The 133,258-nt window shown below is 48.8% G+C and overlaps 1 protein-coding gene across 1 annotated transcript; it reads left to right on the top strand.

The window, feature by feature from the left end:
• Window positions 1-34,588: 34,588 nt before the first annotated feature.
• HORMAD2 (HORMA domain containing 2) lies at window positions 34,589-104,392 on the top strand (the record flags this gene model as incomplete). The annotated part of the gene is made up of 10 exons (XM_080717525.1): window positions 34,589-34,639; window positions 41,659-41,800; window positions 43,496-43,559; window positions 45,389-45,425; window positions 56,132-56,152; window positions 57,056-57,082; window positions 61,953-62,020; window positions 65,618-65,769; window positions 66,156-66,427; window positions 104,091-104,392. 10 exons carry the CDS (start codon window positions 34,589-34,591, stop codon window positions 104,166-104,168), a joined length of 912 nt encoding a protein of 303 aa, XP_080573651.1. The 3' UTR covers window positions 104,169-104,392.
• Between the last annotated feature and the right edge of the window lie 28,866 nt (window positions 104,393-133,258).

The following is a 133,258-nucleotide window of genomic DNA, read 5'->3' as shown; positions in this document are numbered from 1 at the left end:
TATCCCATGGTACAGGATGGCGGTCTGTCCAACTGCTGATACACATTTTTTTTTTTTCTTGGCAGTACTGGGAATGGAACCCAGGGGCATTCTACCTCTGAGCTACACCCCTAGCCCTATTTTTTTTATTCTTTTATTTTTGAAACATGGTCTCACTGAGTTGCAAAGATCACTAAGGAGCTGAGGCTGTCCAAGAACCATAGTCCTCCTGTCTCAGCCTCCCAGATGCTGGGATTACAAGAGTGCACCACCACGCCCGACTTTCCAGCTCTATTTTTTTTTTATTCTTTATTTTGAAATAGGGTCTCACTAAGTTGAAGAGGGCCTCACCAAGTAGCTGAGGCTGTCTGTGAACAGCGATCCTCCTGTTTCAGCCTCCCAAGTGCTGGGATTGCAAGAGTGGGCTGCCATGCTCAGCTCCAATAGACATTCTTAACTATTAGAGCCCAGTAGTTTCTAATCATATTTCAAAACTAATAATAGGTATAATCCAGTGTTCTTGTTTTTGCCTTTTCAAATATATATAAACAAACGATGCTGTTAACATGAAGCCTCTAAATTCAGATTATAATATCTGGGTTTTGTTTGTTTTATTTGGGGGACTAGGAATTAAACCTAGGGGCATTCTACCTCTGAGCTCTACATCTAGACGTGTGTGTGTGTGTGTGTGTGTGTGTGTGTGTGTGTGTGTGTGTTTTACTGGGGATGGAGCTCAGGGTGATTCTACCTATGAGCTACGCCCCAGTACTATTTTATTTTTATTTTGCAGCATGGTCTTGCTAAGTTGAGAGTCTACTTGCCTAGGCTATTCTTGAACCTGCGATCCTCCTGTCTTAGCCTCCTAAATACTGGGATTACAAGTGTGTGCCACCACGGCCAGTTCTTTTTTTTTTTTTTTTTTTTTGTGGTACTGGGGTTCCTGGAAGCCCTTCTACCTCCGGGCTACACTCCCATACCTATTTTTACATTTTTACTTGGAAACAGGGTCTCCTAAGCCAGCGCGCATGGCTGGCTTCGAACCTGCGCGATCCTCCTGTCTCTGCCTCCCAAGCGCGGGGATTACAAGCGTGCGCCACCACGCCCGGCAACGGCCAGTTCTTAATCTTTTTTAAAAATATTATTATTTATTTACTGTGGTACTGGTGATTGACCCAGGGGCACTCTACTTCCAAGCTATACTCCCAACCCTATTTTGTGTGTGTGTGTGTGTGTGTGTGTGTGTGTGTGTGTGTGTGTGTGTGTGTGTGAGAGAGAGAGAGAGAGGCAGACAGACAGACAGACACACGCACACACACACACACACACACACTGGAAATTAGACCCAGGAGCATTCTACCTCTGAGCTAACCCACTAACCCTCAGCCTAGTTTTTTGTTTTTGTTTTTGTGTTTTGGGGTGGTACTGGGGATGGAACCCAGGGGCTTTTCCACCTCCGGGCTATACTACCAGCCCTATTTTATATTTTATTTGGAAACAGGGTCTCACTAAGTTGCCGAGAGCCTCACTAAGTAGCCGAGGCTGGCTGTGAACCCGTGCGATCCTCCTGTCTCAGCCTCCCAAGCGCAGGGATTACAAGTATGTGCCACCATGCCCGGCTAGTTTTTTATTTTGAAATAGGACCTCAATAAGTTGCAGAGGGCCTCACTAAGTTACTGAGGCTGGCTGTGAACCTGAGATCTACCTGTCTCAGCTTCCCAAGTACTGGGATTATAGGCATTTGCTACCACGCCTGGCTTGATTGTGTGTGTGTGTGTGTGTGTGTGTGTGTGTGTGTGTGTGTGTGTTACTAGAGATGGAACCCAGGGGGGCTTTTCTACCTCCAGGCTACAGTCCCAGACCTATTTTATACTTTATTTGGAGACAGGGTCTCACTGAGTTGCTGAGAGCCTCACTAAGTAACTGAGGCTGGCTTCGAACCCGTGCGATCCTCCTGTCTCAGCCTCCCAAGCGCAGGGATTACAAGCGTGCGCCGCTGTGCCTGGCCCTGGCTTGATTTTTATTTTGAGCAAGTCTCACTACTTGCTGAGGCTAGCCTTGAACCTGCGATCGTTTTGTCTCAGCCTCTCCATGATAACTTAATTACCTTCTCTCCTGGTGTGGCCTCGATTGGCTGGACACCTGGTACCGGGGATTGAACCCAGGAGCATTCTACCTCCGAGTTATACCTTAGCATATTTATTTTGGAATAGGGTCTCACTAGGCTTCGAGGGCTTTGCTGTGTTTCTGTAGCAGGCCATGAACCTGCCATCCTTCCATCTCAGCCTTTCAAGTCTTGAATGATAGGTGTGTGCCGTCAGGCCCACTACTACGTAATACCTTAAATCAGTAGGCTGTGGGCCTGGTTGCTTCCCCCTCAGAAGGATAAAATTTTGACTTTGAAGAATTCTGATCACACTTTTGCACTAAATTGCAAAGTGCACTAGCCAAAGTTCATGCACGTGTTTTATTAAAAGAATTAAGATGCCCTTTTTCTTTAGCACGCGTAGTCTGTCTGCCCTGATGCTTTAAATGGCATAAAGGGCCGGGGTGGCCCAGTGTAGCGCGCTTGCCCGGCACCTGGGCGGTCCCAGCTCCCACCCAGCACCGCACACCAACGTATAAGCAGCGGCGGGAGGGAGGGCCACAGTAACTGGGGTCGAGGTGGCACTCGGAACTCCCGAGTCCTGGCCCAGCCGCAGTCCTGAGAGCCTGGCGTGGCCTCGACTGCCTGGACACCAGGTTTTAAGCTCCTGACTGAAGATCGTGCCCTGAGGCCCGGAGCGGCTCTCTAGGCTGAGGACCAGGCGGCGCCGCGGCCCAGGCCAGGGCCCAGAGGAATCTCAACCCAGGAGTGGAAGAGGAGCCCAGGCGCGGAGAAGGCCTCCCTGCCATCCAGAGCCAAGGTGGCCGAGCACACTGAAGGCTTTGTCATCGAGTTAGAGCAGGTCACGTTCCTGAGCGGTGTCTGCCAGTTGGGAGATCAATCCCTACAACGGGAGCTTCTTTCCAGTCCCCCGAAGGCCTTGCTACCCGCTGGGGTACACCCTGAACGGAGGCGGCTCCTTCTGCGGGAGTCCCCGTCACCCTGGGGACGTGATCGCGCCCCCTGCACCTCAGGGCCACCGTGATTCCGTTGTTTCTGACTTGCTGCTAACAAGTGGGCGATCTGCTGCCTCCAGGCTCCTGGCCACACCTGGGGTGACAGCCAGGGCTGAATGCGGGGTTTAACCCCCAGTACCAGGCTGGGTCGTCTCAGGCACGCTTCAGAGGCCTAAGCCACTGGCCCCTCACTTGGCCTGCAGGCGTCCGCCGAGGCGCTGGATGGGAGAAGGCAGGGCTGTCTGTCTCTGCTGGCTTTAATCCTCAGGTCAGATTTCAGCTTGTGGACATGTGGAACTTTTGTTTTTGGTGGTGGTTCTGGGGCTTGAACCCCGGGGGCGTTGTACCTCTGAGCTACACCCTAGCCCTGTTATCTTAATTTTTAGTTTGTAAATAGGGTCTCACTAGGTTTTACTGAATCTCACGACATTGCTGAGACCGGCCTCAAACCTGTGATCCTCCTTTCTCAGCCTCCAAGTGCTGGGATTACAGGCATGTGCGACCACGCCAAGCTCATGTTGAACATTTGAGGAATGTTTAGTGCAGAACTATAACAGGGTTAACTTGACCTCGACTGCTTAAGCTCTCTTTCCCCCTTCAAGGCTAAAGACCCCACCACCATGAGAAATACCAGACCAGGAAGGAGCAATCAGCCGGAAGACCTCGCCTGCTCCCAGAAAGGCGTGGGCGCCCCTCCCCCACGCATCGCCTTTCCTGTCCTGCACCTGCCCTTCGCCGCACTGCACTGAGTTGGTGTGCAAGCGCGGGCCACAGAGTAAAGCCTTCCTCTCTTCCCAACACTCATCTCTCTTCGACAGTGCGTTCCCGATGGGATGGGATGAGCTGCCGGGCCTGGGCCTGCTCTGTCTCTGCGGCCTCACACCGCTCACACGACCGACCGCTGGAAAGCATTCCTTCCCGCCTTCTCCCCCCAACCCCGGGTGCAGTTGCTGCGGCCAGCAGCCTCCAACCCCCTCTCCCTGCTCCCTGGGCTGCTCCACCCTCCTTCCATGCTTCCCAGACAATTCAGTGGGAAAGTGTGTGCATTACGTGTGTTAGGCCCCGAGTTCCATCCCAGCACCGCACACACGTTTTCAAAAGGGAAACCCAGCTGGGCGTGGTGGCGCACACTTGTAATCCCAGCGCTTGGGAGGCTGAGACAGGAGGATCACAGGTTCACATCCGGCCTCAGCTACTTAGTGTGACCCTATTTCAAAATAAAGAATAAAAAGCAGGGCTGGGAGTGTAGCTCAGAGGTAAAATGCCCCCGGGTTCCATCCCCAGTGCCAGGGAAGAAAAGGGGGACCCATTCCTAAGCACAGCTCCATAGGAGTCTGCAGGGACGCTGCCAGGGAACCCTCCTTTCCCAGGTGCCGGGGACTGCGTCAGAACGTGTCGAGTGCGTGGCCCAGCCCGGCCTCCGCTGTGGTCCTCTGCTTGCAGGATGCAGGATACGGCCAGTGCCCAGGGCAGGGCGAAGGTCGAGGCCAGCTTGCCCTCGCCTCCAGTCCCAGGTAGGAAGCTGCCTCTTATTTCCCTGTGGTGGCTGGATAGCTGCGCACACCCGCTGGCTTTCCTGCCCTCGGCACCCTGCCACCCCGCGTGGCGGGACCCGGCCGAGGCCTCGGCCGCGAGGTCTTTGCTCCCAGTAGCTCTGGGGTACCCTGGAATTGGGTCTGTAGGGGCGTCATCGTTGACTCTGGTACATCTCCACCCCTGTCGTCTCAGGAGAAAACCTGGTGTTTCTTCCATTTCTGGCACGATTTGCCCACAGGAGCATGCCACTTTTTTTTTTTTTTTTAAGGTTTATTAGAAGCAGCAGGGAATGGGGGGAGGATTGCTGAACACCCCCAAAGGGGCTGGAACTCTGAGTCCAGCAGCTGCCTTCAGGACAATACTTGAGAGTAGCCCAAGCCAATTGCCTTCAGGTGCAGGCTGCTTTCTTCCAGAGTCCGCGCGATCTGCCAGAAGGGAATAGAGAAAAGTGGCCGAACACCCCAAAGGGGCGGTCGGAACTCCGGGGTCCAGTAGCTGCCTTCAGGGTCACTACCCGAGTGTCGCCCGAGCCAAGTGCCCATCAGTTGCAAACTACTTTCTCCCAGAGTCCACGCGATCTGCCAGAAAAGAGGTACAGGTCACCCCTAGGGGCCTGGCCAGCCACGATGTCCAGCAGAGGCCTTCAGGTCACTACTCGAGAGCCGCCCGAGCCACGTGCCCTCAGATGCACTCTGCCTTCTCTCAGGGCCAACACGGCCGGCGAGAGAGAGAGAAGAGCTCCCCAGAAGGGGAGGGGTCCCGAGAGGGAAAGCCCCCAGCATGCCACTTTTTAGGAACGATCAGGCAGGTGAATAGATTCAAAAGACTCATTATCCAAAAAGAACTGGGACCGTAAAAGCCCCTGAAGATTCGACCCGCTCAAAAGGGAGATTAGAATTTGATACAGAAACGAATAAATAAAGGTATGACCAAGAGCTGGGCTTGGTGGCACATGGCTGTAAGCCCAGTTACCTGGGAGGCTGAGACAGAAGGATCATGGGTTTGAGGACGGCCTCGACAAGTTGTGAGAGTCTCAGTGACTTAGTGAGACTCTGTTTCAAAATAGAAATAAAATAGGGATGGGGGGATAACTCAGAGGTAGAATGCCCCTGAGTCTAATCCCCAGTACCACAACAAAATTAAAAAAAAAAAAAAAAAGTATGATCGGAATTTTAGCTAGAATCTCAGAAGGCTGAGGCAGGAGGATCATGAGTTCAAGGCCAGGCTGGGAACGTTAGCAAGACCCTATCTCAAAATAAAATACACAAAGGGGCTGGTGATGTAGATCAGCTGTTAAGCACCCTGGGTCAATCTCCTCCACGGCAAAAAAGTATATAAAAAATGAAACTATTAAAACAAGTGTCAGAGCTGGGCGTGGTGGTGCACATTTGTAATCTCAGGACTTGGGAGGCGGAGACAGGAGGATCGCAGGTTCGTGGACAGCCTCAGCTACTTAGTGAGACCCTCTGCAACTCAGTGAGACCTTGTTCAAAATAAAAACTTAAAAAAATATATAGGGCTAGGGATGTACCTTAGAGGTAGAATACCCCTGGGTTTAATCCTCAGTACTGCAAACATAAAACAAAAAACAAAAGCCACCCAGGCATGGTGGCACACACCTGTAATCACAGTGCTTGGGAGACTGACACAGGAGGATCTTGGGTCCTGGGCCAGCCCCGGAACTTAGTGAGACCTCCTGTTTCAAAATAAAATAGGGCTGGGGTGTAGCTCAGAGGTAGAATGCCCCTGGGTTCAATCTCCCGTACAAAAAAAAAAAAAAAAAAAAAAAAAAAAAAAAAATATATATATATATATATATATATATATATATATATATATATATATATATATGAGACTGGGCGTGGTGGCACACGCTTGTAATCCCTGCACTTTGGAGGCTGAGAGGATGATCGCACAGGTTCAAAGCCAGCCTCAGCTACTTAGTGAGGTTTTGTTTCCAAATAAAGTATAAAACAGGTCTGGGAGTATAGCCTGGAGGTAGAAGAGGCCCTGAGTTTCACCCCCAGTAACACACACATAAATAAATAAATAAATAAATAAATAAATAAATAAATAAAATAGGACTGAAGCTAAGCTCAAAGGAGGAATGCTCCTGGGTTCAATACCCCTGCTACACACACACACACACACACACACACACACACACACACACACTGCATAAAAGCTGGACATGGTGGTGTGTGTCTGTAATCATCAGGAATTTAGTGAGACCCTGTTTCAAAATATAAAAAATAAAATAGGGCTGGGGGTAGAGTTCAGAGGAAGAATGCCTCTGGGTTCAATCCCCAGTACTACACACACAAATATTGCATAAATTATCTTAATAAGTTGTGAGCTGGGCGTGGTCACACAAGCTTGTAATTCCAGTACTTGGGAGGCTGAGACAGAAGGATTGTGCAAGTTTGAAGCCAGCTTCAGCTACAGATTGAGGCTCTCAGCAATGTAGTGAGACCCTGTTTCCAAATAAAATATAAAAAAGGTCTGGGAGTATAGCCCGGAGGTAGAAAGCCTCTGGGTTCCACCCCCAGTACCACCAAAAAAACAAACAAAAAAAAAGGCTGAGGTATAGCTCAGGTAGAACTGCCCTTAGTCCAAGTCTCAGTACTTTCCCCCTCCCAAAAAGTTTAGGTACAAAAAGTGTCCTATGTCAGGCCCAACACGGGTCTCCTTTCTGTAGCTATTTGAAGTTTCTGAACAGAGAACAAGTAAAAATGGCGATGAGGTAAGGTTAATTTTATGTTGGGCACAGTTTCAGCACTCTCGGTGAATTGACACAGCACAATTACTAACCCCTGTGGAGCCTGTGAACTGGGAGCCGTCCCCGCCTCTCCTCACACTAAGGCAAACTGGAAAGTCGCGGAGCCCTCGGCCAGGTCACCCCGGCCAGGCACCGGCAGCCAGGTTTGCCTGGGGCCCTGCGCCTGCAGAGGCCTCTCCCCAGCAGCGCCATCTTCCTGAGAGTGGGCTGCTGAGGGCAAGGGGAGAGGAGAGGCGTGGGAGAGCCCGGCTTGATAAAGGTCTCCCCCGGGGAGAGAGAACACTGAATTTTAAAGCACCCGTGCTATTTATTTATGCATCTACTTGTGCTGGGGATAAAACCCAAGCGCATTCTGCAACTCTGAGCTGTACCCCCAGCCCTTTCTAGTTCTTAATTTGAAATAGTCTCACTAAGTTGCAAGGGGTCTTACTAAGTTGCTGAGTCTGGTCACAAACTTGCAATCCTGTCTCAGTCTCCCAAGTCCTGGGATTACAGATGTGCGTCACCATGCCCAGTTTATTTGGGATTTGGAAACAGGATCTCTCTAAATGGCGGAGAGTTTCGCCAAGTTCCTGGGGCTGGCCTCAAACCTGCCACCCTCTTGTCTTAGCCCCCCAAGTACTAGGAGAACAGGTGTGGGCCAGCCTGGATGTGCATAGATCCATTTATTTCCAAAACTCAGGATTGGACTAAATTATTCACCAAGCTGTCAATGCTGCAAGAAGGAATCAGCAACTCCCAGAAACTCAGTCTGTTTTATGACTTCTCTCAGCTCGACCTTGGGGACGGTCTGCACGGACCAATTTGCAAGAAACACCAGCTCCACGGGAGCTTGTGACGCCCTCAGCCCAGCAAAGCTACAGCTCATGCTGGCCCAGGCGCGCGCCTGCGCCCAGCTCTTTGCCACATGGTAGACAGGAACTTACGGTGGCACAGATAGGGGCTGGAAAAGAATTTCCAACACAGAGCAGCAGACAGAGGCTTATTTATGGAAGCAGTAAATACTCATCCAGGGAACATGCGGGCCGTCATCAGAGTGACAGAGGTGCCCTCCGGGGGAGCACGGCTCTACATTATTATTATCATTGATACTGGGGGCTGAACCGGGGCATTCTACCTCTGAGCTATACCCCCAGCCCTTTTTATTTTGAAACAGAATCTCACTAAGTCGCTGAGGGGCTTGCTAAGTTGCTGAGGCTGGCCTCGAACTTGTAATCTTTCATTCTCAGCCTCCCAGGTTCTGGCATTACAGGTGCGTGCCAGTGTGTTGGGCTTCTTGCCTGGCTTGTTGTGCACTCAGAGCCGGCCTGCACCCCAGAAAGGTAGAGAAGTGGGGTCAGGTAGATGGCCGAGGGTGGCCTGACCCGTTTCAGGGAGCTGCACGCCTCCTGTCTTGGACAGGACCAACGCCAAAGGCTCTTTGGTCCTGGTGCCCGCAGGCCTTCTCTGCACCTCCCACCTGCCCTGTGCCTCCTGCCAGAAATGCTGCCAATTCTGTCCCCTCCCTTCTGTCCCCTACAACCCCCCAGCCCCGTCTCACACTGAGGCACCGCCGCGGGAGCACTGGCGCAGCTGGAGCCCGGTGCGGATCTGTGAGGGGACCGCAGGGAGAGGCAGTTTCCTCAGTGGGCCAGAGCCGCTGGGCCCGGGAGCCTGCGGAGCGGGAAAGGCTCCGAAAGGAGGCGCTCAGGCTGAGGAGGAGGAAGGAGAACAAGGGAGATGACCCTTTCAGGTCTTGTTGCCATTTCAGGGCCTGACACTAGCCGTGAAAGACAGTATCATTATTCTCGTTTTTTTTTTTTTTTTTTTTTTGTACTGAGGATTAAAACCAGAGGCAGTCCACCTCCAAGCTACACCCCCAGACCATTTGATTTATTTTTTTATTTTGAAACAGGGTCTCGCTAAGTTGCTGAGGCCTCGAACCTCCGGACCTCCTGTCTCAGCCTCTCAAGGGCTAGGATTACGGCCGTGGGCCATCACACCCAGCTTATTACAGGGGGCCGGAAGTCCTGGGAGGTCACCCAGCAAACGTGTGGCAGAGACAGACCGTAAACTAGTCGGCATCATCCACAAAGCAGTCGTTAAGGAACAGCGGTGGGATGGTGGTGGACGCGGCGAAGGGCAGGTGCTGGCGCGAGAGAAGGGAAGCCATGGGTGTGGATGGCGCTCCACGGCGGGCACTTGCCCAGCGTGCGCGACGCCCTGGGTTCAAACTCCAGCGCCACCAAATGAATAAGTAATAAATAAATAAATACACAGGAAAGGAAGAGAGAGGAGAAGCGATGGGGCAAGGAGAGCATGCTGGTATTGGGAAATGTCCTTGGTACTAATTTCAAAATGTATGGATTTCAGAGGCATGGCCATTAATTTTAAAATGTAAAAGTGGTCAGAGCAGGCACTCAGGCAGGAAAAGGAAGGAAGCAGTGATTACCCTGCAGAGTTCCCTGCACCAAGAGTGATCAGCAAAAACACAAGAGTGGGCCGGGCGTGGTGATGCACGCTTGTAATCCCCGCACTTGGGAGGCGGAGACAGGAGGATCGCGCAGGTTGGAAGCCAGCCGCGCTGGCTTAAGAGACCCTGTTTCCAAATTTTAAAAAGTATAAAATGGGTCTGGGAGTGTAACCCGCCGGTAGAAGGGCTTCCAGGAACCCCAGTACCACAAAACAAAAACAAAACAACACACACACACACACACACACACACACACACACACACACACACGAGTTGTAGCCCAGCATCTTCATATTTTAAAGACAAGTTTTACATAATAAATAATTTCTAGAAGACAGGCTAAAACTCCCCAAGGGCCGAGAGGATGGTACAGGCCTTCAGAGAGGGCAGATACCATGATCTCTGACTCTGATAACCAAGGCACACATTTTGGTGGGGACCAAGGCAGGCCCACATTTGCAGGAAGAACGTTCTTGGTTAAGCAGGATGTAAGGTAGTATAGTAAATCCCCATAATCACATCAAAAAGCACGCCCCGCGGAACGGGCGCATCTGGATGGGTCAGGAAGACTATAAGCAAAGACGAGAGATAATAATCTTTGATGTAGTGCTTTATAATTTCTGTCTCTTCTTTCTACCTTTGGAATAATAAAAATTGCTTAAGCTTACAGCAGAACAGTTCTGGCTCCTCTTTTCTAAAAATAGCTAAGAACAAGAACCCGCGGCTACATCTCACACTGTCACAGTTTTGGTGCCCGCATGGGGCACCATAGCAAAGAGGGGACAGTCAAAGATGACTTCCAAGCTGGCTGTGATGGCACATGCCTCTCATCCCAGTACTTGGGAGGCTAAGACATGAGAATCGCAGGTTCAAGGCCAGCCTCAGCAACTTAGCAAGACCCTGTTTAAAAAAAAAAATAGCCGGGCGTGGTGGGGCACGCTTGTCATCCCAGCATTTGGGAGGCCGAGACTGGAGGATCGCAGTTCGAGGACAGCCTCAGCTACTTAGTGAGGTCCTCTGCAACTCGGTGAGACCCTGTTTCAAATTAAAGAATAAAAAAACTGGACAGGGGGTGTAGTTTGGAGGTCAAATGCCCCTGGGTTTCATCCCCAGACATGAAAAAAAAAAAAAAAGTAGGGTTGGGAATGTAGCTGAGAGGTAGAACACCCCTGGGTTTAACCCCCAGTACTAAAAAATAAAAATAAAAAGACCCTCAGTTTGTGCCTTGGTCAGTGAGGTAGATAGCAATGCACATTCACCAAGGTGGGAAAGGGAGAGGCAGGCTTGGATGGGGCATTTTTATCTAAATTTGATACCCTCTGCTTTAGTAAATCTAACACTCAGCTAGGCACTCAGCTAGGCGTGGTGGCGCACGCTTATAATCCCAGCATTCAGGAAGCGGAAACTGGAGGATCAGGGTTCGCGGACAGCCTCTGCTATTTAGCGAGGCCCTTGGCAACTCAGTCAGACCCTGTTTCAATAAAATAAAAAGACTCGCCGGGCGTGGTGGTGCACGCTTGTCATCCCCGCGCTTGGGAGACGGAGACAGGAGGATCGCGCAGGTTCGAAGCCAGCCTTGCTGGCTTAGGAGACCTTGTTTCCAAATAGAAATATAAAATAGGTCTGGGAGTGTAGTCCGGAGGTAGAAGAGTTTCCAGGAACCCCAGTACCACAAAATAAATAAATAAATAAATAAATAAATAGACTCAAAAATAGGGCTGGGAGTGTAGCTCGGACATAGAATACCCCTGGGTTCCATCCCAGTACGGGAAAAAAAAAAAAAAATCTAATACCCTTTATGACCTCTTCCTCCCATACACTGGCTTTTTCCCGCTCCTCGGGCCCCTACTACTCAACCCAGGCAGACCAGGACCAGGAGGACGGCTGCAGAGGGGACTGTCCTGGCCACCCCACTGTCTCCCTCAGAAACAGCCTCTTGGCCGGCCCTGCTGTCTGTCATCTCCCCAGCCCCTCCTGTGTCTGCAGAGGTCCTGCAAAGAGAGCAGCCTCCCCGGGGCTCGTCCTGCTGTCCCCGTACCTTCCCGTCCACGCAGGGCTGGCTTTGCGGCTGTACTTTCTACAGAGGCGCCGGCCCCACCTTTAGTTAACGCTCATCCCTAGCAGTCTAGAAATACCTTCTGAGAGGCCCGCGATTTGCACAGCTGGCCCTCCCGCCCGCCCACGAGCGGAGGTCTCTGCTTCTGGCTAGGAAGAGCTGCTGCCTTAAGTCATGGGGAGGTGCAGCAAAAAAAAAAAAGAGCCCACTTCCTTTGTTTCTGCAAAACAACACAATTTTATGTGCAGTTTTATGTTTCTTGCTGGGTAATAACTTAGGAGGGAACCCTTGGGAATAGAATACAGAGATAACAAATTATGGACCATGAACTGTGCTTAATTGTTTCTTTATGGTTTAGAGTGGAGGCTCAGCTGAGTTGCCCTGGCTGGGTTACAGGAGGGCTGCTCCAATACTCCGGGGCCCCTGGAGAGGCAGCGTGATCCCAGCCTGGCTCCTGAGGCCTCCACGGCCACCAGGTCTCCCTTTAGAGGGCCTTCTCTCACCAGCCTGGGAGTTAGGGGCCACGCACCTGAGAGTCCAGCTCCTCTGAGCCCAGCAGGTGTGGAAGTGGTCCGTGCTCTCCCTGTAGGGGCATCCTGTAGGGAGAGGCCCTGGGTTCTCAGCAAAAATAGTATTAATGATGATGTGCTGGGCATGGTGCTACACACCTATAGCCCCAGTGCTTGGGAGGCTGAGACAGGAGGATTGTAGGTTCAAGGCCAGCCTCAGCAATTTAGCAAGACCCTCAATAACTTAGGCCCTATTTTAAAAAAATAATGAGGCCAGGTATGGTGGCACACGCTTGTAATCCCAGCATTTGGGAGGCTGAGACAGGAGGACTGAGGTTCGCGGACAGCCTCAGCTACTTAGCCCTCTGCAACTCAGTGAGACCATTTCAAAAAAAAAAAAAAAAAAAAGGAATAAGAAATTGGGCTGGAGGTGTAGCTCGGAAGTAGAATGTCCCTGGGTTCCATCCCCAGTACCGCAAAAAATATGTAAATATATAAAAATAAAAATAAATGGCCAGGCGTGGTGTGCATGCTTGTAATCCCTGCGCTCGGGAGGCAGAGACAAGAGGATCGCGCAGGTTTGAAGCCAGCCGGGCTGGCTTAAGAGACCCTGTTTCCAAAAATACAACAACAACAACAACAAAAGTATAAAAATAGGTCTGGGAGTGTAGTCCCCAAATAGAAGGGCTTCCAGGAACCCCAGTACCACACACACACACACAAAAAGACCCTGTTTCCAAATTAAAAAAAATATAAAAATAGGTCTGGAAGTGTAGCCCGGAGGTAGAAGGGCTTCCAGGAACCCCAGTACCACTAAATTAATTAATTAATTAATAGGGCTGTGTTGTAGCTCAGAGGCAGAACACCCCCAAGCGCAATCCCCAATATTATACTAATTTCTTGCTAAAAATTGCAGTAGTGTTCCACTGATTATTATCACAGCCATGGGTGAGCTCCTGGGTGCAGTAGTTTAATACTGAGGGAAAGTCCTCCAGTACTGTCCTCTTAAAATATCAAAGACCTAATGAACATGGCGTGCAGAAAGCACATCCACCCAAAACACAAAACGCCCTGTCCCCGGAGACAGAGGCAGTATCAATCCAAACTGATGGCTGAAGGATTTTAAAAGTGCGCCGGTGTACCCCAACTTCCTCTCTGGGGGGGTCACCTGCACTCTGCTCTTTTGGCTGGCTGACTTCCCTCAGCTCACAGAGTGCACCCCAATTCCTTCTGAATGGCTTCCTTGTTCTGACATGGACTAACCTTTCCAGCACTCCCCCCATGGCCGGCACCCCAGCATACTAGTTTTTTTTTTTTTTTTTTTGATGCTGGGGATGGAAACGAGGGGTGCTCTACTTCCAAGATATACCTCCAGCCCTTTTTAATTTTTGTTTTGAAACAGAGCCTTGCAGCAGGGTGTGGTGGCACACACCTGTAATTCCCAGTTCTTGGGAGGCCGAGACAGGAGGATCACAGTTTGAAGCCAGCCTCAGAAAAGTAGCGGGACTCAGCAACCTAGGGAGACCCAGTTTCAAAACAAAAATAAAAATAAATTAGGGCTGGGGGTGTAGTTTGGAGGTTAGGTGCTCCTGGAGTCAGCCCCCAGGAGCGCACATATGTGCACGTGCGTGCACACACACACACACACACACACACACACACACACACTAAAACAAAGCAAAACAAAATAGGAAACAGAGTTTGATGGGCAAGCAGAAGAGAGCCCCACAGAGAAAAGGAGAGGGAGGGCGGAAAGGCGGAGACAGAGGCCGCCAAAGTCAGGAGGCAGAGCCGTGGGCTCCAGGCGAGGAGAGTGAACAGCAGAGCCGGGTTGGGGCGGAGCTGCCCCGGGTTTGGTTTGGTTTGTCTCTTAAATAAAAATCAAAATGCAGAAAATGCAGGCTTCTTGTAAATAAAAAAGGCCACACCCTGACACCACCAATACAAACTCTGCGTGTGTGTGTGTGTGTGTGTGTGTGTGTGTGTGTGGTACTGGAGTGGAACCCGGGGCTTTCTACCTCCGGGCTCTACTCCCAGCCCTATTTTATACTTTATTTGGAAACAGGGTCTCACTAAGTTGCCGAGAGCCTCACTGAGTAGCTGAGGCTGGCTTCGAACCCGTGTGATCCTCCTGCCTCAGCCTCCCAAGCGGGGGGATTACAAGCGTGCGCCACCACACCTGGCTTCCAACACAAACTCTTTAGCTATAAAGAAATGTGCTGTTTTTTAGTAGAAAGTTAACCCCTAACTTTATTTGTTTGTTTGTTTGTTTATTTATTTATTTTGGAAACATGGTCTCAATAAGTTCCTGAGGGTCTTGCTAAATTGCTGACGCTGGTCATGAAACTACAACCCTCCTGTCCCAGCCTCCCAAATACTGAGATTACACGCGCATCCCACCACGCCCGGCTACAAATGTACACGTATGAATGTGCTAAAGATCCCAGTTTCAAGCCAGGTATGGTGGCACGTGCCTATAATCCCAGTACCTGGGAGGCTGAGACAGGACAGTCACAGGTTCGAGGCCAGCCTCAGCAAATCAGTGAGGCTTGCATCGACTTAGCAAGACCCTGTTTCCAAATAACAAATAAAATAGGGCTGGGGGTGTAGGTTGGAGATGGAATGTCCCTGCGTTCAGTCCTCAGCAACACACGCATGCGCGCACACACACACACACACACACACACACACACACACACACATCCCGTTTCCAGCCTCTTGCAGCTTTCCCAGAATAAGCCTCACTGCACCCGTCGGAGGCCCCAGCCCGCTGTACCTAGAGTAACAGAATAGGCACTTCAAAGGCTTCTCCCTTCTGGCTGGGCCTGGTGGTGACACCTGTAATCCTTCTACCTGGGAGGCTGAGACAGGAGGATCATAGGTTCAAGAACAGCCTCCACAAATTAGTGAGGCCCTCCACAACTTAGACTCTGTTCTTTTCTTTTTTCTTTCTTTTTTTTTTTTTTTCTTTTTTGTATAGGGTACTGGGGATTGAACCCAGGGGCATTCTACCTCTGAGCTACACTCTCAGCCCTATTTTATTCTTTTATTTTAAAACAGGGCCTCATTAAATTGTGGAGGCCCTCACTAAGCTGTTAGGCTGACCACGAATCTGTGATCCTCCTGTCTCAGCCTCGCAAGTACTGTGATTACAAGTGTGTACCACCACGCCTGGCTCTTAGACCGGTCATCACCAAGGTCCTTAAACATGGAAGAGGAAAAGCCGTGGTGGTGGCGCATGCTTGTAATCCCCGCGCTTAGGAGGCTGAGACAGGAGGATCGCACAGGTTCAAAGCCAGCCTCAGCTACTTAGTGAGGCTCTCAGCAACTTAGTGAGACCCTGTTTCTTTCTTTTTTTTTTTAAGAGAAGACTTTATTTTTTAAATTAGTTTTATTATTATTATTATTATTATTATTATTATTATTATTATTATTTGGTGGTTCTGGGGATGGAACCCAGGGGCCTTCTACCTCCAGGCTATACTCCCAGACCTATTTTATATTTTATTTGGAAACAGGGTCTCCTAGGCCAGCAGAGGCTGGCTTTGAACCTCTGTGATCCTCCTGTCTCAGCCTCCCAAGCGCAGGGATTACAAGCGTGCGCCACCACGCCCGGCTGTGAGACCCTGTTTCCAAATAAAATATAAAAAAAAGGTCTGGGAGTATAGCCCGGAGGTAGAAAGCCTCTGGGTTCCACCCCCAGTACCACCAAAAAAAAAAAAAAATCATGGAAGAGGAAGACAGAGGAGTCACATCAGAGAAATGTGATGTGCAAAGGAATGGACCAACCAGTGCTTGTCCTTCCTCCCTTTCTCCCTCCCTTCCTCCCTTCCTCCCTTCCTCCCTTCCTTCCTCCCTTCCTTCCTCCCTTCCTCCCTCCCTTCCTCCCTTCCTCCCATCCTTCCATCTATCCATCCATCCATCCATCCATCCATCCATCCATCCATCCATCCATCCATCGTGTGGGGATTGAACCTAAGGGCATTAAGCTACACCCCCAGCCCTGTTTTTATTTTTAATTTGAAACAGAGCCTCGCTAGATTGCTGAGGCTGGTCTCAACCCCGTGACCCTCCTGTCTCAGCCTCCCAACGACGATTACAGGCATACGCGCCCACACCCCCTCTTCTCATCCCTATCTGTCAAAAGTCTGACCAAGTCTTTCAGGGCCTGGTTCTCACCTTCGTCCCTCTCGCGCTAGTCCCCCACCCCCCTGACCTCTTCATCCGAATCCTTCTGTGCTGGCGTCCCCCAAACACAGGCCTGCATAGACCCGAAACCCCTTGAAATGGGGAATCCCTGTTTTGATCTGTATTTACTCCGCGGGGATAGGTCTATTCCAGGCCATAACAAATGTGGGCAGAATTATTCTCTGCACTGGAAAACCAGTTTAGTGGGACAGAGAAAGGGATACGGGAGTCGCTCAAAACCCTTTTGAGACTCAGAGTGCTTTTGTAAGGGAGCTGGTCCGCACGCCCTGAGCTGTGTGTGATTAAGCACCGCGGGTCGTTTCCCGGCTCTGAAAGGCTCTGGGCTCCCTGGAGCTGGTGTTGGGTGGAACCGTCGGGACGGGCCCGATCGTCAGGAGGCTTTAATCATATCCTGCGACTCCGAAGCCTCCTTTCACCTTGCACAATGCATCGAAAGCTTTGTCCCCGCCGCGCTGCGATACGTGAGCACGAGCAGCCGTGGCCTGCTTTTCCTTAGCTTTTCCAAGTTTTTTGCCCATTAAAGATATTCTTTCTTAAGTCCACGCAGTTCAGAATTGTGGAACCAAAAAGCTTTTACTGAATACCTGTCCCACAGTTTTCAGATCTGTTCTTCTGTTTTATTTTATGTTATTTTATTTTACTTTTGCGGGTCTGGGGATGGGACCCAGGGGCATTTGACCTCCGAGCTACATCCCCGGCCCTATTTTTTATTCCTTTTTTTTTTTTTCATTTTTATTTTTTTATTTTTTCGGTGGTACTGGGGTTCCTGGAAGTCCTTCTACCTCCGGGCTACACTCCCAGACCTATTTTTATATTTTTTTATTTGGAAACAGGGTCTCCTAAGCCAGCGCGCTCCTCCTGTCTCCGCCTCCCAAGCGCGGGGATGACAAGCGTGCGCCACCACGGCCGGCTTTATTCTTTATTTTGAAAGCGGGTCTCACTGAGTTGCAGAGGGCCTCACTCAGTAGCTGAGGCTGTCCGCGAACCGCGATCCTCCAGTCTCAGCCTCCCGAATGCTGGGATGACAAGCGTGCGCCACCACGCCCGGCTTGTTCTTCTGTTTTATAATTTAAAATAACTTAAGCTGCAGGCAGTGGAGCAGGTCTGTAATATCCCAGTACTTGGAAGGCTGAGACGGGAGGATCATAGGTTTGAGGCCATCCTCAGTAATTTAGCAAGCCTTTCATCAGCTTAGCGAGACCCGGTTTCAAAATTTAAAAAAAAACGAAACAAAACAAATCAGAATAGGGTTTGGGTTGGACAGGTGGCTCATGCCTGTAATCCCCATACTTGAGAGACTGAGACAGAAGGATCTCAGATTCGAAGCCAGCCTCAGCAACACAGCAGACTCGCAGCAACCTAGTGAGCCTTCGTTTGTACTTACTTATTTGTTTGTTTGTTTATTTATTTATTTATTTATTGCGGTACTTGTGATTGAACCCAGGGGTATTCTACCTTAGAGCTATAGAACTATACCCCAGATGCATTTTTTAAATTTTTTTTATTGTGACAGAAACCAGGGGCATTCTACCTCCGAGCTACAATCCACAACCCTGTATTTTATTTTATTTATTTATTTATTTATTTATTTATTTATTTATTTTTTTGGTGGCACTGGGGGTGGAACCAAGGGGTTTCTACCTCCGAGAGTTACTCCCAGACCTATTTTGTACTTTATTTGGAAGCAGGTTCTCATTAAGTTGCTGAGAACCTCACTAAGTAGCTGAGGCTGGCCATGAGCCTGCAATCCTCCTGTCTCCGCCTCCCAAGTACTGGCATTACAAGCATGAACCACCACGCATGCTTGAGACCCTGTTTTTATTTATTTATTTATTTATTGAAAGGTTTGAGCCGCTGCCCCCACAGGGGGTGGGGCCGGAAGCTAGGAGGCGGAGCTCCGTGATTCCCAGAGGAGACCACTCCCCTGGATTTAAGGCAACCGCTGCTAACACACAGAGAGAAGCGGCACAGGCTCGCACCGCTCCTGGACCCCTCCCCGGCGGGAGCGGGGACGATAAAGGCATGCATATCATTTATACCGGACTCCTGCGTGTATCTGTGCACCGATGGGACCTGCCGCATTTTTCTTATTTTAATAATTTATTTTATTTTTTCACTGTACTGGGGATGGAACCAGGGGCATTCTACCTCCAAGCTGCACCCCCAGCCTATTTTTTAATTCTTTATTTTGAAACAGGGTCTAAGTAGCTGAGGATGGCCATGAACCATGATCCTGTGTCAGCCTCCCAAATGGTAGCACATGCCTATAACCCTAGTACTTAGCAAGCTGAGACAGGAAGACCGCAGGCTCATGGCCTGCCTCAGCAACCAAGTCCCTGTTTCAAAAACAAAAAATAAAACGGGGATGGGGCTGTAGCTTGGATGTAGTGTTCCTGAGTTCAATGCCCAGCCCCACAAAAACAAAAAGGGTACGAATATATAAATGTACAGAATTTATTGTATTTCTCTGTGCTAGCAACAAATTGCTGAAATTTGAAATAAAAAGTAACATTCACAGAAGCATCAACCCAAGGATTGATTGAACAAAATATGCAGAAGACTTGCACAAGGAAAACTACAAAACATCGCTGAGAGGACTGAAAGGCGGCCTGAACACAGAGGGAGGTATTCCATGTTCATGGATTGAAAGACTCCTGTGCTGAGCCGTTAATTCCCCCCCAGTCGATCTGGAGATTCAACGCAAACCCAGTCAAAGTCCCAGCGGGTGATTCTGTGGAGATTGACAAGCAGATTCAAACTCAGTTATGGGAAATCAAAGAACCTAGAAGGGCCAAGACAATCCGGAAAAAGAAGAAAGAATGTAGAGAAAGTAAATGGCAGGCTGCCGAGACTTACTATGTAACTATGGTTATCAAGATCAGGAAAGGCCTCAGGAGAGATTTGTGGACCTGGACAGAGAGGCCGGAAGTAAGTGCAACATGCAAGGCTGACTCACTGTCTATACAGGTGCCAAAATAATTTCACAGAATTCTTTTTTTTTTTTTTTTTTTTTTTTGGTATAGGGGACTGGACACAGCTGCATTCTACCTCTAAGTCACACCCCCTCCAGCATTTTTTTTTTTTTTTTTTTGGTGGTTCTGGGGATGGAACCTTTCTACCTCCGGGCCACACTCCCAGACCTATTTTATATTTTATTTGGAAACAGGGTCTCTTAAGCCAGCACGGCTGGCTTCGAACCACTGCGATCCTCCTGTCTCCGCCTCCCAGGAGCAGGAATCATAAGCACGGGCCACCATGCCCGACTCTTCTCCAGCCTTTTACAATTTATTATCATTTGGGAGGCTGCCACAGGAGAATCGCACAGGTTCGAAGCCAGCCTCAGCTACTTAGTGAGGCTCTCAGCAACTTAGTGAGACCCTGTTTCCAAATAAAGTATAAAATAGGTCTGGGAGTTTAGCCCAGAGGTAGAAAAGCCCCTGGGTTCCACCCCCAATACCACAAAAAATAAAAATAAAATTTATTATCATTATTATTAATTAATATCTTTGTGGTACTGGAGATTGAACCCAGGGGGCATTCTACCTCTGAGCTACATACACCCCAGGACTATTTTATTTTTATTTGGAAACAAGGTGTCACTAAGTTGCTTGGGCTGGCCTCAAGCCTGTGATCTTCCTGTCTCAGCCTCCTAAGTACCGGGATTACAAAAATACGCCACCACTCCCAGGAAAAGCTTTTTAAATAGATGGTGCTGAAGTCAGGCGTGCTGGTGTGTGCCTATAATACCAGCCCAAGTAAAGCTGAGACAGGAGGATTGTAAGTTGGAGCCTCAAGAATTTAGCGAGACTCTATTTCAAAATAAAAAAAGGGCTGAGGTTGTAATTTGGAGGTAGAATGAATGTCGCTGGGTCCAACCTCTGGGATCAAAAAAATATTGAACATGTACCTCACCAAAGAACACGTAAGGATGGCAAATAAAGATATGAAAAGATGTTCAAAATTATTAGTCATTATGCAGATACCAATTAAACCCACAATGAGTTATCACTGTAACACCTCACACATGGCTAAAATTAGAAACAACTAAGCCAGGCGTGGTGGTGCACACTTGTAATCCCAGTACTTGGGAGGCTGAGACAGGAGGACTGGAGGTTCACAGACAGCCTCAGCTACTAGTGAGGCCCTCAACTTAGTGAGACCCTGTTTCACAGGACAGATAAAAAATAGGACTGGGACTGGGGGTGTAGCTTGTAGGTAGAATGCCCCTGGGTTCCATCCCCAGAACAGGAAAGAAAGAAAGGAAGAAAGAAAGAAAGAAAGAAAGGAGAAAAAACAATACGAAGTGGTGATGAGTAATAACTGCAAATCTCCAATTTTCTAAGACTAAAAAATTATAAACTGGTGTGGTGGTGCACACCTGTAATCCCAGTATTTGGGAAGCTGAGACAGGAGGATTGCAAGTTCAGGGCCAGCCTCAGTAAATCAGCCAGGCTCTCAGCATCTTAGAAAGATGATGCCATTTCAAAATAAAAAGTAAAACGGACTTGGGGGTGTAGCTCAGACATAGGGTGCCACTGGGTTCGATCTCTGGTGCCCCACCCCCAAATAAAACTAAAATATCTTTTATTTTCAATACTGGGGATGGGACCCAGGGGCATTCCCACCTCCAAGCTACACGCCCCCCCCCCAGCCCTATTTTTTATTCTTTATTTTTGAAACAGGGTCTCACTGAGTTGCAAAGGGCCTCGCTTAAAAAAAAAATCGATTTCATTTGAATGTAAATAGTTTGTCTTCTCTTCTCTTTCAGTGATATTTATAATGCTACCGTTCCAGAATCACATTCAGAAATACATCTAGAAACACCATACACTACCTCCCCGGCCCGCAAATCACGCGGCTGCTGCTGTTAGCTTTCGTCGCCGTGACCAATGTAGCTGAGAGAAACGACTGAGACACGGGAAAGGGCCGTCGGCATGGCGGTGCGTGCTGTCCGTGAGCCCCGGGCTTGGGAGGCCGAGACCGGAGGTCTGCAGGCCTGAGGCCACTTGAGGCCACTGAGACAGGAGGACTGTAGGCACAGTGAGGACCGCTACAGCTGTCCTCCTGACAAATACACTTTATATTCAATCTGTTTATTTTGCCGGCCGTGGTGGTGCGCTTGCAATCCCCGCGCTTGGGAGGAGGAGACAGGAGGATGGCAGGTTCGAAGCCAGCCGCGCTGGCTTAAGAGACCCTGTTTCCAAATAAAAATATATGTAAAAATATAGGTCTGGGAGTGTAGCCTGGAGGTAGAAGGGCTTCCAGGAACCCCAGTACCACCAAAATAATAATAATAATAATGATAATAATAATAATAATAATAATAAATCTGTTTATTTTGGTAACCACTCAGATACATGTGTGTGTGTGCATGTGTGTGCATGGCCCTGGAAACTGAACCCAGAGGTGCTCTGCCTCTGAGCTACAACTTAGCCCTATTTTGAAACGGGGGCTTACTACATTGCTGACACTGGCCTCAAACCTGCAATCCTCCTGTCTCAGCCTCCCAAGTACTGGGATTACAGGTGTATGCCACTACACCCAGCAGACACAATAGTTCTAAAGAGAGAAAAGCAAAATCTGAAATCTGGCCAGTAAAAGTCACCTCAAATAAGATTTTCCCTGTTCTTCTTTTCACCTGTTTCAAGTGTTATTTTACTCCCAGACACAGGGTTTGGCAAAACCTTACCAGCTGGAAAATTTTGACCTTTGTCGTTAGCACAATGCACATTTTACCCTTCCAAAAGAAACACTTTGCCTTGAGAAGGACAATTTCTAGTTCTTATCACTGAAAGGTAAGGAGAGGAAAAAAAAAAAAAGCTGAGACAGGAGGGCCACAGGTTCGAAGACAGCCTCAGCAATGTAGCAAGGCTCTCAGCAACGTAGGAAGACCCTGTTTCAAAACAAAATAAATAAATAAATAAAAAGAGCTGGCTGGGCATGGTGGCACATGCCTGTAATTTCTGTACTTGGGAGGCTGAGATGGGAGGATCACAGGTTTGTGGCCAGCCTCAGCTCCTCTGTGAGGCCCTCTGTAACTTAGTGAGATCCTGTTTCAAAAATAAAGAATAAAAAAATAGGGCTGGGTTAAAGCTTGGAGGTAGAGCACCCCTGGATTCAATCCCCCAGTACCACAAAATAAAAATAAATAAATAAATAAATAAATAAATGGGCTGGGGTGCAGCTTGGAGATAGAATTCCCCTGGGTTACCCCCCTCCCCAAAGCCCCCCAACACACACACCCACACACATGCACGCACGCAGACACACACCCACACACATGCACACACCCGCACTGGGCAATTGTTTGAATATCATATGACACTTTGGAGTTGATTAGGCCATTATCCCTAGGGTGGATGTAGGCAGACAGTACAAGCTCAAAGCCTTTTAGTTGATATGAAGCAGGTCTCTGGCTTGGGATTTCTGTGTTTGAGCCAATAAGTAGGGTTTGTAGAAAAGTAATCAGAAAATAGCCTGGCTGGAGGCGAGAGAGCCCTGAAGTGAGAGGCGGGCGCTGGCCCGTGCTGGTGACTTGGTCTCTTAACAAGCTTAGGGAGCTTGAGCAAATGCCTTAAACTCTCACCTGTAAAGACTAGATACTCAAGATTTCTACAGCCCCTGCCAGCCCTATCAGTTTTTAATTGTTTAACATTTTCTTTAAGCTATTGATTAGTTCCTTTCATTATCTACTTGAATACCTTCCACGAGCATAATAATTGGAGGAAAATGAGCCGCCCCTGCCTGGCTTGCCAGGCCAGTGGGGAAGGAGGAGGCCTTCCTTCCAGCTCCTGCACCAGCTGCTGAGAAGTCCTGGAGCCCAGTGCAGAGTTGGAGAAAGGCCAGGAGGGCCGCCCGCACGAGAGAGTAATTACTTAATTATTGTTACTTATTTTGGTGCTGGGGATTGAACCTGATGGAACCCAGAGGCCTTCTACTAGACTTCGGGCTACACTCCCAGACCCATTTTATATTTTATTTGGAAACAGGGTCTCACTAAGTTGCTGAGAGCCTCACTAAGTAGCTGAGACTGGCTTCGAACCTGTGCGATCCTCCTGTCACAGCCTCCCAAGCGCGGAGATTACAAGTGTGCGCCACCACAGCCAGCTTACCCCCGGCCCATTTTTATTTTTTTAATTTGCAATAAACGCCATGTATGGTGGTGCATGCCTGTAATCCCAATACTCAGGAGGACTGTGGGTTCGAAGCCAGTCTCAGCAACTTAGTAAGGCTCTCAACAACCCAGTGATACCCTGTTTAGAGATAAAAAATAAAATAAAATAGGTCTGGGGGTATAACTTGGAGGTAGAATGCCTCTAGGATCAATCTCCAGTATTACAATAATAATAATAATAATAATAATAATAATAATTTGGAACAGGGTCTGCCTAAATTGCTGAAGCTGGTCTCGAACCTGTGATCCTCCTGTCTCAGCCTCCCAAGTACTGGGACTACAGGTGTGCGCTCCCATGCCCGATTAAGAGTAATTTACTGTTTCCGTTCACCAGTGTTGACTGGTACCCACCGCGCACCAGGCACCAGGGATCCTGGGATGGAAATTCAGCCAGACCAGGCCTCTGTGAAACCCACTGACATTTCAGATGGTGGGAAAAGACGAGGTTAACAAAGAAATCCAGACTGAGATATGGTCTGCGAAGGAAACAGAAAAATAAAAAGCAAGAGAATAACGGAGGCGGTGGAGTGCGTAGTGTAGACATGGTGGTAGCTGGCTCAGCTCAGACCCCGAGGTAGCTGCGGTGAGGACGCCCAGGCGCCGCTGGCTGGAGCTTGGAAAGGACTTACTTCTGGGAAAAAGGACAGGACCAGAGTGATTGTGCCCCCAGGAGACATTAATTTGGCACATCTGGAGACAGCTGTGATTGCCTCCACCCGGGAGGGGGCGGCGACTGGGACTGAGAAACCTGCCGGAAAGGCGTCTTCCATCCCAAACTGCGGCTTCAGTCGCTGTGCTTGAGACTCGTGTTCTCGGCAGCTTGAAGCTTCTTTTCCTTCCCCCAGGAACAAGAACAGGTGTCCAGCAGCCCACTCAGGCGCTGCAGAGGTTCAAGGGACCCCGGGAGCCCTTGGGGAGCTCCCCAGGGGAATAATATGTGCTCAGACAGGGACTGTGTGTCGAGAGACGCGGGCCTGCTGCTCCCAGGGTGACCTCTGAGGAGGAGGCTGAGATCGGGGGCAGGGTAAGGCGAATATATTCCCGTGTTATTTGCACAATCACACATTACTGTTAGGAAAAAAAAAAAAAAAAAAGCCGGGCGTGGTGGCGCACGCTCGTAATCCCCGCGCTTGGGAGGTGGAGACAGGAGCATCACGCAGGTTCGAAGCCAGCCGCGCTGGCTTAAGAGACCCTGTTTCCAAATAAAAATATAAGAAATAGGTGTCTGGGAGTGTAGTCAGGAGGTAGAAGGGTTTCCAGGAACCCCAGTACCACCACCACCAAAAAAAAAAAAAAAAGATTAGGAGACAGGTGTGGTGGCACTTAGGAGGCTGAGATAGGAGGATCTGAGACCCTGAGCAACCTAGCGAGACCCTGTTTCAAAATAAAAAATAAGAGTGTAGCTCGGAGGTAAACCGCCTCTGGGTCCTACAGAAGAAGGGAAGGAAAGAGAGATGATGGATACAGCTGGGTCACCTGTAGGGACCAGGTGGGAGACTCCCCCGGGCCGTAGCCTCCCCTCCCCTGCAGTCCCTCACCCCAGCTGCTCGGCCGATAGCGCGGAGCAGGCGGGAAGCTGGACCACAGCGACGCGGCCGCCCGAGGGCGTGGCCAGGCCCGGCGCCGCCGGCCTGATTTGCATATTCATGAGGCGGGCGCGGCAGGCCGCCGGGGTCCCCGGGAGCTCATCATTATTCGTGCGGCCTGGCCCCGCCCAGAGGCTCATTGACTACGCATGAGCCCGAGAGGGGCGTGGCCTGGGGGCGCGACCTGGGGGCGTGGCCTGGGGGCGCGACCTAGAGGCGTGGTCTAGAGGCGTGGTCTAGGGGCGTGGCCTCGGGACGGGGCCCGAGGAGCCGTTGCGGGCGCGGGCGCGGGCGCGGTCGGTCCCGGCGCGGTGAGAGGCGCGGGCCCTCGGTCGGGCCGGGTAAAATGGACTCCTCTTCCTCCCTTTTGTTTTCACCGGGGACTTGAAGTGTTGTTTAAAGTATTTCCCGGGCGGGGTAGGGAGGAGGCGACAGAAATAGTCGTGAGAAGCCGGAACGCGGGCCGGGGAGGAGCCGGGCCCAGGCGGGGCGGCTGCCCGCGTCGTCTAACGGGGGAAACTTGCCGACGTTGGAAATAAAAAAAAAAAAAAGGGCCGAGATCCCGCGCCCCCGTCGGCTAGATAGCTTTAAAATTCAGAATTTTGCTGGGCCTTCGGGAGGCTGAGACAGGAGGATCCGGGTTCGCGGGCAGCCTCAGCTACTTAGGCCCTCCGCGACTCGGAGAGACCCTGTTTGAAAATAAAGAATAAAAAATAGGGCTAGGGCTGTAGCTCGGAGGTAATGCCCGTGGTTCCATCCACAGTCCCGCAAAAAAAATAAAATATAAAAAGAGCTCGGGTGTATCTCAGAGGTAGACTGCCACCGGGTTAAATCTGCATGCAGTACCCTCAACATTAAAAAATTTACACTTTAAAGAAATGGCAAAGGAGCAGCAGCCATCACCAGCCACCAGCAGTTAGCTGGATGGTGGCCACGTTGGTGTGCGGGGAGGAGTCGCTGGTGCAGCTTTTGGGGTTATCTGAATCTGGGCCAGGTTTTCTTCAGCCATTGATTTTTTTTCCTTCCATAATCAATACCTGGTAAATACTAAGACATGAGAAAGATGGCCATGAATTCCCCCAAAGTGGCCAGGACTCTTTTTTGATTTTTTGGAGGTTTTCCCATTTCATCTATTTTATCTTATTTTGTGATACTGTGGTTTGAACCCAGAGGCATTCTACCTCCGAGCTACACCCTCAACCCTACTTATTAATTAATTAATTAATTAATTATGGTACTGAGGGTGGAACCCAGGGGATTTTCTACCCCTGGGCTATACTCCCAGACCTATTTTATACTTTACTTGGAAACAGGGTCTCACTAAGTTGCTGAGAGCCTCACTAAGTACCTGAGGCTGGCTTGGAACCTGTGCAATCCTCCTGCCTCAGCCTCCCAAGCGCGGGGATTACTAGCGTGCGCCACCACACCTGACTATTTATTTTGCGGGTCTAGGGATGGAACCCAGGGTCATTCGACCTCCGAGCTACACCCCCTGCCCTACTTTTTATTCTTTATACTTTATTTAGAAACAGGGTCACACTAAGTTGCTGAGGGCCTCATGAAGTAGCTGAGGCTGGCCATGAACCTGCAATCCTCCTACCTCAGCCTCCCAGGTACTGGGATTACAAGTGTGCACCACCATGCCCGACAATTCTTTATTTTATCAGTTTTGGTGCTGGGGATTTTTGGTGCAGGAGAATTCTACCTCTCAGCTGCACCCCCAGCCCGATTATTTTTTATTCTTTATTTTTAAAACAGGACCTCACTAAATTGCAGAGGACCTCACTAAGTAGCTGAGGCTGGTGCCAAACCTGCGAGCCTCCTGTCTCAGCCTCCCAGGTACTGGGATGACAAGTGTGTGCACTCCACACACACACACACACACACACACACACACACACACACACTTCCCATTCCTATATGGTATGAAATTTAGGTTCTTTTCTTTCTCTTCTTCCTCCCTCCCTTCTCCCCTCTTTTCCTTGTACATTCTCTTGTTCTAGCAGCATTTGTTGAAAAGACTCAATCCTCCATTAAATTGGCTTTCTTCTTTAAAATGAAGGAGCTGGATTAGTAACAGTTGTGTTTTGCTCCTGTTTAATAAAAACAGTCCTTGGGTCATACATATGCGACGCAGGCCCGGGGCCATTTGGAATCTAACTTTAGGATGATGTTCACTTGATTAGGGGCTTTTTTTTAATATAAAATATGGTTTGTTGCTGGGAGGGGTGGTACACAGCTGTAATCCCAGTACTTGGGAAGCAGAGACGGGAGGATCACGGATTTGAAGCCAATTTCAGTAATTTATGAGACCCTGTTTCCAAATAAAAAATAAAATAGGGCTGGGAGGTGTAGTTTAGCAGCAGAATGCCCCTATTTTCAATCCCCAGCATCACACACACAAACAAAACAATAAAAAGTAAAAAGGGCTGGGAGGTAGCATGCCCATGGGTTAGACCTCAGTTACCCCTCAACACACACACAATATAGATGTTTGGGAAGGCTGAGGAAGAGGTGTAGAGAGCCTTAGAAAACTTGGTTTTTCTTCATTTGGAATGGCAAGGGGGAAAAAGGTGGTTTAGGTTCTCAACAAAAAAATAGTTAATCTTTAACTGACTCTGGTATTCAGGTACAGAAGTAATTGTGCCGCCATTTACAATAAGGTATTTGAACTAGGCATGGTGGCACATGCCTGTAATCCCAGTACTTGGGAGGTAGAGACAGTTTGGGACCCGCCTCAGCAACTTATTTTTTCAAAACAAAACATAAATAGTGCTGGGGGTACGGCTAGAAGGTAGAACACCCCTGGATTCAATCCCCAGTGACACACATACACACGCTCAAACAGAGGAGCAAATGTTACGGATGCCCTGTGGGGTTTCAGATGTTTGTGGAGCCGATGTGCAAGCAGATACATAAGAAAAAGATATTTGAAAGTTAAGAGTTCTTAAAGCCCGTAGATATGAAATCTCTTCTAAGGTGTTAAGAGAATGAATCAGAACAAGGTGATAAAAAGAATGCATCGGAGCTTCCTGAGCCGAGCGCACACCTCCTGGGGCTGGCAGCCCTGCGCTTTCCAAACCAAGCAGGGCCCGTCCTGACGGCAGGCCTCCACAAAACATCCGCTCAGGGAGCAGCAGCGGCAAAGGACAGTTAGAGGTTACATGGGCCTGGCTCTTTTGGGAAATGATTTGGGTCTTTTTATCATCATGAAACAAACTCCTTGTAGAATCCCTGAAGAGACCTTACCATGTTTAGAAACCACCAGGCAGGAGCGGGCAGGGCATCGCAGCAGGTGAAGTGAAAGCCGAGGGGTTTCGTTCTGCGGAGTCAGCCTAGAAACTCCTACATCGCGTGTCCACTTCCTTGCCTTTCATAGACTCAGCTCTGCAACTAAATGGTTGACCAACCCTGGGTTAGCGGTGCTTTCTCTGCATCTAGATTTCCTTTTCTAGAAAATGGGGTCTTTGGGCTAGATGACATTTAAAGTACCCCCCCCTCCAAAATTTGGTCATTCTTTTCTAGGCCCTTAATTCTTTTTAGTGATTCTCTGTTGATTCAGCAAACATGGATTGAATGCCTACTTTGTTCTAGTACTGTGATGATACTGAGGATTCAAGAAGGAGATAGGTCACAAAAGGTCATATATTATAGGAGTCTGTATGTAAAAGGTCCAGAACAGGCAAACTCAGGGTGAAGAGTGGATCGGTGGTTGCTGGGGACCGAGGGAAGGAGAGAATGAGTGATGTGGATGGTCTGGAGTTTCTTTGATGGCAATGAAATGTTCTGGAACTAGAGAGTGCTGATGGCCGTGTGGTTTTTTTTTTTTTTTTTTTTTTTTTTTTTGGTACTGGGGATGGAACCCAGGGACCTTCTGCCTCCGGGCTACACTCCCAGATCAATTTTATATTTTATTTGGAAGCAGGGTGTCTTAAGCCAGCAAGGCTGGCTTCGAATTTGTGCAATCCTCCAGTCTCTGTCTCCCAAGCACGGGATTATAAGTGTGCGCCACCACCCCTGGCAAAAAAAAAAAAACAAAAAAAAAAAAACAAAAAAACTTTTTAAAAACAAAGACTAGCCAGGCATGGTGGTGTATGCTTGTAATCCCAGCGATACAGGAGGATCACAGTTCATAGAGAGCCTTTGCCACTCAGTGAGACCCTTTTTCAAAATAAAAATAAAAAATAGGTCTGGGGGTGTAGCTCAGAGGTGGAATGCCCTGGGCTTCCGTCCCTAGTACCGCAAACAAACAGACAATGAAAAGGGCTGGGGGTGTAGCTGGGAGGTAGGAATTCTCATTACCAAAAACAAAAACTAAGCTAGATAGATACATGTTTGCCCTCAGGTTAGCTCATAGTAGGTGGTTAGACCTGAAGGCAGCTGGTCTACAGTATACATTGCAGTGGACACAAAGCCTGGACTTAGAGTGGTGAGAGTGAGAATCAGGAAATTATTCCCTGAGAAAATACTAAATCATGTCTAGAATATGAGTAGGCACTGGGAATAGAGGAAGATATTCCACGGAGGGAATATTGCCAAAGCCTTAAAGCCAGAGGGAATATCGTCCTTTAGGGTAATTAAAGCAGCTAAGAATGGCAAGGGGAAATGCTTGTAGGTACGGCTCTGAAGGCATGAACCAGACCTTGAAGCCATGGTAAGAGTTTGGGTTTTGTTCTGAGGGTGGGGAGCTGCTGGAGTATTTCAATTTGGGAAATACTTCATGACCAAATTTCTTACTTAGAAAGAAAACTGGTTGTAGTGTAAAGAGCAGAAAGGGGAAGGGCAGGACCAGCCGCAGGCAGCAGCCCAGAGAGAAGGTGGCCTGTCTGAGGAGAGCGGGCGACAGCGAGGCCAAGGGCGGGCGACAGGGAGTGGGAAGGTGGCCAGCCTCACATCTGGGCTCAGAGACTTGGTATTTGACGATGTCTCCCACTTACCTAGGAAGCAGTCGTAGGTTTTTGGCAAGAAGAATTCACATTTGGATGTGTGAGAACACTGAAGTGGAAGTGGAACTGTCTTGGACAGGTAGAAGCACTCCTGATCAGCGGCTCCGAGAGCAGCCAGGGCCGCCCGTCATGTATACCCGTCTACCACGAGGAGAGGAGTCAGTAGAAACACTGTTTTTTTGTTGTGTGTGTGTGTGTCCAGTGAGTGTGTTTATAAGTTAAAAAAGAGAAGAAGAAGCTTCTAGGTCAGAACCTGGAGGAACTCCAAAGTTACAGGAACAATTAGAAGGCTGGAAGGAAACCCGGAGTTCTAACAGTTCTTGCCAGAAATGTTTTAGAGCTACCATGCTCTGTTACATGTAATGAAATGCGTGTGTGAAAGTGTCCCACCGAGCCGGGCACGGCGGCGCACGCTTGTGATCCTAGTACGTGGGAGGCGGAGACAAGAGGGTTGCAGGTTCCCAGCTACTCATTGCGGCCCTCTGCAACTCAGTCAGACCCTGTTTCAAAATAAAGAATGAAAAATAAATAGGGCTGGGGGTGTAGCTCGGAGGTAGAATGCCCCTGGGTTCTATCCCCAGTACTGCAAAAAAAAAAAAAAAGAAAAAGAAAGAAAGAAAGAAAGAAAGAAAGAAAGAGAACCACCATACTTGTAATTTCAGTACTCAGGAGGCTGAGACAGGAGGTTCACAGTTTTGAGAATAGCCTCACTAACTTAGACTTTCAGCAATTTAGCAAAACCCTGTTTCAAAGTAAAATTGACTGGAGGTATAGCTCAGAGGTAGAATGCCCCTGAGTTCAATTTCCAGTATGACAAAACAAAAAACAAAAATAGTGTTCCTCCTGCCGTGCAGATAATGGTTACCTTAATAACTTGAATCATTTGTCCAAAGCGAGTACCCAGGATATCTCAGAGTTTTCAGTGATAATATTTTTTTTTGGGGGGGGATTGAGCCCAGGTGCTGATACCCACCCTTCCTTCCTTCCTTCCTTCCTTCCTTCCTTCCTTCCTTCTTTCTTTTTTCTTCCTTTCTTTCTACACTGGAGATTGAACTCAGGGGCATTCTACATCTGAGCTGCACACTCACCCCGTTTTTATTTTGAAACAGTGTCTTCCTAAGTTGCAGAGAGCCTTGCTAAATTGCTGAGAATGGCCTTGAACCTGCAATTCTCCTTTCTGCCAGGCTATTTATTGTTTTGAAAAAGGATTCACTAGGTTGCTGAGAATCTCACAAAGGTGCTGAGGCTGGCCTCAAACCTGCGAATCTCCTGTCTTGGCCTCCTAAGTCCTGGGATTACAGGCATGAGGCACAATGCCTGTCTTGATAATATCAATTTTCTCCAGGCCATCTATACATTCTAAGAATAGAGGTGTAGTCATGGCCTGTGTTCTGCAATTGTCTGGGAGCTATTTGCAGGCCTTGATTCTCTAGACATGCCATCAGAATATCTTATGATCACAGAGAAATAAAAACCCACCAATATAGAAACCCATTTAAGAGTCATTATTCTGTTTATTTATTGTCTCTAAAACTAATAACTACCCCAGTAGGGGGCCGTGGTTTAATGGGCTGGAACCAGATCTTAAACTCTTGTTGCGATTCCCCTGCCTCCTCATCTTAATTCTCGAGACTTAAGGGAGGCAACAGATGTGCTGGGTGAGATTTGAAGGTTATACTGAAGTCAACAAAAATACCTTGGAATCTTAACATATTGTAATAGTGTCCCCTAGTGCTGCTCTGAGGAAGTACGTTGAGAGAAATTAAGTATTGCTGTTTATAATCTCTACCACCACCTTGTGGTCAGAGTTCTCAAATAATTTTACTGTCTTTTGTTGGCAAAAATCCTCCAGAATCGTGCATTAATTTTTAATGAAACAGGTCACGGGCTATCCTGTGTGACCCGGGATGAGATTTTCCCCCCTGTGGTACTAGAGACTGAATACAGGACATTCTACCTCCAAGATACACCCCAGCCTCTGTTTTTTTAGAACTGAGGATTGAACCCAGAGACAGTCTACCTCCAAGTTACACCCCAAGTCTGATTTTATTTTTTATTTGAAAACAGGTTTTTGCTAGGTTGCTGAGAGCCTCACTAAGTCGCTAGGCTGGCTTTGAGCCCATGATCCTCCTGTCTCAGCCTCCCAAGTACTGGGATTACAAGTGTGCACCACTACGCCCAGTTCTATCTTTTTATTTTGAAACAGAGTCTCGCTAGATTGATGAGAGTCTCACTACTTGTTGGGGTTGTCCTTGAACCTGCCGATCCTCCTGTCTTAGCTTCCCAAATCCTGGAATTACAAGCGTGCGCCGCCACGCCCGGCACGCCAGCGTGCCCAACTGTTGATGCTTTCAACTACTGATAGACAGCTGGATTGTTTCCACCTTTTGACAATGTAAAGAATGCTGCTGTGAGCATTAGTCCACAGGTATCTGGTTCATGTCTGTCTCTCTGCTGTATACCTAGAAGTGGTACTGCTGGGTATTATGGTGGTTTTAATTTTTGAGGAACAGCCATACTGCTTCCCACAGTGGCTGGACCACTTCACACTCTCACCAGCAGTGCATACGGGTTTCAGTCTCTCCACATCCTCACTAGCACTCCTCTTCGTTTACGTAGCCATTCTAATGAGTAGAAAGTATATACATTAGCCTTTTGTTTTTGTGGTGCTAGGGATTGAACCCAAGGGCATTCTACCTCAGAGCTACACTCTCGGCCCTCTTTTATTTATTTATTTATTTAATTTTATTTTTGCAGTACTGGGGATAGAACCCAGGGGCATTACACCTCCGAGCTACACCCCCAGCCCTATTTTTTTATTCTTTATTTTGAAACAGGGTCTCACTGAGTTGCAAAGGGCCTCACTAGTAGCCGAGGCTGTCTGTGAGCCACGATCCTCCTGTTTCAGCCTCCCAAGTGCTGGGGTTGGTTACAAGCGTGCGCCACCACGCCTGGCTGCCCTCTTTTATTTTTAATTTTGAAACAGGTCTCACTAAATTGAGGAGGGCCTAAGTAGCTGAGGCTGGCAGCAAACCTGCCACCCTCCTGTCTCAGCCTCCCAAGTGCTGGGATTACGAGTGCCACCTCACTGGGTTCATACATTAACTTTAGAATTTGGAATTTTCAAGTAAATTACATGTGGAGTTAATTCAAGAAATGTTTTTGAGTACATGCTTTATACAGAGTACATCATGCTTTATACAGAGAACTGTTACACTTTGAGGAAATAAAGACATATTGTTGTCTTTAGGTGATTTAAAGCTTATATTTCTCAGCCTGGTCGGTGGTACATATACTTGGGAGGCTGAGACTTGAGGATCTCAGGCTTGAGGCCAGACCCTCAGCAATTTAGGGAGGCCCTGTTTCAAAACAAAAAATAATAAGGGCTGGGAAGGTAGCTTGGAGGTAGAATGCTCCTGGGTTCAATCCCTAGTACTGAAAAAAAATAAAAATAAAATTTTTTTTTCACCAAAATGCTGTTGTGAATAAGTAAATTATCATATGATTTTTATGGGGTAGTTGAAGAAATTAATCTAGGGATCTTATGCTAAATTTATAGACAATGGTAGTAGAGATTAAAATATTTATTAAACTTATTCATCAGAGAATACAGTCTACTTATATAGTTCTCCTTTGGAAAATTCACAATAAGGATTTTCCAGCCTAAGTTTATTTTATTGTTTAGAATAGAGCCTGATAGAGCTGGATGCGCGTGCCTGTAATCCCGGTATTTAGGAGACTGAGGACTGCAGGTGGAAGGCCAGCTTCAGCAATTTGTGGCCTGGTGGCACATGCCTGTAATCTCAGGACTAGGAGGCTGTGACAGGAAGATCGCAGTTTCGAGGACAGCCTCAGCAAGTACACTTTCATCAACACAGTGAGACCCTGTTTCAAAAAACATAGGGCTAGGGGTGTACCGTGGAGGTAAAATGCCCCTGGGTTCAATCCCCAGTACCACAGAAAGGGAGGGGGAGCAGGGGATGTGATTGGGAGGTAGAGTGCCTCTGGGTTGAATCTCTGTTGATAGAACTATTTTAGTATTCAGCTTTCCTTTCTGTTTTCAAAGTTGAAGTCAGTAAATTTCTCCTTAACAATCTTATTTTAATTTTTTATGTCCTTTATTTTAGTTTTTCATTTGTTTTCAGATTTTTTTTTAGCCTACTCTGGGTAGAGTAAGATAGGAAGCACTGTGTTAGATGAGATCTCTAATTAAATTTTTTTAACAGGTTGTAATTGTTGAAAGAATCCTGAGACAGTCCCACGATGGCCACTGCTCAGCTCTCTCATGCCATCAGAATACACAAGGCTTCTAAGGTATTTGTTAAGAATTAAAAGAAAATCAATGGCCATTTAGTGAGTCACTTCAAAATCACAAGTTTAATCTTTTTTGGGGGAGCAGTTTTATCAGTTAATTGGCACATAATATTCTGGGAGAGTGTGTCTACATTTTAACTGCCTAATGGACTGAAGATATTCAGGAAATTAAAACAGATTACAAAGCCACTCGCTGGGTACTTGTGTCCTGTCCGTGTATTTGCATCTTCTAGAGAAAAGGCAATCGGAAACAGAGACATTGAAAGAGAATGGTTCTTTGTTAGACAGCCACTTCCTGAGATGATTAGGAAACGTGTGCGTTTTCAACAGGGTGATGTGGTTACAGGGACCGGAGGGAGAGCACGGAGGGGAGCTCGGTGCAGGGACCCGGGATGTGCTAGCCAGCACCCTGCCACTGTCACGAAGCACCTGCGAGGGTCAGCTCGAGAGGGGGAAGGGTTCAGAGGTCCTGGTCTGCTTAGTGTGCCTGCTTCCACCGTTTGGGGGCCTTTGGCAGAGCAGACTGTCATGGCAGGGAAAGCATAGCGGAGCACAGGTGCCCATCTCAAGGTGGCAGAGAAAGAGAGGAAGGGGCCAGGGCCCCAGTATTCCCTTCAGAGAACCCCCAGTGATCTAACTTCCTCTCTAGCACCCACCCACTGAAGGCTTCGTCATCTCCCATTAGCGTCATAAGTTGCGACCAGGCCTTTGGTATTCGGGCCGTTGGAGCACATTTAAGAAATGGACCATAATGGATGCATGCCGGGGCCGGCCAAGCTTGCTGGGTTAGGACATTTATCAATGAGTGCAGCATTTGTTTAGTCAATAGATTTATTATTATATAATGCTTGTTATACTGTCTTCTTTCCTAAGAGAATATATAAATAAACTTCTTCCAGAAATTTAGAATCTGGTTAGGGAAATAAGATTTGTAAGAGTTAAGTTGATATACCTATGTTTACATACACATGAAAAAGAGTAAGTCAATTCAGATTATGGGCATTTAAGCCGGGTGTAATCTCAGTACTTAGAAGTCTGAGACAGGAGGGTCACAGGTTAAAGGCCAGCCTCAGTAATTTAGTGAGACCCTGTTTCAAAATAAAAACAATAAAAAGGACTGGGAGTGTAGCTTGGAGGTAGAATGCCCCTGGGTTCAACCCTTAGTACCCAAAAAAGAAAAAAATAAAGAAATCAGAGGACTTTAGAGAACTTGTCTGTTCCTCATGGAGCAGGTGAGACTGAAGCTGGAACTCAGATGGTGAAGAGGCTCTGGAGAGAGGAGAGAATTGCACGAGGAAGTCCTAGCTCACGCCTCGGCTTAGAATGGGAAAGAAGCACGGCGGCACGTCTAGAGAGTAAAAGAGCCCCTTCTGCTGGGGTGGAACGCTCCGCATGTTGGACGGGAGGAAATAGGACTGTAGAGGAACTTTCAGAATACATCAGTATGCTCTTAAAAGCCAGCTAAGGATTTGTGCTGTATTCTGTAGTTAATGGCAAATCCGAAGGTTTGATCAAGACAGTAAGCAAAGTAATTGCGTTAGGGAAATTAAATTGTAGCATAAAGGGAGAAGATTGGAATTGAAAGAGAAGTAGGCAGAGAAAAAGCGTCCTCCTCGTGGCTCATTTCAGGCACTCTCCAGGCCGACTCCTGATCTCCTCTGGCTTCCTACGTGCGCTTCCTTCCTGGGGAAGATGCCGAGCTGGTGTGAGAGAACCAGGCAGCGCGGCGGTTATTTTTCTCACTGTAAAAGAACAAATTGACCTTTCATATAATCAAACTTTTGTCGTTTGGACTGCATGATCTACTTCTCCCAGTAAATTTTAAGTGACTGTGTAATGTTATTTAATATTAAAACAACAACAATTATATAAGCCAATATTTACTCAGCACTTAACTATGTGCCAGGCATTGTGCCAAGGGCTTTATGTTATTTCATCGAAACCTCACAATGAGGAAGAAACTGAAGCTTAGAGAAATCTAAGTCACTTGCCTGAAGTCATGCAACTTGACAGCTAAACCGTCAAACACCACTGTGACCCTAGCACACCATATTTTAAAGTAATGTTATAGTGTTTTCTATTTTAAGCTATAGTATTTTCATGTACTACACATTTATTGAAAACATCAAGAATAATCCTTAAAATACTATAACAGCTGAGCTGAGAAAAAAACCTCACTCCTGGAGTTAACAAAATGTAGAGGCCTTTTCTGTCTGTTGATCTTTATTACTACAAATCACCCTTTAGATTGCATATTTAAAGTAAAATATCTTTTTTGTGTGTGAGTCTGGGGATGGACCCAGAGGCATTTGACCTCTGAGCTACACCCTCTGCCCTATTTTTATTTTTATTCTTTATTTTGAAACAGGGTCTCACTAAGTTGCAGAGGGCCTCACTAAGTAGCTGAGGCCTTCTGCGAACCATGATCCTCCTGTCTTAGCCTCCTGAATGCTGGGATGACAAGCGTGAACCACCATGCCCAGCTAAAATATCTTTGGGTTTTTTTTTTTGTGGTACTGGGGTTCCTGGAAGCCCTTCTACCTCCGGGCTACACTCCCAGACCTATTTTTGCATTTTTATTTGGAAACAGGGTCTCCTAAGCCAGCACGCAGGGCTAGCTTCGAACCTGCGTGATCCTCCTGTCTCCACCTCCCAAGCGCGGGGATTACAAGCGTGCGCCACCGCACCCGGCACTTGAACTGACAATTTTTAAAAAGTATCATTCTGGATGTGCTACACCTTGGCTTCTGTGCACCTTATTTTCCCTCCCACTCTGCCCCGCTTGAGCTCTCCACCTCCGTGGTGCTGTCCAGCCCTTGAGTCCAGGACAGGCAGCGCTCTTGCCCCTTGCGGGCACTGATGACACGGCTCCGCCTGGCCACGCGTCTGAGTCCTCAGGACGCAGCTGAGACCCACTTTGCGCACAGAGCCTCCCGCTCGGGCCTCCTGGCCCCGAAGCCTCGTTCCTATGAGGTCTCTGCTGCTGTGTTGCCAACTCCTCTTTTAGGTCCAACTATTTTCTCTTCAACTGGATTGTCAGTTGCATGAGGGTACAGGTGTTCTCTTTATTTTACTTCTGGTTTTCTTTATTTGATGTTTTACAAACTACCAAAGTAATACCTGCTGGTTGCAATGATAGGTGAAGCCATACATGTCGAGCCAGGGACCATGCTGAGCACTTTATAGACATAACTTGCTAAACCTCATAATGCAGTAAGGTGGGGATCACTAACGCCCGCATTGTACAGATGGAGGAGCTGAGGTGCAGAGAGGTTAAATAATTTATGCAGGACCAGGAGCTCGCCACCAGACGCTGTAAAGCGTCCCTGGGACACAGCTGTACCTGTTCAGTTACAGAGGGGTTATGCCTTTCCCCTTCTCCAATGGTGCAGTCACCTGCAAAGCCTAAAATGTTTACCCCTGGCCCTTTCTAGAAGTGCTCGCTGACCTCTGTCCAGGGGCACTGAGCTTGTTGGAAAGGTGGAACAGAAGAAGTCATTCTTTCTGCCTTGAAGACACGGTGAGCGTTAGGCCGGAAGTGACACTTAGACATAAGCTCTTAAGGGGGCATGTGTCTGTAATGCTCACAGCGGCAGCTCAGTCTGAATCTCCAATGGCACCTAGAATATAATGATATTAAATATTCGGATTAAGCCAGGCGTGGTGGCGCACGTTTGTAATCCCAGCACTTGGGAGGCTGAGACCAGAGGATCGCGGTTCGCGGACAGCCTCAGCTACTTCGTGAGGCCCTCTGCAACTCAGTGAGACTCGGTTTCAAAATAAAGAATAAAAAATAGGGCAGGGGGTGTAGCTCGGCGGTATAATGTCCCTGGGTTCCATCCTCAGACCCCCCCCCCACACTATATATATATACACGAATTAAAGTTTCCATATTTTAGAAATGGGAAGAAAAGCATTTTCTTTTCCTGGCCAAAACAAATGCAGAAGACATTTTCCAAACTTACTTGACCAGAATAAAAAACTTTTTTTGTGTGTGTGGTACTGGGGATGCAACCCAGGGGCATTCTACCTCCAAGATACACCCCAGCCCTATTTTCTAATCTTTATTTTGAAACAGGGTCTCACTGAGTTGCAAAGGGCCTAAGTAGCCGAGGCTGTCCTCGAACCGCGATCCTCCTGTCTCAGCCTCCCAAATGCTGGGATTTTAAGCATGAGCTACCACACCTGGCCACAGTTCAACTTTTGATAATTCTGTTACTTACAGACAGGTACTACCCACAAATACATCTTTTGTTTTTTTTAAGTGGTACTAGGGGTGGAACCCAGGGGCTTTTCTACCTCTAGGCTATAGTCCCAGGCCTATTTTATACTTTATTTGGAAACAGGGTCTCACTAAGTTGCTGAGAGCCTCACTCAGTAGCTGAGGCTGGCTTCAAAAGTGTGTGATCCTCCTGTCTCAGCCTCCCAAGTGCGGGGATTACAAGCATGTGACATCACGCCTGACTGAAAAAGGCATATATATATATATATGAAATTTAATCAAGAATCTATGTTTATACAAGCCGGGCATAGTGGCACACGCTTGTAATCCCAGCATTCGGGAGGCTGACACAGGAGGATTGCGGTTCATGGACAGCCTTGGCTACTTAATGAGGCCCTTTGCAACTTAGTGAGACCCTGCTTCAAAAATAGAGAAAAAAATGCCGGGCGTGGTGGCGCACGCTTGTAATCCCCGCGCTTGGGAGGCAGAGACAGGAGGATCGCGCAGGTTCGAAGCCAGCCACGCGCGCTGGCTTAGGAGACCCTGTTTCCAAATAAAAAAGTATAAAAAATAGGTTTGGGAGTGTAGCCCGGAGGTAGAAGGGCTTCCAGGAACCCCAGTACCACCAAAAAAAAAAAAAAAAAAAAAAAAAAAAATAGAGAAAAAAAATAGGGCTGGGGATATCGCTCAGAGGTAGAATGCTCAAGGGTTCCATCCCTAGTACTGGAAAAAAAAAAAAACAGTATATTTTTATACAGTGCATGCAAATGTATGACTAGATACAAATGTTTTTTTTTTTTTTTTTTGCAGTACTAGGGATGTAACCCAGGGGCATTCTACCTCCAGGAGTATGCATATATTACTGTAGTTCTCTGATTTCAACCCCTTTGGAAAGATATCCAGGAGTGGTATGGTGGATTCATTTCCAGTTTTCTAAGGAATCTCTACACTGATCTCCATAGTGGCTGAACTAGTTTGCACTCCCACCAACAGTGTAAAAGAGTTCCTCTTTCCCTACATTCTCATCAGCATTTGTTGTTTTAACTTCTTTATGCTTGCCACTCTGATTGGCGTTAGATGGAATCTCAGTGTTGTTTTGATTTACATCTCCCTGATGGCAATTTTTCACGTATCTTTTGGCCATTTGTATCTCTTCTTTTGTGAAGTAAGTTTCTCTTAAAACGGGGTCTTGTGAGGTTGCTGAGTCTCGCTAGGTTGCTGAGGCGTCCTTAAACCTGCAAACTTCCGGTCTCAGCCTCCTAGTACTGGGACTACAGGCATGCGCTACCACACCTGGCTTACTGTCACACCCATCTGATATCTTAGAGAATCTGAAGATTTCCAAGAATCTAGTTTAAGAAAAGCATAAAAATAAGGCAACACATGGTAGTACAATTAGGTAAATAGAAGCTGGACATGACTCGAGAGTAGTACGTATGGGAGAGAAGGAGTGAGACAGAGAGGAAGGAGCAGAGGCAGGCTGTAGAGGACAAGGACACGCTGGGATCCTGTCAGAGACAGTTCTCTTTCACCTCGTGTGGACTCTGTTCTGCGTGAACACTGGGAGTGTCCTGATAAGATCTGTGTGCTTGAAAGTTAATTCTGATGGCAACATGGAAAACAGGATGAAAAGAATCATGGCAGGAAGATGAGGCACTACTGCCGCAGTAAAGGGGAGCGATATGTCCTGAGCCCAAGCAGAGGCGGGGAAAGAGAAAACTTTTAGAGACAATGAGTAGAATTTAGCGATCAGATCAGATGCGGAGAATGGAGGAGCAAGAGAAGCCGACAGTGAAGCCGCTCTGTCTCGCCTGCGTGACGGAGTGGATGCCGATGCACTTGTCTGAGAGGGAACTTGGGATCAGGTCAGCCAGCAGCGGGAGAGAGAAACCAGGCTGGAGGGGTGGACCAGGTGGTCCAGGAGCAGATGCTCAGACATCGGAATGCAGAGGCGGGGCTCGCACAGAGCCAGGGCTTGAAGCTCTCAGTGCAGGGTGCAGCTGACGCTGTGCGACTAGACGAGCCAGGGCAGAGGAGAGGCCTGAAGACAGGGCTCGGGAGGTCAGCACCTGAAGGCTGCACAGCTGGAAACAGCTGGAGCTCAGCCTGCAGACAGAGGCGGAGACCCAGAGATAGTGCATTGGCTGGGTGCGGCCCAGCGGTGGCACGCCTGCCTAGCGGGAGCACGGCCCTGGGTTAGAGTCCCGGCACCACCGAAACAACAAACAATGTTATGGCCAGAGAGAGGAGAGTGAGTGAAGAGGAGCGCGTCCGCGAGGGACGAGCAGAGGTGGTGGCCGCACACGAGGGTGGCCTGGGGCCAACAGTGGAGGAGCCCCGGTGCTGACTAGTGAGTGTGAGCAGGACCGAGAAGGAAGGGAGGTACGCAGGCCTAGCTGAACTCAAACCCATGGGTCATTGTAAAATAAATGGTTTTAGTCTTGAATTCCTTAGGTAATTGGTTTTGCCTTTCTGCTCCGGGAAGATACACACATGTATGTATACGTATGTAAGTGCGTCTATGTGTCTGTGGGTATGCACGCGTCTTAGTGCAGTGCCGGGGATTGTGCCGAGGGTCCTGCACATGCCAGGCAAGGGCTCTACTGCTGAGCTGCGTCTCCAGCCCACACGAGCATCAGATTGGATGAGGTATGGAAAGCAGCTGTCTCTTTTTTGATTGCCTACAACCTTATCAAGTTTGAAGTCTGAAAAATCTTTCCATCCTATCTATGGTAATGGGGCAGTGGGCTGAATATATTCAAGAATGCTCATCATTTTTACCTTTGTTTTTTTCCAGGAAACAGTTTTTCCATCCGAAATCACTAGTGAGCGTGAGTCATTGATACTGGTGAAGAAACTTTTTGCTACTTCTATCTCCTGTATAACATATCTAAGGGGCCTGTTTCCAGAGAGCTCGTATGGAGAACGCCATTTGGATGGTAAATATAATTAAATAGCTGCTGTGGCCTTTTTCTCTATTTAGCAAGAGCGAACTTTTCATTTCTCAGAGTGCACCAATCCCATCTCATGGCCTGTTCTTCAAGCCCAATTTGCTAATCTGTTTTCCGTTTCAATTGCACTATGTTTAGTGGTTTTACTTATAGGAATCATTAGTTTTTGGCTAGATACCAAATGAAAAGAGAGCTCTGTATGGACAGGCTTAGCAATTTTAAGCCACTGGCTATAAAAGCGATAGCTAGCACAAACCTATTTGAATGCTGAAGATTCACTCTTGTTTGTGCCTCAATTAAATTTGTTCTTTGAGGAAGTTCAAAGGAACTGGGTGAAAAACTCTTCTCCCAATTAACATATGCTGGAGGTCATAAAAGGCAGGGCTATTTGCCGATTAGCACGGATATTTAATTGACTGTTATTGTAATCAATTCTGTTCTTGCCAGGTCTTGTACTTTCAGTCCTTTTGTTCATTGTACCTTTAAACATACCATTTTAAAATGAGTGTGGTGGCGTGTGCTCCACGCCTGCAGTCGCAGTGCTGGGAGCCTGGCAGGAGGATCGCAGGTTCAAGGCTAGCCTCAGAAACTTAGTAAGGCCATCCAAAATGTAGCAAGACTTTATTTCACAATAAAAAATAAAAAAGGCTGTGGGTGTAGCTCAGAGGCAGGATCCCCCTGGGTTCAATCCCTAGTACCCCAAACAAACAAAAGAGCCCCAAATATATTATTGCCTTTTATTATAAGCTGTTTGTAGCTCCTTTCTTTCCTTCATATTAAAAAATATATACCTGGGACTCTTCAGTTGTTCAAAATATTAACATCTATTTGTTTAAAAACTGTATTGTCACCAGGCATGGTGGCACACGCTTGCAATCCCAGTACTTGGGAGGCTGAGACAGGAGGACTGCAGGCTCAAGGGAGATTCTCATCAACCTAGTGAGACCTTGTTTCAAAACAAAAATAAAAATAAGGCTGAGAGTGTAGCTCAGAAGCAGAATGTCTTTGGTTTCAATACCTAATAACCCCCCTTCCACACACAAATAAGTAAATAAATAAATAGGTCATTAGAAGCAGTACTACTATTTTTTTTTTATTGGGAATTGAACCCAGAGGCATTCTACCTCTGAGGTATACCCCTACCCCTATTTTATTATTTTATTTTAATTAATTAATTTATTTATTTTTGTAGCACTAGGGATGGAACCAGGGCATTCTATATCCAAGCTACACACCCAGCCCTATTTTTTATTCTTTATTTTTGAAACAGGTTCTCACTGAGTTGCAAAGGGCCAAAGTAGCTGAGGTTGTCCGCGAATCACAAACCGCTGTCTCAGCCCCCGAAGTACTGGGATTACAAGCCTGTGCCACTGTGCCCAGCTTTTATAATTTCTTACAAGTGAAAAGAAGCAAAGAAGTAACACATTGATTTTGCAGACAACTCAGTTATGCTACATTATAGATAAGGAAGGCTATTAAGCTGCCATCAAAATTAGAACTAAGATAATTAACAATCTATAAAGTTTATTTTCAAAGTATTTAGAGATTCAAAATACTTTTATAAGAATGAACTAAATGTTATGTAACCAAGATAAGTTGAAGGAAATACTGTATTTAGCATGAACATTTTCAGCGTAACAGTCACTTAGTAGATAAAAATAGACTGTGTTTCTGTTTTTGTAGACCTCAATTTAAAAATCCTCCGAGAAGACAAAAAATGTCCTGGGTCACTGCATATTATCAAATGGTAAGTAATTGAAATCCACAAAACTTAAACATTTTTTTGTGTGTGGTAGCGGGGATGGAACCCAGGGGCATTGTACCTCTGAGCTACACCCCCAGTCCTCTTTTTTTTTTTTTTTGGGTGGTGGTACCAGGATTCCTGGAAACCCTTCTACCTCCGGGCTACACTCCCAGACCTATTATATATATATTTTTGAAAACAGGGTCTCTTAAGCCAGCAAGGCTGGCTTCAAACCAGTGCGATCCTCCGGTTTCCGACTCCCAAGCAGAGATTACAAGCGTGTGCCACTACACCCAGCTTCAGTCCTCTTTTATATTCTTTTTTTGTTGTTGTTTGAAACAGGGTCTCACTGAGTTGTGAAGGGCCTCACTAAGTAGCTGAGGATGTCCTTGAACTGTGAACCTCCAGTCTCAGCCACCCAAATGCTGAGATTACAAGCGTGCACCACCACACCTGGCCAAAACTTAAACTTTTTTTTGTGTGTGTGATACTGGGGGTGGAACCCAGGGGCTTTTCTATCTCTGAGCTATACTCCCAGACCTATTTTATACTTTACTTGGAAACAGGATCTCATTAAGTTCCTGAGAGCCTCACTAAGTAGCTGAGGCTGGCTTTGAACCTGTGCGATCCTCCTGTCTCAGCCTTCCAAGTTCTGGGGTTACAAGTGTGTGCCACCACGCCCGGCAAACTTAAACATTTTTGAGTTTGATTTGACTTGGTAAGATAATTTTCTTAAAACCATTTCTTTCTATTTTCAAAAAATAAAATTTTCTAGAAATTTGTAGCAATCATTTAATACTATTTTAAGATAGTGATTTAATTTTGGTTTTGAAAGAAAATGGACTTGGGAGATGGGTATGGTGGTACACATTTATAATCCCAGCATTCAGGAGGATGAGACAGAGGATCGCGGTTAGTGGCCAGCCTCAGGTACTTAGTGAGGCCCTCCGCAATTTAGCGAGACCCTGTTTCAAAATAAAGAATAAAAAATAGGGCAGGAGGGCAGGAATGTAGCTCGGAGGTCGAATGCCCCTGGGTTCCATGGATGCCCAGATGTTAAAAAAATGAAAAAGAAGAAAAAGAAAAGAAATAAGAAAGTGGACTTTGGTAAGAATAAATATTCAAGATGCCATTATTTATCATATGTATGTCAGTGCACTTAACATAATGGGAGAGAAAGAAAAAATAAAAAGTAGCATCCAGGCATAGTGACGCACGCTTGTAATCCCAGTAGTCGGGAGCTGAGACAGGAGGATCATGGGTCCACAGACAGCCTCAGCTACTTAGTGAGGCTTTGCAACTTTGCGAGACCTCGTTTCGAAATAAGGAGAACACCCCTGGGTTCTACCCCCAGTACTGCCAAAAAAAAAAAAAAAAAAAAAAAAAAAGATGCATTTCCTACTCTCGGAACTGCTTACTTATTATTTATAAAGCTCTATAAGTATATTAAAAGATACTAGGAATTTAAAAATTATTAAATGAAAAAAGAATGGTTATCAATACTTCAAAGCAAAAAAAAAAAGTAAACTAATTCTGTACTTAGAAATATTTTGGGTTTTAGCCGGGCGTGGTGGCGCACGCTTGTAATCCCAGCATTCGGGAGGCTGAGACCTGGAGGATCGCGGTTCGCTGACAGCCTCAGCTACTTAGTGAGGCCCTCTGCAACTCAGTGAGACCCGGTTTCAAAATAAAGAATAAAAAATAGGGCTGGGGGTGTAGCTCGGAGGTCAAATGCCCCTGGGTTCCATCCCCAGACCCGCAAAAAAAAAAAAAAAAATATTTTGGGTTTTACATGTGGTCCAAATTGACATCAAACATTTATTTCTTGACAGGATTCAAGGTTGCTTTGATGCTTTGGAAAAGAAATACGTAAGAATATCTTAAAGTTTACCCCAGAATCAGAGGCTCATATTTTATCCCTTAAGAAAAAAAGTTTGGATTTGAGTTTTGCATCCCATTCTGCTGTTTAGCAGCAAACAGCGCTGCCATTGCATTTAGGAGCCAGTTGCCTCCGTTTCACGTCTGCGTTGTCTTGCTGATGTCCCTCTCACACCGATTAGAAAGAAGCCCTCATTTTCTCCTCTACGTATTCATATCTTTTTGACCACAGAATTTTCTTTGAAGTCACTGGAAGAGATCCGCAAGATGTGGGATCAGGGAGACAGTGCTCAAAGTAGTGACGATTCAATTTGAAGATATGAAAGGAAAAAAGACTTGAATACTTGATTTTTCTTCTTAGTTATTTTGCTAAGTACCTTATATGCAGGATCGATGGTCAGTGGTCACACACTGACCCAGCTATACCTGTGGGTAAAATATTGGTGATTTTTTTTGAGGTATTGGGGATTGAACCCAGGGGCATTCTACCGCCGAGCTACATCCCCAGCCCTATTTTTCTTTATTCTTTATCTTGAAATGGGGTCTCACTGAGTTACAAAGGATCTTGCTAAGTAGCTGAGGCTTTCCATGAACTGTGGTCCTCCAGTCTCAGGCTCTCGAATGCTGGGATTACAAGAGTGTGCCACCACACCCAGCTTGGTGGTACTTCTTCATTGATGATAAATAATTGCTTTTTGAGGCTCTGTTTGAACCTCCACCAATATCTTCTCCTTTTCCCCACTCATGTTTCTTCTGAGATCTCTTTAGATTTCTCAGAAATCCAGCGACTAAAGATTAACATCTAGTCTAAGGGTTGCTTCCATGAACCCTGCTCTAGGCTAAGTTGGCATCCTTTCTTATTGGCCATCACTTGTGCCATCCTGGAATTCAAATGTTTTTTCATATCATTTTGATATTTTTCATGTAAAAGCACCAGAGATATTTTGACTGTCACCCCTACCTATCACAAGTATAAGTGTAACTAATACCCACTAGAAGGTGATGCTGCTAAGTCAAGCGTGGCGGCACCCCCTGTAATCCCAGCCACTTGGGAGGCTTAAGCAGCAGGGGAGTTTGAGGTCTACCTGAGCAATGTTGGGAGACCCTGTCTCCAAACTAAGACCAAAAAGAGCTGGGGAGCTGGGCATGGTGGCACACACTTAGAATCCCAGTAGTTGGAGGCTGAGAATTGGAGGTTTGCAGGCAGCCTTAGCAATTTAGCAAGACTCTCAGCAGTTTATCAAGACCCTGTTTCAAAATAAAAGATGGAAAGGGCTGGGGGTGAAGCTTGCAGGTAGAATGTCCCTGGGTTCAATCCCTAGTATGTATGTGTGTGTGTGTGTGTGTGTGTGTGTGTGTGTGTGTGTGTGTGTATAAGTTATTACCAGCAGAAAGGGCCGGGGATGTAGCTCAGGTAGAGTGCGTGCCTAGCTGAGCCCTGGGTTCAGTCCCAGCAACTCACATAGGCACAGAGTGAGGCCAAGGAGACACTGACAAGGGGCAGTGAAGACATGAGGGTGATCTTTGAGAGAAATAACTTTAGAGCTTCGGGGGCCCTGAGCATTTAGATGGATTGAGGAGGGGAGAAGCTAGCCACTGGCATGCCAAATCGTGCTCCTCGTTCTCCTTTGCCCAGCTTTTCCGGGTGTTTGTCCCCGAGGGGCATCACAGTATAATTAAGAGCTAGACGTTTGGAGGCAGACAGTCGGAGTGAAGCCCAGTCTGTCCCTCAGTGTGTGTGACTGCTCAAGCAGCCTGCCTCTCGATACTTCATTCCTCTACGTATGAATGAGGGTGTCATAGTGCCCACCTCTTGGGTTCATTTGAGGACTCAGGGACTTGATGATTGAAGACACTGGTTCTCAGACTTTAACTTGCACGGAATCCCCTGGAGGTTCGTCAGCACAGATGGCCACCCCACCCCACATTTCTGATGTGAGAATTTGAGTTCCAGACAGATTCTAGGCAGTGCTCTGGCTGCTGGTCGAGGGCCACATTTTGAGGACCACTGATCTGAAATACTGAGAACAATGCCTGGCACATAATAGACAACCGGGGAAATGCTGACCACCTTCGGCTTCTTTCCCTATTGGCTCTGCACTCTGTGCCAGACGTTGTGCCCAGGCACTGATGGGATACCAATGAACATAAAAATGTAGTTCCTCCTCTCAGGGAGGCCATAGCTAAGAGAAAGAGGTGCTTCTTAAACAAAACGCACGTAATAACATTACATGTATAACTGGGCGTGGCGGGCGGTACACGCCTATAATCCTAGTACTTGTGAGGCTAAGACACGAGTTGCCAGCCTCAGCAACTTAATGAAGCCGTGTTTCCAAATAAAAAATGTCTGGGGGTGTAGCCTAAAGTAGAAGGGCCCTGGGTTCTATCCCCAGAACTACAAAAAATAACATTACATCTTCTAAAATGGCAGTGTAATGTGCAAAGAATGTCTTAATTAGTTTGATGCGTTTTTTAAACTAAAGGACTACCTGTATTTCTGACTAAAATGAACTGTTTTAGGAAGATTAAGAGGCAAAGCGTAGCCTGGCGTGGATGGCACACTTTGTAATCCCAGTACTTGGGAAGCTGAGACAGCAGGATCACATGTTTGAGGCTCTCATCAACCTAGGGAGACCCCGTTTCACAATAAAAATAAAATAGAGCTGGAGATAGAATGCACGAGTTCAATACTCATACCACCAAAAAACAAAACAAAACAAAACAAAAAAAAAACAAAGAGGAAAAACCTTAGGTAGATATATATTTGTGGTACTAAGAAGATTGAAACGGGCATTCTGCCTCTGAGGTATACTCATTTTTACCAGCCCTATTTAATTTTGTTTTGTTTGTTTTGGAAAGGGTGTCACTGAGTTGCAGAGGGCCTTGCTAAGTTGCTGAGGCTGGTGCCAAACCTGCAATCTTCCTGACTCGGCCTCCCAGGTACTGAGATTACAGGCATATGCTACCACATCCAGCTAGTTTTTTTTAAATTTTTTATTTTTTTAATTGGTGCATTGTAATCATATATCACATTGGAATACAAGACTTGAGAGGATATACAAGCATACATCATCCAATTAGCCCTCATCCAGCCCCCATCCCATTTCCTCCCCCTCCCTCACAAGTACTAGGATCCCATGCTTGTTTGGTGATTAACTTTGATACATTTGTTTATGTACCGCCTGCGTTTTAAAGAGGCTCCACCCTCCCCTATTCCATACCCTCTGATTGGTCACCTTAGTTGCTTCACTATAGGGCCCTTTCTATAGCTTGACCTCTTCCTATTACCCCTTTCCTCCTAGTTTTTGCTGATTAGGGGAAGCATCTGATTTTTATTTTCTGCGATATTTCTTTGTGCATGCCACGTTGCAAGTACCGATCCCACTCTTGACGGCCCCAGTAGTGGTCTGGCTACCCGGTGGACTGATCCAGACCTTGCTGGCTCAAGAAGCGGCCTTGCCTCATGGGAGGCCCCATTTCTGGTCTCGCAGGCCCCGACACCAGCCTAACCCTTCAGCTGCCTCCGATCCCGGCCTCGGAGGCCCCAGTAGTGGCCTTGCCTCACAGCAGGCTCCGATGCCGGCCATTGGCCCTGGCACCGGCCTAACCCCTCAGCAGGCTCTTATCCCAGCCTCGGAGGCCCCAGCACCGGCCTTGCCTCACGGCAGGCTCTGATGCTGGCCTCTGGCCTCGGCATCGGCCTAACCCCTTGGCAGGCTCCGATCCCAGCCTTGGAGGCCCCAGTAGTGGCCTTGCCTCACGGCAGGCTTCAATGCCAGCCATTGGCCCCAGCACCGGCCTAAACCCTCGGCAGGCTCTTATCCTGGCCTCGGAGGCCCCAGCACTGGCCTAACCCCTCAGCAGGCTCCGATCCTGGCCTCGGAGACCTCAGTAGTGGCCTTGCCTCATGGAAGGCTCCGATGCCAGCCGCTGGCCCCAGCAACGGCCTAACCCCTCGGCAGGCTCCGATCCCAGCCTAAGAGGCCCCAGCACTGGCCTTGCCTCACGGTGAGCTTTGATCCCGGCCATGCTGGCCCTGGCACTGGCCTAACCCCTCGGCAGGCTCTGATCCCGGCCTCGGAGGCCCCAGCACCGGCCTTGCCTCACAGCAGGCTCCGATGCCAGCCTCGCTGGCCCCAGCACCGGTCTAACCCCTCGGCAGGTTTTGATTCTGGCCTCGGAGGCCCCAGTAGCAGCCTTGCCTCACGGAAGGCTCTGATGCTGGCCGCTGGCCCTGGCATCAGCCTAACCCCTTGGCAGGCTCCGATCCCAGCCTCAGAGGCCCCAGTAGCGGCCTTGCCTCATGGCAGGCTCCGATACCGGCCATTGGCCCCGGCACTGGCCTAACCCCTCAGCAGGCTCTTATCCTGGCCTCAGAGGCCCCAGTATTGGCCTTGCCTCGTGGCAGGCTCCGATGCCAGCCTCACTGGCCCCAGCACAGGCCCAACCCCTTGGCAGGCTCCGATCCCGGCCTCAGAGGCCCCAGCACCCACCTTGCCTCATGGCAGGCTCCGATGCCAGCCTTGCTGGCCTCAGCACCGGTCTAACCCCTCGGCAGGATCCAATCCTGGCCTCTAAGGCCCCAGCACTGGCCTTGCCTCACGGTAGGCTCCAATGCTGGCCGCTGGACCCGGCATCGGCCTAAACCCTTGGCAGGCTCCGATCCCAGCCTTGGAGGCCCCAGTAGCGGCCTCGCCTCACGGCAGGCTCTGATGCCAGCCATTGGCCCCAGCACCGGCCTAACCCCTCGGCAAGCTCTTATCCTGGCCTCAGAGGCCCCAGCACCGGCCTTGCCTCATGGCAGACTCCGATGCTGGCCTCGCTGGCCCCAGCACCGACCTAACCCCACGGCAGGCTCCGATCCTGGCCTTGGAGGCCTCAGTAGCGGCCTTGCCTCACGGAAGGCTCCAATGCCAGCCGCTGGCCCCGGCACCAGCCTAACCCCTCGGCAGGCTCTTATTTCAGCCTCGGAGGCCCCAGCACCGGCCTTGCCTCACAGTGAGCCCCGATCCCGGCCACACTGGTCCTGGCACCAGCCTAACCCCTTGGCAGGCTCTGATCCCGTCCTTGAAGGCCCCAGCACCGGCCTTGCCTCACGGCAGGCTCCGATCCCGGCCTCACTGGCCCCCGCATCGGCCTAACCCCTCGGCAGGCTCCGATCTTGGCCTCGGAGGCCCCAGTAGTGGCCTTGCCTCACGGTAGGCTCTGATGTCAGCCATTGGCCCCGGCACCCGCCTAACACCGCGGCAGGCTCCAGTCACTGCCTCGAAGCTCCAGCACCAGCCTTGCCTCACAGCAGGCTCTGATCCTGGTCTTGCTGGCCCTGGCACTAGCCTAACCCCTTGGCAGGCTCCGATCCTGGCCTTGAAGGCCCCAGCACTGGCCTTGCCTCATGGCAGACTCCGATCCCAGCTTTGCTGTGTCTGTCGCCGGCCTCACCCCTTGGCAGGCTCCAATCCGAGCACCCTCTTCACCCAACCAATTGTCCCACATTCTTGAGGGTGCGTGGTGGTAGCATTCTGCCTCTGGGGATATTATTTAAAAGGTTCCAGGTGTAATGCATCAGATCTCTGCCTCCTCTGAGAACTGGCCACTGCCATTGCCACTGCCTCCACCATTTCAAATCCTTCCCAGGTTTTTTTTCCACTCTGAATGTTGTCCAGTGTTCCTAAGCATGCGTGACGGTAGCATTCGACATTTGGTATAATTTCTCCAATAAATAAGGTTGGTAGGATCCGATTTCTGCTTCTCCTGAATACAAGTCTCCACCTCCATTGCAGAGACCGCTTTCAATACCGCCTTTCTCCTTGGTCTCCGCTAAACTCTCTCCTTACAGGTGATGTCCAAGATTCTTTTTTTTTTTTTTTTAATTTTATTTTATTGGTGCACTGTATTCATACATCATAGTGGGATACAAACTTTTGTAAACATACATGCACACATCGCCCAGTCAGCCCCCACCCGATCCCCACTCCATTATCTCCCCATCCCTCCCTCCCATGCTTGGCTTAGTGGTTGACATCTAGTATTATAGCAATTTATCCAAAATTAAAAATGATAATCTCACATAACAGTTTCTTTTGTCTGATACCAAGCTTTTGATGACTTAAAGATAACATTTCAATATTTCTTTTTGCTTTCTATCTTACCAGAGAATATTTTTTTCTTTTTTTTAGGTGAAACTATCATATATTTATTTTTCAGAAAAAAATCTATCCTGATATGGAATATGGACTCTAGATACCCAAAACAATCTCGAAGCAAAAACAAAGCTAGAAGATGTATATTTTCTGATTTCTTTCTTTTTTTTTTTTTTTTGGTGGTACTGGGGTTCCTGGAAGCCCTTCTACCTCTGGGCTACACTCCCAGACCTATTTTTACATTTTTATTTGGAAACAGGGTCTCCTAAGCCAGCGCACGCGGCTGGCTTCGAACCTGCGCGATCCTCCTGTCTCTGCCTCCCAAGCGCGGGGATTACAAGCGTGCGCCACCACGCCCGGCATATTTTCTGATTTCAAACCATATAAAGCTACAATAATTGAAACAGTGTAGTACTGTTCTAAAGGCAGATATATAGACCATTGGAGTTAAATACAAGCCTAGAGCTAACTTCTTCCCTATATTGTCAAGTTGTTTTTGACAAGGTTTCCACGAAGATTTGGTGGTGGAAATAATAATCTTTTAACTAAATATTGTTGAAAAATAATAATTACATGGAAAAGAATAAAATTGGACCCTTACCTAATCCCACATACAAGTATTAACTCAAACTAGATAAAAGACCTAAATATAAATCTTAAGACTATAAACTTTTAGGAGAAAATCTGGGTCATAAAACCTCACAACATTGAAATTGGCAGTGATTTCTTGGATATGATTTCAATGGCACAGGCAACAGAAGAATATACAAACTCCCTAAAAAATAAAAGAAAATATTGTATATCCAAAGACAATGTAAACAGAGTTAAAAGTTACTAATAGAATTGGATAAAATATTTCCAAATGCTATATCTGAAGGTATATTAATATTCCAACTAGAAATCCTAAAAATTAACAACAATAAAGGCAAACAATACAATTTAGAGATAGGTAAAAGACTAACATAAATAATGAATCTCCACAGATAACCAATCTTAGTTGTCTGTTGGATGGAAACTCTTGTTTCTCTGGTTCTGGTGAGTGTTACCTATTTCTTCTTTGTAGTTAATCTCTTTGAGTATTTTCTCTAGCGCTGGTTTTGAAGACATAAATTCCTTCAGTTTCTGTTTGTCATGGAAGCTTCTTATTTCTCCATCTAATTTGATAGAAAGTTTTGCTGGATAGGAAATTTTTGGCTGGAAGTTGTTTTCTTTCAGAGTTTGGAATATGTTACTCCAAGCCCTTCTGGCTCTCATGACTTGGTTTGGGAAGTCTGGAGTGATTCTAATTGGTTTGCCTCTGAATGTCACTTGGCCCTTTGTTTTTGTTGCCTTTAAGATTCTCTGCTTGGCTTCCACATTGGTCATTTTGACAATTATATGGCGTGGGGATCCTCTTCTCGGATCCTGTCTAAAGGGAGTTCTATAAGTTTCCTGGATCTGTGTATCAACCTCTTGCTCTATATTTGGAAAATTTTCTGCTATTACTTCCTTGAAGAGATTGTTGATCCCTTTGGTATCACTTTCTTTTCCCTCCTCTATTCCAATTATTCTTAGGTTAGCTCTCTTAAGATGGGCCCATATTTCTTCAATGTCAGATTCCTGCTGTTGGATATCTTTTTCTAGATTAGAAACTATGCATTCATTTTTGGATTGCTCATCTTCTAAGAGCGAGATTCTGTTCTCCATGTGGTCTAATCGGTTGTTTGTGCTTTGAATTGAGGCCTTTACTTCATTAATTGCATCCTTTATCTCTTTTTGGCTCTCTCTGAGTTCTTTTCGAAGCACCTCTATTATTTCTAGTTATTTTCCTGATTTGATCTTCTAGAAATCTCTGATTTTCTGTTTTATCAGGTTCTGATGTTGTGGGGTTGTGCACATTCATTACTTCAGTGTTATTCCTCTTTCCCATGATTTCGGAGGTTTGTGCCTTCTCTGGGTTCTTCCCTTGGGTCACTATGGCTTCACTTAAGGTGCTCTGGATCTCGAGTCTGTATTATCTCAGACCCTACTACTCCTTTACTGGGTTGTATCACAGAGTCTCCGACCCAGGGAGTCGATAGAGGCTGCTTTAAACTATGGGGGGTGCCAGGTTGCACGCTCTCCTATGGTGTGATATCTCTGCCACCACCACTCCCTCACTGGGTCAAGTCCCAGGAGGCACAATACTGGGATTTCTCCTCTGTGGCCCGCAATTTGACTCACTGTTCTTGATTACGTAGATGTAGCTGTACTGGACTCGGTGAATTCACTGCTGCTGCCGCCGCCGGTGGCAATATGGCGCCTCTGCCACGCCCTCGGCCATGAGGCTGGCGTATTTTTTCTTCTCTGGTTTTGATTTCCACTCTGAATCCCTGCAGCGTGTGCTGAGCTCAGCCACTGGGAGCTTTAAATGCTGTCTGCGCCGAAAGATCCCGCCTGGCTGTTCCGCATCGGCTCACCTCGGCTTGCTGTAGCCGTCCGCTGAGTTCGCCGCTGCCGCCGGCAGTATGGCGCTGCTGCCGCGTCCTCGGGCGCGTGTGTCTCCTCTGTGGCCCTGAGCTCTGTTCTCAGTCCGCTTTCTCTCTGGAGCCTGGTGGTTTTTTTGTTTTTCTGGTGATGGTGTTTTCTGGCTATGAAAGGCGCTCTTTTTGTGGTAATGGAGATTGGTTGTTAGCGGGACTCTTAAGCCCCACTTTTCTCGGTCGCCATCTTCCCGGAAGTCCCCAAGATTCTTAACAATATAGAGAAACAGCAGTCCTCCTTCACGGGGAATTTTTCCATAAGTTCCAGTGCATTTGGATAAGTTTTGTCTGCATCTCCAGTATCCTGGCTTCCGCAACGGCCTTCTTAACGCCTCTCCGATATTTTTCTTTTTTCTTTTTCTTTTTTTTTTCTCAATAAGAGAAGACAGTATGTGTGGTTTGAGGAGGCAGTGGGATCAGGCACTCAGTAGCACTGTGACCTGGCCTGGTTTCCCCGTGGGTCCAGCGTGCTCCGTACTACTCCGCGTGGGGCCCAGAGTCCCACGACCCGGGCCCCGGCTGGCATGCCCCACGTGACCCCTGCCCGGGACCCAGGGTACTGGGCCCGGTTTCTCCAGGGGTCTGGCGTGCTACGTGTGGTCCAGCCTGGGGCCCAGAGTCCCAGCTAGTTTTTAATATTTTATAATTTTTCTCAGATGGTCTTGTCACTAGTAGGAAACAGTATTTTAGAAGCAGTTTAAGTAATGTCAAATTTGAGTATCTAGAGATCTCAAAGATTTTCCATTGAAGAACATAGTTATTCCTAGTTAAAAAGTTTTGGCTGAGTTTTCCATTATTTTCTTTGTACTTTATATTATGTTCAAATTCTTTAAAATAAGCACATATATGTATTTTAGGTAAATGTTATATAAAGTGACTATTTTGTGTATAGCTACCTAATATATCTTCTTATTTCCATTCTCATTCTGACACTCCATGTAGCCACAGTACACTCTTTCAGAAGCCTATGATCATGTAATCCTTTTGCCTAAAAACTTTTCGGGAAGCTGGATGTGGTGGCGCACGCTTGTCATCCCTGCACTTGGGAGGCTGAGGCAGGAGGATGGCACAGGTTCAAAGCCAGCCTCAGCTACTTAGTGAGGCTCTCAGCAACTTAGTGAGACCCTGTTTCCAAATAAAGTATAAAATAGTTCTGGGAGTGTAGCCCAGAGGTAGAAAAGCCTCCACCCCCAGTGCCACAAAAAAAAAAAAAAAAAAAAGTGTGGGCTTGCAGGGGGAGCGCGCACTGCAGTAATCAAAAGAGCCGCCAGATGTCGCTAACGTTTAGTCCTTGGCTATGAAATCACAGTCCTGAACTTTTCTGATTTGAAGTCTAGGTTTTTGTTTTTGTTGTTAAATTATCATAAGCTTGATCATATTTGTATCAATTATGTATTCTGCTACTCTTTCAATCAGAATGTATTTAAAGTAGTGTATATGTAGAGAGGCAAGTGTTTTACAGACATGACTTTTAAATTTTTACTTAGATTAGTTTCGAAAGGGACATTTGAGACTCTTATGGTATCTTTAGTTTTTAGCAGTAATGAATTATTTTACATATCTTTTGGTTCTCAGATTTCAGTGCAGCTTCTTGAAAGTAGAGATAGTTGTCTTCTTTTTTAGATCCCTTTCCTCTCTTGCAGATCCCTATATAGGTAATAGGTACGGTTTGAATGTATGAATAATTAGTATCCCTTTTCCTGACTTTCTGAATATTTTTCTACTCAAATCTTTGAGACCTCTCTGAAACAATATTTTAATTAGCCTCTGCTGAAAATAACAGTAATAAGCTGGATGTGGTGGCACACTCCTATAATACCAGTACTGGGGAGGCTGATACAGGAGGATCACAGGTTTAAGGCCAGCCTTAGCAACTTAGTGAGACCCTATTTCAAAATAAAAAATAAAAAGGGCCAAGGTTGTAGCTTGGAGTTAATGCCCCTGGGTTCAATCCCCAGCACAAAAAAAGAAAGGAAGAAAGAGAATAAAATATATGAAATACATGAATACATGCAAGTATATAATAACAAAATTTTCTTTTTTTTTTCCCTTGAAGCTACACATGGCAATACTTACAGTAAGTACACACTTAAAAATGAAGCCTCTGTCTTTACTTCAATGAATTTTGGCAAGTAAAACATTTAAACAGTACTTTCCCTTTCTTTATCTGTCTATGGACACTGCAATTTAAAAAAAAAAAAAAGGCTTGCTGGGCGTGGTGGCGCACGCTTGTAATCCCCGCGCTTGGGAGGCTGAGACAGGAGGATCACGCAGGTTCGAAGCCAGCCTCAGCTACTTAGTGAGGCTCTCAGCAACTTAATGAGACCCTGTTTCCAAATAAAATAGAAAATAGGTCTGGGAGTATAGTCTGAAGGTAGAAAACCCCTGGGTTCTACCCCCAATACCACCAAAAAAAAAAAAAAAATAGGCTTAATTATCAGAAACTTTAATAAAATATTATAAGCTGTTTATTTGGTATGATGTGGATAAAACATAGGATATGCTATTGGCTTTACTTCTTGGCTCTCAGGATTTTGATATTTTTTAAAGCTACTTTACAGAATCAAAGTTTTTTATTTATAAAATTTTGTGGATTTTTTTAGTTTTTTATACCTTTGGGTATAAAATAATATACATAGTTAAAAATAGAAAGAAAATAAGAAGATACCATTGAAAGCCTTATATATATATATGATTTAAAAATCTTAAATCATAACAAATTTATTTATAGTTTAGTCATAGAATTATAAATACCTTACATTTCTTACAAGGAATTTTCTTATATTTATTATTTATAGAATGTTCTAAAGACACCATGTTTCATAAAATAAGAGCTTATCCTATATCTGGTTTGAAATACATGTCAATACAGTACTCAATTTATAGAGCACAAATTGAACTCTTTATATAGCAAGTATATTTCATGAAGAGTCTTCTAGTAAATTTTGAAGTTAAATCCTGTTCATTTTCCCTTAAACAGCTTTACACAAATCCCGAGGAACCCGAGGTAAGAAGACACATATAGGTGGGTAGCACACATGTGTTTTGTTAAGTGTGATTGCCTGATTGAAGGCCGCAGATTGTGTTATTGGAGGGACAGAGTAACTCATACGGAGCTCTTGCAGTATATTTTATTATAAATGTGACCAATCCTTTATTTTTATTATTATTTTTTTGTGGTGCTGCGGATTAAACCCAGGGGCATTCTACCTCTGAGCTATACCCCCAGCCTGCTTTTTTATTCTTTATTTTGAAACAGGGTCTCACTAAGTTGCAGAGGCCTCACTAAGTAGCTGAGGCTGGCTGTGAGCCCATATCCTCCTATCTGGAGGATATCCTCCTATCCTCCTATCTGAAGCCGAGACTGGAGCCTCCCAAGAGCTGGGATTACAAGTGTGCACCACCTCACCTGGCTGAACAATTGTTTACTATGAGATTTTCAAGGACTCTGTAGGGGTGTTAGGAAACTAAAAGCACTGAGCAGAACCGAGCCTCTTCCCTGACATGTTGACTCTCCAGTGTGCAAATATATAAAGGCCACATTTTATTATTTGTCTTAGCTGATTCTGAATTCCTTATGTCTGTGGCCTTAGGAAAAATAAGTGAGATACAATGTAAGTGTGTGTGTGTGTGTGTGTGTGTGTGTGTGTGTGTGTGTGTGTGTTACTGAGGATGGAACCCAGGGGCATTTTACCTCCAAGCTACAACCCCAGCCCTCTTTCTTATTCTTTATTTTGAAACAGGGTCTCCCTGACTGGCAGAGGGCCTCACTAAGCAGCTTAGGCTGTGTGTGAACTGTGATCCTCCCGTCTCAGCCTCCTTAATGCTGGGATTATAAGCGTGCGCCACCACGCCCGGCTCCAGATACTATGTCATTCTAAACCACTTTGCTACCTGAATCTTCTCCTTTTTGACTTTCACATCACACAGACGCTCAGGGCTTTGCTTCTTCTCTCTGGATTTTCCTCCTCTGCTTGGTGAGTGCCGTCTGTCCTCAAGGCTCACTTACACTCAGAATGTCCACAGGGCCTCTGGCCAGTTTGTCTACACTAATGTCTTCCTTCTGTAAATCCCTTTGCTAACAGAACCCCCAGATTATTTTTGTATGAGTGTGTGATGCTACAGACTGAACCTAGGAGCGTTCTACCTCCGAGCTACACCCCCAGCCCTTTTCACTTTTCTGTTTTGAAGCAGGGTCTTGCCCGGTTGCTGAGCTCCCTACACTGCTGAGGCTGTCCTTGAACCTGGGATCCTCCTGTCTCAGCCCTCTAAGGGCTGGGGTTACAGGCCTGTGCCACTACGCCCAGCTAGAGCTTCACAGTCTAATGCTCTCATCTATGTAGATTATTTCCCCCAAGCACGTTGTGCATTCTTGAGGACTAGCTTCTTGCCTTGCTTTCTGTTTCTCGGAGTGCATATTATAGTCCTAGACGTGTGACAGTTCCTTGGCCACTTTGAGTGGCTTCTGTGGCTGAGGCAGAGTTAGAGGGAAGCCCCTGTTCATGATTTTCATCTTCCTCTTAATGTTCTTTCTTTCTTTTTTTTACTTCAGTTTTCCTTCTCTAAAACAAGAGATTTTATCTAAGTGGTGGTATTAAAGACTTAGTTAAGCCTGGCACGGTGGCATATACTTGTAATCCCAGTCCTTGGGAAACTGAGATTGGAGAATTGCAGGTTGGTGGCTAGTTTCAGCAATTCAATGAAACATTGTTGCAAAATAAAAAATTAAAAGGGCCTGGGTCCCCCCAAAACAAAACACAAAACCCTCAAAAGAACAACCAAGAACCAAGTCAGCAGTGACCACAGTGCAGCGCTCTTACAGCGCCGTCACCCCAGCATCCATGAGGCTGCTCCTGCCGTGAAGTCACAACTCACACTCCCTGGGTGTTCACAAAGCAGTATTCTCACATAAACACAGTCTTTGACATTTACTGAGATTGTGCCAAACATTGAGTCATATGCCTAGAAGTATAGACTTCCCTAAACAAAGCTGCATAAACAATAACAATGTTAACATTTACCTGCAGCAAAAACACACTTTGGACCTGCGTTAGAATGTGTAGCGCTCTGTGTCGGTACAGTATGTAGTCCAGGGCCTTGGCTTAATGGAGGACCCTTCCCTAGCTCCTAGGCCAACAAAGCGTGGGGTATCGCACCAGCTGTGATGCTTCCGCACAGGGAGTTCTGTTCTGGCCGTCCATCTCTTGACATTGCTGAGTGGCGAAGGTAGCTGAAGTAGTGAAGAACGCCCGAGCTTTTCTAGAGTGCAGTGCGGTGGGCATAACAAGGTGTGCCAGCGGGGTCAGCGTGTCCAGAAGGTCAGGAAGATCCCTACCTCGGCACAGCCTGACTGCCCCACCACGGGCTCCTCTGGGCCTTGGCGGTGGTTGACACTAGGTTTAATAGGAACTGAACATAGGTGGGCCCTGTTGCTAACCACAGTATACTTTTAGAGACTTTCCTTTTAAAGCATCCTTAGAGGAGTGGTATACTTCTGTAGTCCAAGTCCTTGAGAAGCTGAGATCGGAGGATTGCAGGTTCAAGGCCAGCCTCAGCAACTAAGTGAGACCTTATTTCAGAATAAAAATCTTAACCAGGCATAGTGGCACACACCCGGAATCCAGGTACTTGGGAGACTGAGATAGAAGAATCATAGGTTCGAAGACAGCCTCAGCAAGTAGTGAGACTCATCAATCTAGCAAGACCCTGCTTCAAAATAAAAATAAAATAGGGCTGGGGATGTAGCTCAGAGGTAGAATGCCCCTGGGTTCAATTCCCAGTAACACACACACAGAAAAAATTGAAAAGGCTGGAGGTGTATCTCTCAGAGGTAGAATGCCCCTGGGTTCAATCCCCAGTACCGAATCTCCTGACTTATCAGATAAGAATATGCATATTATATTTAAGTGCATATAACATATATAATATTTACATTTATAAATCTCCTGATATATATCCCTGATAAATCAGTCTGAAGTTATTAAAGACTAGAACTTCTATAAAACAATTATAAAGCGGGGCGTGGTGGCACACACTTGTAATCCCGGCATTCGGGAGGCTGAGACTGGAGGATCGCGGTTCGCGGACAGCCTCAGCTACTTAGTGAGGCCCTCTGCAACTCACTGAGACCCTGTTTCAAAATAAAGAGTAAAAAATAGGGCTGGTGTGTGGCTTGGAGGTCGAATGCCCCTGGGTTCCATCCCTAGACCCTGTTTCAAAATAAAAAATAAAATTAGGCTGGAGGTGTAGCTCTGAGGTAGAATGCCCCTGAGTTCAATTCTTAGTACCACACAAAAGATAAAATTAACGCGGTCACAAATCAGTCTACTCAGAGTTTAAGCAGCAGGAGCCAGTTTTCTGTGGACCTGACCCCCTGTAAGTTCTGCAGTCAGGAGACCAAACCTTAAGAGTAAAGTATCAGAAGTACTGACTTTCTGGTCAATCTAACATTCTCATTCCCACATTGTTAAGGGTCGCATACTAAACCAGATGAATGAGGGACATTCTGGGGGTGTTGTGACTTAAATCCATACACTCTCCTGCCTTCAGCACCTTCTCCAGCTGAGGACAGAGTCTACAACATACCTGTGCTAAACATTTCTTCAACTAATAGACGTCACTTGGTTTAGAATGGGATACGTCTTTCGTGAGGACATCTGCACAGTGAGGAGAGCAGACAGCAGGGGCGTCTAGCTTTTAGTGTAGGGCTGAAAACACACGACGTGATGTTTCCCAAGACTTCCAAGTGTTCCCTCATGTCTCTGTGGTCTGGTCTTCCCTGAGTGGCCCCAGCAGCCTCTGACTGCGCTCCTGGTTTTCACATCTTCCCCTCTGTACTTGAAGGTCGCCGGGATGAGCTTTAAAGATGCAGCCACTCTCCTGCTTAACCCTCCCAAAGACTTCTGTCACTTAATGAGATCTACACCCTCCCAAGATGACCACAGCCAGCCCACAGCCCCTCTGTGACCTCGTGTCCTGTGTCCTTGCTCCCGGCGTAGCCACTCGGCCTCCTGGACGAGGCCTCCCTTCCCACCGTGGGGTCTTCTGCTCTTCCCGCGGGGTGGGGGGGGGAGGCTCCGACGCCAGGCTCAGAGCGGCTTCAGGGCGGTCTTCCTCGGCCTTCCCAAAGGCCCTTCTCCCTTTCATCTACTTTCTGGTGTCACTGCATCTGCTCCGTAATGTTCACAGCACTCATACTCTCTGCACTTACTCTCTTTATTCACTTATTTATTGGCTATCTCCTCAAATGGACTGTAGGTTCAAGAAAAAACAGGAACCTTTTCTGTGTGCTCACCACTGTCACTTCAGTGCCTGGTACAAACTAGTCAATGAAATATTTATTCCATGAGTGAATGCTTCCTCAGGTGGCCCATTGTCTTTGACCTCGTTGGGTCAGAGACTTGACTCTGTGCCTTAGTTTTTCCAGCTTTAATAATAATGGAAGCATTGCCAGGCGCGGTGGCGCACACTTGTAATCCCAGCACTTGGGAGGCTGAGACAGGAGGATCGCGTGGGTTCGAAACCAGCCTCAGCTACTTAGTGAGGCTCTCGGCAACTTAGTGAGACCCTGTTTCCAAATAAAGTATAAAATAGGTCTGGGAGTGTAGCCCAGAGGTAGAAAGCCCCGGGTTCCACCCCTAGTACCACACATACACACACACACACACACACACACACACACACACACGTAAATACTAATAATGGAAGTATTTGCCCTCTAACTCATTTTTAGCATATAAGAGAAAAACTTTATATCTGTGAATACTACTCCTGACTAATTTAATGGCATGGGAAAACCAGGTATGTAGGAAGATAGTAGTAAAATGTTGGATTTATTTTTAAAATTAACATTTCTTTATCCCCTTTGGTTTTTCTAGAAAGTGACTGAGATATACCAGTTTAAGTTCAAATACACTAAAGAAGGAGCCACTATGGATTTTGACAGGTAGAATCTAATTGCTTAGTGAACACGAAAAACACACAGGAGTAAACGTAAGCTCCTCTAGGCCTGTCTGCTATTGTCATTCTCCACAAACTACAGAAACCCCACTGTGAGAAAAAGCTACTGTAATTGCTGGACGTGGGCACACACTTGGGCGGCTGGGACAGGAGGATTACAGGCTTGAGGACTGCCTCAGCGACTTAGGCCCTCAGCAACTTAGTGAGACCCTACTTTGTTTATTTATTGATTGATCGATACTAGGGATGGAATGCAGCGGCCTTCTACCTCTGGGCCACACTCCCAGCTATATCATGTTTTTTATTTGGAAACAGGGTCTTGATAAGTTGCTGAGAGCCTCACTAAGTTGCTGAGGCTGGCTTCAAACTTTTTGGTGGTACTGTGGTTCCTGGAAACCCTTCTACCTTTGGGCTACACTCCCAGACCTATTTTATATTTTTTTATTTGGAAACAGGGTCTCTTAAACCAGCGCGGCTGGCTTTGAACCTGCGGGATCCTCCTGTCTCCGCCTCCCAAGTGCGGGGATTACAAGCATGCACCACCACTCCTGGTGATGGCTTCAAACTTTTGATCCTCCTGTGTCAGCCTCCCAAGTACTGAATGACAGGCATGCGGCACCACACCTGGCAGACCCTGGTGTTTTTGTGGTGTGTGTGTGTGTGTGTGTGTGTGTGTGTGTGTGTGCGCGCTGCTGGGACTTGAACCCAGGAGTGTTCTACCTCTGAGCGACATTTCCAGCCCATTTTTAATTTTTTATTGGAAACAGGGTCTCACTTAGTTGCTGAGAGCCTCATGAAGTTGCTGAGGCCAGATGGGGCCTGGGATAGATAAAACCCATGGACTGGGCCTACAGACACGATTACTGTCATCTGCTTACTCCACAAGGACATATAAATACCATTTCCTATGCACTGGGAAGCACCGTATGTCCCTCTCAGCTGTGGAACTCCATGGCTTTGGTCCACAAGTGGGTTAAATAGCAAAGACAAGGTGCATGCTTCCGAAGGCCCAGGGCAGGGGGAGATGTCTTTGAGGAGCCACATTTATTTCTCTCCCAGTAGCTTTCGGCTTCAGCTCAGCAGGATGTGCAGAGGGCTCAGGCCTGCAGGTGAGGTAGAGCTGAGGCAGAAGGTGGAGACACGGCCAAGGCCCGGGGCAGTCGAGGGCTCTTAGTGGGCCCCCAGGACCGACTGAAGAGAGATGGCAGAAGTGTCCCTTTCCCTGCTATTATCTCTAGGGATCCTCTCATTTGTAAAAGTGCAGACAGCACTTGAATGTGAAGAAAAGTTCCAGAAATGAAAATTAAAATATTAGCCATCATTAGGTCACACTTGTACAGCACTATATAGATTATTACAGCATATTTCATACACATTTTCTTACATTAAACAGTTGCTTTGACACTTCCAAAAGTCAAATATAAGTACTACTGACAACCAGATTGATGTCTCTTGTTTTGGACGCATATGTGCCAAGAGTTAAGCAGTAAAAATGGCCACATCTTCCAGATACTAAGGAGGCGAGAGGTAATGCGTACTACCGTTTCCTAGAAACCAAAGAGAAGCCGCTGTTCAGACGGGAGTCCGCGCGTGCTTCCACGGTGTCGGGAGCGTCCGGGAGCTGTGTGGCTACCTGTGTTACCTGTGTTACCTGTGTTCAAGTTGGCTAAGTCCTGCCAGACAAAACTAAGCTGTTTGAAACTGCTAGAGGAGCTGATGTATTCCCTTAATAGACGTTTGCTCTGTTCACACACCACCTTCACAGGTGAGCTAGGAGAAGCCTCTGCAGTCCACTACTGCACTGCTACTTACGTGCGGACACAGCAGTGGACAGCTCCTCCTCGAAACTGCTCACAGGAGACTCACAGGGAAAGACAACTTGGGAGAGAAATGAAAACATTTAGAACTGGAAGGCAGTTTAGTCCAACTTGTTCATTTATTCATGAATCCAGCAGACATCTGTTGGGAAGCTGAACACCAAACCCAATACTGCGGGGACAGAAGATGTAGCTGCTCGCAGCCCAGAGGGGACAGCAGGTCTCTTGAAGGGGAGGGACTGTGGGAAGACTCTTTGGAGAGGCGGCTCTTGTGTTAGGTAGCAGAGGATCGAGTGGGAGAGTTGAGAAAATGGCAAAGCGGGTGGAGTGGACAGCAGGTACTTTGCATATGGTTGAGAAGAGATTGGGCCACAGCTGCAGGTAAGGCGAGGGGAGTGTGTGGTTAGATGGAAAGGTACTGTACATATACCATCCTCATGTCTGATTACAAGGTGATGTAACAGAATAAGTGTGTGTGTGTGTGTGTGTGTGTGTGTGTGTGTGTGACTGGGGATTGAGCCCCCAGGGACATTCTGCCTTTGATCTATACCTCCAGCCCTATTTAATTTTATTTAATTTTTTGTTTTGAATCAGGGTCTCACTAGGCTGCTAAGAGTCTTTTTAAATTGCTGAGGCTGATCTGGGACCTGTGATCCTCCTGTCTCAGCCTTCCGAGTACTGAGATTACAGGCATGTGCCACCGACCCTGGCTACTAGAAGAATATTAAGGAAGAATGTGACCTGGGCCAGTTTTCCCACTAGGGATATTATTTGGGCAGTGTTATGGAGATTGTTTTGCAGTGTGGACAAGAGGGGAAGCAGGAAGAATAACCAGCTTGCACTGTAGTGAACTGTGTACCTGTGAGGAGGCTCTGGAGACAAGGAGATAGCAGATAGGCGCAGAGCTAGTGACTGATTTTATACTTGCAGAGCCGTAGAAATGTTTGTAAGCTCATCTCACAAATGAGTGAACTGACCTAGAGGGTTTCTAAATGACTTGACCGAGGTCATTCAGTTAGTTAACCGCAGAGCTGACACTAGATGCCAGGGCACCTAATTCAAATCCATTGTTCTCATTATAATGACATGTGGTTATTTGAAAGCCAAATTAAAAAATAGGAGGTCATATTTTAAGTGCATTAGGGGAACTTGCTGTTTCAAAATCTTTGCCGGGCGTGGTGGCGCACGCTCGTAATCCCCCCACTTGGGAGGCGGAGACAGGAGGATCGCGCAGGTTCGAAGCCAGCCGCGCTGGCTTAAGAGACCCTGTTTCCAAATAAAAATATAAAATAGGTCTGGGAGTGTAGCCTGGAGGTAGAAGGGCTTCCAAGAACCCCAGTACCACCAAAAAACCCCACAAAAAACAAAAAACAAAAACCAGAATCCTTTGTATATCAGTTTTAAAAAGTACAACCATCCCCTTAATTCTAAACATGGTCCCAAAAATATCCTGCTGTTTAATTTGTATTATTTATTTACTTTTGAAGTACTGGGGATTGAGAGGCATTCTACCTTCAAACTACACCCCCAGTCCTATTTTTTTATTCTTTACTTTGAAAAAGGGCCTCACTAAGTCGCTGAGGCTGGCCATGAACCTGCGATCCTCCTGTCTCAGCCTCCCAAGGACCGGGATTATAAGCGTGCACCACCACGCCCAGCTAATTTGTATTTATTTGATCAGATAGTCAAAAGTGTTATTTTGTTTGGAATAGATTGTCAATATTGCAAATGATTGAAAAGTATCCTGTTTCTCTGTGTGATCATAGCAGCAGCACAAGCTTTGAAAGTGGGACAAAAAGTGAGGATATTAAGAAAGCCAGTATTGTACTGGTCCGCAAGTTGTACACCCTGATGCAGAACCTCGGCCCGCTTCCTAATGAGGTCGTCCTTACCATGCAGCTCCATTACTACAATGCAGGTAGGTGGGCCTTCAGTCTAATTCCCCTAGTGATAAAGCGCAGACTTTGCAAGCCTCTGAGTTGATTCTGATGGTGTACGTGAGATGTTATTATTGTGGATGTTGTTGTTATTGTTCTGATACTGGGGACTGAACCCAGGGGCATTGTATCTATAACATACAGCCTGGGCTCTTGTCAATTTTTATCTTGAAACAGGGTCTTGCTAAGTTGTTGAGGATCTCACTAAGTTACTGAGGCTGACCTCGAACCTGCAGTTTTTCTGTTTGAGCCTCTCAAGTCCTGGGATTACAGGCATGTGCCAAAGCACCCCGTTTTATACATGAATACTCATATGATTTATTCTATTGAGATGAATTTCATGGCTTTTGCCCTTTTTATTTTGCAGTGACCCCACATGATTACCAGCCTCCTGGTTTTAGAGAAGCGGTGAGCTCACGCTTCCTGCTGTTTGAGGGGGAGCCCGTCACCCTGCGAGTAGGACTGGTCTCCTCTGGCTTTCACGGCATGAAGGTGAAGGTCACTGCCGACGCAGTCAGAGCGCCTGATTTGGACCACAGCCTCTTCCAGGAGAACAGCATTACTGAGATTGCCCACCAGGGTCTAGACTGCGAGGAGGAGGAGGAGGAGGAGGAGGAGGAGGAGGAGCCCAGCAACCAAGTAAGGCCAGGTGCCGGAGCCTCCCTGCTCGGCTAAACACAGCTGACACTTGCCAGGTCACATCACAACAGCAGAGTCCAGTGGGGCGTGCCAGGTATAAAACCTGAGACAAAGCTAGCTCTGACGTCAAGGGGTTTTCAAACTAAAAAAGTGCAGTCTTCACGAAGAAAGTATAGGATCTTAGATGGAACTGTCCACGACTAGGAGAAAAAAGGCAAAATGTTTTTCAATATACTTCTTTTATTAAAGGTACCCATAAGTTTAGAAAAATTGAAGTTTCTTCTTTGGTAACTTAGCAAGACCTTATTTCTTTTTTATTTTTTTAAATTAATTTATTTTTTAAATTGGTGCATTGTAGTCATATATCAATCACATTGGAGTACAGGACTTGAGAGGATATACAAGCACACATTATCCAATTAGCCCTCCTCCAGCCCCCACCCCAATCCCTCCCCCTCCCTCCATCGCATGCTTCTTTGGTGATTTACTTTGATACATTTGTTTATGTACCTCCTGCGTTTTAAAGAGGCTCCGTCCTCCAGTATTACATACCCTCTGATTGGTCACATTAGTTGCTTCACTATAGGGCCCTTTCTATAGCTCAACCTCTTCCTGTTGCCCTTTTCCTCCTAGTTATTGCTGATTAAGAGAAGCGTCTGCTATATATTTTCTGTGATATTTCTCTGTGCATGATGCGTTGCAAGTACCGATCCCACTCTTGACGGCCCCAGTACTGACCTGGCTACTCAGTGGACTGATCCAGACCTCTCTGGCTCAAGCAGCGGCCTTGCCTCATGGGAGGCCCCAGTTCTGGTCTCGCTGGCCCCTGCACCGGCCTAACCCCTAAGCTGGCTTCGGTCCCGGCCTTGGAGGCCGCAGGAGTGGCCTTGCCTCATGGCAGGCTCCAATGCTGGCCATTGGCCCCTGCACCAGCCTAACCCCTTGGCAGGATTCCAATCCCGGCCTCGGAGGCCCCAGCACCGGCCTAGCCTCATGGCAGGCTCCAATGCCGGCCTCGTTGGCCCCAGCACCAGCCTAACCCCTCGGTAGGTTTCACTCCCGGCCTAGGAGGCCCCAGCATTGGCCATGCCTCACGGCAGGCTTCGTTGCTGGCCTCGCCTCATGGCAGGCTCCGATGCTGGCCTCGCTGGCCCCAGCAACGGTCGAACCCTTCAGCAGGCTGTTATCCTGTCCTCGGAGGCCCCAGTACCAGCCTTGCCTCACGGCAGGCTCCGATGCTGGCCTCGCTGGCCTCAGCACCGACCTAACCCCTCGGCAGGCTCTTATCCTGGCCTCGGAGGCCCCAGTACCGGTCTTGCCTCAAGGTAGGCTCTGATCCCGGCCTCGGAGGCCTCAGCACCGGCCTTGCCTCACGGCAGGCTCCGATGCCAGCCTCACTGGCCCTAGCTCCGGCCTAACCCCTCAGCAAGCTCCAATCCCGGCCTCGGAGGCCCCAGTACTGGCCTTGCCTCACGGCAGGTTCCGGTGCCAGCCTCGCTGGCCCCAGCACTGACCTAACCCCTCGGCAGGCTCCAATCCTGGCCTCGGAGGCCCCAGCACCGGCCATGCCTCACGACAGGCTCCGATGCCAGCCTCGCTTGCCCCAGCACCGGCCTAACCCCTTGGCAGGCTCTTATCCTGGCCTCGGAGGCCCCAGTATCGGCCTTGCCTCATGGCAGGCTCCGATGCCGGCCTCACTGGCTGCAGCACCGGCCTAACCCCTCGGCAGGCTCCGATCCTGGCCTCGGAGGCCCCAGCACCGGCCATGCCTCACAGCAGGCTCCGATGCCGGCCTTGCTGGCCCCAGCACCGGCCTAACCTCTCGGCAGACTCTTATCCCGGCCTCGGAGGCCGCAGTATCGGCCTTGCCTCACGGCAGGCTCCAATGCCGGCCTCGCTGGCTCCAGCACCGGTCTAACCCCTCGGCAGGCTCTTATCCTGGCCTCAGAGGCCCCAATACTGGCCTTGCCTCATGGCAGGCTCCGATGCCGGCCTCGCTGGCCCCAGCACCGGCCTAACCCCTCAGCAGGCTCTGGTCCCGTCCTCAGAGGCCCCAGCACCGGCCTTGCCTCACAGCAGGCTCCGATGCTGGCCTCGCTGACCCCAGCACTGGCCTAACCCCTCGGCAGGCTCTTATCCTGGCCTCGGAGGCCCCAGTACCAGCCTTGCCTCACGGCAGGCTCCGATGCCGGCCTCACTGGCCCCAGCACCGGCCTAACCCCTCAGCAGGTTCCAGACCTGACCTCGGAGGCCCCAGCACCAGCCTTGCCTCAAGGCAGGCTCCGATGCCGGCCTCGCTGGCCCCAGCATCGGTTTAACCCCTCGGCAGGCTCCAATCCCGGCCACGGAGGCCTCAGTAGTGGCCTTGCCTCACTGCAAGCTCCGATGTCGGCCACTGGCCCCGGCGCCTGCCTAAACCCTCAGCAGGTTCCGATCACTGTCTCTGTGGTTATTATTTCAAAGGTTCCAGGTGTAATGTATCAGATGTCTGCCTCCCCTGAGTACTGGCCACTGCCATTGCCACTGCCTCCATCATTTCAAATCCTTCCTTCCCAGGCTCTTTTTCCACTCTGAATGTTGTCCAGTGTTCCTAAGCATGCATGCGTGATGGTAGCATTCGACATTTGGTGTAATTTCTCCAAAAAAATAAGGTTGGTAGGATCCGGTTTCTGCTTCTCCTGAATACAAGTCTCCACCACCATCACGGAAACCTCTTTCAACACCGCCTTTCTCCTTGGTCTCCGCTAAACTCTCTCCTTACAGGTGATATCCGAGATTCTTAACAATGTAGAGAAATAGCAGTCCTCTTTCACGGGGAATTTTTCCATAAGTTCCAGTGCATTTAGATAACTTTTGTCTGCATCTCCAGTGTCCTGGCATCCATAACGGCTTTCTTACCTCCTCTTCGATATTTTTATTTTTCTTTTTCTGTTCCTTTTTTTTTTTTTTTAATAAGAGAAGACAATATATGTGGTTTGAGGAGGTAGTGGGATCAGGCACTCAGTAGCACTGTAACCCTGTCGGTTTCCCTATGGGTCCAGAGTGATCCGCACTACTCCGCCTGGGGCCCAGGGTCCCACGACCCGGGCCCCGGCTGGTGTGCTCCGCGCAACCCCTGCCCGGAACCCAGGGTACTGAGCCCGGTTTCTCCAGGGGGCAAAACCTTATTTCAAAAGTAAAAACTAAGCGAGGTGTGGTGGCGCACACTTGTAATCCCCGCGCTTGGGAGGCTGAGACAGGAGGATCGCAGGTTCCCAGACAGCCTCAGCTACTTAGTGAGACCCTGTTTCCAAATAAAGAATAAAAGGGCTGGAGGTGTAGCTCATAAGTAGAATGCCCCTGGGTTCAGTCCTCAGTAGTGTGCGCGCATGCCGGGTGTGGTGGGCACGCTTGTAATCCCAGCATTGGGGAGGCTGAGACAGGAGGATCGCAGTTCACGGACAGGACAGCTTCAAGTACTACTTAATGAGGCCCTTTGCAACTCAGACCCCATTTCAAAATAAAAATTAAAAAGAGGGCTGGGGGTGTAGCTCAGAGGTAGAATGTCCCTGGATTCTGATTCCAGTACCGAAAAAAAAAAAAAAAAAAAGAAAGAAAGAAAATAGTATGTGAGTTATGGTTGCCTCATATCTTTATCAACCCTTGGAATTGCTTCTTTTTAATTTTTGCCATTCTGTTGGGCATACATGGCATGTCATTGTGGTTGTAATTTGCATTTCCCTAAACCGGGCATGGTGGCGCACGCTTGTAATCCCAGCATTCGGGAGGCTGAGACCGGAGGATCACATTCGTGGCCAGCCTCAGCTACTTAGTGAGGCCCTCTGCAACTCAGTGAGACCTGGTTTCAAAATAAAGAATATAAAATAGGGCAGGGGGTGTAGCTCGGAGGTCAAATGCCCCTGGGTTCCATCCCCAGACACGCAAAAAAAAAAAATAAATAAATGAAAAATAAATAAATAATTTGCATTTCCTTGATGACTAACGAAGATGAGCAATTTTTCATGTTTATTGGCCATGTTGAATATCTTTGTGAAGTTACCTCTGCAAATTGTTTGCCAGTTTTTTTCTTTTTTCTTTTTCTTTATTTATTTTTGTGGTACTGGAGGTGGAATCCGGGGGCCTTCCACCTCCAGGCTACACTCCCGGACCTATTTTATATTTCATTAGAAACAGGGTCTCACTCAGTAGCTGAGGTGACACTCAGCTGCAATCCCCCGGTCCCCGCCCCCCAGCACTGGGATGACGAGGGCACGCTGCCGCGCCCGGCTCCAGCTTTTATATTGAGTTGTCTTTTGTTCTTATTGACACGTAGGACTTCTGCAGAGAAGTCCTTTGTCAGACACATTAGAGTATAGTATCTTCTTCAACTTTATAAACTGCCCTTTACTCTCTTAATGAGAGAGTATTTTATAGACAGAAGTTCTTAGTTTTCAAATAGTCCAATTTGTCAATCTTTTCAGCTATATTCAGCAGTTTAGGGTGCTGCATAAGAAATTTTTTTACTCCAGAGTCTACAGAGATGTACTCTATGTTTTTCTCTAAAAAGGGGAAATAACTACAGAAACAGAAAAGGTCTTTTTAAATTATAAGAAACAAATTTTGGCTATGGGCATAGCACAGTGGCAGAGAACACACTTATCATGTGTGACCGCAGTTCAGTTCCTAGCACTGAGGGGAAAACCAGAGACAGCAGCAACAGACTTCTGCGTATAACTTCGTACCAAAAACTGGACCGGGCCTTTCTCTCCTCTCTAGCTATTCATTCATTTGGGTATGAAGTTATTAATGAAAGTCTTATAATTTTTTTCAGGTCTGGGGATGGAACCCAGGGGCATTCAACCTCCAAGCTACACCCCAGCCCTACTTTTTCTTCTTTATTTATTTTATTTTATTTTATTTATATATTTTTTGGTGGTACTGGGGTTCCTGGAAGCCCTTCTACCTCCGGGCTACATTCCCAGACCTATTTTTACATTTTTATTTGGAAACAGGGTCTCCTAAGCCAGCGCGCGTGGCTGGCTTCGAACCTGCGCGATCCTCCTGTCTCTGCCTCCCAAGCGCGGGGATTACAAGCGTGCGCCACCACGCCCGGCTTTTTTTTTTTTTTTTGAAGTACTGGGGATGGAACCCAGGGGCATTCTACCTCCGAGCTACACACCCAGCCCTATTTTTTTATTCTTTTCTTTTTTGAGGTAATAGGGATGGAACCCAGGGACATTCTACTTCTGAACTACACCCCCAGTCCTATTTTTTATTCTTTATTTTGAAACAGGGTCTCAGAGTTGCAATGGGCCTCACTAAGTAGCTGAGGCTGGCCAAGAACCGCCATCCTCCTGTCTCAGCCTCCTGAATACTGGGATTACAAGCATGCACCACCATGCCTGTCTTATTTTTTTATTCTTTATTTTGAAACAGGTCTCACTGAGTTGCAAAGGGCCTCACCAAGCAGCCGAGGCTCTCCTCAAACCATAATCCTCCTGTCTCAGCCTTTTTTAAAAATTTATTTTTCTTGTGGTACTGGGGATGGAACCCAGGGACTTTACCTCTAGGCTACACTCCCAGACCTATTTTTTATACTTTATTTGGAAACAGGGTCTCGCTAAGTTGTTGAGAGCCTCACTCAGTAGCTGAGGCTGGCTTCAAACCTGTGTGATCCTCCTCCTGTCTCAGCCTCCCAGGCGCTGAGATTACAAGCGTGCGCCACTGCACCCAGCTTGTCTCAGCCTTTTGAATGCTGGGATTATAAGCATGCACCACCACACCCGGCTTAATTTTTTAATTTTGCTATTAAAAGTAGCGCTGAAGGGAGCCAGGAGGTAATGCCTCTGGGTTGTATCCCCAAAACCACAATCAATCAGTCGATAACTCTGTAACAAACACCTTTGTACACGTGAGAGCACTTTTCCTTCCTTCCTTTGGATTTGGCACCAGGAGTGCAATTTTATAGAACCTGAGAATAGCTCTTGTATTATCAAACCCCTTCACAGAACTGCCAACTTCTCGACCTCCACGGGATGCGTTTTCTAATAATGGCAACCACTCAGTAGTCCTGGCTGCTTTCTGAGGGGTGAGCTCCGTGCACCAGTTGTACTCACATGTAAGTGTGTACTTGTGTGCAAGGTGAGAGTGTCGATGAGTGTCTCTAGATGTTGCAAAAGAAAATCATGATTTGCGGGATAGTTGGACTAGGTTGGCCTCTGAGATCTCTTTCAAGCTAACATTCACTGGGATAATTCTTGAATTCCTGTTAATAGCTAATGCCCTGCTAAGCAAAAAGATGTGTAAAGCACCGGGCGTGGTGGCGCACGCTTGTCATCCCCGCAGTTGGGAGGCGGAGACAGGAGGATCGCACTGGTTCGAAGCCAGCCGCGCTGGCTTAAGAGACCCTGTTTCCAAATAAAAAATATAAAATAGGTCTGGGAGTGTAGCCCGGAGGTAGAAGGGCTTCCAGGAACCCCAGTACCACCAAAAAAAAAAAAAAAGTGTAAGAAATAGTTTTTGTCCTTGAGAACTGAACAGACTGCACCTGTGCACTATGGTGAAGAATACTAGAGCTCTGTGAATGACGCGAGGCGAGCCCTCTGCCACTCATACATATTCCTGCCCATAAATGAGATCACGCACGGTTCTTGTGGCTTTGCGTGTATCGTTGCTTTTAATTTTCCCAGCTATTTCAAAAGGTAGGTACTATTATTCTGATTTTATAAATGAAGCTGAAGCCAGGCGCACGTTTATAATCCCATTGCTTGAGAGGCCGAGACAGGAAGATGGCAGTTCACGGCCAGTCTCAGCTACTTAGGCCCTTTGCAACTCAGTGAGATCCGGTTTTAAAATAAAGAATAAAAAATAGGGCTGGGGGTGTAGCTCGAAGGTAGATGCCCTGGATTCAACCCGCAATACCACAAAAAACCAAAACCTTAACAAACAAACAAACAAACAAACAAACAAACAAACCAGGAATTTGAGACTTGGAGTGATTAGCCCAAAGCTCCCATACGGTGACTAAGCAGTAGGACTGGAATTCCAACCACATTCGGGCTCTAAAGCCCGTGCTTTCAGGATACGGAAGTGCGCTGTGCGGGAAGGCTTCACCAAGCTGGAGATTTGTGGATGAATCATATTTTGACTGGCAGAAATTAGGGCAAAAGACATTGCAGGCAAGTTGTAAACTCCAGTGTGGTGGCATCAGAACGGTGTCTCTGTGACTTGCAGTTCCAATACTGAACTTTCCACAACTCTCCTATATTTCACATGGCTTTGCTGAGATCTTTTTACTCTTGGCAACCTCTGATTCAAAAATTTTAAAAGCTTTTTAGATTATAAGAGTTTTCTGTTAAATTTAAAAGGTTTAGCCAGGTTTGGTGGCACACGTTTGTAATCCCAGTACGTGGGAGGCTGAGACAGGAGGATCGCAGGTTTGTGTCCAGCTTCAGCTACTTAGTGAGGCCCTCGGCAACTTAGCGAGATCTTGTTTCAAAATAAAGAATAAAAAATAGGCCTGGGAGTATTGCTCAGCAGGAGAATACCCCTGGGTTCAATCCCCAGTACCACACACACAAAGAAAATTAGAAAGTTTACATATTTAAGTTTAATAGTTGCACTGCTTTTATACCAGTCCACACAATGACCAAAAGATTTAACATAATCAACTTATAAAAATACTGTAATATTTAAAATGAAAAGATTTTAATACAAATTTTCTCAATTATTTCTTATGTCAGTCATAGAAAGGCAAACATAGCAAAATTTTTACCAGTAGAAATTATTCAGTATTTGCACTATTCTCTTTCCAGTGTGACCTATAAGATTTAAGAAAAAATCAAACTGAGATAGTAGTTGAGCAATGGATTCAGAAATAAGGAAAGCAAACGCTTAAATTTTTTTTTAAAACTTCCATATATTTACACGAGTTGAAAATGATATTCACAGCATCTTCTAAATTTTGGCTGAGTCACAAAACTGCATTTAAACTTTGGGCCGTGCCCACATAACCAGGAGACTGACTTCAGTAATGGCTGGGCCGGACACCCGAGAACCAAGCGGCTGGGAAGTCAGGATGAGCTGCAAGGTGTCTGCAGTCAGTTTTTAACTTGATGTGGCGGCACCCTGAGGCTAGCGCCTTTACAACGGAGACAAGTTCATCTAACTGGCTCCTTCCCTTCGGAATTAAAACATTTTATTTTAGGTTTTTTTTTTTTTTTTTTTTTTTTGTACTTGGGATTGAACTCAGGGGCATTCTACCTCCGAGCTATGTCCCCAGCCCTATTTTATTTTTATTTTTGAAACAGGTCTTGCTAGGTTGATGAGAGCCTCACTACTTGCCGAGGCTGTGCTTGAATCTGCGACCCTCCTGTCTCAGCCTCCCAAGGACTGGGATTACAAGCGTGTGCCACCACGCCCAGCTCACACATTTGAAACTTAAAAATTCTTAAATTATAAGAACTCTGAAAACCTAATTCCACTCAGATAATAGACATGGAGCACAAGTAAGAGATCCAGGAATTACAGAGCAGCACAGTGGTACTTACGTAAGGCCACCTGGGAAACCCCATCTTCAGTGTGTCCTTATTACTTTCTGCGCCTTTGACACTTGCAGGATAGGTGTCTACTTCTAACAGGGGTGCTTTGGGTTAAGTCCTACCTGAAAGGCCACATGCGCACAGGGCACCTCACAGCGCTCGGGGAGCTGGCCCTGCTCTCCCAGCTCTCAGTTGGACAGGCACGCGCACGTGGAGGGCGGCCCCAGACCCGCTTGCTTCCCTAAAGAAACCAATCAGCATATGCTCAGGAACTGGAGACAGAATCTTATTCAAATTTATGCTAAGTTTAGATGCTAAAGAAGAAATGCTGCCGGGCGTGGTGGCGCACGCTTGTAATCCCCGCGCTTGGGAGGTGGAGATAGGAGGTTCGAAGCCAGCCTCAGCTCCGAACTGAGGCTCTCAGCAACTTAGTGAGACCCGGTTTCCAGATAAAATATAAAATAGGTCTGGGAGTTTGGCCGGTGGTAGAAAAGCCCCTGGGTTCCACCCCCAGGACCACACACACACACACACACACACACACACACACACACACACACATAAAAAGATGAGAAGAATAAATGCTTTTTTTCTAACAGAGACAGTTTACTCAGTCTCCTTAAAGGACTCAGTAATTCTGACAGAGACATAAAGACAAGTGTAAAAATGATGAGGACTCATGCTGTCTCCTAGACTGTTCATGAGATGTACTGTGTGTGTGTGTGTGTGTGTGTGTGTGTGTGTGTGTGTGTGTGTGTGTTACTGGAGATGGAACCCATGAGACTTCTGCCTCCAGGCTATACCCATAGACCTTTCTTATTTTTATTTGGAAATAAGATCTCTTTAAGAGCCCTCACTAAGAGGACCTCGCTAAGTTGCTGAGGCTGGCTTCGAACCTGCAATCCTCCTATCTCAGCCTTCCAAATACTGGGATTCCAGGTGTTTATCACTACACTGGTTCATACTGTGCTGCTTTGGAGACTAGTGGTCCTAGTTTATTAATCCATACGGCTTTTTGAGAATTAATATGTTCACCATATTTTTAGGTAATTACAATTTTCTAATTTTCTGAGATCCTGATCCTTGGTATCTATCTTAGAGAGTGATGTTTAAATACTCTGTCCAGATTTTTTTTTCTTTTGAGGGTTTGGGATGGAACCCAGGGGCATTCGACCTCCGAGCTACACCCCCTGCCCTATTTTTTATTTTTTATTTTGAAACTGGGTCTCACTGAGTTGCAGACGCCTCACTAAGTAGCTGAGGCTGGCCACGAACGGTGATCCTCTGGTCTCAGCCTCCCGGATGCTGGGATGACAAGCGTGCCCACCGTGCCTGGCCGGATTTTTTTTTAAAGAGTTTTCTTTGTAAGCAAGAACTTTGATCTAAATAATATGTTTTTAACCTATAGCACATTCATTTCACTGAAGCATAAATAATTCATATACATGATGGCTTTTGAAGATGACTCTTGTTAGTTTATGAGAGCCAAAAACTTTCCCGAAGCTTATACAGTAGCTAAGCTCTGATGCAGTTCACTTTGTAAGCATGTTCCAGACCTACACACTATATCCCTACTTTCTAAATGGAATAAAAGAGTTTGCATTTTGCATGGATTTCTATATCTTATTTCAATTTAAAAATAGTATCTTTTGTGCTAAGCATTTAATTTAAATGCAAGTGGTTTTTTCTGTATGTGTGTGGGATTGGGGATTGAACCTGGGGTACCTTACCTCTGAGCTGCACCCCAGCCCTATCTTATTTTTGATTTTGAAACAGGGTGTTACTAAGTTGCTGAGGGCTTTGCTAAGTTGCTGAGGCTGGCTCAAACCTGCCATCTCCCTATCTCAGACTCCCAACTACTGGGAGTGATCCGACTACGATTTGATTTTTATGGTCCTGGGGACGGACCCCAGGGGCATTCGACCTCCAAGCTACACCCCCAGCCCTATTTTTTATTCTTTATTTTGGAGTAGAGTCTCACTACGTTGCAGAGGCCCTCACTAAGTAGCTGAGGCTGGCCGCAAACCTGCACTGCCCAGCTCTGTGATTTAAGAAACTAGACTCTTAAGTACGTTGGTGCCAAAGTAAACAGTTACACTTAAGTGTCGACCAGAAAGCTCTCTTCCGAATCCCTGAGAGTTGCTCTGTACCCTGGCCAGTGGCTGAAAGCAGGAGCCCTGTCATTCAGCTCTCTTTTCCTTCCCACTAAACTCTGAAGTATTTTGTTAAAGATGTAGTCTGATGATTTCTACAGTATCACATTCATGAGACAGATCTTGTTCAATACAATGAAGTATTGGCAAGAAGAGCTCAGATTAGCTGGACGTGGTAGTGCACGCTCATAATCCCAGTACTTGGAGGCCGAGACAGGAGGATCCGGGTTCACGGCCAGTCTCAGCAACTTAGTGAGACCCTGTGTCAAAATTAAAAAGTAAAAAGGGCTGGGGGTATAGCTCAGAGGTGGAATGTCCCTGGGTTCAATCCCCAGTACCACAAAAAAACAAAACCAAAAAAGAATAGCTCAGTTTCTCTCTTCCTCCTCCTCCTCCTCCTCCTCCTCCTCCTCCTCCTCCTCCTCCTCCTCCTCCTCCTCCTCCTCTTCTTCTTCTTCTTCTTCTTCTTCTTCTTCTTCTTTTGGTGGTACTGGGGTTCCTGGAAGCCCTTCTACCTCCGTAATACACTCCCACGGGCTCCACTCCAGACCTATTTTTTAACTTTTTTTATGTGGAAACAGGGTCTCTTAAGCCAGCGAGGCTGGCTCCGAACCAGCACCAGCGCGATCCTCCTGTCTCCGCCTCCCAAGCCCGGGGATTACAAGCATGCGCCACCACGCCCGGCCTTTTCTTTTCTTTTCTTTTCTTTCTTTCTTTCTTTCTTTTTTTTCGTGGTACTGAGTATAGAATCCAGGGGCATCTACCTCTGAGATATACCCCCAGCCCTATTATCATTCTTTATTTTGAAAAAGGGTCTCACTGAGTTGCAAAGGGCCTCATTAAGTAACCGAGGCTGTTCAGGAACTGCGATCCTCCAGTCTCAGCCTCCGAATGCTGGGATTACAAGCGTGCGCCACCACGCCCGGCTTTAGCTCAGATTCTTGAAAGTGGATTTGATTATTGAAAACATTGAAGGGGGCACATTATTTATAGAAAATATTACTCGGCCTTGAAAACCACACATCATTCTCTCTTGATCATTGAGACACAGCCTTTTTCATTAAATTTCTTTTTTTAAATAGTAAAAGTGTTTCTGTTTCTTTTCCTATTTTGCATTGCAGACAGTAATTGTTATTCTCAGTTAACCATGCAAAGAGAAATTAAAGTTAGTTGACTTTCCCATCAGTATTACAAGTCATTTCTTTTTTTTGGATGAGTCATTTTATAACTTATCAGAGAATTGTTTCTTTTCTGTTGTGAGTGGGAAGAGCCACACTGACAATCTGTGTGTATCCAGAATGTAGCAGTGTGTTAGAGCAGAAGACAAGTGAGCATAGTGAGGAATCTGAAGTAGGAACACTTCGGTCGTTAGTATTATCAAGTACTAGCATTAAAAGAAAGGTTTTATTTTAAAAGTAATACCGAAATGTTCTGTTTGGTTAAAATCTGTAATAATACAATGTTATAATTACACTAAACCAGTGAAATATTAGGCTTTATTTAAATCCAGATTTTTCAAAATAACTTTATTAAGTCAATAAGCTGGGCGTGGTGGCGCACACTTGTAATCCTAGCATTTGGGAGGCCGAGACAGGAGGATCGCGATTCGCGGACGGCCTCAGCTACTTAGTGAGGCCTCTGCAACTCAGTGAGACCCTGTTTCAAAATAAAGAATAAAAAATAGGGCTTGTGGTTTAGCTCGGAGGGAGAATGCCCCTCCGATCTATCCTAGTAACACACACACACACACACACACACACACACACACACACAAATTTAGTCAATAGTACTTTGCAGAAAACAAATTTAGTTGGATTCTCAACAACCTAGCAAGACCCAGTTTCAAAATGAAAAATAAAATAGGCCTGGCGGTGTAGCTTGGAGGTAAAATGCCCCTAGGTTCAATCCCCAGCAACACACACACACACACACACACACACACACACACACACGAAATAAAAAGATAGCATGAAAGTCAACATAGATACTTTCCTAATTAGTTTTTTTTATGCCCTATATTTTATGCTTTATTTAGAAAAAAGGTTTCATTAAGTTGCAGAGGGCCTCACTAAGTAGCTGAGACTGTCCTTGAACCTGTGATCCTCCTTTCTCAGCCTCCCAAGTACTGGGATTACAAGTATGCGCCACCACAACTGGATTTTTTTTTTTTTTTGGCATTAGAGGCTAAACCCAGGGACATTCTACCTCTGAGCTCTACCCCTGTCCTATTTTATATTTATTTTTAAACAGTCTCACTAGGTTGCTGAGGCTGTCCTTGAACCTGCCATTCTCCTGGCTCAGCCTCCCGACTACTGGGATTAGAGGCACGTGCCGCCACACTCTTGGGGGTCTGCACGCTTTCCTTTGGAGGATTTTCCAGTGTCGGGACTTAAGCATCACGTGTGGGTTGTCACCGTGTACACATCTTACCCCTCCTTCAGCTCTAGCCTTGTGCGTATCGCCGTGGCAGCCCTGGGCACGTGCGTGTGTCAGTTTGTTAACCACTGCCCTTCCCCTTCCACACCCAGGGCCTCCTGCCTCTCGGAATGGCCTCCGCCTCAGGTCTTACGTGCAGTCGTGAGAGCATTCTCCCTAGCAGTCAGGTGTCGGGACTCCAGCCTTCCCTGGTGCTCTTGTGTCAGGAGTCCAGGCAGACCCCGCCGCCCCATCTGAATCACGCGTCACCCCCAGGCTCGCCACGGCCTCCTCCCCACGTGTGCTGCAGGCTGGTCTGCTCTGAGCGTCACTCTCGGCGTATGACTCCCCGGGGACTCTCGCGCTGCCCCTGTCTCCACGACGTCAAGTCTGAACACCTCTGCCTGGCTTTCAGGCTGCTCCTGCCCTGCTCCACCTCACCCAGCTTATGTCCCAATGTTACCCAACGTGTAGAGCAGGTCAAGTTCATTTCAGGCCCAGTATCTTTTTTTTTTTTTTTTTTTTTTTTGTGGTACTGGGGGTGGAACCCAGAGGCTTTCTACCTCCGGGCTATACTCCCAGACCTTTTTTTTTTAAAAATATTTTATTTGGAAAAAGGGTCTCACTAAGTTGCTGAGAGCCTCACTAAGTAGCTGAGGCTGGCTTCGAACCCGTGCGATCCTCCCGTCTCAGCCTCCCCAGCGCGGGGATGACAAGTGTGCGCCACCACGCCCGGCCAGGCCCAATATCTTAATAAATACATTTTTTCTTGTCCAGAACGCCTCTCTTCCCATTGGCCCAAATCACACCCATCTTGCAAAATGATCCTGTTTCCTCTGTCCACTTCACTGCCTTCTATTCCTTTTAACCCATCTGAATCAGGCGTGGGGCCGGCATGTGAGTGTAGCTCAGTGGCAAAGCACCTGCTTTGCAGGTGTGGCGCTCTGGGTTCGATCCCCGGTTCCAAAGAAGACAAAAAAAAAAAAAAAAAAAAAGAACCCCTTTGAATCAGACACCCATTCCTACAACTCCATTCCATGATTATTTTTATTTTTATTTTTTATGATACTGGGGATGGAACCCAGGGCCATTCTACCTCTGAGCTACACTCCCAGCCATATTTTTTTTTAAACAGGGTCTCACTAAGGTGCAGAGAGCCTCACTAAGTAGCTGAGGCTGATAGTGAGCCTGCGATCCTCCTGGCTCGGCTTCCCAAGTCCTGGGGTTACCAGCGTATGCCACCACGCCCAGCTCTTTTTATTTTTCTGTCATGTCACTGCCTCAGTCTTTCCCATCTTGGTAAGCACCACCATGGCTTATCCTGTTCTCAGCCACACCCCTAGAAGCAGAAGCCCTTTCTGGTTCCTCTCCCTCGCGACCCACGTCCAGCCCATCGCAAGTCCAGTCAGCTTCCCGCTTCACATGGATGTCAAACCTGACCACTCACACAAGCTCACTTAGCACTCCAGCCCAAGCCAGTAGTGCCTATGCAGCAGGCTTTCTGATCTTATTCCTGCCCGTGCAGTTTGTATGACAGGGAGCACCCAGAATCACCTTTCAGCGTGTGAATCGAGGTGGCACCGGCTTCTCATCCCAGTACTCGGGCGGCTGAGACAGGAGGATCGCAGGTTCGCGGACAGCCTCCGCTACTTAGGCCCTCCACAACTTAGTGTGACCCTGTTTCAAAAAGGAGGGATTGGAGTATAGTCTGGAGGTAGATGCCTCTGGGCTCCATCCCCAGTACACGAAAAATAAATAGATAAAGGTGTGAATCTGCCCCGCACAGCCTTTTCCCTGGCCTGCCTGCTGTGCCTTGGTGCCGGCCGAGACTGTGGCTCTTCCCCGCCTCCCGTCGGCTCCCCGCAGCTCCAGGCCCCGTGGCCTTCCCTGCCTTTCTAGACCCCTGAGCTTGTGGAGCCTTACCTCCATGTGCAGCATCTCAAAAGAGAATGCCTCCGTAATCACACAGTATTTGTCAGTAAAAGATGTATACCATCAAAGGGAAAAAATACAAGTTTTTAAAAAATGAATTTTTCAAATCAGAATTTTTATATGTATTTATTTTGAAGTAATCTTGTTTACCAAAAAAGCTGCAAGTATAGCACAAATCATACTTTTTGTTTTTTCTTACCATTTGCTTCACCACCACTGAACACCGTAGATGTAACTCCTAGAAACGAGGACCTTCCCTAGTACCAGGACAGCCGGACGCTGTCGCTGTCACTCAGCCCTCAGACCCTGCTCGGGCTTTGCCAGCTGTTCCCGGAACAGCTGCTAGAGCAGAAGGGCCCAGGTCAGAGCCCGTGTCAGCTGAGTCGTTCGATTTCTTTGGCGTCTTCCTCCAGCTTGGCACAGGCTTCCATGATCTCTGTGTGTTTTGTTTTGCTTTGTTTTGTTTTTGCGGGTCTGGAGATGGAACCCAGAGGAGGCATTTGACCTCCGAGCTACACCCCCTGCCCACTTTTTTATTCTTTATTTTGAAACAGGATCTCATTAAGTTACGAAGAGCCTCACTAAGTAGCTGAGGCTGTCCGCGAACTGCAATCCTCCGGTCTCGGCCTCCTGAATGCTGGGGTTACGAGCGTGAGTCACCACGCCCGGCTTCCTCTGCGTGTTTTGACAGGACAGTCCGTCACGCTGCAGAACACCCTTCAGGGGGGTTTGACCGAAGCTCCTGAGGGATCCCTCCAGGGTGCTCCCCACAGCAACGGTGCCGAGTGGCCATTCCTTCCCTCTAGCGGCATATGACTTTGATTGCTCTCATTATGGTGTTTATTTGATCACTTGATTAAGGTGTTGTCTGTTAGGCTCTGTACTGTGAACTTTCTCTTTCTCCCTTTGCAATCAATAAGTAGTTTATAGGGAAGTATTTTGTAATGTAAATTTAATCATCAAACATCCCATTTATTTACTTATATCAGTACGAACTCATGAGTCCTTTATTTTCTCCATTGCTTTCTTATTATTTGATTATTTATTTATCTACTTACCTATTGTACTGGGGATTGAGCCCAGGGGTAGTCTACCTTTGAGCTACACCCCAGCCCTTGTTATTTTTGATTTTCAAACAGGGTCTCAGTAGTTGCTAGGGTCTCGCTGAGTTGCTGAGGCTGGCCTCACACTCACCGTCCTCTTGTCTGGGACTGTAGTCCTGCTCCACCACGCCCGGCCTCCGTGGCTGACTTCGCTGCTCACACCCTCTAAGCCTTCGCCGCGGGAGCCTGCGCGCCCTGAGTCTTGAGCGCTGCGTACCTCTGGCTGTTCTTTCCTCACTCCAGTTCTGAAATCAGTCATCTCTTAAGACCCCTGGTTTTGCAGCAGTTCCTTTTAGCAGCCAGTGTTGGCTCTCTCAATGGAAAGACTAGAGAGCAGATGTGAGCGCGCGTGCGCACACACACACGCACCTGTATCTGTGTGTCTGTGTGGAAGTCCCATTCGAGTTCACACCTATACTGCCAACTCCAAATCCAGCAGCATGAAGATCATTTTGTTTTTCTGTTTCCATAGTGTAACGAGAACCCCGGCCTCCTGTACCCTTAGCGGTTTACTTGCCGAGTTCCCCAGAATACTCCGCGCATCCCCCCCGCCTTCCCCGCTGCGTGCACACGCGTGTGCAGCCACCTCCGCCTCCTGCCCGCTCTGCCCCTGCTTGAGCGTGCGCACTGCCCGGGCCTCTTCCTCAGGCAAATGTCCTCTCACCCTGCTCTGACCCATGCTGGGCCACTCCTTCCTCCTTCCAGCTCCGACTCCACGCCGCTCCCGCCTTCTGCACGGTGCCCGCCCTGCGCACGCTCTGCTGCCCGCCACTGTGGTGCCCGCCGCGCTCCGTGATGCCAGGCGCTGCCTGCAGAATGGAGGTGATCAGCAAGGGGTGGGGAGGAGGAGAAAACCGAAGGCCATCCGACTGCGCCCAAGGCCACTACACTGTCCTTTCCCTAAGAAAGCACACACGTATCAGTGGCACTGTCTGAAACACATGGCAGTATTTAGAAGACAAGGAAACTAGACAACCAGATAAAAAAGAAAAAGAAAAATTTCCTCACTTCTTTGGTGCTTGCTCAAGTGTTCTGGTATTACGAATACAATGTCAGAATCACTATCGAGCACGAATGATCGGTGTGCATGCGCCTGCGGTTTGAAGACAGCGGTTTCTGATGTCTGAGGCTTTTTATAAAAACGTATCTTATCTTTAAAAACTGATAAATACAAGTGTTATTTGGCCAAGTAACATCGCTGTCACTCACACCACAAGGTCTTGCAAGGCGGTGTCTGCACTGAATTGATTTTCCCTTGAAACACTAGAACTGGAGCCTCTCAAAGATGGCCCTTGATGACTTCTCACAGAAAGAAGCACGGACGTAGCCATCACAGAGCCTGGACTCCCGAAGGCGACAGCTTTCCCAGGACGGAAACACCACACCTGAGTCGTCTCCAGAGAGCTCCCAGATATAAACTAACCCTTCTGACAAAGTAGCTGGCGTATTCCTACTTTACTCCACATTTTCCTTGTCTGAATCACAAATTTGGCCTTTCTTCTAAAGCAAGATATGATACGGACTTTTGTTTAATTCTAAGCCAAAGCACACCCAAACTCCCCTACATTCCTGGGAAGCCCTAAGTGCTATGCAAGTGCTCTTGGCTGCCGCTTGCTCCCTGGGGAGCTGGCCCTCCCCTCTGTGTCCTGGGGAGACCAGGAAGAGGGAAGAGGGAACCAGGTCAGGTCCACCCGAGAGGACGCTAACACAGCTCCTCTGTGGGGGTTTGAGCGCATTCTACAGAACCGTGATGACCTCAGAGCCCAAGAAACCAGGCCTCGCATCGTGGACTAAGCCTAAACATTAGAACTTTATATTTATGTCGTGTCTTTTTTCCAAGGAACTCCAGCCTCCTTACAGACATTATGTCATTAATCCTCAAAGCATCCCTGTTTGGTACAGGGCAAATATAATGCCCCTCCTTTTTATTTATTTATTTTTCTGTGATGGAAACTTGCAAGTCAGTGATGGAACCCAGCCCCCTGGTTCTTAGTCTATGCACTCACTATACCATGAAAAAAGCCAGACGAATACCTCTGCACTCTTATTCATTGCTCCTTGGGTGGGATGCAAGAGGACGGCTCGCTGTGGGCCTTTCCTGCTCAGCCTCTCCAGCTGCGATCCTCCGTTTTCTTCATTGCAAACTCAGTAGGTTCAATTATTGGTAGTTTAATAGCCGGGCGTGGTGGCGCACCCTTCTAATCCCAGCACTCGGGAGGCTGAGACAGGAGGATCGCGTGGGTTCGAAGCCAGCCTCAGCTACTGAGTGAGGCTCTCAGCAATTTAGCGAGACCCTATTTCCAAATAAAATATAAAATAGGTCTGGGAGTATAGCCCGGAGGTAGAAGGCCTCTGGATTCCACCCCCAGTACCACCCAAAACATACAAAGAAATCATTGACAGTTTAACTTTCACCTTTGCATTTTGAAGAAGACTAGACATTTGAATCTGAAATTTGAAGTGAAAGACTTTTTCTCCCCAGTCCTGAAGATTGAGCCTAGGGACATTCTATTTCCGAGCTACACCCCCAGCCCTATGTTTATTCTTTATTTTGAAACAGGGTCTCACTAAGTAGCTGAGGCTGGCCACAAACCTCCTGTCTCAGCCTCCCAAGTACTGGGATTGCAAGAGCATACCACCACGCGTGGCTAGAAGTGAAGATTGTATTGGGTATGTAATTTCACTTAACACTGAGAGGAGTTTTATTTGTTTTTGTTTGTTTTGCGGTACTGGGGATGGAACCCAGGAGCATTCTACCTCTGAGCTACCCTCCTGGCCCTATTTTTCAGTCTTTTTTTATTTTTTAAAACAGGGTCTCACTGAGTTGCAGAGGGCCTTGCTAAGTAGCTGAGGCTGTCCGCGAACCGTTATCCTCCGGTCTCCGCCTCCCGAATGCTGGGATGACAAGCGTGCACCACCACGCCTGGCCATACTGAGAGATGTTTTATACTTCTCATACCCCAAAGTAGTTTTTTTAGGTGTCCAAGCCAGCTCAGGACATATTTCATTTTATAGCAATCTCATGTTTAACAAAATCAGGTAATGCTCAACTAGAAACAACCAAATTGTATTGAGTGATTAACATTACCTAACTTCGTGCCAGACATTTTCAAATACATAATCATATTTTACATATGTAATATTCCATGAGCACCCATTACATTTAAGTCTTAGGTGTATAGAATATCCCCCTAAAGTAGGGCAAGGTCAAAAGAGGCACTGATAGAAGTATGGACCCAGCTTGCCATATCCTAAAATAAGAAATTCCCTCAGTTAGCTCTCATTCCCTTAGTGGAAATCCCCAGGGTAAATATTTCCACAAAAGGGGAAAATATGAGTGAGTTATAAAATCACCAGGAATTAACTCACTACTCACCAGTTCAAAAGAAAACAAAGGAAAGAAAGAAAAAGGAAAAAGAAAAAACCTTCAGCTGAGCGCGGTGGCGCACTTGTAATCTCAGTACTTGGAAGGCTGAGACGGGAGGATCGCAGGTTCGAGGACAGTCTCAACAAGCACGAGAGTTTCATCACCCTAATGAGACCCTGTTTCAAAATTTAAAAAATATATATAGGGCCCAGGGTGTAGTTCAGAGGTAGAATGTCCCTCGGTTCAATCCCCAGTATCACAAAGAGAAAAAAAGAGCCCTCAATTGACTGGTTCATTTGCAATTAATGCCAAGCACAAAGAAGAAAAACTTTAGCCATATCTAAAGATAACAAATATTTCTTGATTTCACTGGGTTCGATACTTCCTAATCACGATTGATTATAAATCCAGAAATTAGGAAATATAGTGGCATGACTTTGTGTGTGTGTGGTACTGGAGATTAAACCCAGGGGCCTTCTACCTCTGAGCTGTACCCCCGGCCCTATTTTTATTTTTTAGCTTGCAACAGAATCTCCCTAAGTTGCACAAAGCCTCACAAAGTAGCTGAGGCTGCCTGAGAACCTTCGCTCCTCCTGTCTCGGCCTCCCAAGTCCTGGGAATGCAAATGAGTGCCACCATGCCTGGCCTTCAGTGGATGACTTTAAAACGCAGAAATTAGTTTCACATCTCATTTTAAAAGTATTTTCTATAACCCGTCGTGTTGTCTTCCAAGCTGGTAGACGTCTGTACCGTGCTGAATTAGATGACTGTCACGAAATAAGAAAGAGTAGGGGAGGGAGATCAGAAAGGCTCTTCTAGAACAGGCGGATGCTTTCGACTTGTAATCAATGTTAAAGCCCCAGCGTACTGTGCCACATGCTGACTCTGGCCCAGTTACATTTGCCTGCCTTTCTAAATAAGTGGTGTTTGAGACTGAGCGGCTCTACCACTCATGGAAAATGTTTATAGTTGGAAACTGAATAGCGTGTCATACTCTAGGTGTGTGATCTAGCTATATTGTGTAGCACAGCTACGCTGCAGTGTATACTCAACAGCCTAGGGTTTTTAAGAGACTATTCTTTTATTCCCTCATCTACCCAAACCTTTGTTTTGTTTTTCTTCTCTCAGAAAATCATAGTCAAAAGGAATGCCCTGTATCCCAAATAAAAATTTAGTAACGGGGAAATTTAGAAAGAGTCAAGAACCCAATGCCTGCCCTAGTGGGGCAGCAGGCACAGCTGGACTGCTGTGCACAGCCCGGCCAGAGAGGCCTAGAGCATGGGCCGGAGTGAGACTGGCGCCCTGGGGCGAACGGTGTCGCATCCCTGGTCTTAAGCATAATGAAGTTTTTGGCGATGCTCGTGTGTTTCTCTGCTTCGCAACTGAAGACCAGTTGTAAGTGACAGCGGCGCTCAGATGGGTGTTCCTACTGCGTGCATGCAACGCTCTTCGTTTTTTCCTCTCTGTGTTGTTTCAAAACACTTCCTCACTGACTGAGGCTCAGCGCGCCGGTCTGGCGTTCCCCAGCTCTAGGGTTTCATGAGTCAGGGGAACGGGTGGCCTCTGAGAAGCAGCTGGTCAGACATGCCCAGCCAGCGCTGGACGACTTGATGGCGTCTGTCCCTCTGTCCTCTCTCTGCGTCCTCACGGCTGGCGGCGTGGACCTGTCCTTAGCCCTCCAGCGGCGTGTGTCGGTGTGGCCGGAGTCTGGCTCATGCGCCTGTCCCTCACTGCCCGGGGACTCTGCTGTCCTCCCTGCTGTCTCGCTGCCCTGCCTGCTCCGGTCTCCCACGCAGACTTTGCACGGATCCTTGCGTCTCGCTCTCCTGACCCTCCTCCAGCCCTTGCACTGGCTTTGCCTTCCTGCCCTTGAGTCAGGAGGGAAGCGTGTGGGGAAACGTTTCCTCCATGGGGAAAATGACCGAAGGCAGCGGCACAGAGGCCCTTCCACGCAGTGGCGGGCGCTGCAGCACAGCAGACAGTCCTCTTCATGCGGGGGGTGCTGGGGATTGAACCTGTCTTACTTTATTTGGAAACAGAATCTTGCTAAGTGGCTGAGGCTGGCCGTGAACCTGTGATCCTCCTGTCTCGGCCTCCCAAGTACTGGGGCTACAGGCATGCTCCACCACGCCTGGCTCCTCATTTGCTCTTACTGTGGCCAGGCCTTTTCCAGCTTTAATAGCACAATGGCAGAGAGCGATGGCATGAATTTCTTAGCAGTTTAGGTTCTCAGTGGTCATTTGATTTCAAAATGAAAACAGAGCAGGCGGCGTCTGTAAGGCGTGCAAGCCCCGCCGTCCTGGGGGATGGTGCTCTGGGGGCAGGGGCGTCTCGCCGTGCACCTTGCTATCGCTGGCATGTGACTGCACTGACCATTGCAGTAGATAAAACAAAAATGGAGCCGGGCGCGGTGGCGCACGCCTGTAATCCCAGTACTTGGGAGGCTGAGACGGGAGGGTCGCGGGTTCGAGGACAGCCTCTCAGCGAGTAGTAAGACTCAAATCAACCTAGCGAGAACCTGTTTCCAAATAAGAAGTAAAAACTGGGCTAGGGTGTAGTTCAACGGTAGAATGCTTCTGGGTTCAATCCCCAGTAATACCACCAAAAAAAGATACTTAAATAACTAGACTTGAACTAAATTGAGGATGTAGAAAATTCTGTTCATAATAGCGAGTTTGGATGTGTTAAAAAAAAAGCCAGGAAGAAAGGTGTGGTTATTTCTATTCTGTTATAGAAACTTTAAGCATATGTTGTATTATTGTTTGCTGGATTTTTTTTTCAGTACTGGGAATTGAACTCAGGAGAGTTCTACTTCTGAGCTATTTCCCCAGCCCTATTTTATTTTTTAAGTTGAAACAGGGTCTCGCTGAGTTTCCAGGACAGGCCTCAACCTGTAACTCCTGTTTCAACCTTCCAAGCACTGGGATTATAGGTATGTGACCACATTCAACCCTGGATAAGTAAGAAGTGTCTGTTCTTCACATACAGGGTAGCCACACTCTTAAACATCCAGATACTTCTCCTGAAAGGTTTTCTTTTTCTCTTTAAGTGAACCTAGGGCCAACTGAAAGAGGTCATCCTACTTCCTAGCAAGTCTTACGACTCTGCTCCCACCCATCCAGGGGACACTGCAGGGTTGCGAGTGTCACCTCCGCTCGGCCCCTCCTGCCCTCGGGAGCAGTGTCGACACGGCCCAAGGACTGGCGCTCACGCCAGCGGAGGCCTCGCACCTCGGGCCAGCCTCCGACCAGAGCGGCCTCGGCGCGGCCGTGCCCTGCCCGCGGTCACCGCGGCGGCTGCACGAGCTGCCTCGCCGCTGCTGAAGCGCGGGCTGGGCGGCAGACACGGCGGGGCCTCCACAGCCATCAGGCCAGCCCAGCCCGTTTCCAATTCGGTAGCTGTTATCTGTTCATCTCGTTTGAGAATCAGCAAACATGTCAAGTTTAGTGCATCTAGTCACATCTTCCTGTCATTGCCTGTAGATTTCCTTCATCCGTACCACGAACCAAGAAACAACGTTTTCGTTTTTATAAGTATTTGAATAGGTGCCCGAATGCGTTCATGTGCTCATGTGTCCAGCAGCGGCTACCACAGAATTCAAGATTAATTACTCAAGCACGTGAAAGTAGGGGATAATTGACTTTTTTATTGGAAAGCATCTAACAATATTTTAGAATATTTTATAATTTAAAAAAGTAACAGCCAGGCGTGGTGGCACGTGCTTGTAATCCTAGTACTTGGGAGGCTGAGACAAGAGGATCCAGGTTCATGGCCAGCCTTAGCTACTTAGGCCCTCTGCAACTTAGTTAGACTCTGTTTCAAAATAAAGAATAAAAAATCGGGCTGGGGGTGTAGCTCAGAGAAGAATGCCCCTGGGTTCCATCCCCAGTGCTGCCAAAAAAAAATTTATTACCTTTCTAGCTTACAAATAGAGTATCATAGTAAAGTTTTTGAAATATTAAAATACCAGAAACAGATGAATGTAGCAAACATTGATTATGAACATATCAAATCATAAAAGACAGTCTTAACAGAACTCATAATTAACACGGAATGCCGTGTTTGTTTTTGTTTTGGTGTTGAGAATTGAACCCAGGGCCATGTACATGCTAAACACACACTACCATCGAGGCCTAAGCTGTCATCTTTAAAATTTAATAGTATGAGCCGGGTATGGTGGCACACACTTGTCATCCCAGTACTTGGAAAGCAGAGACAGGAGGATCTCAGGTTCGCGGACAGCCTCAGCTACTTAGTGAGGCCCTCTGCAACTTAGTGAGACCCTGTTTTAAAATAAAGAATAGGACTTCCGGGAAGATGGCGACCGAGAAAAGCGGGGCTTAAGAGCCCCGCTAACAACAAACCTCCATTACCACAAAATCAGCGCCTTTCATAGCCAGAAAACACCATCACCAGTGAAACAAAAAATCACCAGGCTCCAGAGAGAAAGCGGACTGAGAACAGAACCACAGAGGAGATAACCGGCCTATTGCCCGAGGACGCGGCAGACGCGGCGGCAGCAGCGCCATACTGCCGGCGAATTCACGGGACGGCTACAGCAAGCCGAGGTGAGCCACTGCAGAACAGCCAGGCGGGATTTCTCCGCGCAGAGAGCATCTAAAGTTCCCAGTGGCCGAGCTCAGCACACGCTGCAGGGATTCAGAGTGGAAACCAAAACCAAGAAGAAAAACACCAGCCCCACAGCCGAGGGCGTAGCAGCGGCGCCATATTGCCACCGGCGGCAGCAGCAGAGAATTCAAGGAGTTCAGTACAGCTACATCTGCGTACTCAAGAACAGTGAGTCAAATTGCGGGCCACAGAGGAGAAATCCCAGTACTGTACTCCCTGGGACTTGACCCAGTGGGGGAGGGGCGGTGGCAGAGATATCACACCATAGGAGAACGTGCAACCTGGCACCCCCCACAGTCTAAATCAGCCTCTATCGACTCTCTGGGTCGGAGACTCTGTGATACAACCCAGTAAAGGTGTAGTGGGGTCTGAGATACTACTGACTCGAGATCCAGAGCACCTTAAGTGAAGTCATAGTGACCCAAGGGAAGAACCCAGAGAAGGCACAAACATCCGAAATCATGGGAAAGAGGAATAATACTGGAGCAATAAATGCCCACAACCCCACAACATCAGAACCCGATAAAACTGAAAATCAGAGATTTCTAGAAGATCAAATCAGGAAAATAACTGTAGAAATAATAGAGGTGCTTCGAAAAGAACTCAGAGAGAGCCAAAAAGAGATAAAGGATGCAATTAATGAAGTAAAGGCCTCAATTCAAAGCACAAACAACCGATTAGAACACATGGAGAACAGAATCTCGCTCTTAGAAGATGAGCAATCCAAAAATGAACGCATAGTTTCTAATCTAGAAAAAAATATCCGACAGCAGGAATCTGATATTGAAGAAATATGGGCCCATTTTAAGAGAGCTAACCTAAGAATAATTGGAATAGAGGAGGGAAAAGAAAGTGAAACCAAAGGGATCAACAATCTCTTCAAGGAAGTAATAGCAGAAAATTTTCCAGACATAGAGCAAGAGGTCGATATGCAGGTCCAGGAAACGTATAGAACTCCCTTTAGACAGGATCGGAGAAGAGGATCCCCACGCCACATAATTGTCAAAATGACCACTGTGGAAGCCAAGCAGAGAATCTTAAAGGCAACAAAAACAAAGGGCCAAGTGACATTCAGAGACAAACCAATTAGAATCACTCCAGACTTCCCAAACCAAGTTATGAGAGCCAGAAGGGCTTGGAGTAACATATTCCAAACTCTGAAAGAAAACAACTTCCAGCCAAAAATTTCCTACCCAGCAAAACTTTCTATCAAATTAGATGAAAAAATAAGAAGCTTCCATGACAAACAGAAACTGAAGGAATTTATGTCTTCAAAACCAGCACTAGAGAAAATACTCAAAGAGATTAACTACAAAGAAGAAATAGGTAACACACTCCAGAACTAGAGAAACAAGATTTTCCATCCAACAAACAACTAAGATTGGTTATTTGTGGAGATTCATTATTTATGTTAGTCTTTTACCTATCTCTAAAGGGTATTGTTTGCCTTTATTGTTGTTAATTTTTAGGATTCCTAGTTGGAATATTAATACACCTTCAGATATAGCATTTGGAAATATTTTATCCCATTCTATTAGTAACTGTTAACTCTGTGTACATTGTCTTTGGATATACAATTTTTTTTTTTAGGGAGTTTGTATACTCCTCTGTTGCCTGTGCCTTTGAAATCATAACCAAGAAATCACTGCCAATTTCAATGTTGTGAGGTTTTATGACCCAGATTTTCTCTTAAAAGTTTATAGTCTTAAGATTTATATTTAGGTCTATTATCTATTTTGAGTTAATATTTGTATATGGGATTAGGTAAGGGTCCAATTTTATTCTTTTCCATGTAATTATTATTTTTTAACAATATTTAGTTAAAAGATTAATATTTCCACCACCAAATGTTCGTGGAAACCTTGTCAAAAATAACTTGACAATATAGGGAAGAATTTAGCTCTAGGCTTTTATTTAACTTCCATGGTTTATATATCTGCCTTTAGAATAGTACTACACTGTTTCAATTATTGTAGCTTTATATGGTTTGAAATCAGAAAATATATATCTCCTAGCTTTGTTCTTTTTCAAGATCGTTTTGGGTACCTAGAGTCCATATTTCATATTAGGATAGATTTTTTTCTGAAAAATAAATATATAAATATATGATAGTTTCACCTAAAAAATAGAAAAAAAATATTCTCTGGTAAGAAAGAAAGCAAAAAGAAATATTGAAATGTTATCTTTAAGTCATCAAAAGCTTGGTATCAGACAAATGAAACTGTTATGTGAGATTATCATTTTTAATTTTAGATAAATTGCCATAATACTAGATGTCAACTACTAAGCCAAGCATGGGAGGGAGGGATAGGGAGAGAATGGGGTGGGGATTGGGTGGGGGCTGACTGGGAAAAGTGTGCATGTATGTCTACAAAAGTATGTATCCTACTATGATGTATGAATACAGTGCACCAATAAAAATAAATAAATTAAAAAAAAATAAAGAATAAAAAATAGGGCTGGGGTATAGCTCAGAGGTGGAATGCCCAGGGTTCACTCCCCAGTGCCACAAAAAAAATTAATAGTGCAACTTACACATATATACATCTTCATAGATCATTCAAAACTACCAATAAGGATATTATATACCTTTTACTTTGCAGTTAAAACATGTGCCATGTGGCCACCACTAGTCACGTGTGGCTGCTGAGCACGTGAAATGTGACTAGCTGGAACTGAGATGTGTCATGAGTAGAAAGATACTGGATTGAGATGCTGTATACCATGAAAAATGTCAGACATCTCAGTTTTATATTGGTCACATTGGAATGGTGTTTTATATTGCCTCTATTGACATTATTTGATATTGACTGACATTATCTTTGCTATTATCGTATTAAGTAAAAATATTCTTGAGCTGGGGCGGAGCTCAGCGGTTTAGCATGTGCTGGGTCCTGAGTCATCCTCAGTAGCCCCCCCACATACACACAGAGAGCTTTACATATATAATTAAAACTTAATTCCATCTATTTATTTTTTACTTTTTAAAATATGGCTGAAAACTGAAATTACATGTGTGGATTGTGTTCTGCATGCTATTTCTATTAGATAATTTATATATTTATGTATACACACATAGATACTAGATATATTTGCATATATATGCATATATTTGATTTGTAGACACCGTAAAAGAATAAATGGATGATACTGGGTTTTATCCAAACTTGCTTCTTTCATTTAACATATGTTTTAGAGATTTTTAAACTTCTCATTATATATAAATGAACCTCATTTTTTACTGTATCATGGTGTTTATTAATGCTGAAATACCTTAGTTGATTTCAAATATTAACTGTTGATGGAACATTTAATTTTTTTTTTTTTTTTTAGTGGTACTGGGGTTCCTGGAAGCCCTTCTACCTCCGGGTTACACCCCCAGACACCTATTTTTTATATTTTTATTTGGAAACAGGGTCTCTTAAGCCAGTGAGGCTGGCTTCGAACCTGCGCGATCCTCCTCTCTCTGCCTCCCAAGTAAGAGAATTACAAGCGTACGCCACCACGCCCGGCTAAATTGTTTTTACTTTCCTAGGGACATTGCTTCTGGGAATGTTCGTGTGTGTGTGTGTGTGTGTGTGTGTGTGTGTGTGTGTGGCACTGGGGGTGGAACCCAGGGGCCTTTTACTTCTGGGCTATACTCCCAGACCTATTTTATACTTTATTTGGCAACAGGGTCTCACTGAGTTGCTGAGCGCCTCACTCAGTACCTGAGGCTGGCTTCGAACCCGCGCGATCCTCCTGTCGCCGCCTCCCAAGTGCAGGGCTGACAAGCGTGCCCACCACGCCCGGCGTCGATACGTAATTTTTAGATGTCTCATTCGACCGTCCCGGTGGCGTTTCGTCTTTTAGCTTTGGCACCCCAGTTGTACTTTCTCTTGAGCTTCGCAGGGCGCCCACATTTGCCACGAGTAGACTTCTGACGGCGGTAGGCCTTCGAACCACAGCGGCGGCGCACTGTGTGCTTCTTATTACGACGCTTCCCAAAGGACGGCGTTCCCCTCGTCATCTCGCTTCTGTGGCCGAGACCAAAGAGCAGCTTTTATTCTTTGGAACGGAGTCTCGCTGAGTCGGAACAGGCCTCACAAATGGCCGAGGCTGTCGGCGAACCGTGATCCTCCCGCCTCAGCCTCTCAGGTACTGGGATTGCAGGTGTGCGCGCCCGCGCCCGGTTTATTGTGGTTGTGACGTGTGCTTCTCCAGTGATCGGTGACGCTGAGCATGTTTTCATGTGCTTATTGGCCATTTGAATAACTTAAGAAAAAATGTCTCTAAGTATTTTCCCATTTTATTTTATTTTATTTTTGTGGCAGTGGGGATTGAACTCAGGGGTATTCTACATCTGAGCTACAACCCAGCCTTATTTTATTTTTATTTTAAAAAATGGTCTCTCTGTGTCGATGAGAGTCTCGCTACTTGCGAAGGCTGTCCTTGAACCTGCAATCCTCCTGTCTCAGCCTCCCATGAGTACTGACTGGGATTATAGGCGTGGGCCACTACCCCTGGCTGGAGTTCCTGTTTTAAAACTAGGTGGTTTGTTATTGTTGAATTGTAGGTGATCTTTCTGTAATGTGGCACTAGTTCCTTATCAGATAACATGGTTTGTATTTTTCTCATTCCAGTTTTTTTCACTGTCCAGATACTGTCCTTTGATGTACAAGTTTTAAATTTTGATCAAGTCTAAATTACCTGTTTTTTTTCTTTTGTTGCCAGTGTTCTGGATGCTATGTCTGTGGAATTCTTGCTAAATCCAGTGTTATAAAACATTTTCCCCCCTGAGTTTTAGTCTGAAAGACTTCTATAGTTTTGGCTTTTAAGTTTTTTGGAAGAGGAGGGGAGGTACTGGGGACTGAGCCCAGAAGTACTGTACCACTGAGCTCCATCTCCAGAACTTTTTATTTTCTAAATTTTGAGACAGGGTCTTGCTGAGTTGCCCAGGCTAGCCTCACATTTGCAATCCTCTTGTGTCCGCCTCCTGAGTCGCTGGGATTACAGAAGTGCACCACTATGCCCAGAAAATTCTGGTCTTTGATCTAAGTTCAGTTTTTGTATATGATCTAAGATAAAGGTGTGGCTTTACTCTTGTAGACGTAGATATCCAGTCTTCTCAGTTCATTTGTTGCAAGTCTTCCTGGCCTCCGTTGACTCTTCGTGGAGTTGAAGACCATTTGACCGTGTGTGTGAACACTTGTTTCTGGGCTCCCTGCTCTCCTCTGTTGGCCCGTACGGCTGTCTTCGTAGCGGTGCCGCACTGGTTCACTTACTATGGCTTAACAGTAAGTTTTGAAATCAGGAAGTGTGAGACCTCCAACTTTGTTTTTGTTTTTGTTTTATTTTGTTTGACTCCAGGGGCATCGCACCTCAGAACTGCACTCCCAGTCCTATTTTATTTTTTGTTTGGAAACAAGGTCTCGCTAAGTAGCTGAGGCTGGCTTCAAACCTGCGATCCTCCTGTCTCAGCCTCCCAAGTGCTGGGATCACAGGCATGCGCCACCCACCGGCTCGGCTTTGTTCCTAGTAAGGATCTGGCTGTTTAGAGTCCCTTCAGAACTCCTTGTGAGTTCTATTTTGTGTGTTTATTTTTAGTGGCGCTAGGGACAGAACCTAGGACCTCCCACATGCTAGGCAAGTGTTCTACCACTGACTACACCTTCAGTCCCTGTATGAATTCTAAAGATTTTCTTGTAATTTCTGCAAAAGCATGTTTTTGAGATTTGACGGGGGTTACACCGAATCTGCTGACTGCTTTGAGCAGTCGACATCTTGACAGCGCTGCCCTCCGTTCATGAATGCGCTATCTCTCCGTGGGCTCTTCATGTCACGTATTGCTTGAGGTCTTCCCAGTGGCTAACGCTATAAGCCAAATTGTCTGCATTTACTTCTAATCATTTTGCTTTTTACATTTCACTCCTTAAGCTAGCTGGGACTTTTGTTTCCTGGCACAAGAACTTTTTCCCATTACAGTGACACCACCTGCATAGTCTGCCCTTTCCCTGCTAATTAAAACACCACCTTTGGGTGAATTCGTTCAACCCCCCACCCCTGTGCCACTCCTGAGTGGCATGGGGCTGTAACTATCTTCTGTATTTCCATCTTTTTAATAAACTTCTTTAAATCTTAAAAAAACACCACCTTTCCCATAAAGCAAATTCTCACACATGCATAGGTTTGTTTTACACCTGCTGTATCCACTTCTGTACTATTGTTATTGTTATCCTTTTTTTTTTTTTTTTGGTAATTATTGGGGATTGAACCCAGCAGCCCTCTACCACGGAGCTACATTCCCATCCCTTCTTTTTTTTTTTTTTTTTTTTTTTTTTGTACTGGGGGTGAAACCCAGGGGCTTTCTACCTCCGGGCTACACTCCCAGACCTATTTTATACTTTATTTGGAAACAGGGTCTCACTAAGTTGCTGAGAGCCTCACTCAGTAGCTGAGGCTGGCTTCGAACCTGTGCGATCCTCCTGTCTCCGCCTCCCAAGTGCGGGGATTACAAGCGTGCACCTCTGTGCGCCTGCTGTCAAGAATGCACTCTCCACGTTCTCAATCCCTCGTGCCATTCTGCTCCTCTAGGCTTCCGCCCCTGGGGAGCCCACGGGCCTGGGAAGCCTGCTCTACCCTATATGTGATCTGTCACGGCACCTCTTACGCACTTGTGCACCCTGCCAGACTCTCTTTCAGGATGCAAAGTGTGTGGTGATCGACTTGGTTCTTTTGTGCTTTGCACAGTGGCCAAACAGAGATGGTACTCAAAAACCATGGGTCAGATGAATGACTACATCATAAAACTTTTTTGTGTATGTGTGGTACTAAAGATTGAACCCAGGGGCATTCTACCTCTGAGCTATACCCCAGCCCTTTCTCTCTCCCTCTCTCTGTCTCTCTCTGTCTCTATCTCTGTCTCTCTCTATATATATATGTCAGACCATTGCAAGTTGCGCCCATCATAAGTTAGCAGGCTGGATCCACCCTCCCTCATATATATACTTTTTTTTTAACAGGGTCTCGCTAGGTTGCTGAGGCTGTCCTTATGTTACGGTGGTACAGCAAAACTGTACCAGTGAGAGATGTAGCCCGGGTTCTTGTTCTGAGCTATTTTCAGAAAAAGAATAGCCTGAACTCTTGCTGTAAGCTTAAGCGATTTTTATTATTACAAAGGCAGGGAAAAAGGGACAGGACGCACTGCTTTTGAGGGGCGGTAGAGGGACTCGAAGACAAGTCCCTGGAGTTTTGAGCAGAGAACAGTTTTTATGAGGACTCGTCTCTCCTCCTTCCCATCCTGCTTGGCCAACAGCCTCTTCGCCTCCCCCTGACCCAGCGCAGGCCCGGGCCCACCGCGATCTCCATGTGCCGGCCTTCCTTGTTAGATTATGACCAAGACGTGCAAGCTGCGCCACTTGGCTAACAAGGGCAGGGTGGCAGGGCGCGTGCCCACCTTGGAGAAGCCTGTACCATCCACCCGTGTCCTTGGGGAGTCTCAGCCTTTTTCTATCTGTGTGCTCGAAATTATTTATTATGTTAAACACTTGTCTTTAAAGTATGGAGGCTTTGGGCTATAACTCTTTTGTGTACTTGGTAATTAGCATAGGTTCTCTTAACCTTAAAGTACTGTGAGAATTTAGTGTTTAACATTCCATGTCCAGCTGCGCTAACAGCTTTTAGCTCACCAAGGTCAGTGTTGGCTGCAGCTCTCGGCTGACAGCTTAGAGGCAGAGAAAAGGATTTTATTGTTTTGCCTAAGTATGAAACTTATTAGCAATTAATACAGCTCTTATTAACAATCAATATAGGCTCAATATCCATCACTTAAACCTCCTGTCTCAGTCTCCTAAGTACTGAGATTATAGGTGTGTGCCACCACACCTAAGTAATTATAAAACATTTTTAAAAATTTTGGTGGTATGCTACTGAATTGAACTCAGGGGTGTTTTATCTCTGAGCTATACCCCCATTCCTTTTTATTATTTTTAAAAATAGGATTTTACTAAGATGCTGAATTGCTAAGGCTGTCCGTGAACCTGCAGTCTTCTGTCTTAGTCTTTCAAACACTGGGATTACAGTTGTATGCCATCACACCCACCTATTTTTTGTTTTTCTAAAACAGGCTTTCAGCCGGGCGTGGTGGCGCACGCTTGTAATCCCAGTGCTTGGGAGGCTGAGACAGGAGGATCACGCAGGTTCGAAGCCAGCCTCAGCTACTGAGCGAGGCTCTCAGCAACTCAGTGAGACCCTGTTTCCAAATAAAGTATAAAATAGGTCTGGGAATATAGCCTGGAGGTAGAAAGCCCCTGGGTTCCAGCCCCAGTACCACAAAATAATACATACATACATACATACATACATACATACATACATACATAGCAGCTTTTCACTAGGTGTTGAGCGGCTGTGCTGCTGAGGCTGGCATCAATCCTGTGATCCTCCTGTCTCAGCCTCTCAAGAACTGGGATTTTAGGCATGCACCACACCCAGATAATTATAACTTTTTAAGTCATACTGAGCCTTAGAAGCTATGGAGAGAGAATGAACACAATAACTTTTGGAGATAAATGTAAACATCTGGCTATGACTCTATTAAAAATACATATTTAAAGTACTTGGGAAGCTGAAATAGGATCATAGGTTCACAGCTAGCCTCAGCAACTTAGTGAGACCCTGTTATAAAATAAAAACAAAATAGGGGTAGGAGTTTAGCTCAGAGCTAGAATGCTCCTGGGTTCTATCTCCAGTACCACAAAAATAAAACAAAAACAAACAAACAAAAAACACATTTATCTCCTAGGTAGAGATAGTTAGGGTTCAGAACCCTGTTCATAAACTGCAAAAAATAAGAAAAGGAAATGAATGGGCATGCCCTTCAAAAGTCCCTGTAAAGCCCGGGACACTCCCAGCGGGTCTGTGACGCAGCCGGGTTGGGAGCGCGCACCCTGCTTAAGCGTTTGCATTCTCTGCTCGTCACTGCGCTCACCAGCTGCATTTATGCTGATGTTGTTTACGTGCAATTGCTCTCGACTCCTCACCGTGCCAAAAAAGTAAGTGGGAGAGAGAAATCAAAACATCAGCGCTAGAACTTCCTTATGGGGCCCAGTCCTGAACCTAAGAATTCCTTGACCAAGGAACCAGATCAGAAGACTTTAGATTTGAGTCTTGCTCATAAATTGATACCGGTGAGGACTCATTTTCTAAAGAGAAAACATTTTGCCAAATCTGACCTGGAAAATAGTTTTGAATAAATGCAACGCACTGCACCCTCAGCTCTCATCCCAGCACCAAATGTACCGGGGAGACTTCCTGCTGGCCTGGGGCTACCCCGCCCCTCATTCTCAAAACACCGGTACCTCCCAATGCAAAGCAAGCTGGAGGCGGTGCTCCTGCGCTGGGGAAGCACATCCCTGTGCCTTCCTAAACCTGAGAAGCACTGCGTCCCGCAGTCTGCCACTTGGAGATCGTCTGATAAGTGAATTTATACTAATACATTGAGTAATAATCCCCGGAGAATTTACATTTTTAATAGGAGGGTGCTGGGTACGTCACACCTAACCCTGGGAGCCGATCCTAAAGGGGACGTTTCTCACCGTCCCATACAAACCTCTCGTGCCCTTTCCTGATTCAGAGTCTCGATCGAGTTAAGCAGCTGAAGCTTCTGACGAGGACCTTCTCCTGGGCTCCGCCACCCACAGCAGCAGCCTGGGCCCCTCAGAAGCCAGCGTGGAAGGGTCTCCTAGGCTGGCTGCTCGCTCCCCTCTTTGTTGGGTGTGAGACTTTGTGTATTTGTTTTTGTTTTGTTTTGCTTTGGTGGTACTGGGGGTGGAACCCAGGGGCTTTCTACCTCCGGGCTATACTCCCAGACCTATTTTATATTTTATTTGGAAACAGGGTCTCACTGAGTTGCCGAGAGCCTCACTAAGTAGCTGAGGCTGGCTTCGAACCCGTGAGATCCTCCTGTCTCGGCCTCCCAAGCGTGGGGATGACAAGCGCGCGCCCCCACGCCCGGCAGACTCCGTGTATTTGTATCAGTTACTTTGTGCTGTTCAGTTGACCTGAGGGCGGTTTGCTGATCAGCGCCCGTCCCAGCCTCCATGTGGCTGACGACCCGACACCCCCTCTTCCCCAGCTGGATGGCAGCTGGCTTTCTTTCTTTTCCTTTTTCCTTTTCCTTTTTTTTGGGGGGGTAGGGAAGGGAGTACCGGGGATTGAACCCAGAGGCATTCTACCTCTGACCTACACCCCAGCCCTATTTTATGTCTTATTTTGAAATGGGTAAATGGGTCTGCCGATGTCGCTGAGGGTTCCGCTTGTGTTACTGAGGCTGGCCTCAACCCCGTGATCTTCCTGGCTCAGCCTCCCAACTGTTGGGATTACAGGTGTGTGCCGCCGCACCTGGCTGCTCTTTCTTGGCCCGACAGCCTGTTACTTTTCAATCGCTCTTCTTCTTAGTCCTCTTTGTTGGCTCATCCTCCACTTAATCTCCAAGCGCTGGAGTTCCTTAAGCTGTGTGCTGGCCCCTTTCCCTTCTCACGCTTTAATCTCTCAGTAAGCAAGCTCGCTTCCACGCCCGTGGCATTAATTGCCCTCCATATGCAGATGACGCTCAGATTTCCATCTCTCACGCAGACCTCTCTGAGCTTCCGACTGTACATACAACCACCTATCCAAGCCCGTCCCTGTGGGAGTCCTGCAGGTCACCCTCAACTCAGCAGGTTCAGAATTCCCACTGCTTTCTTCCTGAGGGAACGGCATCTCCATCCACGCACTAGGCAGACTAGAAACCGCGGAGTTGCCACTGACCCTCTCCTGGGCCATTGTGCCTGGGCGCTCTCTCTCCTTTGACTAGGGATTGAGCCTAGGAGCATTCCACCTCCCGGCGTCAATCCCCAGCCCTATTTTACTTTTTAATCTTGAAACAGGGTCTCGCTACGTTGATGAGAGGGTGACAGGTGTACGCCACCATACTCGGCTCAGCTGGCCAATATTTGGGCTCTACCTTCTAAGTATTTCCCTTCGTGTTGACCTCGCTCCGTCTCTACTGCTGCCAGATGGCCACGTGGATGCCCTACGGCAGACTCGTGCCTGCCTGTGCTTGGGGCCCCCAGTGCGTCTCCACCACGGCAAAGCTCTCTTTGAAGATTCATTCAGTTGATATTCATCAAAAAAATGTCCTGCTACGTGCAAGACACTGCTAGCTGTCAGTGATTAAATGTGACCAAGACAGCACATTCCTGCCCACCTAGAACTTTCTACGGTGTGTGACTGGGGGACCTGACGCGGCCGGGCTGGGGTTGTGTAGAGAAAGCAAGCCGTCTGTCCTCTGCTCTCGTGCTGCAGCCAGCACACACGGGGGGCGCCTCCACCAGCCAGCGGTTGTGCAGCCGTGGACACCAGCGAGGTGTCCTCTAACCCCTCGGCCCCGACACTGTCCCCAGGAGTGACTGTCGGGCTGCACGGGGTGAGGGCGCAGGGCCCAGGAAGCCCCCCCACGCTTGAGATGTGAGTTACCGGCTGCAGGCCGTGTCCCCTGGACTTCTGACCAGCTGACCGCGGATCGGGGTTCCACGATCCTCTCCAGTTCAGCTCATTGGCTTGAGCGGCTCAGGGAACGGAGGGAGGCACGCACTTCTGTTTACCCGTCTAATAAAGGCCGTGACACAGGGTACGGGGACGTATCCCCCGACCGACTCCACACTTGGCTTTGAACCCATGCCTGTTCCGTAAACCACCGAGACTCCCCAGCCCCCTGAGCACCGGGGCCAACTCACTGCAGTACAGCTGCGGCTCTGCAACTGGGAAGAAAACTCTGGTTGATTTGAACCATAGAAGAGAAAAGGACAATTATTGCCGCGAGACCGCCTTGTGTTCATCTGTGCGCCGTCCCCTCGTCCCCTCTTCTCCCGCGCGCTCACGCCCAGGCGGTGAGGACCACCTGCTGAGCAGCGCCGAGCCCCAGAGAGGCTGACTCTCAGAGCTTCCCGACCCTCAGACTGCGGTAAATCCGCCTGCTAGATAAAGACTTTACACACTGGGGGCTTTTGTGTTGCTGTTTCCTTCCGAGCAGGCTCGTTCTCACCTCTGCGTGTGTGAGCAAACCAGTTACCTGACGCGCAGCTCTACTTATTTTTTCAGAGTTTCACTATTTCAGTCAACGTCTTAGTTTAAAGCCAGAGGGAATTTGTGGTTTCTGAGATTAATTTAACTGCTTTCTAAAACTAAAGGTTAAATTAGCACTTAAATGACTGTTTTAGGCCCGATCTTTATTTCTAAATGGTACTCAAATGCTTCATTGACAGTCCCATTATTTTCTAGTGACGCCATATGAATTAACAACAGCATCTACTACAAAAAGGAGAAAGGACAATGCGGGAAGCTCCACTTGACATTCTGACAAGTCTTGCTTTAAAATATGTCGCACTCCAGTTTGGTTTTGTTTGTTTTGTTTTGGTGGTACTGGGGGTGGAACCCAGGGGCTTTCTATCTCCGGGCTATACTCCCAGACCTATTTTATACTTTATTTGGAAACAGGGTCTCACTGAGTTGAGAGCCTCACTAAGTAGCCGAGGCTGGCTTCGAACCCGCGCGATCCTCCTGTCTCAGCCTCCCAAGCGCGGGGATTACAAGTGTGCGCCACCACACCCGGCTATCATACTCCATTTTTATTCCAAAGCAAGAACGGAGGACATGGAAAAAACTTTCCTCCCATCTAGTGGCTGGAAAATATGTGTCCTCTGTGTATTTTTTGGAATTCCAGGCGTTAGGGTTGTCTGACAGATTTCAGTAATCCAGTTACTCACTTAGTTAATCAAAAATAAGTCCCCAAATCTTTACAAAGCTGAACCAGATGAAGAAGATGGTGATTAATAATGATTCACAAATCCATGTCTCTTCATCCAGTCGCATCTACTTCTCTTCAGCAGAAAGGTCGGGGTTTGTTTGTTTGTTTGTTTGTTTGCTTGTTTGTACTGGAGAGGAAACCCAGGGGCATTCTACCTCTGAGCTACGTCCCCAACCCTTTTTATTTTCTCTTTTGAAACCAAGTCCCTCTAAGTTGCTGAGAACCCTCACTCACTTGCCGAGACTATCCTTGAACCTGTGATCCTCCTGCGTCAGCCTCCCAAATACTGGGATTACAGGCATGTTCTGCCATGCCCAGCTTAATTCATTAATCTTAACAAACGATAGAAAAGACAAGGCTGTAAATCTCTAACTGAAACTGGGACTTAAATCATGGCCGTCTCTAAAGCTATCAGTGTTCTAGATCTCCCCTGACCTTTACGTGTTCCTCATGGCCCCACACCTTGACAGTTCTTGCTTCAAGAGCCGTCACTAGTGAGCCAAGAAATTGTCCCCACACTGGCTGCCTCCAGGAGAACGCGGCTCCTGAGACTCGGAATCCAGACTCTGCTACTGGCAGCCGGGCCAGACCAGCCGCAGGAAAGCAGGTTTGGATCCGCTATGCAGTTGGAGGATTAATTCTTGGTCTACCTGTCTTACATATATCGTGCAGATGTCAGAACCCCTGCTGAATGGGCCTCTCTCTGGTGATTCTCACAGATTCAAAGGATGAATTTTCTGTGCAGTCAGCAAAGTTCTGAGAGCCCCGGGAAGAAGAGGAAGGTCAGCGAACAGTAAACTTCTTCATCTCTAACCGAAAACGAAAGAGGCCTTCGCTACATTTATTAGAAAAGAATTTTGCGGAAACCTTTGTGAAGTATCTTATCAGGAAAGTAAGTTCTTATCACCAGAGCCTTTTTGGAAACTGGTAGCTCAGCTTCGTTAGCTAGTTTACTCTACCAAGAAGGACGTGGGTTCATTTTGCAACCAGGTCCCGAGGGCTGACCTGGGACAGCATTACTTCAAGGCTGAGTTAGCAGTTAGACATCCTTTTTATTTGTAAAAGAACCACAGTAGGTATAAACTGTTGTTCTCAAAGCAGGGTTTTCTTTGCATAATTAAACTCTCCAGGTATTTAGCCTACTGTGAAATGTTTGAACTTGTTGGAGCCTGTGTGTTGGAATGTCTCTGTAGCTTTGGTAAAATTCCCACAGAGCCGCACAGGATGTGTGCGGGTGCTTGGCTGGGTGTGATTTATGTGCTAACTTCAGTCACGAGGTTGGCCAGCGAAGGTGAGGCCAGTATGCGCTCTCTGTAAAGCTCCTCCGCACAGGCCCTCGTGCCTGCTGTTGGCCCGTCTACAACAGGGTTCGGCTGTAATCAAGCCTGGATCCCTTACGGCCTGTGTTGAGTATTTCCAGTGAACACTTGGCCTCGTCAGTCTGTGCCCTGCAGAGGAGGCTCTTTGTCCCCTCCTTCTTCTAGGAGAATGTTGGTAGACTTCATGATTAGTATGAAATAAGTAATAAATGACAAAATATTGTTATTGATTTAATAATTGAGTTAATGATGTAAGTGGGTCAGATAAGTTAAATGTTAAGTGTATGAGCTTTATAGTTAAATAAAAAGAATATGAACGGCATCTTTTGCTCCTGTTTTCTCACCGGGTGTCTTCTCTGCGCTCAGTCTCTCCAGGTGCAAAGGCTGTCAGCCTCAGCGCTGGGCACGCTCGTTAGGATAGGGGTTATTAGCCAGCACTTGCAAGGCTGAGACAGGAGGATTGCAGGTTTGAGGCCAGAATAAAAAAGGAGTGGAGATGTAGCTTGGAGTTAGAATGCCCCTGGGTTCAATCCTCAGTATCCTCCCCCTCAAAAAAAATTATATATATATATGGATTAGTGGAGCCTGCCTGGTTTCTGCTGAATCCGACTCTCAGAATTCCTTCCGTCCTTCTTCCCATTCATCCATCCCAGGATCCGAACATGCGCACACAAACTGAGGACCTGTGGCCTCTGACCTAGACAAAGCCGGCTCTCTGGGCCAGGTGCACATGAGCCAGCAGAAGGCCGTCCGAGGGAGCCTGCCTGCCCAGCGCCACCCTCCTCTGGACTCACCCAGTCCTGCCTGCGCAGGGCAGCCGACCAACTGGGCCTGCGCGCTGGACCGAAGCCGCAGGGCCTGCCGGGAGCGCATTCTCTGCCTAGTGCATTAAGAGGGTTCGTGTAAGCCCACTGCGCCGCTAAATGGAGAAGGAAGGGAAAGGTATTGGTTTATTATACCCTTGATGGAACTGCAGCCTGAGTCACCATCGTTCTTTCAAGACAGTCACACAGAGATTAGCCGTCTAGTAGAGGGCTTAGGCTTGTTTGTGTCTCTCCAGGGCAGGTCCAAGACCAAATTGGGAGCTTCAGGAGGTCAGTTTGACTCAGTGCAGGAGGAGCTGTTGCGCTCCTTGAGGTCAGTTCTGGAATGGGCGGCCTTGCAGACTCCCTTCCCTCCAATCGCTGGGACCAAGACTAGGAGCTTGGGACCTGCAAAGCAGATTAGGTATGCCGAGTAAGTAGGGGTCTGGATTTCAGAAGGAGCCGTGTCTAAAGGGGGAATTTAGCCCTCAATCTGTATTTATAGTTGTCAGAAACGGGTTGACAGATCCTGTAAGTCAGACTCTAGAATCTGAAATGTCTGGAAAATGTCTGTAGTGATTTTAAAAACCCCTTCCCCAACCGAGCAGTTTCATCCGTGCCCGTGGGTGGAGTGTCTCCGAGGGAGCGTGGTGCGCGCCGCAGCAGAGCGAGCCGCTGGGTGCGTGCCTTTGCCCGGGCTCAGAGAAGGAAACCTGTTATCAAGAAGATCTGAGAAACATGAAGATGTGAGCCAAGTCTACCGGCACAGCCCAGCGTGCAGCCCGCCATCGGGATGGGAGGGCACTCAACTGCGTTTGCCAAATGATTTGTAAGCAGGAAAGCCATCTCTCTTCACTCGTGTCGCTGGCCGTGGGTGAATACGCACGGAGGCAGCGGGCGCCGGCCCTGGAGGCGGCCGGGGGCCTGGCCCTGGCTGCCTGGGCTCAGCAGCCTCGCCTCCGCCCTGACCCTGCGCCTCCTCAGCGCGATTGCAGAGATGAGACGAGATAGCCTGGAAACTGGGACATTGTCAAATTAAACAATTATGCAGGGGAAGTTTGAATTTGGCTGTTGGGGTTTTTTTCGGTCTTTACAGAAAGTTAGTCTAGCTGGAAAGAAATGGGTTAGGCGCGTGATTGCCGCCAGCTCTGAAGCCAGGCCCCGAAACCGCACCTTCCTTTCCCCTGCCCGTCTTGTTGGTCCGTCCCCCTGGTGTCTGGGCCTCTCATTCCCCAGCTCATGGGCCGCAAAGTGGCATTCACAGGTTCAGAGTCACAAGTGTGTTTGTAAAATTTCACTCACTATTAGAGCCAATTTTTTATGTAACTTCAAATTGTCAGTGTATGGTTTCAAGCCCAACAGTATTGGACATGAAAGCCCTTCCATAAATTTTTATAGTAAAAGTAAGTCTCAGTATAACCATCATCACTTAGAAGGATGTCCCAAGTAATAAAATACAACTTACACTGTGCCTGTTAGAGTTAAGGCAAAATCTCTCACACTGAGATCCCAGCTGCTATAAGGGAAGAAAATAATCTAAGTGTATGTATGCCCTTCAGAAACGTTCACTTTTGCCGGCATTGGGGAGGCTGAAACAGGAGGATCGCGGTTCGCAGACAGGCTCAGTTACTTAGTGAGGCCCTCTGCAACTCAGTGAGACCCTCTTTTAAAATAAAATAAAAAATTAGGGCCGGGGGTATAGCTCAGAGGTAGAATGCCTCTGGGTTCTATCCTTAGTACTGCAAAAAGAAGGAAAAAAAAAAAAAAAGAAACCATTCACTTTTTTTTTTTTTTTTGGTGGTACTGGGGTTCCTGGAAACCCTTCTACCTTTGGGCTACACTTCCAGATATATATATTGGAACAGGGTCTCTTAGGCCAGCGCGGCTGGCTTCAAACCTGCGTGATCCTCCTGTCTCTGCCTCCCAGGCGTGGGGATTACAAGCGTGCCCACCACGCCCAACGGAACCCATTTACTTCTAATATGCTATTTTAAAGCCAGGTATGGTGGTGCTTGCTTGTAATCCCAGCACATGGGAGGCGGAAACAGCAGAATCACAGGTTTGAGGTCAACCTCAGCAACTTAGTGAGACCCTGCACAACTTAGCAAGACCCTGTTTCAAAATAAAAAAGTAAGCTGGGCATGGTGGCGCACGCTTGTAATCCCCGCGCCTGGGAGGCAGAGACAGGAGGATCGCGCAGGTTCGAAGCCAGCCACGCGCGCTGGCTTAGGAGACCCTGTCTCCAAATAAGAATATAAAAATAGGTCTGGGAGTGTAGCCTGGAGGTAGAAGGGCTTCCAGGAACCCCAGTACCACCAAAAAATAAAAATAAAAATAAAAAAGTAATAACAATAAAATGGGGCTGTAGGTCTGGTTCAGAGGTAGAATGTCCCTGGGTTTAATTCCCAGTACAAATAAAATTAAAAACTTTTTAAAATATGGTGGTATGGTTTGTGTGCTGAGGTCCCTGCTGAGACTTGATAAATGCTTTTTCAGTTTCTGTCGAGAACATGTGCCTCTCTGCAGGCAACATTGTCTTAGTTTAAACAAAAAAGGTAAGTTTTTATTAATGGCCCTTGTTTATGCAGTGGTAAAGCCAAGTTTCTATTTAAAAGTGGTGAGCCTAAGTGTCAATTTTGCTTACATAATGTCCACTTGGGTGCACGGACATCTCTACAAATGAAAGAGGGGCTCACCCGGGCGGCCCAGAGACCCCTCTTGTGGGAGGCGGTGGCTCACAGGTGCCCGCTTGACTCACCTGCAGCTCGCTGGAAAGTCGCCCTGAGCTGTGCGGTGGGGGATCCTGGTCTCTCCTGTCTTTTGCTTCTGTTCTCAGTGCTGGGAATCCAGCCCGGCCTCTGCCACTGGGCTGCGCCCCAGCCTCAGTCTGGCCTTCGCTGCACCCTGGGGTTCGGTAGCACAAGGGCTCCCTGAGGCGGCTGGTCGAGACCGCCAGGCCCCGGCACCTGGAGCGCGTTCCCCGGGATCTCAAGGAGTTTGGGACGGAAACATGGGCGACCAGGGCTCGTGAGGGGCAGCAGCGGCCCAGCTCTCCCGGAGGCCTGGAGAAGCCGGGCACTGGGCCCCACTGATTGTGTCATCGCGAATTGGCTCTAGGTCTGCGGCAAAGATGGTGGTCCATCTTCTGATCAGCAGGGTAGTTAAGAAGCCTGGGCTGCGGGGCTCCAAACCCAGCTGCCACCTTCTAGACCATGTATTCTCCTCTCCGTCCCTACAGGGTAGGGAGTAACGGGACCTCCGTGGGGTGAGCGAGGGCGGCGTGCTGCAGGTGTCCTTGCCGCTCTTCCTGACCTCTGAGCGCTTGGGATCCATCCTTGTGCCGCCTTTGGTCTGCCCGGAGTCCCTGCATCAGGGCCCCCCGCAAGCATCTCGACGCGCCGGTGCCTCGGTGCCTGCCTCTCCCCCGAGTCAGAATTCCCTCCCCAGGACCTTGGTGGAAGCGCAGCCTCAGACTGTCAGCGAGCTGCCCTCCCACGTGCGCTCCGAGACAGGCTCGAAATAAGAAAGACGAGACTCCTCTGTGCCTCCTGAGGACCGCGGGGCAGAGGGAGCACTCAGAGCTCGGAGCCGAGGCCATCGTGAAACCTGGGGCCTCAGACGCCGCTCAGCGCCAAGCCGGAGCCCGAGCCGGCCTCGTCGGTTGGAAAAGTCTCTGCGCGGTAGCGAGAAGCCTGGCGCGGAAGGCAAGCGGTGTTTCCCTGTTTTTATCAGTAATTAAAGCTGCCAGCTGGCAACTACAAGTGTTCAAGTCGTGTGTGTGTGTGTGTGTGTGTGTGTGTGTGTGTGTTGACAGGGATCACACCAAGGGATGTTTTGCCTCCAAGCTACACCCCCAGTCCTTTTTATTTTTTGTTGAGGATTTCACTAAGTGGTTGAGGCTGGCCCTCAAACCTACTATCCTCCTGTTCCAGCCTCCCAAGTACTGGGATTAGTGGCATGCGCCATCTTGCTTGGCTAATGGTAAATTTCAGCAGAGCTATTTTGGAACCAAGGAATATTTCGTAATCCCTTTCCCAAAAGGCAGTGAAGTGGTTAAGACTGAGGTCTGGCAGGCACTGCTTTTTGGGTACAGAGGCACTGGCGCTGCGCGCGTCGAGATGCTTGCGGAGGACGCTGATGCAGGGGACTCTGGGTAGACAAAAGGCGGCAGAGGGATCGATCCCACGCTCTCAGAGTGCGCAGGAGGACAGATTCAGAGGTTCACGCAGTCTATTTATTTTTCAGTATTGTGGACTGAACCCAGGGCCTGTCGCGTACTAAGCAAGAACTCCATCCCGAGCTCCGCCCTGCGGGCCTGGGGCGCAGCCTCGGTCGCCTGCTTACTGGTTGTGCGGCTCTGTGCAGGCGATCTGAGCTCTGTTCTGGTGTCTCCTCGTCTGTAAGAAGGGATAGCAACGCGCTTCTGACAGTTCTGAGAACTCAGTGGCAGGTGGATGCGCAGGAGACCTGCTGGCACGCAGGAAGCGGTGCTCAGAGCCGGGCGTGCGGCGCCTGTCTTCCCGGGGCAGGTTCGCAGCCAGCTTTAGTAACGTAGGCTCTCAGCAACTTAGACCCTATTTCAAATGAAAATTTAAAAATAGGGCTAGGGCCAGGCGTGGTGGCGCACGCTTGTAACCCCAGCATTCGGGAGGCTGAGACCGGAGGATCGCGGTTTGCGGACAGCCTCAGCTACTTAGTGAGGCCCTCTGCAACTCAGTGAGACCCGGTTTCAAAATAAAGAATCAAAAATAGGGCAGGGGGTGTAGGTCAGAGGTCAAATGCCCCTGGGTTCCATCCTCAGACCTGCAAAAAATTAAAATAAAATAAAAATAGGGCTAGGGATGTAGCTCAGTGATATAACACCCCTGGGGTCAATCCCCAGTAACAAAAAATAAAAAATAAATAATAAATAAAAACAGTGGCAGCGCAGTAGGGGTTGGCTATGCGGTACAACCTGGCGCCCTCACCTCCAGGCTTTCGCGTCTTTCCGGGCGTGGGGGCACCGGGGGGCTTCACTGACCCCCGCCTGGTTTTCCGGGGACCAGGTGCCAGCCTTGGCCGCTGGGATTGAGCGCGGCCTCAGCGGAGGACCGGCGCCCTCTCCTGCGCGGGGGATCTGCTTGATGAATAGATGGGCTTGGCAGGCTTCTTATGATTTCCTACACTGCATTTATTTATTTTTGATTAGGTAATACGGTCACGTGATTTAAAATTCAGAGGGAAACAAAGGATGAGGGAAGCCTCTCACGTGTCCCCAGGTCCGTTCTGGGCATAAACAGGCCAGCGCGCCTCTGACGCACATTCCTTTCTTTCCCTCCTTTTTAAGCAAATACCATCTTGCTCAGGCCGCATGTGGGGCAGCCCGGGAGGGGCGTGAGGGTCCTGGGGCTGGACTCAGCCGCAAGCACTCTGCCAGGAGCTACACCCCGGCCCTGGGCTCTGCTGTATCCAAGGGAGCCGGCGGGGGGAGAATGGACCATTTTTAAGGCTATTTATTTATTTATTTATTTGATACTGAGAATTGAATCCAGGAGCATTTTACCTCCAAGCTACCCAACGCTTTTTTTTTTTTTTTTTTTTTTTTTTTTTGTGGTACTGGGAATGGAGCCCAGGGGCATTCTACCTCTGAGCTACACCCCCAGCCCTATTTTATATTCTTTTATTTTGAAACCGGGTCTCACTGAGTTGCAGAGGGCCTCACTAAGTAGCTGAGACTGCCCATAAACCGCGATCCTCCTGTCTCAGCCTCCCAAATGGTGGGATGACAAGTGTGCGCCATCATGCCCAGCACACACACACACACTCCCTCCCTCTCTCTCTCTCTCTCTCTCTCTCTCTCTCTCTCTCTCTCAACAAGGTCTTGCTTAGTTGCCAAGGGTCTCTAAGTTACTGAGGCTAGCCAGGCATGCTGGCACATGCATGGAATCCCAGTACTTGGGAGGCTGAGACAGGAGGATTGCAGGTTTGAGGACAGCCTCAGCAAATAGACTCTCAGCAACCTAGCAAGACCCTGTTTCAAAATAATAAATTAGGATTGGGGGTGTAGCTCAGAAGCAGAATGTCCCTGGGTTCAATCCCCAGTACTACAAAAAAAACCCTGTGATCCTGTCTCACCCTCCCAAGTACTGGGATTGCAGGCGCGTCCTCCCCACTGGGCCGACTTGAATCTTCTTGACTTCCACTCTGGTGACCATCACTAGAATCAAGATGGGGCGTCTCTGTCACCTCCGGCAGTGACCTGTGAGCCCCTCGGCCTCCTCAGCCGGGCTGCGCTCCTCCGCGGCCAGAGCGGCAGGTCTGCGGACCGTGGGGGGACCGACTGCGGCCCGGCCTCGGCCACCCCAAGGCCCCCGGCCACCCCAAGGCCCCAGCCCCTCCACTGCCTGCGTGTGCGCACGTAGGCATCGCGCCCACCGCCCCATCGCGGTGTCAGATGAGATAGGGAAGTGCAGGCGCTCGGCCCTGGGCTGCGCAGAAGCCAGACCTTTGAAACCCAAACAGCCAGCCTCAGGGACGTGAGTGAAAATAAGAAACGTGAGCTGGCCCACGCCAGCTGCGGGCGCACGCCTGGAGCCCGGGGCGCAGGGTCCCGGCTAGTGCGCGGCGACTCCGTGAGACCCTGTTCCAGAATAAAAGAGAATAGGGACGGGGGGTGCAGCTCAGTGCAGGAGGCCTGGGGTCAACCCGGTGATGCACACAGTACGTAAGCCCCAGCAGAAGCTTCACTACGGTTAAAGTTGGGGAGGGCATCCTTAGCAGAGGATACAGAGATGGCCTCCAGCGGCCACCTCTCCTCTCCACAGGTGTTGGAGGGCAGAATCCGGCCGTGCTCCCTGCCTGCGACGTGCCCCCCAGCCACGCTGCGTTCTTCTAGGAAATTATAACATTTGGAACTATCTCTTTATGCTAAAGAACTGGTGTGGTCAGGGCGATACTAAGAACTACAACTATCTCTGCCTATCGCGGGGCCCCAGAATGTGCGTGTCATTCTGAAACCACAAGGAATGTGGTGAGGTCCCCTGGTCACACCTCTCAACAAAGATTCACCCGTTCCACGGCGGCCTCCGGCGAGCTTTTCTCTGGGACTAAGACATCCATTACAGTGGTGTCTGCTAATGGCCTGCCCCCCAGAGCAGCCTGCTAGAGGAATTCATTGCTCTGTGCTCAGAAACCTCCTCCCAGCCGAGGGAAATGCTCCCCAGACACAGCAACAGGGGACCATGAACTGGGCCAGGTGGGCACACCTGTACTCCCAACACCCGGGAGGCTGGGACAGGAGGATTGCAGTTTAGAGGCCAGTGCAGGCGGATAACTTAGCAAGACTTTGCTTCAAACAAAAGGAGCCAGACATGGTGGCCCAAGCCCTCAGTAACTAACATGTACACACACACACACACACACACACACACACACACACACACCCTACCCTCGCAGGTCAGTGGCGGCGTCCCCTGGGTTCAACCTTCAGTACCACAGAACAAAACCAAGGAAATCCCCGTGGAGAAGAGTCCTAAGGAAACGCAGGTGCACCTGCCGAGAGCCCGCGGGAGGCGGCAGCGGGAGCCTCGCCTGCAGCCACCGCGTCCTTGGGGTTCCGTCAGACAGAGACCACGCTTCCCCAAACATTTCGAGTTCTGTTTTTGCTTTTCTTTGGGGTACCGAGGACTAAACCCAGGAGCATTCTCCCTCTGAGCGGTACCCTGGTCCTTTTCTAATTTTTTGTTTTGAAACGGGTTCTCACTAGGTTGTTCAGAGTCTCGCTATGTGGCTGGGGCTGGCCTCAGATCTGTCACCCTCCTGGCCTTGAGCTTGTGATCCTCCTGTCTCAGCCTCCCAAGTACTAAGATTTTGGTGTGTGCCCCCGCACTGGAAGCCGAGGTCTTCATTACCTACCACCTCTTGTCTGAGGCCTAAGTATGCTATTATTACCAATTAACTTTGAGATGCAATGTTAATGCTTTTGGTTTTTTATTTTTACTATTTATTTATTTTGTGGTACTGGGGGTGGAACCCAGAGGCTTTCTACCTCCGGGCGACACTCCCCGACCTATTTTTTTTAATATTTTATTTGGAAAGAGGGTCTCACTAAGTTGCCGAGAGCCTCACTCAGTAGCTGAGGCTGGCTTGGAACCCGTGTGATCCTCCCGTCTCAGCCTCCCAAGCGCGGGGATCACAAGCGTGCGCCACCGCGCCCGGCTCTGAAGATGAGTTAAAGTATATCGGAGGAAGCCGGGCGTGGTGGCGCAGGCCTGTGATCCCTCAGGGAGGCTGAGACAGGAGGACTGCAGGTTTAAGGCCAGTTTTCAGCAATCGAGTGGAACCCTCAGCAACTCAGTGAGACCCTGTTTCAAAATTAAACGATAAAACAGGCTGGGGCTGTAGCTGCAGGTAGAACGCCCCTGGTTCCCAGCTCCAGTACAGAGAGAAAGAGAAACGACGGCGGGTACACCGTGAAGTGACTCAGAACAGGCAGCGAGGTTTCAGAATGATGAAGACCGGGCTCCCGCTGTTGGGCGCTTCTCAGAATGGCCGGCTGAGCGCACGCCAGCAGAGGTCCGGCTCGGCATCAGGCGTTTAACGGTTCTGGCGGATGGAAACTGTTCTACCAGTTCTGCGACCAAAAAGGTAAACAGCCGACACCTGCAGGCCTCGTCGCTCTGATGGCCCCTTATCGGAAGCCCGCGCCCAACGCTGCAGGTACGACGGACAGTGAGCGGCCAGCCCGGGAAACTCGTCGGTTAAGGCTTCCCCTGCGAGAAGAACGTCTGCTGTAAGCCTCTCCTCACCCTCGCGACAGAAAAAGGAAAAACCTTTCATGATCGGTTTCTAAAGAAATGAGACCAAGAGAAGCCGGGCGTGGCGGCGCACGCTTGTCATCCCCGCGCTTGGGAGGCTGAGACAGGAGGATCCCGCGGGTTCGAAGCCAGCCTCGGCTACTGAGTGAGGCTCTCGGCAACTTAGTGAGACCCTGCTTCCAAATAAAATAGAAAATAGGTCTGGGAGTATAGCCAAGAGGTAGAAAGCCTCTGGGTTCCACCCCCAATTCCACCAAAAAAAAAAGAAAGAAAGAAATGATACCAAGAGGACCTTTAAGATGTCTTTCCCAACAGGACAGAAACCTAAGAAAAGACGGCCTGGCTGCTTCCTTTGGGGGGAAGAGATCTGTCATCTAAATTCATTTTCTCATCCAGGCGTGGTGGCAGCACCTGCAGTCCCGGTGCTTAGAAGACAGACAAGAGGTTCAAAACCAGCCTCAGCAATTTAGTGAGACTGTTTCACAATAAAAACTAAAATAGGGCGGGGATGTAGTTTGGAGGTAAAAGGCCCCTGAGTTCAAGTTCAATTCCCAGTGTAAAATGTACCCGTGCGTGTGCACGCGCACACACACACACACGCAATTTATTTTCTCATTTTCTGGTTTTTTTGGGGGTGGTCCTGGGGCTGGAGCCCAGGGGCCTTCTACCTCTGAGCTGCCCTGGCACTATTTTATTTTTTATTTTGAAAGCGCGTCTCGCTAAGTTGCTGACAGCCTCACTAAGTGGCCGAGGCCTCGGAGCCCGCGGTCCTCCTGCCTGGGCCTCCGGGCGCCGCCATGCCCTGATCTTCGGCTTACTCCTGAAGGCAGGAGAGAGTTAACGAGATCACTTTCCAGTGACTTCATTTCCTGCTGCTCCCTAACCTCCTCAAACTGAGAAGATGACAAATATTTGCATAGGTTTATTATTCACGTTTAATCATGAATAATTCACTTTGTACGACAGCTGGGTAAACAAGCGGTTTGGAGTTTCCTTCTTCTAGAAGATTCTTTATTAACCGAAAGGAAGCGGCATCGGGAGTGACTTGACGTGATTTCAGTGCCTTCCTCCCTCGGCCAGGGCACGCCGCCTCCGTGCCTCCATTTGTGATGTGTGTGTGTGTGTGTGTGTGTGTGTGTGTGTGGTACTGGAGATTGAACCCAGGGGGATTCGTTTCTGAGCTCCGCCTCCAGCCCTGTTTTATATTTTATTTTGAAAGGGCGTCTCATGAGGTTCCGAGGCCGCCCTGATCCTCCCACCCCGGTCTCCAAGGCACCGTGATTTTAAGTCTTCATCACTCTGCCTGGCTTTGTGTCTTTCTTACAATTTGCTTATTTTCTGTCCGGTCTTGGGCAATTCTTTACCAACATAACAGTTTTTATTTAAAAATATGAAAGATTTTATTCAGTTCTATAATCTTGAAAGATAACAAAGTATATGTTTCTTTTTTTTTTTTTTCTTTTTTTTTTGGTGGTACTGGGGGTGGAACCCAGGGGCGTTCTACTTCCGGGCTACACTCCCAGACCTATTTTATATTTTATTTGGAAACAGGGTCTCACTAAGTTGCTGAGAGCCTCACTAAGTAGCTGAGGCTGGCTTCGAACCCGTGCGATCCTCCCGTCTCAGCCTCCCAAGTGCGGGGATTACAAGCGTGCGCCACCACGCCCGGCTAAAGTATACGTTTCTTACTTTCCACACATTAGACTTTTTTTTTCTATGTGTGGTACCAGGGATTGAACCCCGGGGCATTCTACCTCTGAGGTACACCCCAGCCCTATTTTATGTTTTATTTTGAGATCAGAATGTCACTTAGGAGCGGGGGCTAGCCTCAAACCTGTGATCCTCCTGTCTCAGCCTCCCAAGCACTGGGATTGCAAGGTGTGCACCACCACACCCAGCACCCCATGAGACTTTTTTAAACTATGTATTCCCTTGCGGGGTGTGGTGGCGCACACTTGTAATCCCCGCGCTTGGGAGGCTGAGACAGGAGGATCGCACGGGTTCGAAGCCAGCCTCAGCTACTTAGTGAGGCTCCCAGCAACTTAGTGAGACCCTGTTTTCAAATAAAATTATAAAATAAGTCTGGGAGTATAGCCTGGAGGTAGAAAGCCCCTGGGTTCCACCCCCAGTACCACCAAAAACAAAAACAAAAAACAAAACTATGGATTCCCTTTTGGGTGGAAACTCTTGGGAAAAGGCCCTTCCAAACTCATTCCAGCCACCTGGCCTTCGCAGCCTTCATCTTTCGCCCCGGTCACTAACTTGGTTACGTGGACATCCGCACGGCCGAGGCCTCGGCGGGTCCCTCTAGCACACTGGGGTTAGTGGGCATCAGCGACCCAGCTGTGACAGGCAGCCGCGGCGGAGGGGAGGCCGCCAGCTCTGAGCCACGAGGGGTTAGAGTCCGTCCCTGGGAACCTCTGCTCTCTGTGGCGGCCCAGGGTCGCGCATCCACCCTGCCGCTGTTAGCTGAGGACAGCCACGGCGGGAGGTACGTGCCGTCTCTTGGCGACACACACGTGTGAATGTCAGCGGAGAGGCAGAGGCGTGCCCGAGCTGACCGCAACCTGAGGAATGCGAGAGGGGCGTCCTCTCTATGGATGGACTTTCCCAGGCATGGATTCTCCAGCAGCCCTTTCTTTTTTTTGCTGTTTTTTTGTTTTTTTGGTGGCACTGGGGGTGGAACCCAGGGGCTTTCTACCTCTGGGCTATGCTCCCAGACCCATTTTATATTTTATTTGGAAACAGGGTCTCACTAAGCTGCCGAGAGCCTCACTCAGTAGCTGAGGCTGGCTTCGAACCTGTGCTGATCCTCCTGTCTCAGCCTCCCAAGCGCGGGGATTATAAGCGGGCGCCACTGCGCCCGGCTTCCAGCAGCCCTTTGAGACGGGTACCAGCCACACCCTGCTTCACAGACGGGGAAACCGAGGAACACGGCGTTTGAGGGATTCGCTTAACACCACGCAGGCTGCGCTTTAACAGCCGAGCTCGGCCGGGAGACGACACTGAAAAGAAAGTTCGGACAAAATTATCCAGCGCGCGCCACCCTCTTTAGCATATATATTCTTTGGTGTGAGGGGTATAAGCAATTAATTTAGTGGACTATTTCTCAGTATATCAATTTTCCTGATTTTTAAGTTAATTCTACCTTGTAAACATTCTGCCATAGAAAGAGATTAATTCGATTGAACATTCAGATCGTTTTCTATGTTTTAAATTCCAGTGACATCGGGTTTGGAAGCACTCAGATTGTGGGTGAGGTGGGGGCTGCTGGTTTTTTATTTATTATTATTATTATTATTTTTGGTACTGGGGATGGAACCCAGGGGCATTCAACCTCCGAGCTACACCCCCAGCCCTATTTTTTATTCTTTATTTTGAAACAGGGTCTCACTGAGTTGCGGAGGGCCTCAAGTAGCTGAGGCTGTCTGCGAACCGCGATCCTCCCGTCTCAGCCTCCCAAGTGCTGGGCTGACAAGCGTGCGCCACCACGCCCGGGGCAGGGGGGGGCTGCTGATTTAGCAAATGTCTTCATTCCCAAGCTCAAAGAGCTGCCCTCAAACACAGGCTAAATATAACTTCTTTTAAGTAACTCGAAGAAAAAAAAAACAACACAGAAACAGCGTGGCTTTTCCCTTCAAAGCTGTTCACGGGCCTCTTTTTAGGGGTGAGTGCAGGCGGTGAGGCTCGGTGTGAAGAAGAATGTGGGCGAGTCAACAGGAAGCCCAGGCTCCTGGACACGGCGCAGGGCCTCTCTTCCCGGCCTGGCCGCTGCTTCCTCTTTCTTTGACAGGTGTGACAATAATAATAATGATATGCTTGAAAAGAAAAGCATCTGTCTAGTAAACAAACTGGTACTATCAAAGAACAGCGTCCAGACCCAAGAGAGCCGAGTGTGGTGGCGCACGCCTGGAGTCCCAGTATTTGGGAGGCTGAGACAGGAGGATCACGGGTTTGAGACCAGCCTCCCTCAGCAACTGAGTGGGGCCCTGTTTCAACAACAAAAAATATTTTTTAATGGCTGAAAGTATACATCTTGGAGGTAGAATGCCCCTGGATTCAATCCCTAGTACGAGAATAATCATAATCATAATAATAACAACAACAACAATAATAATAAAGCCAAGACAGCAGTGGTCATTGCTGCAGCCAGTTACAGCTTTCGGCCAAGACGCACGCCATCCTGTCAATAACCGAAGAGGCGCACGGCTGAGGCCGGCCTCGCCGCACAAGAAAGTGTTCTCCAAAACACTTGCTCCTTTTCCTCTTCCTTAGTTGAACTTCTGGTTCCAATTAAAGAGGCAGAGACAGAAAACCGTATTCAAAAGGGAAGCCCAAACTCGCTACCTGGAGCCCCTAAGTCCCTCCCCCTTCCTTTTCTCTTTAAAATTTCTTTCCCTCGTTTCCCTGAGCTCCTGGCCCTGGGTGCCTTTGGAACCATTTGAAATTTAAGATGTGGGCTGGGCGTGGTGGCACATGCTTGTAATCCCCGCGCTCGGGAGGCTGAGACAGGAGGACCACAGGTTGGAGGCCAGCCTCAGCAACTTAGGCCCTCAGCAACTCAGACCCTATTTATTTTGTGGGTTCTTTTTTGTGTGTGTGGTACTGGGGATGGAACGCAAGCACCTTCTATCTCCAAGCTACACCTCCAAACCTATTTTATTTTTTATTTGCAAACAGGGTTTTGCTAAGCTGCAGACAGCTTCACTAAATTGCTGAGGTTGGCTTCAAACCTGTGATCCTCCTGTCTCAGCCTCTCAAGTACTAGAATTACAAGCATGTGCCACCATACCCAGCAAAGACTCTCTTTAATATAAAATTTAAAAAAATAGCCAGTCATGGTAGCACATGTCTGTAATCCCAGAACTTGAGAGACTGAGACAGGATCACAGGTTGGAAGCCATCCTCAGTAACTTAACAAGGCTCTCAGCAATTTATTACAACCCCCTGTTGGTTTCCAAATAAAAAATAAAATAGGGCAGGGGGTGTAGCTTGGAGGCAGGATGCCCCTGGGTTCAATCTCTAGCACAATAAATAATTATTATGAATAGGGCTGGGTGTGGTAGCACACGCCTGGAATTAGTGGTACAACACTCGGGGGTGTAGCTCAGAGGTAGATCCCCCTTGAGTTCAATCCCTGGTACAAAAAAAAAAAAAATTAAAAGATATGACACAGCCGGGCGTGGTGGCGCACGCTCGTAATCCCCGCGCTTGGGAGGCAGAGACAGGAGGATCGCGCAGGTTCGAAGCCAGCCCGGCTGGGTTAAGAGACCCTGTTTCCAAATAAAAAAAATGTATATATATAATGGTCTGGGAGTGCAGCCCAGAGGTAGAAGGGCTTCCAGGAACCCCAGTACCACCAAAAAAAAAAAAGATACCAGGCCAGGCGTGGTGGCGCACGCTTGGAATCTCAGCATTTGGGACGTCGACGGAGACAGGAGGATCGCGGTTCTCAGCCAGCCTCATCTAGTTAGGTCCTTGGCAACTCAGTGAGACCCTGTTTCAAAATAAAGAATAAAAAAATAGGGCTGGGGTGTAGGGCAGAGGTAGGATGCCCCGGGGTTCCATCCTCAGTACTGAAAAAAAAGATATAATGCCAAGCAGCCAAATGAATACCGTGAGCATTTTCTTTAAAACAAAGGTCAAATCCCCCCCCCCTCTGCGGTACTGGAGATGAAACCCAGGGCCATGCTACCTCCGACCTACAGCCCTATCCCTATATTTAATTTTTCTTTATTTTGAAGCCGGGTGTCACTGAGTCGCGAAGGGCCTCGCTGAGTAGCCGAGGCTGCCCGCGACCCCAGATCCTCCTGTCTCGGCCTCCCGGATGCTGGGATGACAAGCGCGCGCCACCGCGCCCGGCTGGTCAAATCTCTTTGTTCAAGTGTTTTAAAAACTAGTCCTCATCTTCCCGCGTCCTCCCTCTGGTCGGCTCCATCCCCGGGAGGCCCTAGGACCAGCCCCCCCGCCGCAGGTCTGCCGTGGGCGCCTCCCCACGTCCACGCAGCGCCCGCTCGCCTGGTTTCTTCGGCCAGGCTGATGGTGGGGGCGCCGGCCTGTGTCCCTGCCGCACTCGCCCTCCGTCCTCGTCCGGCTTCGCTGTGGCCCGGTGAATGCGACCGGTCATCGCCGGTGTCGGGTGGCCAGGGTGATGTGGGCGCCCCTCCGCGTGGTGAGGGGCCGCTCCTGGACCCCCGCTTCTGCCCCCAGGCCCCAGGCCACTCCTCCAGGCTTGCTCTCCTGCACGAGCACCTACGTTCTCTTCCCATTTCGCCGGGCCCTGACCCACTTCCCCACGACCCCATAGGACACCAGTCTGTGCTGAGACCACGAGGGCGCCGGAGCCCGAGGGCCTCGGCCCCCTCGCGAGCCGCGTGAGCTTGGGCAAGCGCTCAGCGTGACCCCCAGGTCACCTGCAGAGAGGGGTCCAGAGTCCTTTATTAGTGAGAATCAAATAAAGTCATTTGAAAATATAGCTGCTTATCAGCTAGCTTCCTTTTCTGCCCCCAATCTGTCTCCCTGCTTAAGGCAAATTTCAGGGCACCAGCCTCTCCCACCAGAGGCTGCAACAGCCTCCTGGCCGGCCTCCCTGCCTCCCCCGCCTGGCCCGGACGGGATCTGCCTGGATCATAAGCACGGGAGGCCTGCCCAGCGGCGGCCGCCACCCATGGCGTGCTCCCGGCAGCGCCGCGCTCGCCCGGGCTCCCGTCCACCCTGGAGCAAGCCGGGGCTGGAGCGAATGGACGCTCCTGGCCACGGCCCTGGAACATAGAATGTGCCCGATTATTTTAAGCATGTTACTCTTTATTTGAAAATATTCGCCTTTCAAGATCCCCACCCCCTTCGCATTTTAAAACCCCTTCCAGCCCTCAGTTGCTGTGTTCCAAGTAAAAGAGGAGCTGGAATGCTAAGCCCGGCCAGGAAACACGGTATTTTTCTAATCCGAAGGGGGAAAGGAGCGCTCGGGTGGTGACGGCGGCGATACTGCGTTTCTGTGGCAAGCGCGCGGCTCCTCCGTGGACTCATCACACTCTGCAAGCCGCGCGGGGCTCACAGTAACAGAGCGTGTTGATGATGACTCTCCGATCGCAGGACGAGCTCGAGGTCGCTCGAGCAGAACACAAGAGGGGAGCCGGGCCGTGTGAGCACTGCGGGGTCTCAGAGCCAGGCGCCTTCAAGGGAGCCGGCGCCATGAGCCTCCAAAGCCCGGGCGCGCTGGGTTGGTCTCTGCGTCCCCTGCACAGAGCACCCCTTCTCTTTCCTCACAGCGGCTCTTTCTCCTCTCCGGTCCTTTGGCCAACCATGGTGGTACCCGGCTCCCAGGTCACAGGCCCAGCCACGCGAGGCTGCCGGGCAGCCCGTCGGGCCCAGGCACGGCTCCTCAGAGACGGCCTTGGAGTGAGCTGGGGTGTCCACGATGAAGGGGCACCCCACAATGAACTGCACCACGCAGCACCATTCCCACAATGCCGGGCGGGAAGGCGGCTGCCGGCTCTCCTACCAAGACGCCAAGGGGCGGGCCGAGGCAGAGGCCAAGGGAGAGCCCAAGAGGGGGCAGGAGGCAGCCCCGAGGGTCGCGCCCTGCAGTAAAACTTAGACGCCGCGCAGCCAGGCGTGGAACTGGGGGGCTGAGCCAGAAGGACGCAGGTTCAGGGCCAGCCTCAGCTACTTAATGAGAGCCTGCTGGAAGAATGAATGAATAAATAAGTACATAGGGCTGGGGTGGGGCTTGGAGGTAGAATGCCACTGGGTTTCATCCCCAATGCCTCCCACACATCCGGAAAAAGAATTAGAAACAGTGAGATTAGGTAGAGTTCGGTGTATGGGTTCTCCGGGGCAGATCTATGGGTGTGCTAACCGCCCACTTGCAAAATGGAGCTGTCGGCAGCTGGGCAGAAAGGCCACCCCCTGCTCTCTGGAAACCTTTCGCCAGAGCTTAACATTAAATTAAAACAAGCTTATGCTTTAATGCAAAACGAGAGAATAAACCAATAACGTTTATAAAACAATCATGTTCGAAACTCAGCGATGACTTCAAGAAACCTCACTTAGGAATTTTTAAGTTCATTTCATTTTCTTTCATTTAAAGTGAATTTTGAAATTTAATAGTTTTTCTCTTGGGGCTTTCTTGGTTTTAAATTTACTCATATGAATTCCGTGGAATCTTAGAAGAAAAGAGAGACAGGCCGGGCGGCTGCTGTGGGGTGGGCCGGCCGCGCCGCCCGACGCCCCTGTTCTCTGGGCCTTGTCGCCCAGGAGGCCCTGGCTTTGGCCCTCAATGCTGCAAATAAAATAAAATGAATGCAGGTTCCTGGGCCGCTCGCTGTCGTGACTTGGAGGAATCCGCGTGCCTGCTGGCGCCCAGGGGCTTCCCACGCAGGGACTCCTCCAACCGCCGCGGCGGGAGCCATCTGCTCAGACACTGGGGCCGAGGAGGAACTAAGGTCAAGTATCTATACACACACACACGCACACACACACACGCACACACACACACGCACACACACACACGCACACACAGACACAGACACCGTGTGGTACTAGGGATCGAACCCAGGAGCATTCTACCTCCCCCACTTCTTTTGATATTTTGTTTTGAAACAGGGTCTCACTAGGCTGCCGAGAGGCTTACCATATGACTGAGGCTGGTCTTGAACCTGGGATCCTCCTGTCTCAGCCTCCCCAGTACTGAGATCACAGGTGTGTGTTACCATCCCTGGTACTTTTATATTGCTAAACCATACACTAAGAATGGGTTAAGGTGGCCAATTATATATATATATACACGTTACTACACTTTTTAAGAAAAACAGAAGGCAAGTTTCCTCTGCACTCTGGCCAGTTTTCTTTACACCGCGCACACGGAAGACGCATGGACCAGTGAGCTCTGCTGAGCATTCGGCCAGAGCTTTGGCCGCCCAAGGCCACCTGCCGCCTGCCCGCCCGCCCGGCCCTGCAGCTCTCTCGGGGCCAGAGGAACCAACCGGAGGCTGACAGCACACTTCGGAAACTTCGAAAGTGGCCGTGAGCTCACAGGAGGTGGCAGCAGCACCAGCGTCCAGGCCGGAAGCGGAGCGTGGTCCTCTGGAGAGCGCAGCTGTGGCTGCAGTTTCCTAGAAGTCGGAGGGAGAGACGGAGGCAGTGACGGGGAGCGCCCGGAGCGGAGGCCGCCTCTTTCCTCTGAACCTCATGCGCTGTGCTCCCCCTGAGCACCCGTGCTGTAAACTGGAGGCGCTCGGGGGACCCCAACTTCTGTTGGCATTAAAAAGTAACACAGGCCAGGTGTGACGGCCCACGCCTGTGATCCCAGCACCCAGGAGGCTGAGACAGGAGGATTGCAGATTGGAGGCCAGCCTCAGCAGCTCAGACCCTGCCTCAGAACAGGGTTGGGGGTGGAGCTCAGAGATATAAGGCCCCGGGGTTCCATCCCCAGAACCAAAAAGGGGAGCACAGGGGCGGGGGCGCAGCCTGGAGGCCGAGCGCTGGCCGGCTTGCGTGGCAGCCGGCCGTCAGAGGGCCAGGCGTGAGGACTCAGCGGCTCTCTGGGCGCAGGAGGCTGAGCTGCCTGCGAGCGCCCGTCCTCTCCAGGTTCCTGGCACGGCCGCCCTCCAAGCCTTGGGGAAGTCACTCACGGAGAAGCAGCCGTTCCCGACAGCTCGGAGCTGCGGAGTCCGCGCCTGGGAGGTTTTCCTACTAATCCAGGGCTTATTGAGCTCAGGAAGCCGGCTGCGAGAGCGAGTCTGCATCGACGTCTGCAAGCGGAGCCGTCAGCATTTCGCGAGAAAGGAAAGTTTCTCCCGGATCCTTCTGAAGGAGGCAGCGGGCCGGGGCGCAGAGGAGGCCGGAGCGCAGGCGCGGGGCCCGGCCACGGGGCTGCTCGTCCCTCCGGGCCCGGGGTCCATGGCCTCCGGTCTCCGCTGCTGCCAGGGCAGCGTGTGCACGGGCGGCCCCGCGCCGCTACCCGACGGCCTGCGCGGGACTCGATTGTTTTAAACCTACACAGGTGAAGTCTTTTCTTTTTTTATTTTTATTTATTTATTTATTTATTTTTGGTGGTACTGGGGTGGAACCCAGAGGCTTTCTATCTCCGGGCTATACTCCCAGACCTGTTTTCTATTTTATTTGGAAACAGGGTCTCACTGAGTTGCTGAGAGCCTCACTAAGTAGCTGAGGCTGGCTTCGAACCTGCGCGACCCTCCTGTCTCAGCCTCCCAAGCGCGGGGATGACAAGCGTGCGCCACCACGCCCGGCGAGGTGAAGTCTTTTCTAACCCTATGTCCCGCCACGTCCGTGGGCTCCCAGCCCAGACTCTCCCAATCACGTGTCCACAATTGTAGGTAGGACCGGGCATGTGATCCCAGGACGTGGGAGCCGAGGCAGGAGGATCGCAGGGTCCAGGACAGCTGCGGCAACTGTTCCCAAATTAATAATAATAATAATAATAATAGGGCTGGGGATGCAGCTCAGAGGTGAAATGCCTCTGGGTCCACACACACACACACACACACACACACACACACACACACATGCACACTGTACTTAGGTCTGTTATGGTTGAACATGTATTAAACACATACAGAGCTGGGCGTGGTGGCGCACGCATGTAATCCCAGCGCTTGGGAGGCTGAGACAGGAGATCGCACAGGTTCGAAGCCAGCCTCAGCTACTTAGTGAGGCTCTTAGCAACTCAGTGAGACCCTGTTTCCAAATAAAATAGAAAACAGGTCTGGGAGTGTAGCCCGGAAGTAGAAAAGCCCCTGGGTTCCACCTCCAGCACCACCAGAAAAAATAAATAAATAAACACGTACAGACTTTTCTTGTCATCATTCCCTTAATAAAACAGCAGAATGACTATTTACACAGCGTTTACCTGGGTTAAGTATTATAACTAATCTGGAGACAAGCCATGTGGGAGGAAGCCGGGCGCACGACTTGAGATCCTGGTACTTGAGAGGCTGAGACAGGAGGATCACAGGTTCAAGGCCAGCCTCAGCTACTTAGGGGCGCTTAGCCCAGCAGGGTACCACGCACCGGTAAGCCCAGTACTTTGTATGGCCCTCAGCAACTTTGTAAGACCCTGTTTCAAAATAAAACTAAGCGCCGGGCGTGGTGGCGCACGCTTGTCATCCCCGCGCTTGGGAGGCAGAGACAGGAGGATCGCGCAGGTTCGAAGCCAGCCGCGCGCGCTGGCTTAGGAGACCCTGTTTCCAAATAAAATATATATATTTAAAAAATAGTTGTCTGGGAGTGTAGCCCGGAGGTAGAATGGTTTCCAGGAACCCCAGGACCACAAAATAAATAAATAATAAAATTAAAATAACATATGAGAGGACGTGCTTAGATTCTAGGCACATACAACACCATTTTATATAGGAGCTTTGCACACTGCAGATTTTTTTTTTTTTTTTTTTTTTTTGGTGGTACTGGGGTCCCTGGAAGCCCTTCTACCTCCGGGCTACACTCCCAGACCTATTTTTACATTTTTATTTGGAAACAGGGTCTCCTAAGCCAGCGCGCGCGGCTGGCTTCGAACCTGCGCGATCCTCCTGTCTCTGCCTCCCAAGCGCGGGGATTACAAGCGTGCGCCACCACGCCCGGCTCACATTGCAGATTTTTACATCCACGCGGGTGCTGGCCCCACAGAGGCCGAGGGACTCTGTGCACGTCTTGGTTTTTCTTGTTTTGTTCCTGGGGATTGAATCCAGAGGCATTCTACCTCTGAGCTATACCCCAGCCTGATTCCATTCGGTAATTTTTACTGGGATCTCGGGCTTGTACCACCCCGCCTGGCTGGCTGGCGCTAAGCCTCTGCTGCCGGCGCCCCGGGGTCAACACACTTTGCGTCTGCGCTGGGGAAGGTTCAGCTGCGAGGGCGGGGCCTGGAGGAGGTCACCCCGGCCTCAGCGCAGACAGCCAGGCAGGGTGGGGAGCTCTGAGGTGCTCTGAGCTGGAATCCGAGGGAAGGTCAGGTTTGATGCCGAGGAGCCGGGCAGAGAGAGCACTTCCATCGCGGAGGAACTAGGCACGACCAGCTCCCCTCGCGCGTGGAGGAGGCTGGCGTCGGAATGGGCAGCAGAGCAGGACCAGAAAGGGGACCCTGGACGGCCCAGACCCCTGTGAAGCAGAGGCCTGCACGCGCGCGGGCGGGCCGCCAGGAGCCAGGGGCTGCCGGCTTTGGGACGGAGCGAGGGCCTGGGCTGGCTCGACGCGGGCTCCACGAGCCCTGGGGTCTGTGAGCCAGGGCCGAGGCAGGGGCCCGGCCGCGGGGACTCTGGCTGAGGCCCGGGCCCGTGAACGCCCAGCCCGGGCCGGCGGCGGAGGCGGAGGGCGGCTCTGCGGCCGGCGCCTCCGTGTCCATCTCTGTGCCTGTCTGACAGCGACACCGGAACGCACAGCGCGCATCCATCAGAGTTTCAGGTGACAGGAAACCGGAAGGCTAAATAAATGAACTTGTCGACATGTCGAGAAAAGGTCCTGCTTCCTCTTGGCCCGAACTGTCATCTTCCAATAATCCATCGATCGACTAACAGCAAGAGAAAAAGGGGAGGCGCCCTCGCGTGTCCCGCGTTCTCTAGGCCTCCCGGAACACGGAACACGGGGCGCTTAGCCCTGCAGGGCGCCACGCACCGGTACTCCCGGTACTCTGGAGGCTGAGCCAGGAGGATTGTGAGTTTGAGGCCAGCCTGGGCAATATGGCCAGATCCTCTCTCAAGGCAAAAAAGAAAGAAAGAAAGAAAGAAAGAAAGAAAGAAAGAAAGAAAGAAAGAAAGAAACCTGGGTGTGGTGGCGCACGCTCGTCATCCCAGCATTCGGGAGGCCAAGACAGGAGGATCGCAGTTCTCGGACAGCCTCGGCTACTTAGTGAGGCCCTCTGCAACTCAGTGAGACCCTGTTTCAAAATAAGGAATAAAAAATAGGGTGGGGTGTAGCTTGGAGGTAGAATGTCCCTGGGTTCCATCCCAGTACCGCAGAGAGAGAGAGAGAGAGAGAGAGAGAGAGAGAGAGAGAGAGAGAGAGAGAGAGAGAATCTACCAGAGGGTGCCTGAGGGGCCGGGCGGGCACGGCTCCTGTTGAGGAAGGAACGCCCCAGAGCCGTCCGGCAGCACGGAGGGCGGCAGCGTGGCCCAGCACACCTGGGCGTAGCTGTGAACAACCCGGGTAAGGGCGGGGTTCTCGCAGAGGTTAGTATCCATGTGAAGCCGTCTCAGAGCCGGGAGCGGGAAGGAAAATGATCCGAAAAAGAAAGAATCGCCTGTCATCCCAGCGCGCGGGAGGCTGCAGGCCGGCCTCAGCCACCGAGCCGCTCAGCCACTGAGTGAGACCTTGTTTCAAAATAAAAATAGGGCTGGGGCGTAGCTCAGACTTAGAATGCCCCGGGTTCATTCCCAGTACAAAAACAAGCCAACGTTCTCAAAGAGCAGCTGGAGAAATCTGTCTTCCCAGGGCTGATGTGGAAAAGGAAGGAAGGCTTTTAGTTGAGCTGGCGACGGCGGTGCGATGCGCCTGGCAGAAAACACCGCACTCAGTGACCAAGCGCGTCCGCGCCCTCGCCCTCGCTCCCTCGCCCTCGCTCCCTCGCCCTCGCTCCCTCGCCCTCGCTCCCTCGCCCTCGCTCCCCTCCTCCGTCTTCTCTTGGTAGGCTGTCATGTTCTGTACCTAGAGTAGTGGGATTCACTTTCCGTATCTGTGCACGCACATAGGCAATTTGGTGATTGCAGCCCCTCGCCCGCCTCCCTCGAGCTCCTTAGCTCAACCGTCCTTCCTGAACCCCTGGCCCGTGTCGGGCACCGCGCCGCAGTGACTAGGCGGGAACGAGGCGGCCGCCTTCTTGCCCCCCAGGAGCCTGCGGTGGGACAGGAGAGACACCAGCTCCAGGAACAGTGAACCGGCGGCGGCGGAGGAAGCCTGAACCCCTCGTGCGTGCCGAGCCGCGAGGACCGCAGGTTCGTGGCCAGCCTCAGCAAGTTAGGGAGACTCTCGGCAGCCTAGTGAGGCCGTGCTCAGGAGCAAAGACACGGAGGACTGGGTGTAACTCAGAGATAGAATGCCCCTGGGTTCAGTCCCCAGTAACAGACACACACGCATGCACACTCACACGCGCGCACACACACAGACACATGGCATCTTGGGACCGGGGACGGGAGGGACACAGAGACTGAGGGGCCCCGCTGGTCACCGGGAGGTCAGGCGGGCCTCCCAGAGGCCACAGGAGAGGAGGCGGGGAGGCAGAACGCGGCGGGCGGAGGCCCTGGAGGACCAGCGAGGCCGGCAGCCTCCTGACCGCCGACATCCATTTTCAGAGGCTTCTGTAGTGATGGGGGATGCGGGGCTGCTGGGCTGGACCGCGTCCCAGGCTCCCCGGCCTCGAGTATGGCGGGGGGGGCCTGAGTTCTCGCGAGTGGGACGCTAGCAGGTTAGCTGTTCGGGGAGTTGGAGCCCGTCGGCCGTGGGCAGACCCTCTTCGTGAGCTTTGTTTTTTTTTTTTTTTTCTTTTTCTTTTCTTTTTTCTTTTTTGTGCTGGGCATCGAACCCAGAGTTCTACCTCTGAGCTACACCCCGAGTCCTATTTTATTTTATTTTATTTTATTTTTTTGTTTGTTTTTTGTTTTTGCGGCTCTGGGGGTGGAACCCAGGGGCTTTTGACCTCCAAACTATACCTCCTGCCCAATTTTATTCTTTATTTTGAAACAGGGTCTCACTGAGTTGCAGAGGGCCTCACTAAATAGCTGAGGCTGTCCGCGAACTGAGATCCTCCGGTCTCAGCCTCCTGAATGCTGGGGTTACAAGCGTACGCCACCACGCCCGGCTCTATTTTAATTTTTATTTTGAAATAGGGCCTTACTAGGTCCTATTTCAGGGATCACGCGCCGAGGCAGGCCTCGAACACGCGCTCATCCTGTCTCAGCGTCCCAAGTCCTGGGGTCACAGGTGTGCACCACTGGCCACTAGTCTTCCCTTTCTTATTGGCCACATCTGGGACTTAGCAGGAACCCAGCTGGGCTAGAACGCCCCGAGGAACAGCAGAGCCCGCCTTGGACAGGGCCTGGGCTGCTGACGGACGGCGAGAACAGGGCGGCCCGCTGGCCCGGACCCCTCTCCTCAGAGATCGTCTCCTTGCAGAGAAAAGGCATTTTGTATTCTGTAAGCCATGGAGGTATTGTCATATCTCCTGCCTAACCTAGGATACAAGCGCCACCAACCAGGCCAGGCTTACAACATGGCGTTTAGTTCACAGTCCTGTGGCAGAGATCCCAGAGAGTCCCGGGATCTTAAGTAGACGGCGGTAACTCCTGCAGCTTGAGGCCACGCTGAGGCCTGTTAGGTTGAAAATAGAGCTAGGGGGTTTGGGAGGGAGGTAAAAACACCAGCCGGGTTATCAGAGACGGCTGTTTTATTGGGACCCGGCCCCTCCGGAGAGTCAGCCGGCCGTGGGGGAAGGGGACCTAGGCCACGCGTCTGGAGAGCTGCGCACAGTCCTGATGGGCGGCTGAGTCACGTGGGCACCGCTGTTTTATAGGCATGCCGGTTCTCTCGCGACACCTGCAGCATCGTGATGTCTGGAGTCTCGAGGCACCTGGGGTCTCACGATGTCTCAGCCTCTGGCTTCCGCTGTGAGATCACATGGGGGAGGGACCCAACTTATCAAGGCCCACTCACAGGGCCTGAGGCCAGTTCAGACTGGACCTTGGCGGCCGGGATCCTAAGGGTTTCTGCGCACAGCAGCAGCAGGTTCAAAGCAATCTGCCAGGAACGTCACTTTGGCTGACGGACAGAGAGGCCAAAGTGGAGACGGCTGATTTTTACATCCTGCTTGTAACTGGTGCTTGTATTTGCTGAACCAGTAGCGGTTTAAGGAAGAGTCAAGAATAAAAGCCGGGCGCGGTGGCGCACACTTGTAATCCCAGCTTTCGGGAGGCTGAAACAGGAGGATCGCGGTTCACAGACAGCCTCAGCTACTTAGTGAGGCCCTCCGCAACTCAGTGAGACCCTGTTCCAAAATAAAGAATAAAAAATAAGGCAGGGGGTGCAGCTTGGAGGTCGAATTCCCCTGGGTTCCATCCTCAGACCCGCAAAAAGAAAAAAAAAAAGTCAAGAATATTGATTTCCAGCCAGGCACGGTGGTGCACACTGGGAGGCTGAGCCAGGAGAATCACAGGTTCAAAGACAGCTTCAGCAATTTAGCGAGCCTGTTTCAAAAGAAAACATAAAAAGGGCTGGGGGTATAGCTCAGAGGTAGAATGTCCGTAGGTTCAATTCCCAGTACCAGAAACACCACGAAAAAGAATATTGATTATTTCATCCGTGAGATCATTCAAAACACATTTCTGGGCATGCATTTGTGTGTGTGTGTGTGTGTGGTACCGGGGTTCCTGGAAGCCCTTCTACCTCCGGGCTACACTCCCAGACCTCTTTTTACATTTTTATTTGGAAACAGGGTCTCCTAAGCCAGCGCGCGCGGCTGGCTTCGAACCTGCGCGATCCTCCTGTCTCTGCCTCCCCAGCGCGGGGATGACAAGCGTGCGCCACCACGCCCGGCTTATTCTTTTATTTTGAAACAGGGCCTCACTGAGTTGCTGAGGCTGGCCAGGAACCTTCAATCCTCCCGTCTCAGCCTCCCAAGTACTGAGATCCCGGGCATGCGCCACCACCCCGCCCGAATGGCACTGGATCTTCACATTCTCTCTCTCTCTCTCCATAAAAGGGGAGGCCCGGGAACACGCACACAGTGGCCTGGGGTCAGCGAGGCCCTCGCCATGAGCCTCCGTCTGAAAATACGAAGCCCGCGCTGTGCTGGCTGCGGCCGCCGCCACACAGAGGGAACCTCTGGCGGCTGAAGGGGCGGGAGCGCGGGCCTTCTGGTACTCACACAGTCGGGGGAAAACACGTGTTTCCCATTTGCCTTGGGATGGGAAAGAAAAACTTTTCCTTTCACTTAATCTTGGTTCAAACAAACAGAGAGCCTGCCCTTTCCGTCAACTCGCCCGCATGTCAAATCCCGAGCGCGAGCGAGCGGGGCTAAGCCGCGGACAGCAGCCCTCCCTCCGTGGCGGGCCTGGGTCCCCTCGCCTTCCCCCGGGCTGGGCGGGACCGGCCCCCCGCCCCCGGGGGTCGGGTTTCCAAATCTCCAGCCTCCGATTGCAGCCGGAGGCAGGCGAGGCGGCTGGGCGTGACTCAGGATTTTCGTGAGTGAAAGCGGCCGGTGATGTAAGAAAATTTCCCCGTCCCCCGTCCCGGCCACCGCCTCCCCGGGGAATTCGCCGGGTGTGATGGGGGCGGGAGGGCGTCACGTCCCTGGGTGCTCAGCTGCCCGGCACGCCGGCGCTGGCCAAGGGCCGCCCGGCCACCCCGGGGCCATCGCGGCCGCGCAGCCTCCCGGGCCCTCCGTGGGCAGGCGGCGGGGCCGAGGCCAGTGCTCGGGCTCAGGGCTCTGGCACCGCGTTCCCCCCAGCCCTCGCCGGGACTTGCATGAATCCCGTAAGCGCGGCCTGACATTGCTCACCGCTTGCATTGCATCAGGGCTGACTCAGGCGGGCCTCAATGCCCCATTGTTGAATGCCACGGGAAGTTTATTCTCTGTGTAAATGAGGAATCTTTTCTTTTTTTCCCCTTCTCTCCGCTGAAGGTTGTGCAGAAGCCTGCCGCGAGCCAAGCCCGGTGACGCAAGGCTTGTAATCCTGGTGCCTGGGAGGCTGGGGCAGGTTCACGGCCAGCCTCGGCATCCCGGTGAGGCCCTCTGCGACGCAGCGAGACCCTGTTTCAAAATAAAAAATGAAGGCCGGGCGTGGTGGCACACGCTGGTAATCCCGGGACTTGGGAGGCTGAGGCGGGAGGATCGCAGGTTCAGGGCCGGCCTCAGCTACTTAGTGAGGCCCTCTGCAACTTAGTGAGACCCTGTTTCAAAATAGAGAAGAAAAAATAGGGCAGGGGCTGTAGCTCAGAAGTGAATGCCCCTGGGTTCCATCCCCAGTCACACACACACGCGCACACACACACACACACACACACACACACACACACACACACACACTCGGTGGGAGGAGGAGAAGCAAACGGCCTTGTTATCCCTGCGCTGGCTCCTTGGCTAGCAGTTCCCGAGAGACTGGCTGCACCTGGTTTCTTTCTCCAAGCAGGGGTCTTAGGTGGGAGCCTTGTCTTTCTCTGTTGTGGTTTGTTTTGAGTTTTGGGTGGTCTCTGGGGTTGGGCTCAGGGGCTTCTGCCCCAGCCCGCGTAATTTCTTATTTTGAAATGAGGCCTTGCCCGGCTCCCAGGCCGGCCCTGTCCGGACTTCTCCTGCCCCTGCTCAGCCTCCCGGTAGAGGGAGATCGGTGGCAGGCGCCCCGGAGGCCACGCCGCGGATGGGCTGGGTCGGGCCACCCGCACCGGGAGCCTTGGGTTGTGGGCAAGGGGTGGACTTTCTCTTTAAGGTCTTCATCTGATCTGTACCAGGGTCTCTGTTACACGTGTATACACGTGCACACACGCGTGCACACACGCAGAAGCTCCTTGACGCTTTTGTTTATTTTTTCTCTTTGGGCTGGATCTCATGGTGTCTGGGTCCCATCGGGGCAGCGTGCTAGGACTCCAAAGACAAAATGTGTCAGGCTGAGCCGGGCCGGCGGCGCGCACCTGTAATCCTAGTGCTTGGGAGGCTGAGAAAGGAGGATTGCAGGTTCGAGGACAGCCTTAGCAACTTATCAAGACCGTACACAACCTAGTGAGACCATTTCAAAATAAAAAGGGCTGGGAGTGTAGCTCAGAGGTAGGATGCCCACGGGTTCAATCCCCAGTACCGAGAGAGAGAGAGAGAGAGAGAGAGAGAGAGAGAGGTTCGCAGATTAAACCACTTTTAGTCCTCTAAAAAAGAGAGAGAGCGTTGCGTGTCATGGCGGTGCGGGGCTCGGGGCTTCCTTCCAGCAAGAAAGCGTCCAGCCGCGGGCTCATAGGCCAGGGTCTAGACGGCGACTGCGGG

The sequence above is a fragment of the Muscardinus avellanarius genome (genome assembly GCF_963383645.1).
Source record: "Muscardinus avellanarius genome assembly, chromosome: 21".
NCBI classification, from domain to species: domain Eukaryota; kingdom Metazoa; phylum Chordata; class Mammalia; order Rodentia; family Gliridae; genus Muscardinus; species Muscardinus avellanarius.
Note: the sequence above shows the minus strand (reverse complement) of the source record. Positions and strands in the feature narration are given on the sequence as shown.